This window comes from Nicotiana sylvestris, chromosome 12 (genome assembly GCF_000393655.2).
Source record: "Nicotiana sylvestris chromosome 12, ASM39365v2, whole genome shotgun sequence".
In the NCBI taxonomy this organism is placed as follows: Eukaryota; Viridiplantae; Streptophyta; class Magnoliopsida; order Solanales; family Solanaceae; genus Nicotiana; species Nicotiana sylvestris.
Window position 1 is genome coordinate 53,759,752 of NC_091068.1, and position 144,179 is coordinate 53,903,930.

Sequence of the window (144,179 nt, forward strand, 5' to 3'; positions counted from 1 at the left end):
ATGTTATATCGACAAACGGTTTAATTTGTTAGAAAATAGACTTATAGATCTTCAATTTGCTGGGTGGATCATCGATAACTCTAAGTATATTTGGAGAAAATCGCAGTGACATTTGACCCAAATTTCTGTAAAACTTATGAATGTAACTTGTGATGACTTTCATCGACTTTTATTCCACAACTCGCTTGACATAAAAAAATAACACATGACGATCATAAGACTAAAATAAATTATAACATAAACCTATTATCATGTTAAGAACCCTATTCTGTCCCCAAAGGTACGGGTTATAAAATTCCTAACCTTTCAACTTTTGATGAAACATTATTTTCTTCAATTCCTTTAGCTTTTGAACTTTTCAATCCTCTTTGTACTTGTTGTTCATGATCTTCAATATTTGTAACCTCCAAGGTAACATGATTAACTTAATTTATATACTTTCAAAGATGATCTCATTTTTTGTCTTACATTAGTTTTCTTACGACGCAGTTTTACGTATGAAAATGTGGGGTGTAACCCCCCTTAGGAACATTCATCCTCGAATATTTACTCTTAGAGTCTTAGAAAATATTTTCCAGTGTCTCCTCCGTACACTAGACTAAAACCAACCTGCACACAGCCAGAAAACATACCATACATGCCACAAATGGCCATTGTCTATAAATAGTAACACTTGGCCTCACACGACCATCAATCATAAATACTGAATGACAAAAATTAGAGATTACTTTATAACCTATTGGCCTGAATAGAGTTGTGCTGAAGTATCCAATCTCGAGACATAGGTGGGGGTATTAAACTTCATTTCTTTCTCTGTTTCCCGCGTCATCTCTTCTAGGTTCATGCTTCTCCATAAAACTTTCACGGAGGCTACCTCCTTATTTCGTTGCTTGCGGATTTTCTGGTCTAGGATGGAAACTAGAACTTTCTCGTACGATAAGTCCTCCATGATCTGTACATCATCAGTGGGCACCACTCGGGTAGGATTCCCAATACACTTTCGTAGCATAGATATGTGAAAAACCGGATGGATAGACTCCAATTCCGAGGGAAAATCAATCTCACAATATCTTCGGCCCACTCTTCGAATAATCCTATAAGGCCCAATATACCGTGGGCTAAGCTTGCCTTTCTTGACAAACCTCATCATGCCCTTCATAGGCAACACCTTTAAGAATACTCAGTCATCAACTCTGAACTCTAAGTCTCATTGCCGCACGTCAGAATATGACTTCTGACGACTTCGAGCTGTCAAAAGTCACTTATGGATAAGCTTTACTTTCTCTATGGCCTGCTGAACCAAGTCTGGCCCATGTAACCTAGATTCTCCAACATCAAACCACCCTATAGGAGATCTACACTTACGCCCATATAAAGCCTCATACAGATCCATCTGGATACTAGAGTGGTAACTGTTATTATATGCAAACTCGATAAGAGGTAGATGCTTATCCCAATTTCTTTTAAAATCCAACACACATGCTTGTAACATATCCTTGAGTGTCCGAATTGTGCGATTGACTTGTCCATCAGCTTGTGGATGAAAATTTGTACTGAGATTCACTTGAATCCCTAGACCTATTTGAAATGACCTCCAAAAATGTGCTGTAAACTGGGCCCTACGGTCAGATATAATAGATATTGGTACTCCGTGTAGCCATACTATCTCCTTAATATATAAATTCTCTTAATCTTCGGCTGTATATGTAGATCTAACCGGTAGGAAATGGGCTGATTTCGTGAGCCCATCTATTATCACCCATATAGAATCGAACTTACGATGAGAACGAGACAAACCCGTGACAAAGTCCATGTTTATCGCCTTCCATTTCCACGTCGGGACCTTTATAGTTTGCTTAGCCCTCCGGGCTTCTGGTGCTCTACCTTCACCTGCTGACAACTAGGACACTGGGCGACAAACTCAACAATGTTCTTCTTCATATCATTCCACTAATACACATCCTTAATGTCATGATACATTTTCATCGAACCAGGATGAATGGAGTACCACGAATAATGTGCCTCTGACATAATCCCGTCTCGCAGTGCTACTACATTCGGGATTCACAGACGACCTATGTATCTGAGAACCCAATCTTCCTTGAGCCCTAACAACGACTGCTTTTTCTTTGGAACTCGCTCTCTCAACTCGACCAACTCTGGGTCCTCGTACTGCCTTTCCTTTACTTCAGCTATGAGAGATGAATTTGTTGTGTTTTGGAGTACAACTCCACCATTGTCAGAATCTACTAACCGAACCCCCAAACAAGCCAATTGATGAAGGTCTCTAGCTAATTCTCTTTTCTCAGCCTCTACATGTGCTAAGCTACACATAGATGGACGACTTTAGGCATCAGCTACAACATTATCTTTCCCTGGATGGTAGAGAATGTTAGCATCGTAATCTTTCAATAACTCTAGCCATCGCCTCTGTTGCAAATTCAATTCGTTTTGCTTGAAGATATATTGCAAGATTTTATGATCTGTAAATACATCCACATGAACCCCATATAAATAATGTTGTTATATCTTAAGTGCATGGACAACCGCTCCTAACTCGAGGTCGTGGGTCGGATAATTCCTATTGTGCTTCCTCAACTGCCTTGAAGCATACACAATTACCTTACCATAATGCATCAGGACACATCCTAAGCTGACACCTGAGGCATCACAATACACAGCATAACCCTTTGGACCCTCCGGAAGTGTTAGAACTGGCGCTGAGGTTAACCTGTTCTTAAGCTCTTGGAAACCTTGCTCGCAAGCCTCTGTCCACTAAAACTTAGCTGCTTTCTGAGTCAGCGTCATCAATAGTGCTGAAAGGGAAGAAAAACCCTCTATGAACCTCTGGTAGTAGCCTGCTAAGCCTAGAAACCTACGAACCTCTGTCGGAGTGGTAGGTCTAGGCCAGGATTTCACGACCTCAATCTTCTGAGTGTCTACCTTTATATCTTCATCGGATGCAATATTCCCTAAGAATACTACAAACTTTAACCAGAACTCACGGCTAGAAAACTTAACATACAACTTACGATCACGGAGGGTTTGAAGTATCACTCGCAGGTGGTCTGCATGCCCCTCCTCTGAACGTGAATAAACTAGAATATCATCAATAAATACTATCACGAACAAATCTAAAAAAGGCCGGAATACGCTATTCATCAAGTCCATAAATACGGCAGGTGCATTTGTCAACCCGAAGGACATGACAAGTAACTTGAAGTGGCCATATCTGGTCTTGAAGGCTATTTTTATAATATCTTTCTCCCAATCTTTGACCTAGTGGTACTCCGACCTCAAATCTATTTTTGAAAAGCATCTAGCCCCCTACATCTAATCAAACAAGTCATTGATCCTTGGAAGTGGATACTTATTCGTATTAGTTACTTTGTTCAGTTGCCTATAATCGATACACATCCTCAGTGAGATGTCTTTCTTCCACACAAATAGTACTGTTGCACCCCAAGGTGAGGTCAGATGAAACCTTTCTTCAACAAATTTTATAAATGTTCCTTCAAATCCTTCAATTCGAAAGGTGCCATTCTATACAGATGGATGGATATTGGTTAAGTTCTCGGAAGCAAATAGATGCTAAAATCAATCTTTCGCTCTGGAGGAATAGCTGGAAGCTCATCTAGAAACACATATGCGTTGGTTGTGCCATACCCTTAAAATCTCTATTTGGGAAATCTTGCATCATATGTCCCGGATGCCCACATGTATAACAAGCGCTGGAACCTGCTCAACATTGGTCCAAATGTCCTCTACCTTAGATGTCACACCATGGCAGAAATGACCAAGTCTTCCCTGAACCTCGCTATCGCTGTAAACTAGATGCACGTGAGCTCTCATCTGGTCCTCACTGAGTATAACAGTCATGCCTGTAACCTTTTAACTGATGTGGTGGAGGCCTAAGTGGCCGTACTAAGTACTGGGGCCTATAACTACCCTGAGACTGCTCCTAAGACCTGGCAAATCTCATCCTCTTACACTGCACTTGCTTATTCTTCTCTGTACCCTGCTGTTGACGCCTGCCCCCTTATATATTCTAGCTAAATGCCTGAATCCGGGAGATATCCCTCTATCCTACAATGCAATGGTATCATATGCCTCGGTCAACTTTGGGGCCATCCCTTCTATAAAACATGTGGATTCTGTCCCGCATAGTAGCAACTATGGATGGAGCATATCTGGCCAATGAGTCAAAATAGAGACTATACTATCGAACGCTCATATTGCCCTGCTTCAAGGCTAGAAACTGATCGACTCGAGCTTGTCAGATATCTCGCGATAAGTACAAGTCAAGAAAGGCATCTGAAAAATTCTCCCAAATAGCTGGAGCTGCATCACGTCCCCTGGACCTCCCATCCCTCATACAAAAGGATGACTATATCTCAGAGTCGAAAATCTACTAGCTCAACTGCCTCTTTCTCTGTCGTATGCATAACTTGAAATATCCTATGAAGCTAATCTATGAAATCCTACGGGTCCTCCCTCTGATCTGTCCCCATGAACTCTAGGGGACTCAAAGCAATAAACTCTCGGACCCTTGAAATCCCAGACCCCTCATAAGATCCTGCACTAGCCAATGCCCTAGCCTGTTGCTGGGTAGCTACCAACCGTGTCAACAAATGTATAACACTCCCCAAATACCGATCTTTTGGAAGTGGAGAGGGAAATGTATGTGCGGTATCCCTAGGAATCTCCTCAGGTGGTGGAGGAGCCGGTAATGGCCGAGTAGAGGTCTCGCCCTGGGCCTCAAACTGGGCCCCATCTACTGAGGGTACCCTACTGGTCCCCTCACCCGCTAGTATATCTCTCCTCTGACTAGCCATAGTCTTCCTAGTCACCATCATCTCTGTATACAAACAACAGTGCGTAAGTTTAACTCAAATTTCCTATAACTCAGTTCTACAACACGATTTAGATTTTAAAGAAGTGTAACTAACTCCTAAACATCCTGTAGTTCCCTACTTAAATAATGTGGTGCACAACACATCTATAAAAATGAATCTACTAGACACGACTTGTAGACTCCCTAGGACATAACTACTCTGATACCATGTTTGTCATGCTTCAAACCTTGGGGGAGGCGAGATCGGCACAGGGAGCCTTACTTGACCGAGCGTACTACTACAACTGACAAACCAACAAAAATATACATACAAGGCCTACAAGCCCAACATACTGCACTGACTGACAGGATATGTCTACAAGCCTCTACTGATGGATATACTATGGTCGAAACAGGGTCCCGACCTACACATAATATATATAAATATATGCATAACATGTACTCAAAACCCTAGACCCTGCAACTTTGATGGACGTGGAGCTTACTGATCAAGCTGAACACGGACAACACCTATGGAGGAGGTTTACCAGTCTGTCTATTCGAACCTACATGCATGAAATGTAGTATCCATAGGAAAGGGACGTTAGTACGAAATAATGTACCGATTATGTAAGGCAATAAAATAACTGAAAGCAGAAACTGAACTGATAATATAATAACTAAAAGTAACTAGGAGTCAAAGATTATGGAGAGATATACTTACCTACTGATACTAACTCAACTCTCTCAATATAGTAAGTAAAATAGATGCCCGACCTTATATGGCTCAGTATGTGTAACTCCTCAACCGTAGTAGGCTTGCTCATAGGTGCTCAACCACAGTAGGCTCAATATATAACTTACGATCTAATCAAAGATTACCTAATAGGGGACTGCCCCCCGATTAAAGCTCGATGGTGGCGAAATACTGTAATATTGTATATATATAGACTCTATACTCTCTTAGCTGAGAGAAGACAATACTAAACTAAGTATAAAGTCCCACTAAGGGAGAATACTATAACTTATGAGACTAGGATAATGTACATATGTTCAGGAATACGAACTTCTCTTTATGTCTCGTTATCAAATGCATGTAGTTACGTGATCATGCCAAAATGAAGGAAAAGTTTAGCTTTAATATACCTTATCACAATCTTTCCAATAACCACGTTGAACTCGTTTATTTGCACCTTAATTTACAACAACGATAATAATACTATCATTAAGCTACGAAAGGTAAAACTATCGCATAACGAATGACAAGCTTATTTTATAATAAAACGGGCAGCATCTCCCCTATAATCCTTACTTCCTCCTAATTCGAGATTATACCAGCAACACAAAAATACAACAATAATAACATATATGCATTATTTTCCAACCTTATATACACCACAAAATACTACAAAACAGCCCAACACACCCCAATCTTTTCATACACAAAATGACTACCGTAGTAGTGTCAAACGGCCCGAAAATGTGACAATGAACGACCATCCCACCACTGTGCATTTATGTGGTATCTCTCCACACCCTTTATCCTCCAAAACTCCCTAAAACAGTAGCAAAATACATAATGCAAAAGCTACACAAAATAGTCCAGTACAAGTTGAATAACTCAAACTCACGACTTTCGATCACCGTCCCGTGAGTTCTTACAAATATTGAACAACTTTCTATACATTTCCAGTAGAAAAAATGGATGAAATAAAGCAGTAAACTTACCATATTTGTTAAATATCTCAACTCCTATCTTGGTTCTTCAAACCCTAGGTTTTCCTCCAACTAGAACTTGAAAAAAAGAGAAAATCAATTAGGGTTTGTGTTCAATTTTTGGGAGAACGTTTGCATGGGCTTATATTTGTTTATTTTGCTATATAATGAGTGTTATATTTGCAGGAGATAATCCCTTAAAAGGGCTCTTTGGCCTACCTAAAATAGCCCCCTTTTGGACATATTTAGTCCTCCCATTTAAGCAAGTAGGTGACACACCTACTTGTCACCTAGCAGTCTGCGCAGTCTCGCAAAAAGGTATATACCTCTCTACCACTATATCTTATCTACAAATACTTTAATGATTTAGAACTTTGACTCATAGATCTTTAATTTGATGGGTGGATCACCCCGTAACTCTAAAGATATTGGGAGAGAATCGCAGTGATATTTGACCCAAATTTTAGTAAAACTTTTGAACCCAACTTGTGATGACTTTCACCGACTTTTGTTCCACAACTCGTTTAACCTCCAAAAATAACACATGACTATCATAAGACTAAAATAAATTATAATATAAACATATTATCATGTTAATAACCCTAGTCTCACCCCAAATGTACGGGTTATAACATTCCCAACTTGTTGACTTTCGATGAAGCATTATTTTCTTCAATTCCTTTAGCTTCTGAACCTTTCAACCCTCTTTGTAGTTTTTGTTCATGATCTTAAATATTTGTAATCTATAAGGTAGCATGATTAACTTATTTTATATACTTTCAAAGATGATCTCATTTTATGTCAATTGATCAAGGCATTCAAACCTATTGGGCACAGATTTTTGTTCTTCCAAAGAAGGTTATGAAAGTAATTGAGGCAATATGCAGAACTTTCCTATGGACTGGTAGCACTACTATCTCTAAGAAAGCACTAGTGGCATGGGAAAAGGTGTGCAGGCCAATAGCTACTAGAGGACTCAATATACTAGACATAAAACTGCGGAACAAAGCAGCAATAATTAAACATTTGTGGGATATAAAAAGAAAGAAGAACTGCTTATGGATAATATGGGTGCATAGTTTTTATATAAAGAACATGAATCTGGAAACAATGGCCATACCTAAGTCTGCATCTTCGGTGGTGAGAAAGATACTAGAAGGTAGAAGTTTGATTATGGAGCACCAGTAACTTTAGGGAAACATTCATAGTAGACTAAAGACAATGAGCACTGATACAAAGTTCCAAATTAAGCAGATGTACTTGAAACTGATACAACCATACCCCTGAGCTGAATGGAAAAGTTTGATGCTACAAACAAATATACATCCAAGATACAGATTCACCCTATGGCTTGCAGCACATCAGAGACTAGTGTGCGACCCAAAAGGTCATCACCGTAATTCTTCCTTGTTCTGTGCTTCCGAGGCCTTGAAAACCTCACTTTTAGTTGCCTCGATATTGCGTGCGCAGTCCGGGCGCGAAGCCGGAAAGCTTTTATGTTAAAATATGCGAATTTTGCGAGAAATTTGATGAATTTTGATATTTAATACGCATAAAATTGACTTTGGTCAACATTTTGGGTAAACGGACCCGGACCTATAATTCGACGGTCCCGGAGGGTCCGTAGAAAAATATGGCACTTGGGCGTGTGCCCGGAATTAAATTCCGAGGTCCCAAGCCCGAGAAATGAATTTTTGTGTGGAATTGTTTTCTGAAATTAATTAAAGAAAATGAAGAAGAAAATTGATCAGAAAACTGTGGTATCGGGCTCATATTTTTGTTCCGACGCCCGGTACGAGTCTTAAATATGTATTGAGCACTATCTATAAAGTTTGGCTAAAAACGGACGTCATATGACGTGTTTCGGACTTAAAATGGGGAATTTGAGTTTTTATTAAAGTTGAAAGAAAATCATGTGTGTGAGGCTTGATCCTATGTATATGATGTTATTTTGGCGAATTGATCGCACGAGTAAGTCCGTAAGATGTTTTTAAGGTTGTGTGCATGTTTGGTTTGGAGCCCCGAGGGCTCGGGTGAGTTTTGAATGGGGCACGGGAGGTCTTGGACTTAAGAAAATGCAGGTTCAGGTGTTGCAGACACCAGCGCGGCCGCGGTCATTTCCGCGCGGTCCGCGCTGGAGCCGCGCGGCCGCGATGCCTTTCTGTGCGGTCCGCGTGGCTGAGTCTGAGGGCTAGGGTTTCAGGTTAACCAGCGCGGCCGCGCACCAAAACAGTGCGGTCCACACTAGAAGGGTTCAGAGAAGCCCCAATTTTTCTCCCACTCGGCGCGGCCGCAACACATTTTTGTGCGGTCCGCGCCAGGTCCTCAGAAAGGTATACAAGTTCGGAAAATCTCAGTCATTTTTCACTTTTCAAAAACCCAAAACCTAAGAGGCGATTTTCCAAACAACTTTTCTTCTCCAAAACGATTGGTAAGTGATTTCTAACTTAATTTCTTTATTCCTTAACATCTTTTAACATAATTTCAACTTCAAATCAAAGATTTTCATGGGGAAAATTGGGTGTTTTGGGTAGAACCTAGGTTTTCTACAAATTGAGAAGTTGGACCTCAATTTGGGGTCCGATTTAAAAACAAATCATATATTTGGATTCATGGGGGAATGGGTAACCGGGTTTTGGTCCGAACCTCGAGTTTCGACCACGTGGGTCCGGGGGTATTTTTGACCTTTTTGGGAAAAACCTTGAAAAATCTATTTTCATGCATTGGGGATGATTCATTTAGTAATTATTAATGTGATTAAGTAACTTATGACTAGATTCGAGCGGATTGGTGGTGGAATCAAGAGGTAAAGCTATACTAGAAGCGTGAGTTGAGTTTGGAGCATTCGAGGTAAGTGTTTGTTCTAACTTTGGCTTGAGGGATTAGGATTTGGATGTTATTTGCTACGTGTTAACTGTGGAGTACGGTGTATAGGCATGGTGACGGTTATCTATGCACTGGAGTCTAGCATGACTGTGAGTCGTAGTTGCTTTTAAATTCGAAAGACGTGAAACAGTTGAGCTAATTACTTGCTAAAATAATTATGAGGTGATAGTTGAGAAACAGATGAGTTGAAGAAGGAAGTGTGGTATTATTCCCTTGCCGGGATGTTTAATCTTGTTGTATATTCCCTTCCCCGATTGGTTGTGACTAATGATTGGGTGAGGAAGAGCTATTATGCACGAAGGGTCTTTCCGTGCCATATTTTGATAATTATGCACGAAGGGTCTTTCCGTGCCATGTTTTGATAATTATGCACGAAGGGTCTTTCCGTGCCATGTCTCTAATTATTTGAGCATGAAGGGTCATTCCGTGCCTTGATGTGAGAGTTATGTGAGGAAGAGCACGAAGGCTGATGGCATGCACTATATTTGACAGTTTTGGTAGGAATTGAGAGTAAAAGCACGAAGGTTGGTGCCATGCAGTTGTTGATTCACTTGCTCTCTTTCATAGATGTTAATTATTCATTTTCCATCTCTCTGTTCGTTAGTCTTATATCTAAATTGTTACACCCCACAGTATGCCACCTCCCTATTATCTGTTTAAATTCTGTATATCTTTCCGTCGTTGCACATATATCTGTACAGGTTAATTGAGGTAGGTCCAGTCTAGCCTCGTCAATACCTCGTCGGGGTTAGGCCAGGCACTTACCAGCACATGGGGTCGGTTATGCTGATGCTACACTTCTGTGCCCTTTTTGTGCACAAATTCGGGAGTAGCTTACGGACCGCAGTAGCAGTAGATTGGGAGCGTGCCTTCAGTCCAGAGACTCCCAGGTAGTTCGTTGGTGTGCATGAGCCCTGAGTCTCATCTATTTCATTTCTGTTTGTCTTCATTGTATCGAAGCAGACTCCTTATGTATTTTCTTTCAAACTCTTATTTGTAGTATCTTATAGTAGTCCATGAGTATTGTGACACTAAATCTTGGGTAGAGGATGATGTTAATTTTTCTGCATTTTCGTTCATTTAATATTAAATTAAGGCTTCCGCTTGAATTTATTGTTTTTATTATTATCTTGTTGAAAATTAGTTGAAAAGGTATGATAAGGTTGGCTTGCCTAGCTCCGATAGTAGGCGCCATCACGACTCCCGATGGTGGGGAATTCGGGTCGTGACAACTAGCTACAGTGGAAAGACTGTTGAAGATTGGTATCCAAATTCCTGCAGCCTGTGCATTTTGTGGACATAGCCTAGAATCCTTTAGTCACTTGTTCTTTGAGTGCACCGTCACAAAGCAACTGTGGTCCAGACTATGTTCATGGTTGGGATATAATAGGAGTATTGGAGATTGGAAACATAGTTGGAATGGGCATACAAGAAAGCCAAGAGCAGAAGAGGAAGAAATGCAATTACTAGCTGTGTGTTTGCCACGACTGTTGTATTGATTTGGAGGGAGAGAAACAGAATCAGATTTGAACAAGCTAAATTTGATGATCTCCAAATCTACAAAGAGATAGTACTGGACATACACATCAGAGGGAAGAACATAGTCAAGTGGAAAGAAGCATTGCAGCAGTTGAATTTGATCCCATAGATAAGTAGAATTAAAAGTAGGAATCCTTGCTATAGTTGGTTTTAAATAAGTGTCTGTATTGAAAATATAGTGTAGGATGGATAGATACAAAATTGATAGTAGCAGATTGTGATGTATATTGGGAGTAGCCTGTCAAAGCTGCTCCTTGGACTCAACTGTACATGTTTTTTGAGTATCAATAGAATATAACCTTAACTCAAAAAAAAGATGATCTTATTTTTGGTCTTACATTAGTTTGCTTACGACACACTTTTACGTAGGAAAATATGGGGTGTAAAACTCATGAACCTATTGGCTAAAGCTTGAACATCTAATGATATATGTCTCTCATCAACTGGAATATATGCAAGGCTACTCATGCTCATGGCCTTTCTACTCAAGGCATCGGCCACTATATTGGCCTTCTTGGGATGATAATAGTGATATCATAGTCCTTTTATAGCTCTAACTATCTCCACAACCTCAAATTTAGATCATTTTTCTTAAACAAGTGCTACAGACTCCAATGATCTATAAATACCTCACAAGACACATCATAGAGATAATGCCTCCAGATCTTCAATGCATGAACAATGGCTGCCAACTCTAAATCATGAACGGGGTAGTTCTTCTCATGGGGCTTCAACTGGCATGAAGTATAGAAATCAATCTACCCTCCTGCATCAAGACACATGCAATACTAATTCGAGAAGCATCAAAATACACCGTATATGAACACGATATTGAAGGTAAAACTAGAACTTGAGACGTGGTCAAGGCAGTCTTGAGCTTCAGAAAGCTCTACTCACACTCATCAGAACACTTAAATGGGGCACTTTTCTAGGTCAATCTAGACAAAGGTGCAGCAATATTTTAGAAACCCTCCACAAATCGACGATAATATCCAGCCAAGCCAGGGAAGTTCCGAATCTTAGTAGCTGAAGATGGTCTGGGCCAACTCTGAACTACCTCAATCTTTTTCGGATCTACCTTTATCCCCTCACTAGACACCACGTTCCCCAAGAACGCCAATGAATCAATCCAAAACTCACACTTAGAGAATTTGGCATAAAGCTTCTTCTCCTTCAACGTATGTAGTGCAAACCTCAGATATTACGCATGCTCCTCCTGGCTGCGTGAGTACATCAGTATATAATCAATGAATATTATAACAAGATAAGGCTGGAATACACTGTTCATCAGGTGCATAAATGATGATGGGGGCATTAGTCATCCTAGATTATATCACACAAAACTCTTAGTGACCATAACAGGTCCTGAATGTCGTCTTCTAGACATCAAAATCCCGAATCTTCAATTGGTGATACGCGGATGTCAGATCAATCTTTGAAAACACTCTAGCTCCCTGAAGCTAGTCAAATAAGCCACCAATGCGAGGTAAGGGATATTTGATTGTAACTTTGTTCAACTGCTAGTAATCAATGCATATCCATTTGGTACCATCCTTCTTCTTCAAAAAAAGAACTGGTGCACCCCAAGGTGATACACTAGGACTGATAAATCCCTTATCAAGTAGCTTATAAAGTTGTTCTTTCAATTCTTTGTACTCTGCTGGTGCCATACAATAAGATGGAATAGAGATGGTTCGAGTGCTCGGCACCAAGTCAATACCAAAGTCAATGTCCCTATTGGGTGGCATGCCCGGAAGGTCTGCACGAAACACAACTGGGAAGTCCTTCACTACTGAAACAAACTTAGTAGGAGGAGTATCAGCACCAACATCCCCCAGGAAAGCCAAATATGCCAAAATACCCTTCCCAACCATCCATTGGGCCTTCAGATATGAAATCACTCTACTAGGAGCATAGTCCAAAGAACCTCTCCACTTTATCCTAGGCAAACTCGGCATTGCCAATGTCACAGTCTTAGCATGACAATCTAGAATAGCATGACACGATGACAACCAATCCATGCCTAGAATCAGGTCAAAATCAACCATACTAAGACGCAAGAAATCAAGTCTCATATCCAATCCTCCAATAGTCACCACACACAACCGATATACATGATCCATAATAATAAATCACCTATTGGAATATATACATGAACTGGCGTAACTAAGGAATCACGAGGCATACCCAATAAAGAGCAAAGTATGATGACACATATGAATAAATGGAACTAGGATCAAATAATATGGAAGCATCTCGATGGAACATTAAAACAATACTTGTGATCATTGCATTTGAAGCAATTTCCTCTGGCTTGGCAGGAAACGCATAGCACCGAGCCTGACCACTACTTGATCGACCTCCCCCTCAAGGGATCCTTGAGTTGACCGGGTCCTACCTCGAGTTGGCTGTGCGGGTGGTGTAGTTGTTGGTGCCGGAATTGTAAGTTGAGATCTTTCTTGTGGAACCCTACCCAATAGCCTGGGGAAATCTATCTTGAGATGACTCAAGTCTCTGCAGTTATAGCAACCCATCATGACGGGCTATTGAGCCTGATTACTTGAAGAACTACTTGTAGAAACCTGGGAAGATGAAGCATGGTAAGAACTCTGTGCTTGAAACACACTGAATGATTCCTGACCCGGACAAGCACTGTAGGAACCATAGCTAACTGCTGCACCATGATGAATCGGACGAGTCATTTGAGGGGGCCTATAAGGACGACCCCCGCAGTGATGGGACTGTCCTCCAGATGAAGCACCGTTGAAACCACCTGAACCATGAGACCTCTTGGCGTCCTTTTTCTCAAGCTCCTGACTATAAACCTACTCTAGGAGCCTAGAAATATCAACCACCTCGTCAAACCTCGGACCCGATGCAATATCTCGAGTCATGATGAAACGTAGTCCATAGTTGAGGCAATCAATGAACCTCCTAATCCTTTCCCTCTCAGTGGGAACCAACCATATCGCATGTTGGGCCAACTCTGAAAACCTCATCTCATACTGGGTGACTGATATGCCCTCCTAGTGTAGCTGTTCAAACTGCCTACGTAACTCCTCCCTGCGAGTCTATGGAAAAAACATCTCTAAGAAGAGAACTGAGAACTCATGCCATGTAAGTGGTGCAGTGCCGGCTGGCCTGCTCAACTCACATGCCTCCCACCATCAGAAGGCTACCCCAACAGCTGAAAAGTAGTAAATTAGACTCCATTGGTCTCCAAAATACGCGCCATGCGAAGGATCCGCTGGCACCTATCTAAGAAATCCTAAGCATCCAGTGACTCAGCCCCACTGAACTCTGGAGGCCTGGGCCTCCCAAACCGCTCTAGACTCTTCTACTCCTCGGCACTCATAGGTGGACCAACCTGGGCCCGAGAAGTTTCAACCGGCTAGGCAAGTAGTACCCCAGTGTTTGAAATCCCTGAGCCATCTGCTCTAGAGTACAAGCTTTGGGAGTCTATGCACCTCCCTCGGCCTGAGAAGTGGCTGGTGCAGCCGGAACTGAGATTGCCTAAGCCAGACTCGTACATACAGTCAATATCTGGGCCAAAGTTTCTTGAAGGTCTGGAATCACAATGGTTACAACTGGTGCCTAAGCTGGTCACACCGGCTCAATTATATCTACTATCTGCTCCTGAACGGGGAAACTGGTGGCTGCACAAGTGTTGCTCTAGCTACAGTACGAGTTGCACCTCGACCTCTACCGCAACACTGGCCTCTCGCGGCCCTAGTTGGTCGTACTAGTGGATTTCCGCTTGATCCAGTTGCATGTGTCCTTACCGTCCGTGAGAGAATAGAATAATAGAAGTTTAGTTTCCGGAATTAACAAATCCGCACAACATAGGTATAAGAAACTGAAGTTTCCTAATGAGCCTTTCGAAGATAAGTACAGACGTCTCCGTACTGATCCACAAGACTCTACTAAACCTGCTCATGACTCGCAACACCTATGAACCTAGGGCTCTAATACCAACTTTTCATGACCCAAAATCCCAACCTGTCGTGATGGCACCTAACACACTAGCTAGCCAAGCCAAAATATAATAATAAAGGAAACAAAGCAACAGAACTTATAAAAATTAGCATAAGTCTAAAATTTCAATAAAATCTAATACAACTAATACAAGTAAATCCTAGAAATTGGTAAATACAGAGTCATGATCTCTACAAGTGAATACAAGTTTGAAACTGAATAATATTAATACTATCTGAACCGTAACAACAGTATGTAAGGAAAAGACAAGTTAAACTGCGACCAAGGACGTAGCTCTACCTCGCCTCTCAAAGATAGTCCAATAAGCAAGCCAACTGCTGGTAACTGGTCCCCATACCTGGATTTGCACAATTAAGTGCAAGAGTGTAGTGTGAGTACAACTGACCCAATGTACTCAATAAGTATCTTAATTAACCTCGACGAGGTAAAAGAAGAACTAATTAATAAGTGATTCTAGCTATCACCTGAGAAGTTCATCTTTTAACAAGTACAGAACAATAATGAAACCAAGTCATGAAGCATAGGAAGAAATATCTGTGTGTGTGTGTGTATTATTTCTCAAATACTCTGCTTAGTCAATATTCGGCATGTAGAGATGATATGCAATTAAATCAGACTAATAATCACGAAAATTGCAAGTAAAGATGAAATGCAAAATACAAATAAATATGTATACACATATGTAGTGAATGAATGACAAATCCCATGCTCCTAGCTGGTATAAATGACAAGCTGAAGTGTAGGCATGTGCAAAGTATGATATCTTAGCTCAAATTGGCAATTTTGTCACAGAATAGCATTTATCAAGTTCATTCAGGGATTAAAACTCTTTGTAGCCTCAAACATGGCTCAAATAATTCACAACAATGTTGTGAAAGTGCGAAGCATCATAGCTTAACGTTTAGTCAATTCTAAGCTTTCATAGCCTAAGAACAAACCGCACATGGATAAATACCCTTGGTGTCAACACATGGGCTCAAACCCCAAACATGTGTGCACCCAATAGCATGTAGCTATCACAATAATTCAAGAAACTAGTGCCTCAACCAAGTTTAGATAAGATATTTACCTCAAGCAAATCAAATCACTCCGCTAGCAAGCCCTTCATGGGTGTATCAATCTCCGGGGGGCTCAAATCTATCCAAAATAACGTAATACTATCGATTAAAGCTATAGGAAATTATTCTAAATGATAAAGCTAATATCTTTAACCAAAATAAAAAAGTCAACCCCCAGGCCCATGCCTTAGAACCCGACAAAATTCACAAATTCCGAACACCCATTCAATAACGGGTCTAACCATACCAAAACTATCCAATTCTGACCACAAATTGACCCTCGAATCCCCAAATCTTACTCTCCAATACATGGGCCAAAATCCCCAAATTCTAACTTAGATTCATGAGAAATTGGTGAGATAATCAATGGGTATTCAAAATTCATGGACAAAAGTGATTAAAAATTACTTGCCTCTTCAATCTAGGCGAAAACCTCTCCGAAAATCTCCCTAGTCCGCACTCCAAAATCCCCAAAATGAGAAAAGAACTCAAACCTTCGATCTTAATCTCTGTCCAGCACTTTCGCTTCTACGGCTAAATTACTACACCTATAGTTCCATTTTTGCGAAAAATGTCTCACTTATGCGGAGACAACTTAAAGCAACAACCTGCCGCTTTTGCGGAAAAAATCCCGCTTCTATGGTCGACCAAGCGCTTCTACGTGCCCGCACCTGCAGGAATAATCTGCATCTGCAGTTCCTGCCAATCACACCAACCTCCGCTTTTGCGGAATAACCACCTTAGAAGCGGCTCCGCTTCTATGGAAACCAGATTGCTTCTGCGATAATCCCCAAGCCAGGACCTTCTACACATGCGACACTCCATCAGTACCTACGGCGCCGCATCTGCGGTCAATCCCACTGCAGGAGCGGTTGCACCAGAACCTCAATTTCTTCTGCAATGCATTAAGTCCAACTTTTGATCTGTTAGCCTTCCGTAATTCACCCGAGGCCCCCAAGACCCCCGTCTAAACATACCAACACATCCTAAAATATCATAAAAACTTATTCGAAGCTTCAAATCACATCAAACAACAATAATAACTAACATGAATCGCACCCTAATTCAAACCTATTGAAACTAATAGATTCCCAACTTTTAATTGACCTCATTTTTGACCCCATTTTTGCCAAAACCTATCAAACCAACTTTAATTGACCTCATTTTTGCACACAAGTTATAAATGACATAGCGGACCTACTCTAGTTCTTAGAATCAAAATCCGAGCTCGGTATCAACAAAGTCAACTCTCTATCAAACTTCTCAACCTTCTAAAGCTTCAACTTTCTAACTTTTGCCCATTTAAGCCAAAACGACCTACATGCCTCCAAATAAATAACCGGACATACTCCTAATATAAAATCACCATACAGAGCTATCGGAACTATCAAAACTCCATTTTGGAACCGTTTACTCATAAGTCAACATACAATTAGCTCTTTCAACGTAAGCTTTCAATCTTGGGGATAAGTGTCCCAGTTCATTCCAATACATCCCTGGAACCAAATCAACCACCACGGCAAGTCACTTAATCATTAATGAATATAGAATAAGTAATAAATAGGGGAATAAGGCTGCAATATAAAAGATGACCGGCCGGGTCATCACAATCTCTATATATTGGAAGCTTCGCTGGAGAGACTCCATTAGGGAGATTCGATACAGGCCATTCAGATTGGGCTCGCTGTATTTCCTTGTTTTCTATAAACATTGATATATCGGTACAAATTTGGAATTTCAAAGGGTGGTTTGATTTTACTTCATATATTGTATATCTTCTTCATTCCTCTATGATTAGCCTTGTCATTATCCGTTATGAGTATTTATTTTAGTGTTTCATGCTTAGCTTAAAATATAACCTTGCATGCCTATCGACGAATTCCTTTAATCTATAACTAAGTAAGAGGTTAGGTCATCACTTAGACTTGAGGATCTTTAAGATTGATTTGCTAACAAATTATGTTATCAAGTCCTCATTCTAGCTAGTATATTTTTACCCTTAATTAAATAACCAAAATTGGCGTATTATAAATTGTAATGTATTCAAAATACGATTAGTCACTTTCAAAGCCTAGTAACTTCCTTATTAATAGTTCACATATTAAACTGATCAACCTTCTTTGAGTAATACATACTTGATTAATCACTTATTTCGGTACATGATTATTGTGTTAGCTTTTCTTGGAACTTAGAATCTAGTAATTTGATAAATAAATAATTGGAATATAGATAATGTATACGGTGGAAATCGACGGCTCGATTTCATGGCATCTCGAGGGTTTCCAGTAATCGACTCCGAAAATTCTCGATGGCTCCACCTCGAGACAATATGAGTAATGACCGGCCTCGAAGCAATGGAGTTAACGGTCTTGGCGGATCAAGGTGAAGTTCCCAAGGTACATACATCTAGCTGGCTAGGTCTAGTGGTCTAGTCGAAAAAGCGAATCAATGCATTAAATGGCTGTACCAGCCCATATCTTTGTAATTAATGTATTTGTACTATGTTGAGATTTCCCCTCCTATATAAAGGGGATCCTTGCCATTTTGTAAGGTTATGTTACTCCATACTAAATATACAAGAACATTCTCTCTACTCTCTAACATATTCTCTTGATCTTATTACTTCATTTATTGCTCATATTTATTGTGTTTTATCTATTGTTCTTCATTTATTGCTTATTATTGGCCATAAAATGCCTCCTTTGATTTATTTATAATAGTTATCCACCATCGACTGCCTTCGATAGCTCCCAACCGAGCTTCATACTCAATCCCGAGGCCCTCGAATAGGCGAGCTCGAGGCCCCGATAGACAACGATTCGGCTTGATCAACACCTCGTTCTTAAGTTCTTATTTCGTTTCTTAGTCTCTCACACAACATCTACTGCCTAATAACTAGCATAAAAATAGATCACATATTTTTAAAACCACTAAATCAAATTTAATTGTTATTACAATTTTCACGGTAAACAGTTTGGCGCCCACCGCGGGGCTAAAAATAATAGTGATTATTTTCTTGCTGGTTTAACTACATAACACAAGTTGTATTTCACACTTCTTCTTGCCCAAGACCTTTGGTTCAGGTCAAAATGTCCGACTCAGTAAACAACAATCTGGAGAACCACAGAGAAAATGGCGTAGATGTTCCAGGTGCTGGCGTACCACCACGAAACCCTGAGAACGCGCCAGAAACGATCTCCGTGGACGCGGTCTCACGCAATGCTTAACACGTCGATGTAAGCTCCCATACTAATAGGAGCGTGCACCAAGGAGACCGACAAGAAGCTCAGGAAACCCCGGCTAGGGAAGAATGGGAGGTTAGCCTTCACGTTATTTTTGAAATGTTGCAAGAACAACAACTAGCAATTGCTCAGCTATAAAGTCATCAGAAAACTCCCAGCGGTTGCTCCGGGGATGGCTCCCCTGATCGAGCAGGTACCGGACAGGTCAAGCAATAATGGGTCGGTAGTTAACCCCGCCATCGTAAAGATACTCGAGGACCTCACAAAGAGGTTCGAATCGGGTGAGAAGAAGATAGAAGCCAACGACAAGAAGGTCGAGACCTACAACTCCAAGGTCAACCAAATTCTGGGCGCACCTCTAATCTTGGAAAGTGTAGATTCGAGGAAGTTCATACAAAGGCCGTTCCCAAAGTAAGCGGCTCCGAAACCCATTCCAAAGAAGTTCAGAATGCCAGACCTCCCAAAATACAACGGGACCTCAGACCCCAATGGGCACGTTACTTGTTACACTTACACAATGAAGGGCAACAACATAAAGGATGACGAGATCGAGTCTATCTTACTAAAAAGTTCGGGGAAACACTCTCGAAGGGGGCCATGATGTGGTATCACAACCTAGCTCCTAACTCCATAGACTCATTTGCCATGCTGGTAGATTCTTTCATAAAGGCACATGCCGGTGCCATCAAAGTAGCAACAAGGAAATCTGACGTCTTCAAGATCAAGAAGAGGGAGAATGAAATGTTGCGAGAGTTCGTATCTCGCTTTCAAATGGAATGGATGGAGCTACCACCAGTCTCCGACGACTGGGCTGTACAGGCCTTCACTCAAGATCTGAATGAGCGAAGCTCAGTGGCTTCGAAGCAAATGAAGCAGAACCTGGTCGAATATCCCGTCGTGACTTGGTCAAACTTTCACAATTAATATCAATTGAAAATCAAGGCCGAGGACGACCAACTAGGAGCTCCCTCAGGCTCGGTATACCCAACAAGCATTTGGCGAATGAGCCAAAGCCAAACAAAGAAAGGTACCAGCCGTACACCGACAACAAGAGGAACGCCCCAAGGTGCAACATACCCTGCAACGATCGAAGTATAGACTGAGGCCAGAATTCTCGGGGACTCATCAATAGAGCTAGCTTCGATAGGTACACAGGGCCGACGGAGGCATCTCGCTTGTCAGAATACAACTTCAACGTCGATGTATCGGACATCGTGTTCGCCATCAGTAAAATCAGAGACGCCAGATGGCCAAGGCTCGTACAATCAGATCCTTCACAAAGGAACCATAACTTAGTGTGTGAATTTTACAACATGTACGGTCACAGGACCGAAGATTGCCGACAACTCCGGGAAGAGGTAACCCGACTACTTAACAAAGGTCACCTCCGAGAATTCCTCAGCGATCGAGCCAGAAGACAGTTTCGGGGAAAGATAGGCGACCAAAAAGAACGGAGCAAATGAGCCACAACATGTCACCCACACTATCTTTTAAGGTATCGATGCCCTGTAGGAACCCATGGTCAGGAGAACGAAAACATCCCTCACTAGGAAGAGGCAAACTCGATGCTCTATCTCAGCCCCGTAACGACGCACTGGTAACTTCTTTTCTTATGGATACATTTCAAATTAAACCTATGCTTGTGGGTACAGGTAGCTCAGCCAATATTATCAGGTTAAAGGCAACAAAGCAGCTGGGACTGCTCGCCCAAACTATGCCCACCCCTCGAACCCTCAACGAAATCAACACGGAATTCACAAGGCATATTCTCGGCTGTTCCCGAATGAACAAATAAAGGGCTGTACAGCGCCCTTCGAGCAGATAGCTAAAGGCCTACCGAGGTTCAAAGCATCATCACCACTAAGGTACAACCATCTCCCTTTATATATTACATCTTGTACCCACCTTTGTGTAGGTGCTCGAATGAGACAACAGAAATGGTGACCCAACTCGAAGACCTTAAGGTTTTAAAGCATCCGTTGCACCCTTTTCCTTAGATCGAGTTTTTATCCCGAAAAGGGTTTTACCAGCAAGGTTTTTAACGAGGCAACATCTATATGCTACCAAAGGGAGACTCAACAAGTATTCAAGGATTCCTTTGCAATCAACCTTGAATACTGGGGGACATCACCCCGGAAGGTCACCTACTCGAAGAAAGCCAAGACACATCGAGTGGGGTCTCGATAGGAAGATAATGTACCGGGCCAAACGGTCGAAAGAACCGTGTCCGTGTAGAACAACTAATCCCTTAAATAGCAAAGATATGTATACTTACACCAAGTAATCAAATAATACTTCACAAAAGCATTTCCGTATCAAGAAAGCTCGACATCTTTTGCAAAAAACGGCTCCAGAGCCAAAAAAACGACCCGAACACTCGGGGATTGGCATCAACAACTCACAATAATGCGTCCCCAGGGTCAGAGCCTCGAGCTCGTAAGCCCTCAGTGAGGTAACAACAAGATCACATAACAGCTCTAGAGCAAAAAGACGGCCCGAACACTCAGGGATTGGCGTCAGAGACTCAAATGACCTCCGAGTCGGAAATTCCGAAATTGTAAGCCCTCAATGAGGCAATACCAAGTTTACAAGTAATGGTCCCAAGTCACGAAACCCTAGACGACTTAGGGACTGCCATCGACTTATCAAAATCCGAGGCCATAAGACCATATGTGGGTAGCCTCGATCTCGTAAGACCTACGTAAGGCAACAACAACATCTGTAAGACCTCAAGCAAGGCAGGAACAATACTTATACCAAGTATCCAAAACTATAAGACCTCAAAGGCATGAAAAACTTGTAAGACCTTACTAAAGGCATAAACCCGATCTCAAAGTTTCGGCTATATATCGAAATTGTAAGACCCTTAAAAAGGCATACCCTCAATATAGATGCCAAACCTACTTCACTCGGGACTTAAAGGCTCCAGCCAAACACAAATGACTCTGGTCACAAGGTTCTACCAGCCAAACTAACGCGACTTGGGGACCCCCGACTATCGCTATAAATCACATGCCTTCAATTACTCCGAATATACTTCGGAAAGAACTGGTTAAACAGGCTACCCTAGATATAGGCAAAAGAGCTTCGGCCATGTCAGCTCCTAAACACCAGCTTCGAGATACTCAGCCTCCGAGCCAAACCTCCTGAGGTGCTCGATCCTCGCCATATAACGACTCATAATCGAGGTTTTTTATTAAGCTGTCGCAGAGTCAGACAAATATTATTTCAAAAAATCCTTATCGAGGGAAAAATAAAGCCTACATAAAAGGTCACGTCGACCCAAGGCGTAAGAGTCACTGTCGCTAGCCCACATATATAAAAGGTCGTACCCATCCAACGCATAAGAGCCAAAGGGCCAGCTTGCAATTTAAAAACTTGAGGGTCGAATGAGCTTGAGTCATAACCCGATTCGGAGACTGAACCCAAAATAGTTAATTAAATATGCCTAAGGGCAAAGGCGTAAGAGCCATTGTCACTAGCCCACATATACTAAAAGGTATCGACCAAAAGCGTAAGAGCCATTGTCTCCAACCCACATACACTAAAAGGTCGCATCGACCAAAAGCGCAAGATCCACTCTCGCCAGCTTTAAATTCAAAAACTTGAGGGTCGAATGAGCTCAAGTCGTAACCCGATTTGGAGACTGAACCCAAAACAGTTGACTAAATATGCCTAAGAGCAAAAGCGCGTAAGAGCCTACGGGCCAGCCCAATGAGCCTCAAGGCCATACCGTAAATCTAAGGATTCCACTCAGCTCAAAGACCAGTTCGCCTGGCTAAAGTCAAGGTGAAAAGAAATGTAGGAGAAACAAAACCGCGAGGTTTCCCTCATTATACATACACGAGAAAAAATACAAGCTCCATTTACAACATACTTCGAAAGTACTATGTACAGAATCAGAAAAGGAAATCTACATCCCCCTTGGGGACTATGGCTCGTCGGCCTCATCCTCGCTATCCTCGGCATCGGACAGAAGGAATTTAGCATCGTGTTCATCTGCCTTGTCTTGCTCGATCTCTTTCGAGAGGAAGCCTCTAGCATGAATTTCCTCGAGGGTCTCCCTCCAAGATTTACACTTCACGTAATCTTTACTATTGTTTTCACGATTGAGAGCTTCCCTCAGCTCAGCTCTAGAGTAGGCAGCGCCCTTAAAATAGGCCGCCACTTTCTGGTCTGCCCTAGTGTGACTTATTACGGCCTCAGCTTGGGTATTCACCACCTCAGCCTTCTCCTTCAAAATCTCGGACTCGAGCCTTGTGATCATATTCGCTCAGACAGAATCATTTGCATGAGCGTTCCGGATTTGCACCTTGAGGGCAGAAGCCTTAGCCAAAGCATCCTCCTTGGCTGCAACTTGGACATCTACTTGAGCCTTCAACTCGTTAAGCTCACGTTTAGCCCGGTTGACTTTGCCCCAAATACGTTCCAGCTCCTCCGTTTTGCTCTCCAACTGAAATATCGAAGTATTAATCTCCGAAAATGAAATGGGGCCATACATCAACTTGAAATACAAGTTACCTATCTTTCGAGACGGCTTTCATAGTTCTGACTTCTATCCGCCTCACACTGCAGGTATACCGGCTCATCTTCCTTTCTCTCACAAAGGAGCTTAAGGTATATCTCCATATCCAAAGCTTTTCGTAGCCTGGCCTCATGGTGAAGCAGCTCAGACTTAAGCTTGTCAAAGGCCTGCAAAGAGAAATTCAATAAGAAAGGAAGGGCGCAAAACCGAGATAGGCATATATCGGCTATCGAAACTTACCATAAAGCCAAGGCACTGAGCCTCACCAAAGGCCGAGCCAATGTCCGATGGCCCAGCATCCCCCGAAGCACCCTTGGTAGAAAAAGAGGAAGGCGCCGCATGACTCTCGCTCCTCGAAATACCTTTAATAGGAATGACAAATGAACTTTTAGAAATAAAAGCCTCCGAAGTCAGAAGATCGGCCAAATCGCCTCTTATAAACCTCAGAAATGGACTCGCCCCACCGTGAGCATCCTCGCACTTTGGAGACTCTTTCCGTTTATTGTCAACCCTCGACCCCGTGGTCGGCAGTCTCTCCTCCTCCTCCAGGGGGCATAATCTCATTTCGGAAAAAGCTCCAACACCTGCGGTGACAGAGTTAGTGCGCTAAAAAAAAGGTACCTTTCTGAGGAAACAAGCCACTAAACGCCTACCATGATGTTTTGCCTCCCATCTCCCTTTAGACAGGTCTCGCCACCTGTGCTTATCAAAGGTCGAACAAGCCTCCAGCTTGGGGGACCATTCAGCCAGATCAAGGATCTAATTCGGCAACCAAGGAATCTCTATAAAGAATAAAATAGACAGATGCCTTTATGGAGTCCGCCCCCGCTATGGATAAAGCGATAAAAATACATGTACGCCACTTACGTGTGAAGTTCCATTTCTCAGGAAATGGCAAGAACTCTCCAGGGATAATGTCGACTGTCCGTGCTTGAACGAACCAGCTCATCCACCCTGGTCCTCATCCTTTTTGTCGTTAATGGCAAGGGGCCAAGTGGATCGATGCTGCAGGGTAATCAAACCCTGATAATGCAGCGGCTGATATAACCTAACGAGATGGATGTGGGTGAATTCAAGCCCATCCTTATGTACAAAGTACCTTATCATCAGCACTATCTTCTAGAGGGATGGGTGAGCCTAAGCTAGGGTAACCTGATATCTCTTACAGAACTCAAGCACAACCTTGTTAGGAGGACCCAAAGTAAAAGGATGTGTATATATGCTCAAAAACCCCTCGACATGGGTCATGATATTCTCCTCTGGGGAAGGTACCTCTAGTACCATTCCTTCTCCCCATCCACAATCTTTTCTAATAATCTCGAGGTGTTCCACCCTTATTGAGGAGATGAACCTCGATACATGCTCCCGATGCCCTTGAACGTTGGGAGGTCTCTCCAACATAAAGTCTCTCCTCGAAACAAAGCACCTCGAGGCTCGTTCACTGGGTATCGGCGGTGTACCACTGACCGAACGAGGAATAGAGGCAGAACTCCCCTCTCTTTGATGGGCGAATGTCGATGTAGCATCTATGGCTACGGTAAAACAGGAAGAGGAGGATGAAGGTTTGGGCCAAGGCTTTGAGTCGAGACGGCGCGAGAACTAGCACAATGAACAAAGTTCTATGGAAGAAATAGTTACTCTGAGTAGCAGGATCTCCATTTGAGAAATAAATGAGTGAATATATAAAGGCAGGCAACAACTTCTCACCTACCTAGAAGACCAATTAATTTTGGCCATGATAGCATCGCCTTTTTTGGGAAATGTGCCAGTAGGACCACCCCGGGGGACCCACTATTAGGTCACATGAATGTTGTTGTCGAGCGAAGTTCGGGAGGTATCGAGACCTCAAAGGTTTTTTTTGCTATTATAAGCATCGACCCTAAAGGAGCTGTCGACCTAATTTCGAGAAAGAATCCGATCTCGGAAGCCCCGACTACTCCAAACACGAGCTCCAAATATCTAACATCGAAATTTGAAGGCTAACTCTACAAGAACGACGGAGTATAAAAAAATGAAAAAACTTGAAGCAGAAGGATTCTCTTGCATTGCCAAAAAATATGTTTACATAGGGCGTCTTTACAAGACTCGTTTCCTCGGGAGTACATACACAAAAAGAAAGAAGAAAAGCAAAGACGACACATGCTTATTCTTCATCGCCACTACCCTCTGAACCATCTCCGGGACCTTTATCCAATGCAACTAAGAACTCCCAGTTTTCCTCCGATTCTCGGGCCTTCTCAACCTCAGTAGAGAGATCGACACCTTTGGCACTAGCTTCCTCTAAGGCTTGCCTCTTCGCCTTTGCACTAGCATGAGAGACAACCTAAATCAGTTTTTGGTTGGCTTTCTCCGATATATTTCGGGCTATCTAATTTGCTATAGCGGCATCCTTCAGATAAGTTGCAACTTTCCCTTCGACCTCGGACTTGGTCACTGCCTCATTTTGCTTCCTCAGCTCGAGGACCTCCTCATTCTTCTACCCGATCTACAAAAGAAAAATTAAGTCTGCAAACCTTGAATTATGGGAATAATCAACGGGTTTACAAATAACGAATTACCTGCTCCACAAGGCCAGCCTTTTCTCTGAGCAACCCCTCCAAATTCATCCGAAGTTCGCCCAACTCCTTCTCTTTTCGTGCAGAAGAGGCCTCCGACTCCCGCAGTCCCGAGGTAAGCTTCTCGAGCTCCTTTTCACTGCATAAAAGATCCTCTCGGAGCCTAGAGAGGGCATGGTCATACATCTCCTTAGACTACGGCAAAATAGAAGTGTTAGACAAACAAGGAGCAATGCTTGAAGACTAAGGAAATAAACATAAATAGCTATCACCTGCCGCTGGAATCTCTCCGATGCATTGATGGCACTGGAGGCATCAAGATCGATGTCCTCACTAACATCGTCAATATCATCTAGATTATTGCCAAGCGCTCCTCCCCCCTTGAAAGGAACCCCCGCGTCAACAACATTCAGATCCTAAGAATCCCTTAACTCCCCGGAGGAGAATTGAGGGCCCAAATTAAGGCCACCCAGGGAATCGATGTTGCCAAGGGGAAACTCCTGCCCCCGAAAAGCTTCAGGCCTAGACCCTCTGAAACCTTCAGCAATAGCCTCCCTTGCGGAGGTTACACCGCAATCAGATGAAGGCTTGAGGGCCGTGCCCGCACCCTCATCGAGGCCTTACAAGGCACGGGCTCGAGCCAATTCAGCCCGACTTTCTCCTTTGTATCAAAGGGGAGTCATCTCCATCATCGTCCTCGTCATCGGAGCCCATTCTAGAGGCTTAAGACGATACCTCAGCTTCGGATCGAGATCTACTGGGTTTAGCTTTCTTCGCCCGGGGGGATTCAGTGGCCGAACTTTTCTTCCCCTTCTTGCCTTTATCAGGCTTCGGGGCCCCATCATCACCATCAAGGGGTGGTCTCATCCGCACTCTGTCGCGAAGGCCTATGCAAGCATAATGACCGAAGTCTCTCAGCATAAAGGATATGGGAAAGAAATGCAAAAACATAGTGAAAGCGGCAAGAGGAATCCTACCATGGTTCTTGGCAACCCACCATGTTTTGGTTAGGTCGGACCAAGACCGAATAAGATACGGGAACGAAGTATCCATCCGCTTGATCCATCCTGGCAGATCCTGAACCGCTTTCGGGTACCAAGTGGTAGCTGTAAAAACCAAGAGGAAATCATTTTTTGGAAGAGAGGTAAGAAGGCCACAGAGCATGTTCGAAGGAAAAGTACTTACATTATGTATTCCACTTCTCCGGGAATGGCATCCTTCCGGCCGGGATGATGTCTGAGGTCCTCACTCGGACGAACCTAGTGATCCATCCTCGATCCTTGTCCTCATCGGTGCTCGAGAAAAATGATTTTTTGGATCGGTGATGAAGCTTAATCAAACCTCGATAAAATCGAGGGCTATACAATCTGATCAGATGGTCGAGGGTAAAGGTCTCACCTTCGACCCCATCAGAGAAGTGGTGGAGCATTTAAACTATCCTCTAGAAAGACATATAGATTTGACTAAGCATCACTTGGAACTTGTCACAGAAATCAAGAATAACTGGATCTATCTCTAAGGGAGAAGGGTTAGAAGAATCGATCGGACTCAGGGTGTATGGGTAAGTATATACATAAAGGAAACCAGCTTTATGACCCGTTATGCACTCGTTGGAACGAGGTATCTCAACTAGCACTGCCTTTCCCCAGCGGCAGTCTTTCTTCACTTTCTTCACATCGGTCACTATGCTAATATACCGATACTATTCTTCTTTTGAATTTCCAGAATGTTTTTCTTTTTATTTTCTGAAGTCTTAGTATTTTTCGGAATTTCCTCTCTCTTAAAATTTTCTTCTGTATTCTCTCTCTTTTTCTTGTGTATTCTTTGTTCTCTCTTTTTTTTTGTTCTTTCTTTGTTCTTAAAATCCCCTCCTTCTCTCTCTCTCTCTCTGATTTCATCGTCTTATGGTGTCCGTGAAGATTTTCACCGATAAGACTCTCTCAATTGTATCACTTTACAGCTGGGGATTTGGAGTGTTGCCGATATGACTCTTTCTGCTGGGAATTAGAGTCCTTTATGCTGTGGAACAGAATGTTATATTCACCGGTAAGACTCTCATTTGTCTGACTTGGCATCTTTTGAAGACTGATCAGAAGGTCTTTCTTTGGACCGTAATGTGAGTTTTGGATAGGCTAGAAAGAAAGGGTATTTAAAGGCTCAAAAATAAATTTGGGGTTCAAAATTACAACCTTCAGAACCATATTTGCTTACAACAAGCGCAACTCTTACCCCAGTTTCTTGCTTGGGGATTTTTTTATTTTTGTTATACTATGTTACATTATGCACATTATGCACATTATGTGCCCTATGACCGAGCCGTGAAGCGCCTACGTATCCTCTTTGAGGAATCAGGTCAAACGTAGTTCCCAATTCCTCTTTTCCATTTACCTATTATTTTCTTTTCTTTTCTTTTCTTTTCTTTTTTCTTTTATTTGGCTTGATTATCTGATTTTGTACATGTTAAACCTATGTGCAAGTTTTAAACTCTTGACCGCTTTTATTATTATTTTTTACGAGAATTGCAACGTCGTGAAAATATATCTCGAACCACGTTACATCAATGCACCCGTGGTTATTGACATATCTCGACTCCGTTGAGATTTAGATTTGGGTCACATAAATGTGCACCCGAATTAAGAAAAATAAATTATTAAGACGCGCCTAAAGCAACTAACGTATTGTTATTTTGGGAAAGGCCGTAAAATTTGCTAAACGGCATGTCCCGGATTCTAAGTATTTTTAATATATATACATTTAGAGGGCCCCGCAGCTTCTACATTTTTGTTTGTCGAGGCTCGTCTCATTTATTATTAAAAGGAATTTACAACGTCATGGAAATGCATCTCGGGCCACGCCATAATCAATATACCCGTGATTAGAGACACATTTCGATTCCGTTGAGATTTAGATTTGGGTCACATAAATGTGCACCCGAGTTTAGGAAAATTAAATTATTAAAGGCGCGCCTGAAGCAACTAGCGCATTATTATTTTGGGGTAGGGCCGTGAAATTCGCTAAACGGCCCGACCCGGAATCCATCGTTTGGATCCGAGGGAGTGGTGGTTTTCAGTTGCTAGGGTTTTTTGCTTCTTCTTCTTTAGGAAGAAGAAGCGTGAACAATACCCGTTTTCAAATTTTTCCCAAAAGTCTTGTTTTCAATTTTTCCAAAATCCTGTCCGTTTCAAAATTTTCAAAGTCTCCCCTCAAAAATTTTGTCCGTGTCTTTTGTAATGGTTTTGCCCAGAAAAATGAGCCCCACGCGTGGTGAGGTTCGAGACTTGTGTCCCCCACGCGTGGTGGGGTTCCCCATGTGTCATTGACTCGGTTTATTATGGGCTAGGTCCGAAAATTAGGCCTAAAAGCGGGTAAGTTTGAACCCGAATATTATTCTTTTTCTCGGACCCGATTAAGGACACGACGTTGCTTAACTAGTCCTATGCAAGCAAAATAACTACCAAAAATAAGACTAGTATTTAAACAAAACTATATCTTTTTTTAAATATTTTTTCAAGATTTAAAATAGCTACAAAATATTAATAAAACTATTTTTTTTTGTAATTTTCGTTTTTTAATAAAGACAAAATATAAAGTAATATTTTTTGTATTTTTCCAAAATTAAAATGACTACAAAACATTAATAGAATTATATTTTTTGTAATTTTCGAATTTATATAAAGTACCAAAATAAAGTACAATTTTTGTATTTTTTTCAAGTTTATGAGAAATACATAAACTAAAATTTATATATGTATTTTTGTGATTTTTTCTTTTTGCAACGAAATAAAGTAAAATAGCTAAAATGGCTATATTAGACCCAATTTCACATATTCACGCTAAAAATGTGAAAATTCTCGGGAGGGTCAAAAATCAGGTGTCTACAGCTGCCCCTCTTTGACTGGAAACACGAAGAGTTTTCCGACAAAGAACGACTAGACATGTTTTTGACCCGACCATTACTTGGACGGACTACACTAAGGAAAGGGAGGGAATGTGACCGAGCCCTGGTATCTGAGCTGCCTACATATCCTTGGTTATACAGGAATCAGGCCACGTGTAGTTCGGGAATGAGAGAGATGGTGAAGTGTACCGAGGTGAAGAGCCGATCGAGGTGCCGTTCCGTTGAGGTTCCGGTCCGCGGTCCTGTCATTACAACAAAAATGAAAACTGAAAAAGACTAACTAAGCCTATCAGCTACTAGTTACAAGGATTCCTATCTTTAAGTCTTCTGAAACTTGGTCTTGAGTCTTGAATGGTGCTTCATACAGACTTTGGATTTGAACCCTGACTTGCTAGTTGTAGGTGCTAGTTCTTGAGCAGACCACATTTGTTCTCCACTTCCGTAATTTGGGTTCTTTTCTTTTTCTTTTTTCTCTTTTTTTATTCTTGTTTTTGTTTCTGTGACCAGCTTCTGTTGATCATCCCAGACTGTTGACTTGCATTCTTGGGGCGAGCTTCTACTATTTCTAACTTGGATTGAATGCTGGGGATTTCTGTTGTAACCTTCTGCTTTCCAGTGGGTCACTGCTTGATCTTGAAAAATGTTCCGCTGTTCTACAGGCGGACTCCGGACTTCTTCGATCTTCGACATACCACCAACTCCGTTCTACAGGCGGGTCCTTGACAACCAAAACAAACAAAACAAACAAAATTTCCTAACCCAGTTTGTACTGGGAAGATTTGTGAGCCGTTAGCAAAACTGTAACTCACTTACCCTACTGATGCAATGATGAGAGTGAACTAAAGACTAGGCTAGGATGTGCATCTCCTACGAGTAAAACCAAAACCAAAACTCTTGCTAGCAAATGTGTCTGCTAAAACCTCAATGACTCAAACTAGAAAGTGTTTCTTCTATGGTTGAGTCGGAATGAGCTAAAATTAGGAAGTGCATCTCCTAAGGGTGAAAACTTCAGTGACTAGAACTAGGAAGTGCGTCTCCTATGAACTTGAAAGACCTTGATTAGGAAGTGCGTCTCCTACGAGTAAACTTCAAAAACTGGACTAGGAATTATGTCTCCTATAGTTGAACTTAAAATGAATCAAACTAGGAAGTGCATCTCCTAAGGGTGAAATATCAATTCCGGAAGTGCGTCTCCTGAAATAAAGTATAACCTGAAAAAGCCAAACTAGGAAATGCGTCTCCTAAAGCAAAATTATAACCTGAGCGAACCAGACTAGGAAGTGTGTCTCCTAATGATGAAAACTTAACTCATGAAGTGCGTTTCTTGTGCATGAAATTAAACTTAGGAAGTACGTCTCCTAGGGGTAAAATAGTCTTAGGAAGTGCGTCTCTTATGGGTGAAACCTTAATGATTTTGAACTAGGAAGTGTGTCTCCTATGAATAATTTAGGAAGTGCGTCTCCTATGCGTGAAATCTTAATTTAGGAAGTGCGTCTCCTATGGGGTAGAATAGTCTTAGGAAGTGCGTCTCCTATGGGTGAAACCTTAATGATTTTGAACTAGGAAGTGCGTCTCCTATGAATGAAAATAATTTAGGAAGTGCGTCTCTTATGCGTGAAATCTTAATTTAGGAAGTGCGTCTCCTATGGGGTAAAAGTAAACTTAGGAAGTGCGTCTCCTATGGGCAAAACTAAACTTTAGGAAGTGCGTCTCATATGGTAAAACTGAACTTTAGGAAGTGCGTCTCCTATTGGTGAACTATTCTTAGGATGTGCGTCTCCTATGGTAAAACTGAACTTTAGGAAGTGCGTCTCCTATGATAAAACTGAACTTTTAGGAAGTGCGTCTCCTATTGGTGAACTATTCTTAGGAAGTGTGTCTCCTATGGTAAAACTGAACTTAGGATGTGCGTCTCCTATTGGTGAAACTTAATTTAGGATGTGCGTCTCTTACTGGTGAAATTAACTTAGGAAGTGCGTCTCCTACTGGTGAAACCTATCTTAGGAAGTGCGTCTCCTATTGGTGAAATAAACTTAGGAAGTGCGTCTCCTTAGGAAGTGCGTCTCCTATTGGTGAAACTATTCTTAGGATGTGCGTCTCCTATTGGTGAAATTGACTTAGGAAGTGCATCTCCTATTGGTGAAACTTAATTTAGGATGTGCGTCTCCTATTGGTGAAATTAACTTAGGAAGTGCGTCTCCTACTGGTGAAATTTAATTTAGGATGTGCGTCTCCTATTGGTGAAATTAACTTAGGAAGTGTGTCTCCTACTGGTGAAATTAACTTAGGAAGTGCGTCTCCTACTGGTGAAACCTATCTTAGGAAGTGCGTCTCCTCTTGGTGAAACTTACTTAGGAAGTGCGTCTCCTCTTGGTGAAACTTGCTTAGGAAGTGCGTCTCCTCTGGGTGAAACTTATCTTAGGAAGTGTGTCTCCTCTTTGTGAAGCTTATCTTAGGAAGTGCGTCTCCTACTGGTAAAACTTGCTTAGGAAGTGCGTCTCCTACTGGTAAAACTTGCTTAGGACGTGCGTCTCATATTGGTACAACTATTCTTAGGAAGTGCGTCTCCTATTGGTGAAACTTCTTAGGAAGTGCGTCTCCTACTGGTGAATCTTACTTAGGATGTGCGTCTCCTCTTGGTAAAATTGAACTTAGGAAGTGCGTCTCCTATGGTAAAAACTGAACTTAGGAAGTGCGTCTCCTATTGGTGAACTATTCTTAGGATGTGCGTCTCCTATGGTAAAACTGGACTTAGGAAGTGCGTCTCCTATTGGTGAAATTTTTTAGGAAGTGCGTCTCCTATTGGTACAATGGATTTAGGAAGTGCGTCTCCTATTGGTAAAACTGAACTTAGGATGTGCGTCTCCTGTTGGTACAACTGAACTTAGGAAGTGCGTCTCCTATTGGGTGAAATAAGCTTAGGAAGTGCGTCTCCTATTGGGTAAAATGAACTTTAGGAGGAAATACATCTCCTATGGGTAAAACAAACAAACTTAGGAGGAAATGCATCTCCTATGGGTAAAACTAAAACAAACTTAGGAGGAAATGCATCTCCTATGGGTAAAACTAAAACAAACTTAGGAGGAAATGCATCTCCTATGGGTAAAGACGTGGGATGTATTCCCTTGTTATACAGGTGGGCGCCTGGTAAAGACATAAAAGTATTCCTCTCGTTATTCAGGTGGGCGCCTGGTGGTAAAGATATGAAAAATGATATGCCCGCATTATACTGGTGGGTGACCTAGAATATGAAATGAACAGACACAAATGATATGCCCGCATTATACTGGTGGGTGACCTAGAATATGAAATGAACAGACACAAGTGTATTCCCGCATTATACTGGTGGGTGACCTAGAACAGAAATGAAAAGACAGAAATGTATTCCTCTCGTTATTCAGGTGGGCGCCTGTCTTCATCAATAATTTTGAAAATAACATCCTATTTGAGGGCGGATGAACCCAAACTATCCTATTTGAGGGCGGATGAACCTGACATATCCTGTTTGAGGGCAGATGAACCCGGCATATCCTATTTGAGGGTGGATGAACCCGACATATCCTATTTGAGGGCGGATGAACCCAAAATATCCTATTCGAGGGCGGATGAACCCAAAATATCCTATTCGAGGGCGGATGAACCCAAAATATCCTATTCGAGGGCGGATGAACCCAAAATATCCTATTCGAGGGTGGATGAACCCAAAATATCCTATTCGAGGGCGGATGAACCCAAAATATCCTATTCGAGGGCGGATGAACCCAAAATATCCTTAAGACTTGAAAATGTCTTACCTGGAAAACTTGGTGGGGATTATTTACTTACCTGTTGGGGGGTAAAATGTTATCAGCTGGGGGTACCTGACTTCCAGAAAATTTTCTAAATGGAAGGAAAATTTTCTGCCCCAGTTTGATAATATCCCTTGTGGCATGCGTTTCTGCATCAATGCCATTTCCTTTACCTGTTTCAAATCAAACAAAATTGTTAGTTTAAAACATGGTGGTTGGTTGTGATACTCCCAATGGGATGGCTTTCCCTTTCTCCTTCCTTGCTTTGCGTTGCACAACTTGTTGGGGATGATATTATGTGCTGGGGATAATCCCTTCCTGCTGGGGGATATCCCTCTTCTTTTGTGGCATAGCTTGGAAACTGGCATTTCCCCGACCTTTTAGTCTAGTATGGATTTCGCCAAATCATGCTCACTGCTCTCCTTGCTTTGTTCACGGGCCTTGTCTTTGAGGTTTATAACCTTGGTTTTGGCAAGGATATCCCTCTTGACGCTCGTCAATCCTTTTGTCAATTCCCTTTTGCTGGGGATATCTTTATTGACACTGGCCTCGCGCTTGTTCCTTGCTGACTATACCATTTGGATGTACTAGTCAGATCTCATCTTGAAAAGCTGATGGCATATTTGAAGTCATTTCATACTTGTTCTGGCCCGACAGACTCTATTGGGGAATTTTTCTATGAAAGGAGAAAGATAAAAGAAACAAAATAAAAGACAAAGGAAACGAATGACTCTTTTACAAAAGAAACTATAAATAAAAATCTATCAAACGCAGATACCGACTCTAATGGCCATGACATGCGTATGTGGCCTATCCTCTGCCGTCAATCATCTTTTAAGATCTTCAATTGGCGATTCCCCCTCTTAATCTTATTCGACTTGTAGTGCCCGAAGGGTTTTCACTATCAAGTCTCTCTCATTTTTGGTTCTTCTCTCAGCTTTCATCGCCATATGGTGCCTGTGAAGGTTTTCACCAATAAGACTCTCTCGTTTTATATCTCTCTCCAGCTGGGGGATTTGGAGTGTTGCCGGTATGACTCTTTCTGTGGGAGATTAGAGTCCTTTCTGCTGCGGAACAGAATGTTATGTTCGCCGGTAAGACTCTTCATTTGTCTGACTTGGCATCTTTTTGAAGACTAATCAGAAGGTCTTTCTTTGGACCGTAATGTGGGTTTTGGATAGGCTAGAAAGAAAGGGTATAAAAGGCTCAAAAAATACATTAATTTTGGGTTATTAGTTACAACCTTCGGAATTAGATTTATTTACAACAAACGCAACATTTGCCCCAGTTTCTTGCTTGGGGATATTTTAATTGATTCCTTTTCATTTTTTAAAACTATGACCGAGCCGTGAAGCGCCTACGTATCCTCTTTGAGGAATCAGGTCAAACGTAGTTCCCAATTCCTCTATTTTCTTCTGACTTTTTTTTTTCATTATCATTTTTCTTTCCCTTTTTCTTTTCTCATTTCTCCTTTCTTTTTGTCGTTTTTCTTTTCTTTCTCTCTTTTTTCTTTTATTCTTTTTTTTTCCGTTTTGTTGTTTTCTTTTCTTTCTTTTCTCTTACCTTCCATGCTTGCGTATTCTATTCGTTGCTACTAATTCCGAACGAGGGGTATGAAAGAAAATAAATAAGTCTCAAAAGGGGTAACGAAGGATAAAGTATTTAGGTAGCTGAAAAAAATGCCTTCGTCATTCCAGTCTTCAAAACATGCCAAGTGCAAACAACACAATTTAAATTTGTAGCCTCTTCTGATGGTGCTAGACTTGACAATTATATCCAACATCTATTTGTTCATTTGTCACTTCTAAAGCACCGTTGGTCGACACTCTCATTCTCATTATCTTGAACGGCCCTCGTGCCAATTTGGCGAATCTTGCTTTTAACGATTTTTCTTTGTGTTTCACTTGCCCCAGTTCCACATGACTCGGGCTCTGAATAATCTCAAACCGTTCTTATTTCCATTAAATGGTTTGATTACCTTTTCGAGGTTTTGTGATTAACTTTAAATGCTAGTCCCAAACTGTGCGCGCATGTCATGCCACTAGAATCGGCGTTGAATAAAAATGACACAATGACTAAACAGAAAGATGACTGGGAATAATCAAAGACTGAATTTTTTTGCATTGGACTGAACAAATGGTTTTTAAAAACAAAGTAAACCGGAATAAAATCCTAAACAACTTGGACAAAACTTAAACAAATCGCTATGACAAAACGGAAAGATAAGCGGAAAGATATTGACACAAAACAAATCCGAATTACAATCCTAATAATCCGAACAACGGAAATGACAACAAAATAGACCATCAAAGATCCTCTCCGGTTGACCCAAAATGGAGTGTCTTTCCAACTATCCAAGCACGGCATCTCCGGCTGACCCAAAATGGAGTATCTTCCAACTGCAAAGCATGACATTTTAGCCATTGAGCTCTATATCAACATTGCCAAGACCATCCCCAACTTCAGTATTATCAACATCAATCAACAAGTTCTCAAGATGATTCGCCTGCTCCCTGTCACTGTCGTCGATCACAATTGCCCCTTCCTGAATCATTCTTTCGATTTCCCTTTTCAAAGAACGACAGTCTTCAATGCTATGTCCTTGGACATTAGAGTGGTACATGCATCGTACAGCAGGATTGAACCCTTTTGCATATGGATCTGGAGTATAGCCAAGGAGCGGCTCAATCAGTCCTGAAAGCTTTAGCTTTTCAAACAAACTTGCGTAGGACTCCCCAATTGGCGTGAAATTGTTTCCTTGCCTTTGTTTTCCCCCATGCCCCTGTTTTCTAGGGTCGTTGGGTGCTTGAAAACGTTGTGAAGGCAAGAATGCATTACGTGGTGCTGGCTCTCGCCAGCGGGGGTGACCTGATGGTTGACCCTGCGACCGGACCTTGTTCGAAGGATAATACTGAGACGGATTATGTGGAGCTCGGGGGAAGGCTTGGGCATGATGGTCTGAAAAGAGTGGCTCTGATGGTGGGTAGTAGGGTTGTGGAAGGTTGTATGGAGTGTGTGGATAATTTGTATGACTGGGCCTGGGCTGGTAGTGAGGGGAAGGACCTCTGAATTTGGACCCAGTACCTGCTTCGACTGATGCGACCTCGAGCACACCTCCCGCGCCGCTCTGAATAGCTTGGGTCGTTGCCTTGAGCGCTGAGTAATTTAGGATTTTGTCAGACCTTAGGCCCTCCTCTATCATGACCCCTATCTTTACCACTTCATTGAAGGATTTCCCAACCGTTGTCACCAAGTGACCAAAGTAAGTTGGATCAAGTGTTTGCAAGAAGTAGTCCACCATTTCTCCCTCTTTCATGGGAGGATCAACTCTGGCCGCTTGTTCTCTCCAGCGGAAACCAAACTCACGAAAACTTTCCCCAGGCTTCTTTCCAGTCCTCAGCAATGTGAGACGGTCAGGGACTATCTCGAGATTGTACTGGAAATGACCTGCGAAAGCCTGCGCCAGATCATCCCAAGTATACCACCTACTGGAATCCTGCCTGGTATACCATTCTAGTGCAGATCCGCTCAGACTCTGGCCGAAATAAGCTATTAGCAGCTCATCCTTGCCGCCTGCCCCTCTCATTTTGCTACAGAATCCCCGCAAATGTGCCATGGGATCACCGTGCCCTTCATATAAATCAAACTTAGGCATCTTGAACCCAGCCGGGAGTTGGACGTCTGGGAAAGGGCATAGATCTTTGTATGCTACGCTGACCTGGTTGCCCAAACCGTGCAGGTTCCTGAAGGACTGCTCCAGGCTTTTGAACTTTCTCAACACCTCATCCTGTTCAGGGGCTTTAACCGGCTTTTCGATCTCTGCCGGTACCTCCAAGTGTGGATTGTAACAGGTCTTATATATGATTTAAGATAATTCTGTGGAATTTGGTGAAAAACGGATGTCATTTGACGTGATTCGGACTTAAATTGCAAAAATTGATATTGTAAGAGTTTGAGAAAAATTCTTTGATTTTGAGGTTTAATTCGTTGTTATTGAGATTATTTTGGCGATTTCATCGCACATATAAGTTCGTATGATGTCATTGAGTTAGTATGTATTTTGGTTAGGAGCCCCGAGGGCTCGAGTGTGTTTCGGAAGGTTTTGGACTTAAGAAAAGTTGCATGTTTTCAGTTGTTGGTTTTCTGATATGCCCTTCTTCGCGTTCGTGGGAGGACCCCCGTGAGCGCGATGTATTAATTTTTGCTTAAGGAAATTCCTTCTACACGAACGCGTAACCCAGGTCGCGAACGTGAAGTCTTGGTAGGCCTTCCCTTGGCGAACGTGGCCCTGGCCACGCGAACGCGAAGGCTAATTGAGCCTGGGAAGGGGTGGGGCATTTGACCTATGCGAACGCGATCCTTTGCACGCGAATGTGAGGCTCGAGGAGTTTCTTCTCCGCGAACACGAGCCGTTTTCCGCGAACGCGACCAGTTATTTTTAAAAGACCAGAAACAATTGTCAGAACCAAAATACGGACCCGATACCATTATGTTCTAATCCAATTTCATTTCAAATTCCTTTAAACAATTTCAGAAAATAATTTTCTTTAAAAACTCATTTCTCGGGCTTGGGACCTCGGAATTCGATTCCGGAAATATACCCAAGTCTCTTATTTTCCTACGGACCCTCCGGGACCGTCAAATTAGCTCATTTTATAATCAAAACTTATCATTTTTCACAAATTTTCATACTTAGGCTTTCTGGCTACGCGTCTGAACTGTGCACGCAAATCGAGGTGATGCTAAATGAGGTTTTCAAAACCTCGGAACACAGAATTCAATAAAAATGACAAAAAAGATAAATAACATTCCTTATTAAAGAGATATGCCATGTCACTGGCTAATGTCCCTGGATTATATATATATAGATTATTCTGCCCTTATTGCTATTGTTGGTTATGGATAGTGAGCATCGGACCTTTCCAAGCTCTTCACTACTTTCAGCCGGAGGTTAAGTTTGCTACTTATTGAGTACATAGGGTCAGATGTACTATTAATACACTCTTCCCTTTGTGTACATATCTAAGTGTTGCTGACAACGGTGGTTGCTAGTTAGCTGTATGCGGATTAGACTGGAGATTTCGAGGCAGCACATATGTTTCGTTCGGTGTCCTCCCTTTTATCTTATATTCTTACGGTTCAGTCTTCCACATAGTATTGTTTATTGTTCTGACTTTGTAATTAGTATTCCATAGAGTTCATATACTTGGTGATACCAGATTTTGTGGTGGATTCATTGTATTGAAATTTTTAACTTCTATTATTTATACCATTCCAGTTTTGAGACTATTTCTTATCATTATTGAGGTATAATTCCGCATATTTATTATTGAATTGCCTAACAAGCGGTACTAGACGATATCGTGCTTCCGGTGGGAGTTGGGTCGTAACATTCTTCCCCTGAATCATGAATCCCATCTTCAAATATCTAAAGTTCCACTTGATATCCCCCAATGTAATCAACCATTGAATTCCCAAAACTAAACTACACCTTCCCAATGGTAAAATCAACATGTTACTAGCAAAGTCGACACCCTGCATCCTCCAAGAAAACCCTTCATACATGTACTTACTGTATATTGTATTCCCATCTGATATTACAAGCAAATGGAGGGATTTCCTGCAAGAAACATTCCAATCTTTTTAGTGTATTAAGATTCAAGAATTTATGACTACTTCCTATATCAATCAAGATTTGCACAACCTTTCCACCCACCAATCCAATCACTTCATTGTCCTGTAATTCATCGACCCAGTTATAGCATGCACACACTTGAGAAATCATTGCAAACCCATTTTCCTCATCATGCTCCCCATATTGAGGCCATTTCATCATACTTCATCCTTGTGGACCGTCCTCTTTTTCCCCTCCTTCCCACGAATCATCACTCAACTCCATATAGAAAAGTTGTCTCTTCCTAAACCATTGAAGACTAGGAGAGTACTTCTCATCACAATAAAAATATATCCCCTTAAACATCTTTTCCTCTATTGCAGGAGGGATCAACATTTTAGGACCCTTTGATGGAATTTGATAGCCTGAACTTGAAGGAAAAATGGTGGTGGTGGTGGGGGGGTGTCTTTTATCGGGCTAATTTGGGTATTGATAGTAATAGAGGTAAGGATTTGGAAGATTGTTTAGGTAAGGATAAGGTCTGTTCTTGGATCTTGGCTAGGCTTATGGCTTTTTGTAAAGTTCTACGCTAAAACATTTTCACTGGGATGCCACTCCTCACTTAATTCTACCCTAGTCAACAATTAGTCAAATACATCAACATAATGTTGTACACACGAAGGTTGATTAAGATCTTTCAAATCACCCATTGGATCATTATATAATGTAGTATCAAATCTACCAAAATGAGCTTTAACATACTCATCCCATGTTGGCCATTCTCGAGTAATCCTACTTTTCATGTACCTTTGATGCAGTCTTTTCCTTCTAGATGCAATGATGCTAGGTTGACCTTCAAATTTTCTGAGTATTTTCTACATCAAATATTGCTCGTTGGAAACCTAGTCCCTCAACTCGCTCCCATCAAATTTTGGAACTCAATTTGATACTTACGAGTAACCAGTGTCTGAAGCTTCCATATGCTGCTCTTCAAGATTCGGACTTCCTCTAGGATTTTGAGGACGGTTTTTACTCGTTGGAAGTTTATATTCACTCATCCAAGAACCAAAAAAAAGTCTTGAGTTCCTCCATGGACTGAGCTTGTCGGACCTCCATTGATTTTCTGAATTCCTCAAAGGATTCCTTAATACCATCAACTTCAAGTCAATTACTCAAATGGTCACTCAACTATCTCAAATTATCTTCTAAAGTCACTTTTCTTTCGTTTGTAACAACAAAGTCACTGAACTATGTCTATTGCATTCAGAAGGTCACCCAACTTCCAAATTTTGGATTGCCAAATACCTATTTTACCCTCTAAATTATAAATTTATTTTCTTTTATTTTTTTTTAAAAAAAATTAATATTATAATTTTCCCTTTTTAATTTATATTATGGACTTACCTATAGAATAAATAAATATTATTTATAAATTAAAAAAATAAAAAATATTTAAGCATTTATAATGTTGGAATAACAAAATAATGAGCATAGTAAAAGAATTAATTAGAATAATTTATTTGTAAAAATAATTTTAGTATTAACAACAAAAATTAAAAAATTTATTTACACAGTTCAGAATGTAAGAAAATAAAGGTTGTAAAATATATATTCCATGCACGTAATATAAAAATAATTATTTAAATAAAAATATTTTTATATTATATATTATATATTCTTGAAAATTATGCTCAATTATATTATATATATTCCATGCACGCTTTAACATAACATATTTTACCATATACAGAATTAGTCCCCCTGCTTTCTGGTGATGTAACTTTGTGTTGTCGAAAAGTTGGTAGAAACATAATAATATAATTGAGCATAATTTTCAAGAATATATAATGTATATTATAAAAATACCTCTATTTAAATAATTATTTTTATATTATGAGCATGGAATATATATTTTACAACCTTTATTTTCATTCATTCTGAATTGTGTAAATAAATTTTGAATTTTTGTTGTTAATACTAAAATTATTATTACTAACAAATTATTCTAATTAATTTTTTTTACTATGCTTCCAGCATTATATATGCTTAAATACTTTCTATTTTTTAATTTATAAGTAATATTTATTTATTCTATAGGTAAGTCCATAATATAAATTAAAAAGGAGAAATCATAATATTAAAAAATTTAAAAAAATTAAACGGAAGATAAATGTTTATAATTTAGAGGGTAAAATAGGTATTTGGCAATCCAAAATTTGAAAAATCTAGTTGAGTGACCTTCTAAGTGCAATAGGCATAGTTCAGTGACTTTGTTGTTATAAACGAAAGTAAAGTGACTTTAAGAGATAATTTGGGATAGTTGAGTGACCATTTGAGTAATGGACTCCATCAACTTCTTTACGAAACTCTGCATAACGTCATTCTCCCATGGCTATGTTCCTGTGAGGACCAGTGGCTTTGATACCAAATGATACAGCTTGATTCGAAGTGAGCTTAAGTGAAACGATGATCTCCTAAGGAACTTTTAGAAGAAGAGTTCCTGAACAGAAATCGGTTGCAATCGGGATTCAAGAATCAGAGAAAAAGTAGAAAGCTAGAGAGAAAAAAGAGAGTTATTTTCATTTGAATTCAGCCACTGTCAATATACAAATGAATTTTTTCTTTTAAACCCAAATTAGTTACTAACTATTTCCCAAACCGTCTAACAACTTGCTACCAGCAATTAACTAACTCACTTGCACAAAACGACACTGAGTATCTATTCTCTCTTCACTAACAATTCACTTATTAAAATGACACTGCTTCTACTTTTTTACAATATGAACACTCAAGTTCTTATAACTATTTTTGGACATAACAACACCTGAGAATGTTGTGTTTCCAGTCGCGACGCAACCACTACATTACTTGGATCAACTAAGATTCCCAGTGCGGCGCGACCAATATATTCTCGAAGCCAACTCTTTCATACTTTGGTTGGACTTGGTTAAAATCGTCTCGGATTTTTCCAACACCTATAAATAATTCTTAAACTCGTTTTAGGGGGAGTTCGACCCTTGTGAAGGAGAAACGCTGCTAGAGCAACTTAGGAGTCGGAAATCATAGAGTTTTTCTTCCTTTCTCTTCTTATCCATAGTTTTATGCTTTTAAACTTTCATACGAACGTTAGCATGAGTGGGCCGTTCTCTTAGTTCTACGGTTATGGATGCTAAATGTATGTTGACGTTCGAAGTTTGAGTTGACTACTTTGATTATACCGGATTGATTTGTTTATTTAATCTTTAGCTCTATTATTTTACTTTGTAGCTAACATAAAAATACTATCTACGAATCTAGAGTTAACTCGAAAGTGAATTCTAGCATGTGCATAGGATTAAAAAAAACAAGTTCTTGAACCTGGACATTAAGGAACAAATTCACCATTAGAATAGACATATACTTAATCATCTTGCTTGGTTATTATGCATGATAATAAACACGTTCTTGTTATATGCTAAGATTAACTCGAATAAGCAAGTAAGGAGTTCAATTCTTACGAGTAATATTAACCTTGTGAATTAACAAACCAAACAAATCAATTAGACAATTTAAACAACTCAACAAGATTGTTAGCTAACCTATAACTTAGAAAAGTTTTCTCCTATTAATTTTATACTAAGTTGCCTAAGTGTTTCATTCTATCACTAGTATCTTTAATTGCTTTATAATTTTTGCAATATTTCTAGTTAAGAACCACATCTTCAGGAATAACTTAAATAGATAATTCATACTAGTTTAATTTAATTGATTGTTAATTACATGTTCTCATGGGAACAATACTTTACTTTATCATTATTATTACTTGTTGACCATGTAGACTTGTGGGTGCATTTGACCCCAACAAGTTTCTGAGATATCATAGAGAGTTCCTCTTCGTTGATCAATCTATTATGGTCGAGTATCAAACAGTATTGGTGATCAAAACCTCATTTCATGCGTCTTCGTGCAAGAACATATAGCACTTTCAATTTTACTTGTTCTAAAACCAGCAATTACACCCGAAGACATGTAGAAATTGTAGTTCTCCCTCCAACTTCAGGGTAAATTGAACTGAAATCAACTCTCTTGTGACAAAGTAGGAAATATGAACAATGGGAAGCTAAGATAAGACGAGATCATCACATGCTATGACACCCGCTCCCCACTCCCCCACCCCCCCCCCCCCAAAAAAAAATAAAATAAAAAAGCCAACAAAAATCATAAAAAGAAATGCAGATCTGCATAGCCCGTTGCCTAGCGACTTAAATAGAGGTATATTATTATTTGAAAAGCAGATATCAGTGCAGAAAGTCCACCAGCAAACGTCAAACTGTTACATGCATACACTAAAAATCTCATAGCCGTATCCTTTTCACATCATTTTCAGGCACATTTACGTCGTTTCCGTTCCCTTTTACTGAAGTCACTGTTTGCTTGGGCACCTGCAGGTAGAAAATAATATCTCGGATCATTTCGTGTCACCTTTAAAGTTTTCGAAGAGAAGGATATCTGACGTCTGGTAGTTAACTTTGAGTTATCCGCTGATAAGACGGGAAGACATGTAACTTGAAAGTCAAAATACAAATATCTTTTTGGACATTTCTCCTAATTGGAATCAAGTGATTTCACTAAAAATTGCATAACCTGGGAAATCATTTTACGAACCAGCAAAATATGCATAGTTATGCAGTTGCATCGACCATATATCCAGGGTACAAACTTAACCGATCATACTCTAACCAACCACCACCTGAAATAAATTTTGATGTACCCATTGCACAAATGGATAATTTTTAATGGGACAACGCTGATGCTATTTTAGACCATTCAACAAAATAAAGCTTGCTTGAATGGTGAGCTTACATTTTCATTTGGAACAACAGCATATCTCTCTGTTGGTGAAACCCAAGATTTTTCAGCTGAACAGAAGTTTTGAGAAAATATCAGATATACAGTATCATTTAATTTTGTGAAAGAAAAGATTATGAAGAAGTAAAGAGAGAGAGAGAGAGAGAGGAAGAGGGAGAGGGAGAGGGAGAGGGAGGGAGGGAGATGGGGAAGGCGAAGCAGATGCAAACCTGCTGATGGGTCAAAAGTCGAAGACCCGATTTGTTGTCCACTTGATCCATCAACACTTAATGCTTCTATTATCCTTGGGACATTCCTTCACACCTCACGAACATCAGTAAGTTTAATTTTGGAATTACCATAGCATGAAATTGTGTTAGTTCACTAAAGCAGAATGTTGAAAATAGAGAACAGATGTTATTATCCACGGCGCCACTTTAACCTATTAAAATATAGCACTACAGTTAATTCCTACCTGGAGATTACAGTATTTAGATTATATGAGGGTGCAAAATTGTTTACATTGAGGACTTCATTATGTGAGTATTATTACATATGATATGAGGGTGCCAAATTGTTTATATTGAGAACTTCATTATGTGATATTATTACAATGAAAATAGATAGTCATTCAACTAGGAAAACCATCATAAAAGTTTGATAAGCCCTGCTACAAATAAACAACTTGCAATATACCAGGTGCACAATTTAGACAGAAAAGTTATTTATGTGATGACGCTAACCCTGAAACACAACTCAAGTTTTGCACAGCTCTAAGGAGATGAACTATGAAGCAAAAAAATGAAAGGAAGAAAACTTAATACACGGATTGCTTACTTACTTCTCGAAAAATGTGATGGAAGGGTATGCACGGATTGCAAGGTTCTTGTTAGAATTAGTTCATGCAGAGTGTCCCACATTGGTATAGAAGGCTTTAGATATATGTAAATATTGCAGTTAGAATTAGTTCATGCAGAGTGTCCCACATTGGTATAGAAGGCTTTAGATATATGTAAATATTGCATATAAGTAGGACTATTGTAAAACACTTAACGTACATCAATAATATATTTTTTTTCCGTGCTTCCTCACATGGTACCAGAGCAACTAGTGAGAAATCCCCGTTCTGCGGTAACCAGCAAGTCCGGGACAGTCACCGTGCCCTTTTTTTGGTGAATTTCAAGTTGTTTTTGTGTGACCTCTTCTCTGGTGGGGTTTTTATTGAAAAGTAACACCACCAGCAGGTGCAGAATTCACAAGCAACCAAACACTGAAAAACCAAACCGGAACAACCTTAGTCACGCGCCCTCATGCGCTTGAAGAAGCTCTAACGCCAGCAGCGTGTCAGACCCATACGCCGGCGTGTGACACTTGCTCTGGCCATTTTTTGAAAAAATATCAAATTGTACCAATATCAACCCCTTTTCTTCCATTTACTCCTATTCCAAGGCAAAAAGGATTTTCTAAATCATAGAACAATAATGAAATATACAACCAACCAATATTTATCAAATTGGAAGAAGAGTCCGAAGAAATCGTCCGAGCCTCTTATTTTGATTTTCCGAACCGAGAGATCCATGAATCGGGGTCGGGCTTGACAAGAAAAATTTGAGTCGTGGGTACAGGACCATTTACATGTAAGACCTATTGCTCATGCAAATTAGGATCCTTATTTTGGTCAGACAATTGTCTCATCTAGTAATTCCGACCCTACCCATATTGTTTTCTTTTTATTCCGAGCACTTTGAGATTTTTCCTGTGACTACACTAATATTTTCTAGCAACTGCAGTAATTTTTCTAGCAACTACAGTAATTTTTCCAGCGAGTTACAGTTGATTCTTTCTGTTATTTGGTGATAATTTTGCTAGGCCGCTCTTCAATCCAATGATGTCTTTAGAATTTGATGTTTTTGGGTCTAAAAACATGGGTCCTGAAAATTCTAGTGTTATAATTACCTCGGAACCTTTAATGGGAAATTCAAACTACTTAGCTTGGGCTTCGTCTATCAAGTTGTGGTATAAAGCTCAAGCTGTTCAAGATCATTTAATCAAAAAGTCTAGCGAAGGAAATGAAAAGGCCAAAGCACTTTGGAAGAAAACCGATGCTCAATTATGTAGTATCGTATGGCAATCTATTGATTCCAAGTTGATACCCTTGTTTCGTCCATTCCAGACATGTTATTAGTTTGGGAAAAGGCTCGCACTTTATACACTAATGACATATCTCGTTTCTATGATGTGATATCGCGGATGACAAATTTAAAGAAACAGGAATTAGATATGTCTACTTACTTGTGACAAGTACGGGCAGTCATGGAGGAATTTGAGAAGTTGATGCAAGTTTCTACTAGTGTTGAAAAGCAACAAGAGCAATGACAGAAGATGTTTCTAGTTCTTACCCTCGCTGGACTTCCTAATAACCTTGATTCATTACGTGACCAAATTTTGGCTAGTCCGGCTGTCCCCACAGTTGATGAATTATTCTCTCGATTACTTCGCCCTGCTGCAATGCCCAGTCATACAGTGATCTCATCACAGATAGCTAACTCCTCTGTTCTCGCATCCTAGTGGAAAATCGAGCACCTCAGACTAATGTCTACTAGGGTTGAAAAGCAACAAGAGCAATGATAGAAGATGTTTCTAGTTCTTATCCTCGCTGGACTTCCTAATGACCTTGATTCATTACATGACCAAATTTTGGCTAGTCCGGCTGTCCCCACAATTGATGAATTATTCTCTCGATTACTTCGCCCTGTTGCAATGCCCAGTCATACAGTGATCTCATCACAGATAGCTAACTCCTCTGTTCTCGCATCCTAGTGGAAAATCGAGCACCTCAGACTATGGAGAATGGACGAGGAGGAGGTCATTTTTGAAGAACTCGACCAAAGTGTTCTTATTGTAACATGCTTGGGCACACTCGTGAGGTGTGTTACTCTTTGCATGGTCGACCATCTAGAAATGCTCATAGTGCTCAGACTGAGACTGCAGGTAACCAGGGGTTTTCTTTATCTGAAGGGGAGAATAATGAGTTCCTTCAGTATCAAGCAACTAAGCAGACGTCTCCATAAGTAGCCTCTATCACAAAGACTGATACTTCTGTGGTAGGTAATTCCTTTGCTTGTGTTTTCCAGTGTACTACTCTTGGACCATGGGTCATGGACTCAGGCGCCTCTGATCATATTTCTAATAATAGGTCACTTTTGTCAATATTGTTTATTCACAATCTCTTCTCAATGTTACTCTAGCCAATGGAGTCCAAACAAAAGCAAAAGGAGTTGGACAAGCTAATCCCCTGTCACTTTAGATTATGTTCTTTATGTCCCTAATTGTCCTTTTAATCTCACATCTCCTAGTCGTGCCCTTCATTGTGGTATATATTTTATTGATGATTCTTTTATTATGCAGGACCGCTATATGGGAAAGTCAATTGGCACAGGGCATGAATTATAAGGCCATTATTACCTTAACTTACGCAATCCCTCTACAGTATGCCCAACTACAGATCATCTAGACCTAATTAACAAACGTTTAGGACATCCAAGTTTATCCAAGCTTCAGAAAATGGTGCCTAGTTTGACTAGCTTATCTAAATTAGTTTGTGAGTCGTGTCAACCTGGGAAACATATTCAAGCTACATTTTCACGTAGTGTTGAGAATCGTGCAACGTCTATTTTTTCTTTAGTTCAGTCTGATATATAGGGTCGTAGAAGAGTCAGTTCAACCTTAGGATTTTGTTATTTTGCTAGTTTCATTGATGATTACTCAAGATGTACTTGAATTTTCCTAATGAAAGATCGTTCTAAGTTCTATATATTCCAAAGTTTTTGTGCTGAAATTAAAACTCAGTTTGGTGTTTCTATTCGCACTTTTCAATTTTCGTAGTGATAATTCCTTAGAATATTTATCCTCTCAATTTCAGCCGTTTATGTCTTCTCAAGGAATTATCCATCAGACATCTTGTCCGTATACTCCTCAACATAATAGGGTAGCAGAGAGAAAGAATAGGCATCTCATTGAAACTGCACGCAGACTTCTCATTCAATCCCATGTTCCGCTGCGTTTTTGGGGCGATGTAGTTCTTACAGTTTGTTACTTAATTAATCGGATGCCTTCATCATCCACTCAGAATCACATTCCACATTCAATATTGTTCCCAAGGTCACCCTTATATTCTCTTCCTCCTTATGTTTTTGGGAGTACATGTTTTGTTCATAACTTAGCTCCTGGAAAAGATAAATTAGCTCATCATGCTCTCAAGTGTATCTTCCTTGGCTATTCTCGGGTACAAAAGGGATATCGTTGCTACTCACCTGATCTTCGTAGGTATCTTATGTCAGCCGATGTCACGTTCTTTGAGTCTCAACCTTACTTTACTTCATCTAATCATCTAGATATATCTAGGGTCTTACTTATACCTACTTGTGAGGAATCTATTGTTCCTCCTCTTACATCCCCATTGACGTCTACAATACCACCACAGCCACTCCTACCTATACCGACTTCTGATGAGTCTGCAGTTGCTCCTCCTACATCTCCAACCATAAGGCCACCACTCTTGACTTATCATCGTCGTCTACATCCAGCATCAGGCCCAGATTACTCACGTCCTGCATCAGCTTCTACACCTACTGCAGACTTGTCTCCTTCTCGTCAACCGATTGCACTTCGAAAATGTGTACGATCCACACTTAATCCTAACCTCCATTACGTTGGTTTAAGTTATAATCGTCTGTTATCACCCCATTATGCTTTTGTATCATCTTTATCCACTATTTCCATTTCTAAGTCTACATGTGAGGCACTATCTCATCCCGGATAGCGCCGGGCGATGATAGACAAGATGTCTGCTTTACATGCGAGTGGTACTTGGGAGCTTGTTCCTCTTCCTTCAGGTAAGTCTACCATTGGTTGTCGTTAGGTTTATGCTGTCAAAGTTGACCCGGATGGCCAAGTTGCCGGCTTAAAGCTCGTCTGATTGCAAAAGGATATACTCAGATATTTGGGCTTAATTATAGTGACATTTTCTCTCCCGTGGCTAAAGTCGCATATGTTCGCCTTTTCCTGTCTATGGTTGTTCGTCATTGGCCTCTTTATTAGTTGGACATTGAGAATGCCTTTCTCCACGGTGATCTTGAGGATGAAGTTTATATGGAGCAACCAACTGGTTTTGTTGCTTAGGGGGAGTCTAGTGGTCTTGTATGTCGATTACGCAAGTCACTTTATGGTCTAAAACAATCTCCTCGAGCCTGGTTTGGCAAGTTCAGCACAGTTATTCAGGAGTTCGGCATGACTCGTAGTGAAGTTGATCACTCAATGTTCTATCGGCATTCTGCTCCTAATTTGTGTATTTATCTGGTGGTTTGTCTATGATATTATTACTATTGGCAATGATTAGGATGGCATTGCTAGTCTGAAACAACATCTCTTTCAACCCTTTCAGACTAAGGATTTCAGACTAAGGATCTCGGTAGATTGAAGTACTCTCTAGGTATTGAGGTTGCTCAGTCTACTTCATGTATTGTTATTTCACAAAGAAAGTATGCTTTAGACATTTTTGAGACAGGAATAATGGGTTGCAGACTCGTTGGCACTCCTATGGATCCGAATGCTAAGCTTCTGCCAGGACGGGAGCCTCTTAACGATCCTTTAAGATATAGGCAGCTGGATGGTAAATTGAATTACCTCACGGTGACTAGACCTGATATTTCATTTCATGTGAGTGTTGTAAGTCAATTTATGGATTGTCCCTGCAATAGTCATTGGGATGCAGTTGTTCACATTCTTCAGTATATAAAATCAGCTCCAGGCAAAGGACTACTATTCAAAAATCGAGGCCATGAGCATATTGTTGGATACACAGATGATAATTGGGCAGGGTCACCTTTTGATAGACGTTCCACATCTGGATATTCTGTTTTAGTAGGAAGTAATTTAGTCTCTTGGAAAAGCAAGAAATAGAATGTAGTTACTCTGCCTAGCGCAGAAGCAGAGTATCGAGCCATGGCTTTTGGAACATGTGAGCTAGTTTTGGTCAAACTGTTGCTCAAAGAATTAAAATTTAGAGAAATCAGTCAGATGGAACTTGTGTGTGATAATCAAGTTCCCCGTCATATTGCATCAAATTCAGTGTTCCATGAGAGGAACAGACACATTGAGATTGAATATCACTTCATCATAGAGAAGATTCTCTTGGGAGATATTGTTATAAAGTTTGTGAAATCAAATGATCAACTTGCAGATATTTTCACCAAGTCTCTTACTGGTCCTAGTTATATATGTAACAAGCTCGGTACATATAATTTATATGCACCAGTTTGAGGAGTGTTAGAATTAGTTTATGTATAGTGTCCCACATTGGTATAGAAGGCTTTAGGTATATGTAAATATTGTATATAAATAGGGCTATTGTAAAACACTTAATGTACATCAAATAATATATTTTTTCTCGTGCTTTCTCACAGTTCTCCCGAGTGAGAACTTCGTGACCCAGCATAGCTTCATGGTTATGGATTTGGGGATTAAGATAGGGAGGAAGAAAAGGGTTGTGCATGGTCAACCTGAGATCGAAAAGGGAGCGTTGACTAAGGATAAAGCTCAGGAGTTGGAGGAGAAGCTAAGGGGTATGGAGGCCTACTTGAGTAGTAGGGATGCTAGTAGCATGTGGACCAAGATAGTGAACTGTATTAGGGAAGTAGCTAAAGAGGTGGTAAGGGTCTCTAAGGGCTACTCTATAAGGCACAAAGGAGACTATATGTGGAATGGAAAGGTTCAAGGGAAAGTGAAGGTCAAGAAGGTGGTGTATTTGAAGTTGGTAGGGAGCAAAGACTAGGTGACGAAGAGGACGAGCAAAAAGTTGTACAAGACGGCTAAGAGGGAAGCGAAGCTAGAAGTCATGGCAGCAAAGACAGCAACGTTAGGATGCTTGTATGAAGAACTTGAAGGCAAAGGCGCAGACAAAAAGATATACAAGCTAGCTAAGGCGAGAGAGATGATGGCCCGTGATCTGGACCAAGCGAAGCACATCAAAGGCGAAGATAGAAGAGTTTTGGTGGAAGAGATGCATATTAGACGAAGATGACTGACATATTTCCATAAGCTCTTAAATGAGGAGAGAGATAGGAACATTGTGCTTAGTGATCTGGAGCACTTCGAGAATCGCCAAGATTTTGGGTATTGTAGACGAATTAGGGTTGGGGAGGTGGTGGAGGCTATGCGTAAGATGAGCAAGGGTTAGGGCGACCAAGCCCGATGGATTCCGGTAGAGTTCTGGAAGAGCGCGGGCAGGGCAGGCTTGGAAAGTCTCACCGGCCTATTTAATGTTATTTTTAGGACTTTCAAGATGCCCGAAGAATGGAAGTGGATTATGATGATCCCGATGTATAAGAACAAGGGAGATATCCAAAACTGCAATAATTATAGCGGTATCAAGTTGCTAAGCCACACTATGAAAGTCGGGGAGAAGATGGTAGAGATGATGGTGCGGCAAAAAGTATTTGTACCTGAGAGCCAGTTCGGTTTCATGCCGGGGCGAACTACCACAGAAGTCATTCACCTCATCAGGAAGTTGGTGGAATAGTATAGGGAGAGAAAGAGGGACTTGCAAATGGTATTTGTCGATCTGGAAAAAGCATACAACAAAGTCCCAAGAGAGGTTTTATGGAGGTGCTTGAAGGTGAGGTGTCTCTATAGCATACATTAGGGTGATTATGGATATGTATGATGGAGTTAAGACCAAGGTTAGGGCATTGAATTCCTCAAATGTTTGAATTACCAAAAGCTTATGAACCAGTGTTGTCAAAGGCGCGCTTAAGCCCTGAAGCGAGGCTCAAAACATGTTGAGCGTTTTGCCTTGCTTTGTGTGCGCTTTATTATTTCATCAAGGCTCTAAGGCATACTTTTCTTGCCAACGAGTGTAATCTTGTAAAAGCGACATTAAACAATTGATATTTTACTTTTTCCGTAATTTGTTTCCAATTTCTTTGTCCGTATATTTGTTATTCATGCTTATAATTATTAGTGTTGGACTACATATACATATTTTTACTTTTTCTCCAGTTGCGCCTTTTTTTTATTAAAGCTCACGCTTTATTTGCGCTTTGCGCTTAAAGCCCCAACGGACCTTAGAGCTTTTTTGCGCTTTTCGCCTTTGATAACACTGTTATGAACTCGATTTATGTTACATTTTCCATTGCTATGCTATCCTCTTTGAAATTTATTTCAAATGTCTAAGCTTTCATGTGTTTGCAGCTATGGTTATCTGATGCTTTAAATACATTTTTATGACTTTAGAAAATCCATGGCAAGTGAATGAAATAAAAGAATGTAGATGATATTTAGTCATTTTTGCCAAAAATGAGAATGATGATGTATGTCCAAAAGGGACAATGAAAAGAAAGGTTTTATGAAATGCTTTAAAGAAATGTTTTTGGGAGTATTGTTATGTAACCGAGAAGGTATAGGTTGCAAAGACCTATACCCGAAACTACACGTGCCGGTGTAGGAAGGTAATTGGGGACAAGTCCCCTTCGCACTTGATGAGATTATGACCTTTAATTGGGATGAATGTATTGCTAGCAAAGTCATGTCGATCCACACGACATTGTGGTGAGAAGGCTTAGCCGATCGGGTCTAGGTCGGACGCCATGCCGCACATATGGTGGTTATATGTTCCTATGTCGATAACTAATGATCTCCCCACTACAATGTTAATGTTTATGTGAAGGTTTTACTCATGTTACACTTTTTCCTTATGCTTTAACATGTCATTTTCATATTGATTTTCTCCTATTTCCATGTGTTCTCTCCTTATGTTGACAGTCCATTTCATATGGGGTATTTAGCTTTACGTACTAGTACTATTCCATATGTACTAACGTCATTTTTGTCGGGGATACTACATCTTTAATGGATGCAGGTGATACCTCAACAGGCGGCATAGATTCACGATAGGACCGTACCCTCTCTTCAGCTGGTTGTGGTGAGCCCTACTCTACACCGAGGTCCTCATGTTGTATTTTGGTCTTTTTGTATATTATTTTGGGTATAGCCAAGGCCCTAGCATCGACACTTTCTTAATTTACTTATGAGTGTTTAGAGGCTCCGTAGACACATTGTGGGTCATGTATGTATGGGGGAATTATAAATGTTGTTGTCGTTATGCTTCCACTTAAAACTATTGGGTTGCAATAATTTGTCAACTACAATGGGTTCCTGAAGTAATGGAAATCAGTGTTGCATATTTCTATATTCTCGGTAGATTATTACATATTATTTCTTTTTAAATCATTCATGGACAAGGGTATATAGTAGGCACCAGGTAGACTTGCTTGGCTGGTTATCTCGGTTGAGCACCGGTCCCGCTCCGGAGAGTGACAGGAATGATGGTAGAGTAAGGTTGTGTCCTCGGGTGGGGAGGTGGGGCAGGAGACAAGGTATATAGTGGGGTGGTAGGGGAGCCTCGAGGCCGAGAGTTGGGTCTTGGAACGTAGGGACTTTGACGAGGCGGTCTATATAGTTGGTGAAATCCTTTTGAAGAAGAGGATTAGTATAGTGTGTGTCCATGAAACCAGGTGGTGAGGTCTAAGACACGGAATGTAGACGGGTATAAACTGTGGTACTTAGGAAGTGGGAAGGGTAAGAATGGTGTAGGTATTTTGGCGGATAAGGAGCTCAGGGAGCTAGTAATATAGGTTAGGAGGGTGAACAACAGGCTTGGCTATTAGGTTAGTTGTTGGAGGGATCACTTTAAACGCTATTAGTTCCTACGCACCTCATGCAGGATTGGACGAGAAGGTTAGAAGGCGTTTCTGGGATGATATGGACGAGTTTGTGCGTGGTATTCCGCTTACCGAGAAGCTTTTTATAGGAAAGGACTTCAATGGCCACATCGGGACGACTTCCAGGGGTTATGCCGATGTGCATAGAGGCTTCGATTTTTGGATAGAAACGAAGGTGGAACTTTGTTGTTGGATTTCGCTAAAGCCTTTGATTTGGTGATAGCTAACTCGAAATTTCAGAAGGAGGAGCACTCGGTTACCTTCCAAAGCGCGGTGGCCAAGATTGACTACCTACTCCTTAGGAAGTGTGATAAAGGTCTTTGCACGGATTGCAAGGTTATCATGAGTGAGAATTTCTTGATTTAACATAAGCTCTTGGTGATGGACTTAAAGATCACGAGGAAGAGGAAAAAGAGGGTTGTGTATGGTCAACCTAAAATCAAGTGGGTAGCCGTGACTAAGGACAAAGCTTGGGAGTTGGGGGAGAAGTTGTTGGCTATGGGGGCTTAGACGAGTTGTCGGGACGCGAGCGGTATGTGGACCATGACAGCGAACTTCATTAGAGAATCTGCTAGAGAGGTGCTAGGAGTCTCGAAGGGTTACGCTAGTGGACACAAACGGAACAGGTAGTGGAATGGAGAGGTCCAAGGAAAAGTAGAAACCAAGAAAGTAGCGCATTTAATGCTGGTGGAAAGCAAGGAGGAGGAAAAGAGGATGAATAGGGAGTGGTATAAGAAGTCCAAAAAGGAGGCAAAGTTGGCGGTTACAGCAGCTAAGACTGTAGCGTTTGGGCGTTTGTATGAAGAACTTAGGGGAAGAAATGGGGACAAGAAGTTGTAAAAGCTAACCAAGGTGAGAGAAAGGAAGGTCTGTGACCTGGACCAAAGGAAGTGCATCAAAGATGAGAAAGACAGAGTATTGATGGAAGAGGCACATACTAGACCTAGATGGCATTCATAATTCTATAAACTCCTAAACGAAGCGGGGGACAGGGAGATCGTGTTAGGTGATTTGAAGCACTCCGAGAGTCGTCGAGATTTTTGTTATTGTAGGCGTATTAGTATTGAGGAGGTAGATGGAGCTATGCGTAAGATGAGCAGGGGTAGAGGGACAGGGCCAAACGAAATCCCGGTGGAACTTTGGAAGAGCGCAGGAAGGGCAGGATTGGAATGACTCACTCGGTTGTTTAACATCATTTTTAGGACGAAGAAAATGCCTGAAGAATAGAGATGGAGCACGATGATTCCGTTGTACAAGAATAAAGGTGATATCCAAAATTGCAAGTTGTTGAGCCATACCATGAAAGTTTGGGAGAGGGTGGTGGAAGCAAGGGTGAGGAGGAGTGTCTATTTCCGAAAACCATCCCCTTGTTGTTTGAAGAAATCCTCCACTTCAATTGGTATTTTTTCACGAAAAGCAGGCATGCGATAAGAATTCTAGTGTTTCGCTAAGATTTAGAATAGCGGTCCTGAATTCAAGTTGATTCTATTTTGACTCTTCCTCAGAGAAAGACGATTAAACAATTCCTGATCATGGCCCTTGCGAATTGGATCATCCATATAATATATATAAAAAGAAACTCCAGATATTTGAGATCTTTCTCTTTGAATAAGATCTCAATTCCAACGACGATTTTGTTAGATATCTTACAACTAGAATCCCTCTTTTTCCGATCCAGTTCCTCCACCAACGTAAACCCTAGATAGATTCAGGCATGCTATACTTTTTAGTTATTGGGAGAACTCAAGTACTCTCTTTCGGATTCAAGTTGAGATGAATGTAAAGGCATACCAGGATTAATAAAATTAGGAATGAAGTTATTCGTGGCAGGGCGGGAGCGGCCCCGATGGAGAACAAGGTGCGGGAAGCGAGGCTTAGATAGTTTGGGCATGTGAAGAGGAGAAGCACAAATGATCCAGTAAGGAGGTGTGAGAGGTTAGCCTTGGTGGAATTGAGAAGAGGTAGAGATACGCCAAAGAATTATTAAAGAAAGGTGATCGGATAGGATATGGCATTGCTTCAGTTTCCCGAGGATATGACCCTTGATAGGGAGGCGTGGAGGTTGAGAATTTAGGTAGAATACTAGTAGGTAGTCGAGAGTGTTTCTTGCCATACCAGTAGTAGTGTTAGTTTTGTATTCTATTATTGTTAAATTTCTATTACTACATGTTCCTTTCACTTTGTTTTCTTATTATCTTATTGTTGTTACCTATTGTTGCTACTGCTTTATTTTCATCTTCTCTTGAGCCGAAGACCTATCGGAAACAACCTCTCTACATTCAAAGTAAGGGGTAAGGTCTGCGTACACACTACCTTCCCAGAACCCACGTGTCAGATTATACTGGATTTGTTGTTGTTGTATGAGAAGCTGCTTTAAGGACCAAAAATAGTATAGCATAGACCATTCGACTATAGATCTCAATGCTCTATCAACGAGTTTAAATACTCGATATGCTTGCAGTTATTACCTATCAACAGACTCCCCATGACCTAGCTGACCATTTGTACCTCTTCCCCAGGAAAAGACATTCTGTCTTTCTGTAACAGCAAGTGTGTGCCTCCATCCGCATGAAATCAGAATTACTTTCTGCCATTTTAAAAAAAGTAAAATGTCACTTTTTATTTATTTATTTATTTTTTGTTACTTCAAGACCTCTCAGGTAAGGCGATAATGAAAGCACATAGATGACAAAGACTAGAGCACATTTCAGCTGAACTTACAAAGCAGTACCTGATCATGTGGAAATTTCACTTGTACAGGTGAACAATGATCAACATTGTCACCAACACCAACTTGTCCAAACTGCTCATGAGGAAAAACAAGACACCAATTCAATAAGATAAACCTATGGGAAGTTCTATCTGATACTAAAAGGATGTTTGCATCAAGCAACAGGTGATTGAATGCCGCCTTACGCAAAGGATATGCATGATCAAGAAAAACTGAATGGAGGACCAAGTAAAATGATTACGAAGCATATAAACAGATTTTCTCATTTAAATCAAGTTGATTACCAGGTAACAAAATAGGCTGACAATAGTAAAAGTAGGTCGGCCATATCTAGCAATTATAAGTATAACAAGAATAGACAGCGTTGAACGTGAAATGGTGTCTTCCATAAAGGCTTTATTACTTGGCATTAAAATAAAACTGGTTGGAGGGAAGCGACGAAGGGTACATGCCAAGGCAAAAAAATACATATGAAATAACAACCGAGACGCCTGGAATGCAGTATGAACCATCATAACAGAAGGGTTAACAATGAAAAATGAGATTCCAAATATTAGCAATGATGATGTACAAGTGATTTAATATTGGAAAGGTAGTGCACTGATATTCTGGAAATATGTAGTTTTGCGTTTTCTTTTTCATATGTTTTGCACACAAGTCCCTTTGGGTGCCTTTCTACCTAATACATTTAGCTTTCAGTTATCCAACTATCTGTAGCATCCAATTTTGGAAAATAATTTCTCTACCAAAAACATCATAGTTGTGAGCCTAGTTCGTCTAAATATAAAAAGAAACTTTCAGGCTAGAGCTACTTAGAACTCCATATGAACACAACGAACCAAAACAGCATGAAGGAAACAAACAAATCATCTTCAAAAAAATGTACGACAAATTTGCATGAAGACATTAATTGCATGTTGATAATGCATGTGACAAACACTATAAGATATGTCCTAAGAAAGACCTGAGAAAATTCTTGGACTGGCTAACAGAAAAACGTGAGGAAGAATACTCCATTTCTGATACAAATAAACTAAGAAAAGAACATAGACAGCAAAGTGTAGACACAGGCAGGTGGTGCATTAAGTTGAAGTTGCAATGGACATGAGCGGCGTTTTTCAACTGAAAAAATAATGAAACAACGCCCAAACCTTGTTCCAACCCCAACCATAAAGTTCTCCATCAGCAGTAAGTGCCATGGTATGCCTCCAACCACCTGATATCTGGAAAATGAAAATTCTTACGAGATTTAGAGATATAAGAGCACATAGATACGTGCATTTTAACGCATCTCTCAATGAAACGTTTTTAGAAGTATTGTAAGGCTTGTCATGCCATCCCTTCAATAATTGCATCACTGGAAACAGTACCCAAAAGCTTGAATCACAGAATGTGAAACCTTTCTAAATCCTTGCTAATTCCTCTGTTTCAAAACAAGTCATATTTCCTTCTAGTAAGTACTAGAATGATGTCAGTGTAAAAGAAATCTTTTAGCACATTTACTGTGATGAAATATGAACAAGTTTCCCAACAAATACGAAGCAACTTACATTATCAAAGCTCTCTTAATATCCATGTTAAGCCACAATGGAACATATAAGCTGGGAAAGAGGAGGGGGGGGGGGGTTGTTATTATCTAGCACAATTGACCCGCATCATCTTCACCACTGTAATTACACCAACAAAAAGGATTCACATGACATTTAGCTTTTTTTTTTAGATGGTATAGAAGTAGATGTCCCCTCAAAACATCTTTTCTTTTAAATTTGCTAATTAAAGCATCTCATATTTCTTTCCTTCCAAGGATGTTTTGATCTTTTGAACGCAATGAATTCAGTATATCATTTTAGGAAGCCGTAAAATCTATCGATTAAACCTACCTAAGTTTTATTATACAATAGTTGGGTGTTCACGGCCTACCTGTGCATAATATCATCAAATGTGGGTATTATTGAAATAAATCACCCAATTTTTATTCTAAACCCATCTACATAGTGAGTTCATATCGAAAGCAAAAGACTACCAGGCAGCATGCATTAAGACTCTTTATAAAAGCGCGGACTAACTCGAACCTAGGAACTTCATGGAAAGCCTTTTTAGTTATTTTTCTGTAGGGTAGGATTTTCATTCCACCTATCAAAAGCTAGAATTGGGAAAAAATCTCGTTAATTGAGCCTTCTATAAGAAAACACATAATGAGAGTTCACACAAGGACCAAAGCACAAAAAGCCTACTCATCTTAAAGCAAATTCTGTGTTCAGATGAATTCAAGTTAAAAAAATTCCAGTACAAGGAGAAAACTAAAGTTGTCTGGACAGTGTAACTTAGGATAGCTTGCTGCAGGTTTCTTCTTGATTCTCCACTTTATGATTCTCCACATTACAGTACTCCAGTTGGTGAAGGCCTCTTTAAAGTATATGTTGCATTACCCATTGCAGACCAAACAACAGGCTACCGCACACAGTAAACATATTGTTGATTGACTTAATTATTAGGAAAGACTTGATTATATTCTGATTGATTGTAATTTATTTTCCTTCCTAAAATAGTCATAGGATTTAGTGTATAAATATATTTACTTAGGGATGTCAGAAATAGACAAAAATATAGAAATATAAGAAACTTTTTCTTCTTCTCAAAATCTACATAGTATCAGAGTCATGGCTGCCTTTTTGAGGTGAGCTCGCAGCACTAGGGTTCCGTTTTTATCAAAGAGGTTGAGTTTTCTCTCTTGGTGGTTGTCTGCAACACAAACCTCTTCTGGTTCCGTCAAGGCAGATTTGGCTTCCGACGAGGCACATTTTTTTTGAGCAATTTTCTTCAAATATCCTTCTGATTGGGCAGAAAATATGGAGACATTCAAGGAGACGAGTTTTGGAGAAATCTTGTTTTCGGATGAAATTCAACTTCTTCGTCGTCTCCTATACAAACTTGACTCTGCTAATGTTGCCATATCAAATTATGTGCAATCAGGTACTGCCTTTGCTGCTTATCTTACCCTTCTCCATGTGTCTATTTGCACCAGAATCAACAATCCAAGAATTAAGGTGAGCAGCAAAGACAGTACCTAATTGCACATAATTAGATGTGGTAACATTAGCGGAGTCAAGTTTGGTTAGGTGGCGACGGAGAAGCTGAATTTCATTCGAAGACAAGATTTCTCTAGAAACTGTCTCTTTGTATGTCTCCATATTTTCTGCACAATAAGAAAGAAATCTGAAGAAAATTACTTAAAAATAATCTGTCTCGCCGGAGACCAAATTTGTCTCCACGGAATCAAAAGGAGTATGTATTGCGGACAGCCAACAAGAGAGAGAAAACTCGAACTCTTTGATAAAAACGAAACCGTAGTGTTGCGAGGGAGATAACTCATCTAAAAAAGGTAGCAATGGCTCTAATACCATGTAGATTTTTGAGTAGAAGAAAAGGCTATTTGTATTTCTATGTATTTCTTACATCTACATCCCTAAGCAAAGGCATTTATACACTAAGTCCTATGACTATTTTAGGAAGGAAAATAAGTTACATTCAATTTAAAATCAATTAAAATATTATCTAATCTCAATCAGATACAAATCTTTACTAATAATTAAGCCAATCAACAATTATTGATATTCTATTAAGTGTTTTACAATAGCCATATTTATAACTATACACAATACATATTCTACTCCTATTCCATGTGAAACTAGGGTTATTCACATAACTATCTAACATGCACCAATTTTTAACAATTCTTTAACAGTGTGGCACTTGGATAAGCTTTTCTTGCATCATCAAAGCTACCCACAAGGCAACCAGTTAGATAGCCTTTCGATCTCTCTAAGCTTTCTCATCCAATGTAATCCTATTAGCTGGACTATCTAATACTTTAATTTCTCTTATGAGCTGTTCTGGCAACATCTATATTGTTGCAGCCTCTGCACGGGATCATTTGGGAAAGTTAGATTTTAGATTCCTTTGTATTTTTGCCCATCTACATCTTCTCTGCATATTTCCATCTAACATTTTCTATTATTTCTGGAATAAATACTGCATTCTATACTATCCAATCCATGCTTCATATCTTTCCTTCTAAATCTATTAAAGTTTTAATATACTCTAGACCCATAGAATGAACCTTACATTCCCATCTACAACATGCCTTATCAGATCCGTCAAAACTTGCCTTAGCAGACTGGAAACCCAATCGAGATTGTCAACCGAGATTATCTTCATCTATCTTAATTTGCATGTTGAGTTTCTTGTTTGTCCTGCCATCATGAACCAGTTTAGCCCGACGTTGCTGATATCAACGAGCTCAAAGGATTTCTCACCCACCAAGAAGTATGTTTCTCATATTGGAGCCAGTATTTTGAGTTTATGGGTTCTAGATTTAAAAAAAAAAGGCAACTTAGTGGGTTGTTGATAAATTATTTCTAAATATTAAGCAGAATTTTTAACACAAATACAGGATCTGGACCAAAGTTACTGGGTTTTGCTGAACCTGTAAGTTGAGCGGTACCTCCGCCCCTATCTCCATGCTTTTCATGTTCTTGAAGAACGAATCTACAAATCCACATATGTCTAGGCATCATAAGTTACTTTATCAACAGGCTCCTTCTTACACATCAATAATGGTGATGGGATTTGTATTTTCAAAGTAATATTTTAAGCACTTCTCTACCTAATCAATTTAACAGTCTTTCACATATCTAATTCTTGACTTTCACAAAACTCGAAGTGGATCAAGTACTTTGTGACAAGGGAAATAAAATACAAACACGTTAAGATCGCAACAAGAAATATCCATGGAAAACAGTTATCCATTAAGCAGCTATTCCATGTGCAAATTAAGATAGGTTAGGCACGTAAGCCATGACAAAAATCATTTGTTTTTAGGGTCTGGTTCATTATCTTAGCATGCACAGAATATATAAAATCATACACTATAAACAAATTATGGATACATTTTTTTTCATTCAATACCAAAGGCGGGGAGAAGAAATTATTCCGGCTGGCTAAGGCGAGAAAGAGAAAGGCTCGGGATCTGGACCAAGTGAGGTGCATCAAAAACGAGGACGGTAGAGTATTGATGGGAGAGGCCCAGATTAAGCGGAGATGGCAGACTTACTTTCATAAACTTCTGAATGAAGAAGGGGATCAGGATATTGTGCTAGGCGAGTTGGGCATTCCGAGAGCCACCGTGATTTTGGGTACTGTAGGCGCATTAAGGTTGGGGAGGTCATGGGGGCTATGCGAAAGATGAGCAGGGGCAGAGCTATCGGGCCTGACGAGATTCCGGTGGAATTTTGGAAGTGTGTGGGTAGAGCAAGTCTGGAGTGGCTGACTGGGTTTAATGTTATTTTCAGGACGAAGAAGATGTCGAACGAGTGGAGGTGGAGTACGGTGGTTCCATTGTACAAGAACAAAGGTGACATCCAGAGTTGCAACAACTATAGGGGTATCAAATTATTGAGTCATACCATGAAAGTGTGGGAGAGGGTAGTAGAAGCGAGGGTGAGGAGGACGGTGTCTGTATCAGACAACCAATTCGAGTTCATGCCGGGTCGTTCTACTATGGAAGCTATCCACAAGGAGGTTGGTGGAACAGTACGGGGATAAGAGGAAGGATCTGCACATGGTGTTTATTGATCTGGAGAAAGCGTATGACAAGGTTCCTAGAGAGGTTCTTTGGAGATGCCTAGAGGCTAAAAGTGCATCGGTTGCTTACGTTAGGGCGATTAAGGGCATGTATGATAGAGCTAAGACTCATGTTAGGGAGGCGACTCTGAGCATTTTCCGGTTGTTATGGGGTTACACCAAGGATCTGCGCTCAGCCCATTCTTGTTTGCTCTGGTAATGGTAATGGACGCACTGAGACACCATGTTCAAGGAGAGGTGCCATGGTGTTTGTTATTCGCTGATGACATTGTTCTGATTGACGAGACGCGGAGTGGCGTTAACGAGAGGCTGGAGGTTTGGAGACAGGCCCTTGAGTCTAAGGGTTTCAAGTTGAGCAGGACGAAGACGAAATATCTTGAGTGCAAGTTTAGTGCCGAGCCGAGGGAAGCGGGCATGGACGTGAGGCTTGGATCGCAGGTCATTTCCAAGAAAGGCAATTTCAAGTACCTTGGGTCAGTTGTCGAGGGGGATGGGGAGATCGACGGAGATGTCACATACCGTATAGGGGTGGGGTGGATGAAATGGAGGTTAGCATCTGGAGACCTGTGTGACAAGAAAGTGCCTCCGCTACTCAAAGGTAAGTTTTATAGAGCGGTGGTTAGGCCGACCATGTTGTATGGGGCTGAGTGTTGGCCAGTTAAGAACTCCCATACCCAGAAGATGAAAGCAGCAGAAATGAGGATGCTGAGGTGGGTGTGCGGGCACATTAAGATGGATAAGATTAGGAATGAAGATATCCTGGAGAAGGTGGGCGTGGCTCCTATTGATGACAAGATGCGGGAAGCGAGACTCAGATGGTTCGGGCATGTTCATAGGAGGAGCTTGATGCCCCGGTAAGGAGGTGCGAGCGATTGGCGTTGGTGGGTACGAGGAGAGGTAGAGGGCGACAAGTACTGGGGAGAGGTGATCAGGCGGGATATGGCGAGGCTTCAAATCTCCGAGGACATGGCACTCGATAGGAAGCTGTAGAGGTCGAGCATTAAAGTTGTGGGTTAGGAGGTAGTTGAGCATGTTTAGTCTACAGGTGTGAGGCTAGGCTGATAGGATTTAGTCTTAGACTGCTAGTGGCCAGTGTTGTGTTTACACTACTCTTCCGTTTTCATAGTGTCGGGCCTTATTTACTGGTCATTATTTCTGTTTTCCATCTATTCACTGGTTCTTCTGTTATTATTTCCATGATGGTACTGATATATCGTCTCTTTTCATTTTTTCGTCTTCTTGAGTCGAGGGTCTACAGGAAACAGCCTCTCCATCTCATCGGGGTAGAGGTAAGGTCTGCGTACACACTACCCTTCCCAGACCCCACTTGTGGGATTATACTGGGTCGTTGTTGTTGTTGTTGCCTTTCACTTGCAAACTCGTTGAGCATATGTAGTGTCTCTCTTCTTGGAATGCAGCTCATGATTTCATTTGGTTGTCCATGTTTTTGCTTGAAATTAACATGCAGACTTTCATATGCCTTCCATCTCTTGAAAATTGCTGGATACCTAAAACCCATTACTGGACATGTTCCTTTATATGCAGCAATTACATTTCTTGTTACTACAATAGCTAATATTGCAAATGGAGAGTTTCATAGTTTAACACTTCCTAGGTCACAATAAAGTATTTAACAAAAATCTGAGAAAGTTAAAAATGGAAAATACCACACAGATAAACCAGTAGATAGGTCACGATAAAGTATTTAAAAAAATCTGAGAAAGTTAAAAATGGCAAATACCACACAGATAAACCAGTAGAAGTTAATAGCAAAGCACTTTAACAAAGGAGCATGTCAAATTTCAGTAAAAGTCTATGCAAGGATATGAGAACATCTATACAAATATTTCCCAAGGAAAAAGACTTCAGTCAGGTAAATAGTTTGGATTAAGGAGCTATAAAGCATAAAAATACAGATTATAAAGAGGTCAACAATTTTCAGTGCCCGGAAATGCAGAAAATAGAGTACAACAGTTACTATAAAAACTTCCCATCTTTAATCTTAGAAACGTATGCCAGAAAGTTTTCATATAAAAGAATATGTACCTGAGAAGTAAAACTGTCATGCAAAGCTTGAACCTTATGAGGGAAAAGATGATCCTCAAAATCACCATGTCCTAGTTGACCATATTTGCTCCAACCATATGTATACAAAGCACCAGAAGAGGAAACACAGATAGTGTGCCGCCAACCGCATGCAACCATGAACATCTTTTCTCCCTGCAATTCTAGATATCAGGTAAATAGACAAGGGGGCTAAAAACAGCAACAAAGATTAGAGCAAGCGCCGGCAGAGTGCAGGCAGTTGTATATAATATTTGTACAGAGCGTAGCTGAATACCTATCTCAAGAACCAAAGCAAACAGAATATTATCTAAAGTTGTAAAGAGAAAATTCAATATTTTCAGCTCAACAAGTTGAGAACATAGAGGCCCATTATCGCCAGTATGCATGTAAAAGCCAAGTGAAAAGGGGAAAAAATGGGAAACAGACAACATACCTTAGTACAAATTGTTTGCTTAATGTTACAGAATATTGTAGAATCGTGTAAAGATATTCTCTTACCTTATATAGCTAGCTAAATCATAGGAGAGATTTGTAGGATATTTACTAAGCTTTGATAGAGCCTCTTGTAATTGTATATATACATGTACTCCTGAGAATGTGAAATACAAGTTATTCCCTTGAATTCCATGGTATCAGAGCCTAGGGCTCAAGATCTCTGTCCAGCAAAATCGAAACTTTTCCTGGCATCTTAGGAAAAGGCTTCGGCTACTTAGGTCAAAGCTAAGAAGTGAGTAGTTTATCTCACCACCACTGTATGAAGAAAGGGAAGGAGGTTTCCGCCCGGAAGATTCATCTCCGGCATCTGGGCGGGCAGCATGTTAATCTCATGAGCCACCTGTACCTTGTGACTGTCACTCACTCGCTGGTATGTGGGGTCCGTGGTCCGGAAAAACAGATCTTGGCTTGTTTCTCCGGCGTCGTCTCTTCATTCCTGGTACTCTTCTGGTGTTGAATCTCTATTTTAAGGTGTGTTGATTCATTTTGTTTCCATCGTAAGTATTCTGCAATTGTACACTTACTGTTTGGGTAGGGTTCTGTTATTTCTAGGGAGGGTTTTGATTCAATTGTGGAGTAGTCAGAATTTTGGCATTAATTGAAAATGTCTGAAGATAAACCTTATGTCACTTCTGAAATAGTTCCAGCACTAGCCAAAATTACGGAGTATAAACTAAATGGGCCTAATTATTTAGACTGGAGTAGAAAAATCAGGGTATATTTGCGTAGTGTTGAGAAAGATGACCACCTCACTGATGACCCTCCAACTGATGGCTCCCCTCTCAGTTTGAGACATCCAAATCACAGATTCTCTCTAGTTCTGAAATCACTTCTCTCAAAGATGTTTTCAGTTTGGTGTTGAGCACAAAGAGTACTCCATCCAATCAGTAAATGAATGTGCTTGTTGCAAAAGGAGAGGAAAAAAATAATACTGGCAGGTGGAACAATAACAGTGATCCAGGGAGGGGGAACAATAACAGTGATCCAGGGAGGTGGAACAATAACAACAATGCTGGGCGGTGGAACCATATCAAAGGAGGAAACACGGACTTTATTTTCCGCTACTGTATGGAACCAGGACACATGAAACGAAATTGTAAGAAATTACATATTCATAATCAAAGAACTCAGACCACCACTGTTGCTGCTACTTCCCCTTCATCCTTAGAGAAAACTGTTACAATCTCAGCTGATGAATATGCCAGGCTCGCTCAATATCAGAATATAGGGAAAGAATCTCCTCCAGCTCATGCTGAGTCAGGTAACAAATGTCTCATTTCCTCCTCAAACAAATGGGTCATTAATTCTGGTGCCACAGATCACATGACAGATAATTATAAAGTCTTCTCTAGTTTTCGGTCCTGTAACTATAGCCGATGAGTCAACCTATACTATTGAGGGATTTGGGACAGTTAAACCCACTTCATCTATTACCTTGTCCTTTGTGTTAAGACTACCTAGCCTTGCCCCTTTAATTTGATCTCCGTGAGTAAACTCACCAAAGACCTACATTGCTTTATCTCATTTTTTCCTCATCATTGTATTTTTCAGGATCTTATGACGAAGCAAAATATTAGTAAAGGACATGTTTCTGATGGTCTCTACATTTTTGACACATCGGTGCCTCAATCAGTTGTTTGCTAGAGTGTTGTCTCTCCATTTGAAGCACATTGTCGGTTGGGACATCCTTCTCTACCTGTTTTTGAAGAAGTTATGTCCTCGGTTTCACAATGTACCTTTAATAGATTGTGAGTCTTGTCATTTTGCAAAACATCATCGAAGCTCATTAAGCCCTAGAATTAATAAACGAGTTGATTTTGTTTTTGACCTAGTCCATTCAGACGTTTGGGGACCATGTCATGTTGTGTCTGAAGTCGGGTTCAGATATTGTTACTTTTGTGGATGATTTTTCCCGAATGACATGAATTTATTTTATGAAGAACCGCTCTGAGGTGTTTTCTCATTCTCTACTTTTTGTGCTGAGATTAAGACATAATTCAATGTTTCTATACATACATTAAAAAAAAAAGGCAAACTGGTGCACTAAGCTCCCGCTATGCGCGGGGTCTGGGGAAGGTCCGAACCACAATGGTCTATTGTACGCATCCTTACCCTGCATTTTTGCAAAAAGTTGTTTCCACGGCTCGAACTCGTGACCTCCTGGTCACATGGCAGCAACTTTATCAATTATGCCAAGGCCGCCCTTCCATACATACATTAAGGAGCGATAATGCTAAAAAATACATGTCACAATCAATTCAGAATTATATGAATTGGCATGCATTCTCCATCAATCCTCTTGAGAGGATACACCCTCTCAAAATGGAGTGGCTAATAGGAAAAATAGACACCTGCTTGAGACTGCTCGTGCTTTGCTATTCCAAATGAAAGTTCCTAAGAGATTTTGGGCTGATGCAGTTTCTACAGCTAGCTTTCTCATTAACCGTATGCCGTCTTCAGTACTTAATGGTGACATTCCCCATAATGCTCCCTTTCCTAATAAGTCACTATTTCCACTAGAGCCAAGGGTGTTTGGTAGTACATGTTATGTTCGTGATGTAAGGCCTCATGTCACTAAACTGGATCCAAAGGCCTTAAAATGTTTCTTTTTAGGGAATTCTTGCCTCCTGAAAGGGTATCTGTGCTACTCTCCAACCCTAAATAGATATATGGTCTCGACAGATGTGGTTTTCTCCGACAATACTCCATTCTATTCCTCCATTCACACTTCTCTCAGCCAGGGGGAGGAAGAAGAATGGCTCATATATAGTCACTTCACCAAGCTTAGAGCAATTCGTGGATAAGGTTGTTTCGTCTCCTTTCTCTCATGTTGAACAATTGAAATATGGTGTCCCTTCCCGTGCTATTCCTGCTCCAGCAAGACAGCCAATTGTACATGTTTATTCTAGGAGACGAGAGACCAAAGATACATGTCCTGCACCAGCTCCTTCGTCATCAGATCCTCTCCAAGTCAGTCCTCCAGATCTTGACCTTCCCATTGCTCTTCGCAAAGGTAAACATCAATGTCAATCTACATATTCCATTGCTAATTTATCTCTTATGACCGCTTAACTCCTACGTCAAGTTCTTTGATTGCTTCCCTAGATTCTATCTCTGTACCCAATACAGTTAAGGAAGCGTTGGGACACCCTGGGTGGTATGATGCAATACTTGAGGAGATACATGCACTTAATGAAAATCACTTGGGATTTGGTAGATTTACCCGAAGGAAAGAAAGCAGCGGGATGCAAATGGGTATTTGCAGTCAAAGTAAATCTATATGGTTCTGTGGCTAGGCTTAAAGCCACATTGGTGGCTAAAGGATATGCTCAGACTTATGGGATGGATTATTCCGACACTTTCTCTCCGATGGCCACTCACTTTTGTTCGCTTGTTTATTTAGCTAGCTGCTTCTGAGAATTGGCCACTACATCAGTTTGGATATGAAGAATGCATTTCTTCATGGCGATCTCCAAGAAGAAATGTATGTAGAGCAATCTCCCGGTTTTGTTGCTTGGGGTTTGGGGGGGGGGGGGCATGGGAAAGTCTGTCACCCGAAGAAATCCTTGTATGGTTTGAAACAAAGTCCTCGTGCTTGTGGATATTTACTTACCTTTGATAGAGCCTCTTGTAATTGTATATATACATGTTATCCAGAGATTGTGAAATACAAGTTATTCCTTGAATTTCACTTAAATAATCCATGATTCCCAAAAATTAAACGTACAATCTCAACAAGCTGAAACCAAGGAGGTGGGTCGACTATTGCCAGAATGCATGTAAATAACTAGGTGAAAAAGAAAGCACAAACTAATAAATGGAAGAAGAAACCCGAAATTTACCTTACTGCTAACCGGTGCACTTCTTTCAATAGATACAAGAAGATGAACGAACCAATAACTTCAACTTAACGATCCAAATTAGTTCTTCAGGTTCAAAATAATTACACAAAATCACCACAATGTCATTCGTCCAAAGAAGTAAGTCTCTCAACATCCTTAGTAGGGTCTGCTTGGCATTAGCTATGTAGAATACAAAATATTTACAGCCGTCATGCAAACAAAATCCACATATACAGATTACAGACTCAAGGTAAACATTTCAGGGCACTATGCTTCTCTCCTATAATCCTTTTGTTTGAAGCCCAAGGCATAACTCAAAGTGAATACAACAACCTAACCATTTGACACGCTCAATATACTTTCCAAATAATTCTCTCTGAATGATTTCTGCGGATATTCGTTTTTTTACCTTTTCCCCAGTTTCACCTAATCCAGAAGAACTTATAAATCTGCAGATTAAACACTTCTGACACGAAAAGAAAATTGAAAACAAACATTAAACTTTGTGTTGCATGTCAGCAATACATCTTTTTGGGCAATAACAGATACACATTATAAAAATGATTCCATACCACAAAACAATGTTTTAAACCCAGTTGTACGATGTGGTTTCAGTAATTAAAAAATAGCCTGATAGTAATCAACAGAATTCCACACGAGATGCCTACCACAGTAGCTGAAACTTTTACTGGAACCAAGCGATCATTTCGGTCACCTAACCCCAGATTACCATATCGACCCCAACCCCAACCATAAAGTTCACCATCTTCCGTAACAGCAGCTGTATGTTCGGCACCAGCAGCAACCATTTTTACAGGTATTCCCTGCAAAAGAATGTTGTAGTCAGGTAAATTTCAGATATTGTGACACCAAATTAAATATGATGCACAACCAAAGAAATTCAAATTCTTATCAAGTCATTCATCGAGAAAGTTTCATGGATAACCTTTCAAAAAAAAACCAAAAAATTCAATTACAAAATCAATTATTGTCCACCCTTGGATAACTAACAAAGCAGATGCATATCTTCTACACCAGGTTTCGGCTGGAGTACTTACATATCTTTGCAAAATGAAAGCAACAAAGGTTCTTACATCACAAGTATTCCAAATGACGCACTCATAACCGAGTTCAGAGAATATTTTCTCATTATATGAGCAATTTGAAGTTCATCACCACTATATGAATAAAGCTATTAATTTATTGGAATTCAAACATATAAGCTAAGTGAAGCCTTAAGAGTAAGGATCGTTTACACCATCATTTTGATAAGTCACCAGGAATGTCACAGAAGAGTTTGTGAAAGAACAAGATAATAACTACATAAAACGTAACAAACAATTAGGAAGCAATACCTTGAAAGCTTCAATCTTTTGAGGCACAAGAGAGTCCTCTGTGGTGCCAAGGCCTAGTTGGCCATTTTGATTTCTCCCCCAACTAAAATTGAATTGATAACAGTATTAATAGTTGGATTCAAATTGTCAGATGAAAAAGAAGCAGCTTTAGAAATAATAAAATCTTATATCAAGAAAGCGATTCCAAGTATGCAAAACAGATTTCTATATTTTATATTCAGGGAAAACTTAAAATGTGATCCTACTAGTCAGAGAAAGAGACAGGATGATAATATAAAAATTACATAATATAAAAGAATGTGGTAGGAAGTGCTTTTTGTCCTTTGTTTGGTTTGAGCAGAAAGTGGAGACGAAAGGAAATAAATATGTCACTTTATTGGGGAAGACGGAATTGTATTCTTTCCATCTTTCTAAATAAACATAATAAGTCAAAAAGGCTTCAAACTTTCTCTTTCCGTAGTTGATAGTTTATTGAGAACCCTACCATTTTGGATAGTGGTTCTTACTTGTTATATTCATCAAATAAGAGAGCTTCATGTCCTTCCAAAACTTCAGTGTCATGTTTCACTTTTCATGCTTCAAATCTATATTCAAATCTTTAAGTAGGAAATTTGTGGCTGCTATATGTTGGATTCTTTCTGTTCAACTTTTAAACAATGTGGTTTCTAAGCATCCAAATTTTGCCATTAAGAAAAAAATTAAACACCTTCATTTTCATTCTGGAAATGGCCAAATCATAGCAGGCAATTATTTTATTTTTTTGAACTCAAACTAGCAAAAAGTGACAGATGAGAGCCACAAAATTTGAGAACAAAAGTTTGCAGAAGTAATGTTCGAAAATAGAAAGATTGATGAACGGCCAATTTACTTTAAGAAAAAAAATTAAATAGAGAAATGAGACCAGAAGTCTCAAGAGTTAAATATTGATAGAAGTAGATGAACATGGTAAAATTACAGATGCACCTAATTTAGATTGGACAAATGTCATAGCAACACTGGTTAAGGAGACAAAACAAACATATTTATCAAAAGAAAAAGAAGAGAAATGAGCATAAGGTTTACAGATCCACCAAAACAACCGCTCAAGAGCAACAGCAACCAACCTCTGCACTTCGCCTTCCATTGTCACAGCAAGACAATGGCTGTCCCCACATGCAATCTGCTTAATGCATATACCATGCAGTGCTTTTATTGGTTGAGGAGTGAACAAGTCACTGGAGTTTCCATGACCCAATCTCCCAAAATCACCCCTACCAAATGAAATAGAAACAACGCCTGCTGATTTGATCCAAATGCATGCTGACACAATCATTAAAAGTACATGCTGCATAGAAAGTTAATGTTTTTCATGTTCTTTCATTGCAGAAATTATTCTTGGTAGGATTCAATCCACGTATTATGGTAAAATCCAAGCAGAATACTCCCATTTGTCTCAGTGAAGACCATGGGGAGTTGCTAAGATAGCACTGATCATGGGAAACTAAAAGCAAGTTCAATGATAAGACTCAATATACATAGGGCAAACACTCATAACGAATCTACATATATTGGATAAGATGGATGAAAAAAGTAAGGACTACAGGAAATTAAAGATGTTGAATTTTGAACCCAAAAAAAAAGGCTTCATTTCTTGACCATACCATTCTTCGAATAAATTGTCACCACCAGCCAATGCACATACAATTTCAAGTACTTTATGAGTATCGAATTTATTTTCAAAAAGCTTGAATCATCATTTGATCAAGATGTAGAAGTTGGTCTATTTGAATATCTAAACAAGGAAGTTGTATCACATAAATTGGGATGGATGGGAGTATCAATCACAACTAAGGGTGACCAGTGAAATTTTACAACCAAAGAACAATATTCTAAATTCCTTTTTGGCTGGATACATATGCGACCCCTTAAATTTGTCCGATTTTTTTATTTTATTTAGACACATAAACTAAGACTTGTTCTTATTGAACACCAGAAGTGAAAATAAAGCGTGTTAATTAGACACACGGTGCTTACATGGCACAGTGTGCAATCACGCATTTAAGGCGCATGAAAGGCATAACTTTTGAAAGAAAGAAAAAGTAATTTTTTTCTCACTTCTTCCCATTCTCTCTCCTACCACCACCTCCTCTGCCATACCAGCCAGCACCACCTCCCCTTCTACCTTTTCTCTCTTTTACCACTCAATAAACATTACACACACATACAAAAGAAAAATGCACACAATTTTCATCGGAATACACTAGGCACACACAAACACAGTGACGACACTCACAATCTCAAATTCACTCGAACCCCAGGAATTAACCACCAAAGCTGTCATACCCCCACTATAGCACCTCCATCGTTTCGATTTTATAAACTTCATGCTGCCACTAGGCTCCTTCGCCTTATTACTGCTGTCCCACCTCCATAATAATCATCATCTACTGTATCTCCATCCAAATGCCGCCACTGAAAACCCAAACTCCATTATCACCGCCATTCCTACCGCCACAAGCTATTGAAAAAAACTCAAAATAGAGTGAAATGGAGTTACGGGAAGCCGTTGTATTTGATAAAACATAGTGAAATGGAGGTTGGTGTTGCCGACTATTTAATTATTAATGTTATCTAGCGATGAAGGTTAAAAATGGTGGCCGTTCTGATGGTGGGTTTGTGGTCGTCGAGGATGATGGTTAACAAGAGTATGATGATAGCATGAATCTAGGTGGAGATGAAATGGAGATAGATTGTGAGCAATGGTAGTGAACTGGATAGAATAAGATGGTGTTGGATATTGCTCATGGCTTTTGCTGTGAAAAGTGCAGGGGTGTAGTGGAGAAGCTCGAAGGAATTTATGGTGGCTGTGCATGATTTTTTAGAGGAAGGAATCGAGGCTTGAGTGATGGTTCTTTCTTTATTTTTTAGGGAATGTGAGGGTGGTTTTAATGGGGAGCTCTGTTGGCCAACCATGGCAGTAATTAAGAATGGGTGGAAGAAGAAAAATTTTCTAAAAGAATTTTTTTTAAAGATTTTCCACTTGTCACATTTTGATTTGCTTTTTTGGCCACGTACGAAGCGTTTAACAAAACACGCTTATATTGTTTCGCAGATTGTGAAAATTGTGTCTAATAGATATACTTAGGCATGAGTTCAGGTGTTCAATAGGAACAAGGCTTAGTTAAAGTGTCTAAATGAAAAGATTGGACCAGTTTAAGGGATCGCGTATGTATTCAGCCTTATTTTTTTGATGAATAGAACAACACTCTTAATTCTTGAGACTACAAGAACTCGAGGAACGCCAAGAATGATAGAAACTCAAGCAAAGATGGGAAAAGCATATCCTTAATGAAATTATTTCATGAAAAATTGAACAGGTAAAGCATTAAGAAGTGAACTGTGTTTTTCGAGGTGCATGCTTGTACAACGCGGATTTCTATTAACAAAAATTAGTTTACAAAACAGTGAAACACACAAAAATGTATGTTTACCAAGGTATAACGTGACTGAAAAGATAATAACTTATTTCGAACCTATAAGAACAAAAGATATTGAGAAGCTACAAAACAGTGGAAGACTTCAAAGTCAACTCAATTAAAGCAGCACTCTCAAAGCCAGAGGTCTAATACCAGCATCTACCACTCTTTGCTTCCTACATCATTCTATTGTTAGTTAATAGTTGCTGCATGTTGTCACATCTTAACTGGATGTTTAATGTAGCTCCCAATTCATCAGCACTTGTATTTGCCTCTTCGTGCTGTTATAATCTCTTTTATGTTCGCTTTGTTTCTAAAAGTTTAGAGATTTTTATCACATTATTGGCCAACTTTTATGTTCGAACTACATTAAGCAGATTTAGGATCTCACCTCTAACGTTCCATTCTTCGGCATGCTCAAAATAAAATTGCAATATGTAGAAGAGGTAGCTTCACGAATTGCTTCCTCAAGTTGCGTATAAACAGGTTTTGGGCAGTTCAGAAAAGGGACTAGCTAAGATAAGATCTATTAATATACAAACCACAAAAGTATCAGAAATTCTCAGGTTTACTAGCAGCCAAATTCCTGAGATAACACTCATGTTTAATACTAGCTAATATCAAGAACTTACCAGTTATCATAACTTTAACAAAGATTCTGAATAGAATAATGTTTTAATTAGAAGTATTTGATGGAATGAAAACCTACCATCCCCAGCTATAGACTTGCTTGAGGGCCTCAGAGTAAGCAGTTGCATGATCAGCTCCACAAGTGACAGATACTATTTGCTGCTCATCCAATGCACTCACCTGAGTTGGAGAAAATCGATCTTCAGCATCCCCAAGGCCGAGTTGTCCATCCTCTCCCCTTCCCCATGAGACAACGATATTTGCAGCTGCAATTACATGAATTACATCAACTATCCATCACGCCAAAAAGCTTAATAGTTGAGTTGACAGCTGAAATACTGAATCGAGCTCTTCACTTGTTCAGTATTGCATACTCCAAGTTCAACTTTCCATATAAAGTATCATGCAACAAGACTTAATAATTGATTATGTGAGTTGTTGTAACAACATTTTGGACCCGCTCAAAGTCAAATAGACATGTTGGCAATCCAGATTGAGTCAATCTAACTTAATTAAGCATGGGTTACACAGTGCTCCAAAAGAAGCTATCTGAAGCTAACAGTTGCAGTCAAACACCAAGTCATCCAAGTACAATTTTTAAGATCATTTTTTCTAAGAAATTAAGTAACATACACATACAGTGTAAAGATTTTTCACACTATTACTGTAGTTTAACCTACAATAGCAGGTTAGATACCATTTTTATGCTGTAACCAATTAATGCTTATCATAGACCCTAAAACATATTATAACAAGTCTCATCGGTTGAATAATTATTAAAGAGAACTAGGAAACCTGGTTATCAAAAAGAGATTAACCCTAGGGCCAGCACTAGACACGTTATTAACAATGCTTCCCGTCTCTACTGGGGCCTTAGCAAAGTAAAATACCTAACAGAGAGTCGCAAAGAGGGACGAACTAAGTTTAGACAGTATATGAAAGGTAGCCAGAACAGGTGAAGGTTCAAATTGTGGAACTACACAAATTCAACGCACAATATCGTAGCTATATGAGAAATGAAGGAGAACAATGAGAAAGAGGAAGAAGAAAGAAAGAACAGAACTAGGATTTCATTCTCATTAACCATGCTCGGCAATTCCAGTACAATATAAGGGAGCAATGCTCCTTACAATTCCCAATAATCTCCGCGACACTGTTATCCAAACGACGAAATTAACTAACTCAGGACTCAATTGGAAAAGGGCAAGACTTAAAGGGATCAAAGGGAAGTTAAGAAGGCTATTAGTAAAGCTTGAGGGGAAGCCCTAGATGGACTTTACAAGAAGCTAGTGACACGAAAAAAGGAGAAAAAAATATTTAAACTAGCTCGACTGAGAGAGAGGGAAAGGAAAAGCAAAAAGTTTTGCGTTCGTGCTCCACATTTATGAAGCAAAGGTCACATTTTCCAAATTCTGCCTAGACAAGATATGCCTTATTACACATTTACTCTTTTCCTTATTAGAAAAAAAAAAATATACCTTATCTACAAGATGGAAGATCTGTTGATACGGTCTTTAACCCATTAGGAGTACTTTCACAAATGGATGTAGGAAAAATATTTTAATGTTTACTAGAGTTAGCAGGGAGTCTATTAGATAGGCATTAGCGAATAGCAACCTTTTGATGAGAGATATAAACAAGAAGCTTTGAGAACAGTTTGATAAATGCATTTTACCTGATTTTAAGCTCCCGTTTGTCCATAATGTTTTTTCACTTTTTTTCAAAAATCTTTTGAAAACATTGTTTGGTTATAAAAAGTGACCAGTTTTTAGGCACTTGGTTACCTTCCCGAGCACGGCGGCCAAGACCCAAATCGATAATCTCCTTCTTAGGAGGTGTGATAAAGGTCTGTGCACTGATTGCAAGGATATACCCGAGCGAGAACCTCGCGACCCAGCATAGGCTTTGGTGATGGACTTAGACATTGTGATGAGGAGGAAGAAGAGGGTTGGGTGGGGTCGATCGAAGATCAAATGGGGAGTTTTGACTAAGGACAAGGCTCAGGAGTTACAAGAGAAGTTGTCGACTGTTGGGGCTCGGAAGAGTAGCGGGGACGCGAGTGGTATGTGGATGAGGACGGTGGACTACATTAAGGAGGCTGCGAGAGAGGTGTTAGGGGTCTCGAAAGGTTACGCTAGCGGCCACAAAAAAGACTGGTGGTGGAATGAGGAGGTTCAAAGGAAGTAAAAGCTAAGAAAGCGGCATATTTGAAGCTAATAGAGAGCACGGACGAGGAGGAGAAGAGGATCGTCAGAGAAGGGTATAAGAAGGCTAAGAAGAAGGCAAAGCTGGCAGTCACAGAGGCTAAGACTGCAGAGTTTGCTCGTTTGTATGAAGAACTAAGGGATAAAGGCGGGGACATAAAGTTGTTTCAGATGGCTAAGGTGAGAGAGGGGAAGGTGGCAGACTTACTTCCATGAACTCCTGAATGAAGAGGGGGCGGATAGGAACATTGCACTGGGCGATTTGGAGTACTCCGAGAGTCATCGTGATTTTAGGTATTATAGGCACTTTAGTTTTGAGGAGGTCGCGGGGACGGTGCATAAGATGAGCATGTGTAGAGCGACCGGGCGATATGAGATCTCGGTTGAGTTCTGGAGGTATGCTGGTAGGGCTGGCTTGGAGTAGCTAACTAGGCTATTTAATGCTATTTTTAGGACGAAGAAGATGCCTGAGGAGTGGAGGTGGAGTACGATGTTTCCGTTGTACAAAAACAAAGGTGATATGGAAAATTGTAACAATTATAGAGGTATCAAGTCGCTTAGTCACACTATGGAAGTTTAGGAAAGGGTGGTGGAAGCAAGGGTAAGGAGGACTGTGTTTATTTCCGAGAACCAGTTCAGTTTCATGCCGGGACGTTTGACTACGGAAGCCATCCATCTTTTTGGGAGGTTGGTGGAACACTACAGGGATATGAAGAAGGATTTGCATATAGTATTTATTAACCTAGAGAAAGCGCACGACAAGGTCCCTAGAGAGGTCCTTTGGAGATGTTTGGAGGCTATAGGTGTCCCTATAGCATACATTAGAGTGATTAAGGATATGTATGATGGAGCTAAGATTCGGGTAAGGACACTGGGATGAGACTCGGAACATTCCGGTTGGGATAGAGTTACACCAAGGATCTGCGCTTAGCCCGTTCTTATCTTCTTTGGCGATGGATGAACTGACACGTCATATTCAAGGGGAGGTACCATGGCATATGTTTTTCGCTGACGATATAGTTCTGATTGATGAGACGCAAAGCGATGTCAACAAAAAGTTGAAGGTTTGGAGATAGACCTTAGAGTCTAAAGGTTTCAAGTTGAATAGCACTAAGACGGAGTACTTAGAGTGGAAGTTCAACGATGTGACGGGAGAGCGGATATTAGATGTGAGGCTTGATTCGCAAGTCATTCCCAAGAGAAGGAGTTTCAAGTATCTTGGATCAGTTATCTAAGGGAACGGGGAGATTGACGAGTGTTAGCGGAAACGTAAAAGAAAGAACACAAGATTTAACGTGGTTCGGATCAAAATAATCCTACGTCCACCAGAGAACAATTGCCCTTTTAATATTAACAAAGGAAGGGGAGATTTCCCAATTACACTTAAGAGAATTTCTCTCTTTAACTCTCTACTCACTACAATGTATTGTATTATTTTGGGATGATTTCTACAAGTGAAGGAGTGCATCTATTTATAGAGGTAAAGACCTCCTCTTGATGTCATTGGTGACATCAAACTACCTCCTCTTGATGTCATGGGTGACATCAAAGGAGGAAGCTTCCTCCTAGCATCCACACCAACTATTTCCACCAACTCTTCCAATTGGCATGCCATTGTTGACTAAACATAAACCAACATTTTCAGCATGCCATTGTTAACTAAACATAAACCAACATTTTCAATCTCCACCTTGGTTTGCGTTTCGAGCGTGTGAACAACTCTGGCCAAAACTTCTAAGCTTACTGGGCAACCCCGTTGTAAGAAACAAGAAGAATCAAACCATTGTTGAACATACCACCTCCACCTAGCAACTGTTCTCTTCGGAGTTGCATCAGTTGATGCACACCCCCGCCAAGTCCTTGCAGTGTGCAAACTTAGCGAGCGGGACTATCTTGGTCAACATGTCTGCAGCATTATCGTCTGTGATAACCTTCACGACCTTGATAGTTCCCTCATCAATAACATCTCGAATAAAATGAAATCTGACATCAATGTGTTTAGTGCGCTCATGAAATCTCTGATTTTTCATTAGATGAATAGCACTCTGACTATCACATCTAAGAGTTGATTCCAGCTGAACCAAACTCAATTCCGCTACTAAACTTTTCAACCAGATAGCTTCCTTTACCGCCTCCGCTGCTGCCATGTATTCTGCTTCTGTCGTAGACAAAGCGACAATCGACTGCAAAGTCGACTTCCAACTGACGGCACTGCCAACGAGGGTAAAGATGTATCCAGTTGTGGACCTTCTTCTGTCAAGATCTCCTGCATAGTCAGAATCCACATAACCGAGAATTGAAATACCTGTACCACTTTTTCGAAAGGTAAGACCAACACCAGAAGCTCCTTTGAGATATCTCAATATCCACTTGACAGCTTCCCAATGCCTCTTTCCTGGGTTGGACATGTATCTACTTACCACACTTACAGATTGAGCAATATCTGGACGTGTGCATACCATAGCATACATAATACTACCAACTGCACTGGCATAAGGAATCTTTGACATATGCTCCACCTCATCCTCGGACTGAGGCATTTGTGACTCTGAAAGTTTAAAATGAGGAGCTAATGGTGTACTTACAGGCTTGCACGTTTGCATATTGAATCTCTCGAGAACCCTTTCAATATACCTCTTCTGAGAAAGATGTACAACATCGTCTTCTCTTGAAATCTCCATACCAAGGATTTTCTTTGCATCTCCTAAATCCTTCATGTCAAATTCCTTACTCAATAGTTTCTTCAAAGCATTTATCTCTGTAATGTTGTTAGCAGCAATAAGCATATCATCAACATACAACAATAAATAAATCATTGAGTTACCAGACATCTTCTTGTGATACACACAACTATCAAATGCACTCCTTGAGAATTCATGTGTAGTCATGAATGCATCAAACCTCTTGTACCACTGTCTAGGGGATTGCTTCAAACCATACAAAGACTTCTTTAGTTGGCATACGTGATCTTCTTTTCCCTCAGCTAGGAAACCTTCAGGTTGATCCATATAGATTGTCTCTTCTAGATCACCGTGTAAGAAAGCAGTTTTGACATCAAGCTGTTGAAGCTCCAAGTCAAATTGTGCAACCAATGCTAGTAGCACGCGAATTGAGCTATGCTTCACGACCGGAGAGAAAATCTCATTGTAGTCAATTCCCTCCTTTTGGCTGAAACCTTTTGCAACCAATCTCGCCTTGAACCTAGCATCTTCCACTTCAGGAATTCCCTCTTTCTTTCGGTAGACCCACTTGCATCCAACTGTCCTCTTCCCCTTTTGTCTTTTCACTAAGACCCATGTCTGATTCTTGTGAAGAGACTCCATCTCTTCAGTCATGGCTAACCGCCATTGTGCGGCATCCTTGCAAGAAGTTGCTTCAATATACGAGGAGGGCTCCAGATCTTTAATCTCTTCTTGTGCAGCTACGAACGCATATGCAATCAAGTTTGCTTGATTTATAAGGCGTTCCGGTTCTCGTGTCTGCCTCTTCTCCCTCCCCTTCGCAATTGTGTATGGTTCATTGACAGCAAGTTCTTCAACGCCTACATCTTCTGACTCATCTTTAACCTGAGTCTCTTGATCCTTTTCCTTGGCAAGCTCCACCGGAAGCTCCACCTGCTCGTTGTTCTTGTTTCCTGAAAACTCCACGGAAACTTTACGGGGATCAAGTATAGAGGATTCATCGAAGGTGACATCTCTACTAACTATAAATTTGAGTAAAGACAAACACCAAAGTTTGTACCCTTTTACTCCATCCACATACCCTACGAATATGGCCTTCTTAGCCCTTGGTTCAAGCTTTCCTTCATTAACGTGATAATAAGCTGGACACCCAAATACTCGTAAGTATGAATAGTTAGAGGGTTCACCTGACCATACCTCATTCGGAGTCTTAAAGTCAATTGCCGATGCTGGAGATCGATTGACAATATGAGCAGCAGTGTGAACTGCTTCAGCCCAAAATACTTTGGACATTTTGGCTTGTAGGAGCATACAACGAGCCTTTTCAAGAAGAGTTCTGTTCATTCTCTCGGCAACTCCATTCTGCTGTGGGGTATGCCTGACAGTCCTATGTCTTGAGATCCCATGAACCTTGCAGAATTCATTAAACTCTTCATTGCAAAACTCCAAGCCATTGTCTGTGCGAAGATACTTGATTTTCCGCTCCATTTGATTTTCAACCAAAATCTTCCACTCTTTAAATGCTTCAAAAGCATCACTTTTTGCCTTCAAAAAATACACCCAAACCTTTCGTGAGAAATCATCAATAAAAATGAGAAGATACCTCTTTCCGCCCTTCGATGGAAGTTTAGAAGGACCCCATAAATCTGAATGGATGTAGTCTAGCACTCCTCTTGTCTTGTGTTTGCCAGTGCTGAAGCTGACCTTCTTCTGCTTCCCTAGAACGCAGTGCTCACAGAAGTCAAGCGTGCTGATCTTCTCACCTTCCAAAAGTTTACGATTGCTCAACATCTCCAGTCCACGTGCGCTCATATGACCCAGTCTCATGTGCCATAGTCTTGCCTTGTCATCATTAGATAACTGCACTGTAGATGCATTTGCAGAGCCAACAATGGTGCTTCCGGCCAATGTGTAAAGGCCGTTCTCCAGCTTGCCTTTCAGCATGACTAAAGAACCTTTAGTCACCTTCATAGTTCCTGCTTCGCTCATGTACCTGTAGCCTTGTTCATCCAGAGTACCCAAGGAGATCAAATTCTTCTTCAGATCAGGAACATGACGGACTTGTGTAATAGTCCTCACGATTCCATCATGGCAGCGAACCCGAACTGAGCCAATGCCAACTATTGCACAAGTTGCATTATTGCCCATTACTACGGTTCCTCCACTTTTCTCGTAGCTGCTAAACCAGTCTTTTCGGAACGTCATATGCAGAGTACAAGCAGAGTCTAACACCCATTTGTTTTCATAACTACTATTATTATTACACGATGTTGTTAGTACATAATCATTATCAAAATTATGTACCTGTTCAACTGTAGATGCACTCGCCTTTTCCTTGGACTTTGACATTGGGCAATCTCGTTCAAAGTGCCCCTTCTTGCCACAACCCCAACACTCTGTATTCTTCTTGTTCACACGAGACTTTGATCTGTGCTTTGATTTGGTCTTTCCCTGTTGGCTAGTCCGGCCTCTTACAAAGAGGCCACTTGCCTGGTCATCTCTATCTCCTTCAATGTGCCTCCGCACATCACTAGAGTTAAGTGCCTGCCGCACTTGCTCAAGCTTGATAGGCTCCTTGCTATACATCATTGAATTCTCAATATCACGATATCCTGAAGTCAATGAAAATAGCAAAGCACATGCAAGCGTCTCCTCCTCCCTTTTAATTCCTGCAATCTGTAAGTCCATGACAAGTTTATTAAACGCATCTAAATGATCTTGTAACGAAGTACCTGACCCCATCTTAAATGTGTGAAGACGCCGTTGTAACAACATTCTTGTTGTCACTGATCGGTCTTGGTATAGCCCTTCTAGCTTTTCCCACAACTGTTTGGCCGTCTCTTCGGTACCCGTACTCACTTCACAAAGCACGTTAGGTGCAAGGGATAGTTGGATTGCACTCAATGCATCCCCTTCAATCTTCTCCTTGTCGGGAGCTGATATATCCGTAGGATACTTTCCGTCAATAGCATGGATTGAACCTTCCCTCCGCAGTAACGCCATCATCTGGATCTTCCAGATATTGAAGTTGTTGCGTCCATTGAATCTATCAATTTCAAACTTCATGGAACTCATATTTGCTTGTTCTTTCTCCTTGGATCGTTAAAGAATCCTGTCGCTCTGATACCAATTGTTAGCGGAAACGTAAAAGAAAGAACACAAGATTTAACGTGGTTCGGATCAAAATAATCCTACGTCCACCAGAGAACAATTGCCCTTTTAATATTAACAAAGGAAGGGGAGATTTCCCAATTACACTTAAGAGAATTTCTCTCTTAACTCTCTACTCACTACAATGTATTGTATTATTTTGGGATGATTTCTACAAGTGAAGGAGTGCATCTATTTATAGAGGTAAAGACCTCCTCTTGATGTCATTGGTGACATCAAACTACCTCCTCTTGATGTCATGGGTGACATCAAAGGAGGAAGCTTCCTCCTAGCATCCACACCAACTATTTCCACCAACTCTTCCAATTGGCATGCCATTGTTGACTAAACATAAACCAACATTTTCAGCATGCCATTGTTAACTAAACATAAACCAACATTTTCAACGAGGATGTCACACACCGTATAGGGGCGGGGCGAATGAAATGTAGGTTAGCATCTGACGTCATGGTGACAAGAATGTGCCATCAAAACATAAAGGTTAGTTCTACAAGGCGGTGGTTAGACCGACTATATTATATGGGGCAGAATGCTGGCCAGTTAAGAACTCTCATATCCAGAAGATGAATGTAACTAAAATGAGGATATTGTGATGGATGTGCGAGCGCACTATGTTGGATAAGATTAGGAATGAGGATATTCGGGAGAAAGTGGGTGTGGCCCCCATAGAGGATAAGATGCGAGAAGTGGGACTCATATGGTTCGGGCATGTGAGACAGAGAAACCTAGATGCCCCAGCGAGAAAGTGTGAACGGTTGGCGCTGACGGGTAGGAGAAGAGGTAAAGGGCGGCCTAAGAAGTATTGAGAGAGGTGATCAGGCAGGACATGGAGTGACTTCAGCTTACCAAGAACATGGCCCTTGATAGGAGAGTATAGAGGCCGAACATGGCATGATTTCGCTATTTTGTTAGTTTCATTGATAATTACTCAAGATATACTTGGATTTTCCTAATGAATGATCGTTTTGAGTTGTTTTTTATATTCTAGAATTTTTGTGCTGAAACTAAAAATCAGTTTGGTGTTTCTATTCGCAGTTTTCATAGTAATAATGCTTTAGAATACTTATATTCTCAGTTTCAACAGTTTATGACCTCTCAAGGAATTATCCATCAAATATCTTGTTTGTATATCCCTTAGCAGAATGGGGTAGCAGAGAGAAAGAATAGGCCTGTCGTTGAAGCTACTCGCACACTTCTCATTCAGTCCCATGTTTCACTGCGTTTTTGGGGCGATGCAGTTCTTACAGCTTGTTACGTGATTAATTGGATGCCTTCATCTTCTATGCAGAATTAGATTCCACATCCAGTATTATTCTCTAAGTCACCCTTATACTCTCTTTCTCCTCATGTTTTTTGGAAATACATGTGTTCATAACTTAGCTCCTAAAAAAGATAAATTAGCTCGTCGTGCTCTTAAGTATGTCTTCCTTGGTTATTCTCGGGTTCAAAAGGGGTATCGCTGCTACTCACCTGATCTTCATAAGTATCTTATGCCAGCTGATGTCACATCTTTTGAGTCTCAACCTTACTTCTTTTGATCATCTTGATATATCTGAGGTCTTACTTGTACCTACTTATGAGGAATCCACAGCCACAGCACCACTACTAACTATACAAACTTTTGAGGAGTCTACAATTGCTCCTTGATGATAGGCTATAATTACGTGTTTTAGTTGATTATTACACTCTAATTTACTGCACTTTAGTTGAGTTTGCGCTTTAATCGCTAGTGTTTTGCACTAATTATGTGTTTTATGCCTTGTAGGTGTGATTACGAGCTATATAGATGTTATGGAATGAATTTAAGTGATTTGAAGCTTTGAAGTCTGAGTAAAAGCTCAAGGAATTAAGCCGGGATCGTGTTCGGGGGTCAAATTTGATAGTTGAGAACAAACGAAGACTCGATGAGGCATATTGCGCACTATCTAGTAAAATGCACATAACTTTTTACTCAGAACTCCATTTTGGCTCCATAATATATGGTTGGAAATATAACTCAAAGGGCTACAACTTTCGTGTTTTGCATTTTTCCAAATTCCAAACGGAACAGGATGAAAAACCGCGGTTTCACCGCGACCGCGGCAGAACCGCGGCAGAGTGCAGACGCAGACAATTGAAGAATCAGAGGCCATGTTTGGCCGCAGTTTGACCGCGACCGCGGTAGAACCGCGGCAAGAGGCGGAAATTTCAGGGACTAAAATGCAAAACACGGGATTTTTAGCCCAAAACCCTATTTTAAACACTAGACTCCGCCCAAGAGAGGCATGTATTGTTTTTGAGAGTTTTTTTGGCAAGAAGAACAAGTGTGAGAGAGCACCAAAAACATCTTGGTTTCTTCTTCTCTTTATTTTTCTTGCAAATTTTATGATGAATATTGTTTTAGTTTATTTACCCATAGTTAGGAGTAGCTAAATCCTTTGTCTAAGGTTTTGATGGAACCTATTGGGGGATGAACTTCTTGTTTATGCGAATACAAATTGCTAGTTTCAATCTTTATTTATTCAACTATGTTCTTGTTGTAGTTAATTGACAGGATCCTCAATTAGTTGTGCCTATTTAGTGTGCATAACTCGGAAGAGAGTGCATATTTAGGGATAACAAAACCTTGGGTGCAATCTTAAGTGAACTGTGTTAATTAAAGCTAGCTAGTGTATCTCGGGAGAGTGCAATAGTATATTACTATGATTACTCGGGAGAGATTTACGGTAAGAAAAGTGTTCATGATTGATAGAGGTGTGTTGGGAAATTTGTATGAAGCATAAACAGAAGGGATTCCATCAATAGGGGAAGTCATTACCTTAGCGTCTTCTCATTATTGTTACAACCTTAGCATCCTTAGTTTACAGCTGTTTATTTACGTGCAATTTTAGTCATGGAAGACACCATCAACTGTGATTCAAATGTTTGGGGAAATTGGTTCTCAAGAGTTTAGTAGTTCTAAAGATAGTGATTGATAGGTTAATTCTCTATGGATTCGACTCTGGGCAGAATACTCAGGTTATATTTGCAACGTCCGCATTGTCCTTTTTATAAGGCATAGTTGGGCGTGATCAAATTTTGGCGCCGTTGCCGGGAAGTTAACGGAATTATCAATTACCATTGATAGAAATACAAAAATTCTTAGTGTGGTCAGTTTTCTCTATACCCAACTTGTGAATATTTGTGTAATTAATTTTTCTTACCTTAGTCTATTTTTATTGTTTGGGTCTTGTTTATTTTCTTAGTTTTGAAAAATGGCATCATATAATAAAAATTGGTGGGATGGTAGTTGTTCATACTATGATGACCCTTGTCTTTATTGTGGAGGACCACACTCGTGGCAAAATTGTTTAAATTTTCCCGGGGGTGGATTGTGCGCACAATCTCAAACCCATGAGTGGAGTATTCGTGATAAGTGTGGTTTTCAAAATGGTCATTGGGATGATTGTGTTGATTGGTCCTTCCCTTCCCCAAGCCCCCGCTATGATGATTCTATTGTTTTTGATGAAAATGATAGGGCTAACGAATTGGAAGAAGTTGAGCATGGCCGAAAGGGAGAGTTCAAGCTCATGTTGGAGTGCTTACTTGAAGGAGGACACAAAGAACAAAGTGCCTTGGAGGAGCTTTTGGAAAATAGTCTCCAAAATTCCTTGGCACTTAATCAAAACCAAGAACTCTCAAATGCCCAAAATGAGAAAATAATGCTCATGTTGGAGACCATTCTTGAAAATGAGGAAGAATGTGAGCTAAAATTTGAAGAGTCAAGAATTGAACCTCCGCCAACCGACCCCATGAGTACCAATGATGCCGAGAAAAACATGGACTTAGAATCAACCGGTGTAAATAAAAATCTGGTTGAGAATGACTCTAATCCGGGGGAAGAAGAGGATGTCAGAGTAGAAAAATTGCAAAATGAAGGTTTGAAGTCACATTCCAAGCATTTTTCAACATTAGAATTGTGTAGTGATATAAAAATTGAACTACATGAGTCTGTGAGGGACTGCGAGGAGGAAAGGCAACAACCATACATTTTACAGTTTGAGGAAACAAAAAACCAAAATGACATTCCTCACATGAGAGCCAAGAAGTGCAAAATGAAGAATTTAAGGCTCGGCTCGATAATCAACTTACCACCCCCTATCGCTCGTAGTCACAAGCTTGATTCCAAGCTAGGTGCACAGTTCATATCGTCCAAGTGGCGAGAAAAGTGGTAAAATTGTTTGCGTCGTGCCGCGACTTTAAATCAAGCGCTTGTTGGGAGGCAACCCTATTTTATTTTATTTTATTTTATTTTTATTTATTATTGTATTATTCTTGTAGTGTAGATTTTTATTTTTAGGAACATGGAACACAAAGCCATTGGAAGGATGTAACAACAAACCATTGGTTGGAACTAAGTGTGAGGTACCCGCACGAAGGACCAAAATTGGGAGAAGTCTGAGTACCCCATGAGCTGCTAGTGCTTCGGCCTTTGGCCTACCAGGGAGTTTCTTTTACCCTCTTATTAGTATGGTGTGCATTGGAGACAATGCACAATTTTAAGTGTGGGGTGGGAGACTTGCCTTGATACTGTATTGTAGTGTACATAGACATGGAACATGTTGTAATATTGTATATGTGCTGTTGCGTATAGTTGAATGTACTCACATTAGGAGTAACTGACTTGGCCCAACGACGGACGCTTGTCAACGGGTCTCTTGAGGGTCAAAGTCGGATCTAAAAAAAAAAAAAAACAAAGGTACAAGACTCTTCTTGAGGACGGACCACTTGGACAGTACTCTTGAGGGAAGTAGTCCATGTAGCTTCTTTTTATTTTATTTTATTGTTCTTTTCTAGGTAGTGTAGTAATTCCCCCTTGGTTTTTCTTTAAACCACGGTTCTTTTCCAAGGGTTTTATTTGAACCGGGTGTAGTTAGTTTTTTTTTTTTTAGGGAGTAGGAGCCATTATGTTGTGTTTTGAAGTGAAGCAATATCTCTTGACTTTGTTATGCCTTGAGAATAGTGAGTACTTTGGTTGTGACGCTTAGGCTCAGTTTTTTACTCTTGTAGAAGTACCTTAAATTGTATTATCTTAACTTTGCTCAACTGCTTTGACTAGAGTGTCTTGATGAATCCAATCCTGAGTGAGTTATGTGTCATGCGTGTGTGAGGTTTGTTGTATTCTGTGCATTGCATTTGATGTCTAGAACTTGCCCTGTGTGTTTGCAAAGCGAAATAGTAGTTTTGTTCAGTCTTGGAAGTGATATAGGCGTTTCTTTGTTGAGCCAGATATGTATATTTTACCCGCCTAATTGTTATGTATCGTAGTTAACCCCTTTAAGTCTGTAATCTAGTTTCTTTGGCAACCATATTACAAGCATTACCCATTTGTTTGAATTAGCCATCTATTTGAACCATTGTAACCTCTCATGAGCACTTGAATTGTTATGAACTTTCTAAAAGTTAAAGTGTGGGGTGGTTGGTTTGACTTTTGAGTGGAACCAATGAAATAAGGAGAAAGGTGCACTGATTTGAAAAAGCAAGAGCCACTTGAATTGAAAAAAAAAAGGAAAAGAAAAAAAATATTCTTTGATAGTGGTGACTCTTGATATAATTGTGCTTAAATAATTTGGGAGTTGATGTATATTGATGTGAAGGTGGAGTTTGGTTTGACATAAGTATGGGGTTTGAATGTTAAATTATATGTATTAAAGTGCTTAGGGAGGTGTAGTCACTCTTATATCTAAATGTATCCTACCCGTCCCGTAGCCTACATTACAACCAAATAAAGTCCTAATTGATCCTAGATTGAATGAGCTCGATTAGTGGAGTAGTACACTACGGGCAAGCTTATGGTGCATCTTTTGTGGCATATCAATATTATTTTTGAGAGTGAGTGAATTCTTTCTATCTTGAGTTCCTAAGTGTTCTTAAATTTTATTGTGTGGAACCACTCTTTTTTTTTTTTGTGTAAGGGCACTTGATTCATGAAGGAAAGGTAATGTCAGTGACCTCTATATTAGAGTAAGTGGGTGAGTTGTGAATAATGCGTGGTACTTGTGAGTCAAATCTTGAGGTGAAGATGTTACGCTTTTGTGCTTAGTCTATTTTAAATATTCTTGGTGTGATGAGTTAGGAAAATTGCTTTAAAAAGGTCGTGTCTATATAAAGTGTAGTTTGATTACTCGAGGACGAGCAATGGTTTAAGCGTAGGGTGTTGATGATAGGCTATAATTACGTGTTTTAGTTGATTATTACACTCTAATTTACTGCACTTTATTGAGTTTGCGCTTTAATCGCTAGTGTTTTGCACTAATTATGTGTTTTATGCCTTGTAGGTGTGATTCCGAGCTATATAGATGTTATGGAATGAATTTAAGTGATTTGAAGCTTTAAAGTCTGAGTAAAAGCTCAAGGAATTAAGCCGGGATCGTGTTCGGGGGTCAAATTTGATAGTTGAGAACAAACGAAGACTCGATGAGGCATATTGCGCACTATCTAGTAAAATGCACATAACTTTTTACTCAGAACTCCATTTTGGCTCCATAATATATGGTTGGAAATATAACTCAAAGGGCTACAACTTTCATGTTTTGCATTTTTCCAAATTCCAAACGGAACAGGATGAAAAACCGCGGTTTCACCGCGACCGCGGCAGAACCGCGGCAGAGTGCAGACGCAGACAATTGAAGAATCAGAGGCCATGTTTGGCCGCGGTTTGACCGCGGTAGAACCGCGGCAGGAGGCGGAAATTTCAGGGACTAAAATGCAAAACACGGGATTTTTAGCCCAAACCCTATTTTAAACACTAGACTCCGCCCAAGAGAGGCATGTATTGTTTTTGAGAGTTTTTTTGACAAGAAGAACAAGTGTGAGAGAGCACCCAAAACATCTTGGTTTCTTTTTCTCTTTATTTTTCTTGCAAGTTTTATGATGAATATTGTTTTAGTTTATTTACCCATAGTTAGGAGTAGCTAAATCCTTTGTCTAAGGTTTTGATGGAACCTATTGGGGATGAACTTCTTGTTTATGCGAATACAAATTGCTAGTTTCAATCTTTATTTATTCAACTATGTTCTTGTTGTAGTTAATTGACAGGATCCTCAATTAGTTGTGCCTATTTAGTGTGCATAACTCGGAAGAGAGTGCATATTTAGGTTATTGTTGAATAACACCACTCCTAAAGTATAAGAGGAATCTATAACTGCGGGTTTAAAGACGGGATTAGGGATAACGAAACCTTGGGTGCAATCTTAAGTGAACTGTGTTAATTAAAGCTAGCTAGTGTATCTCGGGAGAGTGCAATAGTATATTACTATGATTACTCGGGAGAGATTTACGGTAAGAAAAGTGTTCATGATTGATAGAGGTGTGTTGGGAAATTTGTATGAAGCATAAACAGAAGGGATTCCATCAATAGGGGAAGTCATTACCTTAGCGTCTTCTCATTATTGTTACAACCTTAGCATCCTTAGTTTACAGCTGTTTATTTACGTGCAATTTTAGTCATGGAAGACACCATCAACTGTGATTCAAATGTTTGGGGAAATTGGTTCTCAAGAGTTTAGTAGTTCTAAAGATAGTGATTGATAGGTTAATTCTCTATGGATTCGACTCTGGGCAGAATACTCAGGTTATATTTGCAGCGTCCGCATTGTCCTTTTTATAAGGCATAGTTGGGCGTGATCACTCCTCCTACATCCCCATCCATCTAAGTTGCGCGGACTCTTCATTTTTGGTGTAGCATCCGTCTCGACATGGGATGGGAGCGGGAATGTGATACATCCCGTATTCGGTTAACTAACTTCGGATACTTTGACCTGAGTCCATTGACAAATTTGGGGGGAAATTGAGATTTTGATTTCTCAAAATTAAAAATAAAGCATGTTAGATAGTTATGTGTAAATAGTCCTAATCCCATATGTAGTAGGAGTAGAATATCTCCTAGTCTCATATGCAGTAGGAGTAGAATATGTCCTAATCACATATGTAGTAGGAGTAGAATATGTATTATATATAGGGCTCATTGTATCATTGTTAATAATATTTTTCTCCCGTGCATTCTCACATGGTATCAAAAGCTTCAGTGAGAAAATTATCGTTGTGCATCATTCTAGCGACATCCGGAAAGAAAGATCTCATCGCCGTGCAATTTTCCAGCAACTTCTTCGTCTTGTTCCATGGTTCATCACTGCTACAGTGGTACTGTGCATATACCAGTACCACCATCAGATTCGAAACCCTTGTGCAACCAAACCCCAGAAATTCCAGCCCCATCTGAACAGAAAAGTGAGTCACCATGCGTCTTTCCGGTTTACGACTCAAGATTGATTTGCGTATATCCTCATCAGTAAGTGTTGTGTGAAAACCAACACTCCATCTTTTTCGGAAAAGTCAGGTGACAACCCTAGTCAATCGCTCCGACAAAAAGTCCGCGCCGCCAGAACTAGGGTTTTGGCGAGCTACAATGACTTTTCCGACGCGTGTGAGCCATTCCGGCCAATTTTTGACAAAACTTCTTCGGGACAGCTAACTTGGCACTCAATTGGGAAAGAAAAAAATTAAATGGGACCAAAGTGTCCAATCAAAAGCTTCTAAATCTCATACTGGGCCAAATGCTAAAAGAAATCAAAGGGGTTGTTTGGTACAATGGTGAGATATCCCACAGGGTGGGATGTCTCATGGGATTGGTGATCCTACCTTCTATATAGGATAACTACTCCTACCATTTTAGTGTAAAAGTTATTCCCATATTAGCTAATACCTCAAACCCAGGGACGAAGCTACATATCTTAAAAGGTGGTCAACTGACCACCCTTCCTCGAAAAATTACATTGCGTATATAGGTAAAATATTAGGTTTTAGAAGTATATAATATATATTGAACACTCTTTTTTGGAGAATTTTTTTTACTTCTTTAAGTTTGAACACCCTTGAGGAAATTCCTTGTTTCGCCACTGCTCAAACCAAACATAGGATAAAATTTATCCAAACTTATCCTTATCTCATGTACCAAACGACCCCCAAAGAGTGCAACTTTAGAAATAAATCACTTATACTTGGCTGGATTGTTATTCCGAGAACCTTTCATTAATCCACCTTAGCAGCTTCAGTTTATGAAGCACCTGATGCCCATCCAGTAACTTGTACTACCGTCTAAGCATAGTAGTAAATGTCACCATTCAAATGTAAATGTTGTTTCCATCATAAAGGATAAAACATTCATGTGACCAGTAAGTATGGCAAGAGATTCGACAGAAAAACTGAATAAGTAAAAGAAAAAGTAACTCCCAGAAGAAGGATCTCGGATAGTCTGATTCCTTGATATTTTAAAAATAAGATATTCAATCTATTCCATTTAAGCTATGTAGTTAACCGGGGGGGGGGAGGTCTTGGACAAGTACTACTTTTTGTATCTCAGAAGAAAACATTTACTAACACTTCTTCATTTTCTCTTTTGCCCGTCCATTTATCACCCCTTAAGCATCAAAGGAGTTTAATGAGGATATTTTACTTTCAAGATATAAGCAAAAATAAAAATATCACCAATAGAACTTTAACTATTTTCCCAATATATTGATTCATCTAATCTTACAAATTCCTACAGCCTTTTACTTTAGAAATTACATAAAGCTAAAAAGATAACCTTTTTTATTTACAAATTACAAATGAATAAAGATCAACGCCTTTAATATGTTCCAAGACGCTTTGGCTGGGGAAAATAACAGAAATTGTTGTACTTGTACATACATCAAATGAAGGGCCATAAGAGATGTGATAAAGGTGGGAGACCAGATTACCATTTTACCCATGGCAACGTGGAGCATTTTTGTCCATGCAAATTCTAACAAAGCCTTAACTCCTTTACCCCCTCCCCTCCCCTGCCCCCTAAAATGCCTCTTTCTTGCCATCTCTGTCTGTGCTTTTACATTGCATCTACAGAAACACATACACACACATGTTTCCACAGACCTACTTCACATTAATCAGGCCTCTTATATGTTATAATATAAGATGCAGTAGGTCGTATTATTCCCTTTCCTTTACATTAATTTCCTTTTATTCATGATCTATAAGCAAAAAGAGAAAGTAGTAGAAGAAGAAAAGGTGTGGGCAAATGTTAAACGTACATAGAAGAGCAACGGAATGACTAGCACCAGCGGAGATCTGAAGCACTTTTCGACTCACTGCTCTTTCACTACTCCCGTCAGCAGCCATTTTTTTTTTTACCTCTGCTCTGTGTCTCTGAATTTTCAGAGAAGAAAAGGTTGAAAATAGATAGTAAGCTTCTGGTTCAGTAATAATACGGAGAAAAGGAAAGAGATAACAGAAAAAGGAAAGATGGGTACAAAGAGCGTATTTATAGTGATTGAGACGGCACATGTGCCTAACTCGTGTCCTTGCAGACACACACTCATGTTTTAAATAGTGCAGTTGGAGCATTTTCCACTGGTTTTTATTCTATAATAGCTTTTTTCTTATTCTTGCTACGATAAATATCACATTACGGTGGATGTCTACTCTTCTTCCATAATTTTCATCTCAAATGCTTAATGACATATTCAATGACATATTTTCTTCACTTTTTATGCCTAAATAAAGGTCTTGTAATAGATAGGAAAATACACACAATTGAAGAAGAAAATCTCTTCCTTCTCTCTATCTCCATTTCTTGTTCATGTTTTACTAAATTGCTTTATTTTCTTGTTCCATATTGTTACTTTGAGTTATATTTCATAACACGTTATCAGCACGACTCTAGCTTTGTCGAAAGTTAAGTGCAATTCTTCATCCGAAAGGTATAACAGGTTATCTTCTACATTTCTTCTTCTCTTCTTGTCATTCTAGTGGTATTGTATTGTAAGAATTAAGTCAAATTGTTATCATGACAAGTGATCATTACGAATCAATATGAATCATACTACACTGTGGCAAACATGATAAATTGCTAGTTATTGGCGTTAAAATCCATCACCTTAAACCTATATTATTATGTATATTTTGTCTTCATTTATAGAAATTGTTGTTTGATATAATACGTAACCTTTCATTCTCAAATCTGCATAAGTACTAATAAATAGATTAATATTATCATTATCACTATATGTTTTATATGGCAACACAATTTAAACATTCGTAATGTTTATATCCATTTATTTATTTTCAGTATCATCTTAATCATTTCTAATTCATTTATTTTCTTTGATAGTTTTTACTATATCAAATTTGTCAAAGCTTGAGTTTGTGGCACTTGACATTTCTGGAAAGAATTACCTATTATGGGTTCTCAATGCTGAGATTCACTTAGCCGCTAAAGGCCTTGGTAACACCATTACTCAGGGTAATGAGGCATCAAGCCAGGACAAGACGAAGGCCATGATTTTCCTTCGTCATCATTTGGATGAAGGTTTGAAGGTTGAATATTTAATAGTGAAAGATCCACTTGAATTGTGGACTGGCCTGAAGGAAAGGTATGATCACCTTAAGGCTACAGTATTGCCAAGGGCTCGATATGAGTGGATGCACTTACGATTGCAAGATTTTAAAACCGTAAGTGAGTATAACTCTGCTGTATTTCGAATAACTTCCCAATTGAAATTATGTGGGGAAGTTATGAATGATGAGGATTTGCTGGAAAAAACTCTTACTACTTTCCATGCCTCAAATATGGTATTACAACAGCAATACCATGAAAGGGGTTTTAAAAAGTATTCTGAATTGATCTCATGCCTTCTGGTGGCTGAGCAACATAACACCCTTTTACTGAAAAATCATGAAGCTCGTCCCACAGGGTCAGCTCCGATTCCTGAAGCAAATATGGCAGCTAGATGTGATAAGTCTGGAAAAAGACAGAATAATAATCATGGCCATATGAATGTACGTGGGTATGACAATGTTAAGAGACGATATGATAGTCGTCATCGTGTTGGTCATGGAAAACGAGAGAACAATATGGGTTCTCAAAACAATCCTTCAAAAGGCAAAAGTGGTAACTGCCATCGCTGTGGCATGAAAGGTCATTGGAAAATTGAATGTCGTGCACCTGAGCATTTTGTCAGGATTTATCAAAACTCCATCAAAAGAAAGGCAAATAATGTTGGAGCATCTTCTGCTAATGCCCTAGTGGAGTCACACTTGACCTTTAAAAATGATTTTGAGGCAGGGCCTTCAAACAAAAATGATGACAATGCCGAGGCAAATCTTGCTTTGAAAGATGATGATTTTCAAGGCCTCGATGATCTTACTCATTTGGAAGTTGAAGATTTCTTTGGAGATCAAAACTAAAGTTTGATCATTTTATTGGGGAATGCAATTATGTTGTTATTTTCAGTGTTTTTATCTCATCTAAAGTTGTTTTTATTTTTAAGTAGTACTTAAGTTGTCTTATGTTGTTGTTGGAGATGTTTGTTTTCCGTATTTCTCATGATGTACTTTTATTCTTTTTTTATGAAGAAATTAAAATTCCCCAGTCTTCAATTGAATCCAAGATGAGTAATGAAGATTTATGTCTTTTGGATAGTACTACAACTCACACAATATTAAGAGAAAAGAAATTTTTCTCTTATTTGGTTATGAAAAAGGTTTATGTTAATACAATATTCGGTAGTACAAAGTTGATTGAGGGCTCCGGAAAAGCGGCCTTATTATTACCCGAAGGAACGATATTAACTATTGATAATGTATTGTATTGTAGTAAGTCTCAAAGAAACTTGTTTTTTTTAGTCAATCCACTAGGCAAACGCCTAGGGCTAGTTTTATTTATAACCAGATAAAAGACGACATACAATGTCATGATATCCTACGAACTGAAAGGAATAAAGTTTGAATTTAACAAGTAGCCTATTATCGAATTGAGTGTTGCACTCAACATTGATATCACATTAATGCTATTAAACTTTGTAATACAATTCTGCATCCAAGAATGTGCATATGAAAGGCTTTTACAATGCACAATGCAACGTTCTTTCTATTAAAAAAACCCGGTTGTTTGTAGCAATTCCATATCTTTTTCGACACTTGTTTTCTCTTTATTTTCAAAAACGCATGCTGTAATTTGTTTCCACTCATTTGACCAGATCTTATCGAGTTCCCTCCATCCTCCATCATTAAAACAAATATATATCTGAGCTCCTCTAAAATCCCTAGCATGCTGGTGTTAAATCCAAGCGTTTTGTTCCATGTTCCCCTTTTCAGTAGACTCACATGCTCTCCTCGAGTTACTTTCAGCAATTAGTCTTGGCGTGCAATTCTATTTGGAATTGTCGTGCCTCCTTGTTCGATCACGTCCCAGCTGATTTTGATTAAGCTGCCAGCATCCATTCGTCAAAAATCTCTCCCACATGTTGATCGCATAACGTTGCACAGCAGAAAGCGTGCACGACATCTGCTGTCGTGCGTGATTCTGTCCCCATTGCTTCGATCCTTTTGGTTCCTCGATTGAGCCGACGAGTAGAGACAGCTTTGTGGTGGAAAGCACGTGAGCTTCACCTACAGCTGCAGCATAAAGAAATATATCCCATAGTACCATCATCCTAGAGTATTGCATGCTTTTATGTATCCTAGATAACTTTCCATGTGTATTACACTTTTCTATGTGATTCCTTTGCTCAACAACATGTGTTGTCTGCCATGCCTTCCACATTAAACCATGTGTGCACATTAAAAGATTTTTATGAATCAGAAAATGCCATAATGCACAGTTAGTTGTAATTCGTTCATTTGCATTTTCGAAAAAGTGTTCTTGTCTGAAAGCATATGTATCTTGTCTTTCCAACTCGCATGTTTTATTGATTTCTTTCAGTCCTTTGCTCAGATCCTTTTTATGCCGTTGCACACTCCAATTCATTTGGCTTCTGATAATGTTCAAAATCTTCTTAAAAATACATGCTCAGCTTATTTCCCATGCTATTGCATTACTTCCCTTTGATGTGAGATATATTGTGAAAGTGCGTTAACCCATCTTTAATGTCCTCCCAGTGGATTGAATGCACTGCATTCCTACCACCATTTCAGATTCTACTATAAGATTAGGCTTTAGCTTCGATGAAATACCTGCAAAAAAGTGAACAAAGTTAGTCGAAAAATTGCTATCCAAACTCTCCTCCAGAATGATTTGAGTGTGATAACAAAAAGAATCCTCTTTTCCTCCTAATTCCTTGCAACTTTCACTCTTATGTAAGGACATTGCATCTTATCTTCGTTAATAATCCTCCTTCCTTTTGAGTCCAGATCCCAGAAACCATGGCACTCAGTATTTCCTTCATCGAGGGCGTAATTGGCAAGATGGTCTGCTAATGTATTCCCTTCTCTGAAAATGTGTGTGACCTTGATGTTACTTTGTTCCTTCAATCTTAAAATCTCCTCTACATGTTCAGTAATATACCATGGTGGCTTCCATGATTCCTCTATAATGTTCTTTAATAGCATAGAATCTGTCTGCAATCGTATCCGGCCATAATTAAAAAAATTGCACATCTTCAAAGCCTCCACAATAGCTACCGCTTCTGATTAATTGTTGGTTCCTTCAGAAATCTCTCTTCCTTCTGCATATATCAAATCACCTGCCTCATCCCTTATGTAGAAACCAATTAAACTCCTCCCTGGGTTCCCTCTACATGCTCCATCCGTATTCACTTTGATCCATCCTCTTGAAGGAAATTCCCATAACACTTTATCATATTTCAGTCGAGGTGTGTATTGCTCCTGCCACTTGTAAGGCAAAGGTAGTCCTGACTTTTTCAGTTGGACCACCGCTTGCAAAGTAGATGACACCTGGTAAATAACTCTGCTCACTGACACTACTTCTCCATATTTCAAACTGTTTCTTCTCTTCCAAAGTTCCCATACAATGCATGCAGGTAAAGCTTGTAAAACTGGCTTCAATCTAGGTACTACTGGTGTTGTCCAACACTTTATAATTGCTTGATGTAATGACAACCCATCTAATGCAATTCATGCTCTCCTCAGGAAGTAACTCCAAACACTTCTAGCTGCATTTGATGTGAAAAACAAATATACTAAAGACTCCTCCTTAGGATCAGCATAACACCAATATTTAGATGGCATGGAGTATCCTATTTTACGCAAGAAATCATCAAGTGGCAGTTTTGCTTTCCACACCTTCCACAGGAAGAATGATATCTTGAAAGGTAAACATTTTACCCATATCATCTTGTAAGCTAATTTTGGGTTGGCTCTTCTTCTCAGGTAATCCCAAGCAGATTTTACTGTAAAATGTCCCCTTGTTTCAAGCATCCAGAAAGGAGTATCTAACTGTGAACTTTCAGTTGGTGGTCTAATATTCTGCACAATGTGGTTTGTCAAATCTTCAGGTAGGCTCTCAAAAATTCTATCCACATTCCACATACCATTTTCAACCAGATCGTTGACATTATGAATATCCTCATCGATACCAAACTCTGCAGGCACCTAAAAATATAAGGCTCCCATCTCAGTCCAATTATCGAACCAGAATTGAGCTGATCCCATTCTCAGTTTCCAGTAGATTTGATGCTCAATCAACTTGTTGAGTTTCAAAGCTATTCGCCAAAATGGCTACCATGTTGAGACATCAAACGAAGGAAAGGTTAAATACCTTTATATTACTACAATAAAAGCGGGTAAAAGATATGTGCATGAAAAATTACCCACATTTTCTTCTGGGTTGTACCACACAAACATTGGTGTGGTTGAATCACATGCCATAGTAAACAAAAAGTTTACTACTTCTAATGATTTTATCATTTGGCATGACCGGTTGGGCCATCCCAGTTCTAACATGATGCGCGGAATAATAGAGAATTCAAATGGACACACATTGAAGAACAAGAAGATTCTCCAATTTAAGGAATTCTCCTGTGCTGCTTGCTCTCAAGGAAAATTGGTTATTTAACCATCAGCAGCTAAAGTTGGGATTGAATCCCCTGCATTTCTGGAACGTATACAGGGTGATATATGTGGGCCTATACACCCTCCATGTGGACCATTCAAGTATTTTATGGTCTTGATAGACGCATCTACAAGATGGTCATATGTGTGCTTATTGTCAACTCGTAACATGGCATTTGCGAGATTGTTGGCCCAAATAATAAGATTAAGAGTACAATTTCCAGATTATGCAATTAAGACAATTCGTCTTGATAATGCGGGTGAATTTACATCTCAAGTCTTTACTGATTATTGTATGGCCACTGGAATACAAGTTGAGCATCCGGTTGCTCATGTTCATACTCAAAATGGTCTAGCAGAATCATTGATAAAATGCCTCCAATTAATAGCTAGACCATTACTAATGAGGAAAAAACTTCCCCTTTCAGTGTGGGGACATGCTATTTTGCATGCAGCAGCACTTGTGCGCATAAGGCCAACCAGTTATCATGAAGTCTCCCCATTACAGTTGGTTTTTGGTCAGGAGCTAAATATTTCTCATCTAAGAATTTTTGGATGTGCGGTATATGTTCCAATTTCTCCACCACAACGCACAAAGATGGGCCCCCAAAGAAGGTTGGGAGTATATGTAGGTTATGAATCTCCTTCTATTATTAAATATCTGGAGCCTATGACAGGAGATTTGTTTACAACCAGATTTGTTGATTGTCATTTTGATGAATCAGTTTTTCCAACATTAGGGGGGAGAAAATAAACAGGTGAAAAAGGGATAGATTGGAACGTATTATCTTTATCTCATTTGGATCCTCGTACAAATCAATGTGAACGAGAAGTTCAAAAGATCATTTATATGCAAAATGTTGCAAATCAATTGCTAGATGCATTTACTAACTTTCCACGGGTTACTAAATCGCATATTCCAACTGTAAATGCTCCAATTCGAATTGATGTCTCAGCTAGACAGTATGATAATGAAAAAGAGTCTAGGCCACGCCTTAAACGTGGTAGACCAATCAGTTCCAAGGATAAGAACCCCCGAAAGAGGAAAGGAGCGAATGATCAAGTTGATCATAACATAGAGGCAATTGCTCAAGAGGAGCATAAAGACATAATAATTGATAAGACCTCACAGGAGGTTCTAGTACCTGGAAATGATGAAAATGAAGAGATTTCAATAAGTTATGTCTCTATGGGAAAAAGGTGGAACCGAAATAACGTTATTATTGACAACAATTTTGCATATAATGTTGCAGTTGAAGTAATGCAACAAGATGGGGATCTTGAGTCAAAATCTATCGATAAATATAGACGGAGAAATGACTGGCCAAAATGGAAAGATGCAATTCAAGTGGAATTGGCTTCACTCGAAAAACATGAAGTTTTTGGACCAATAGTCCAAACACCTGAAGGTGTCAAGCCAGTGGGGTACAAATGGGTTTTTGTGCGAAAACAAAATGAAAAAAAGTGAAATCATAAGGCATAAAGCACGACTTGTGGAACAAGGGTTTTCGCAAAGGCCTGACATTGATTATATGGAGACATATTCTCCTGTGGTAGATGCAATTACCTTCAGGTATTTAATAAATTTGGCAGTCCATGAAAAACTTGATATGAGGTTGATGGACGTTGTCACAACCTACTTATATGGCTCACTAGACAATGAGATTTTTATGAAAATCCCTGAAGGATTTAAAGTTCCTGAAGCACATAAAAGTTCAAGAGAAACTTGTTCAATAAAACTTCAGAAATCCTTATACGGATTGAAGCAATCAGGGTGGATGTGGTACAATCGCCTTAGCGAGTATTTGCTAAACCAAGGGTACAAAAATGACCCTATTTGCCCTTGTGTCTTTATTAAGAGGTCTGGATCTGAATTTGTCATCATAGATGTATATGTTGATGACTTGAATATCATTGGCACTTCTAAAGAGCTTCCCAAAGTCGTAGAATGTTTAAAGAAGGAATTCGAGATGAAAGATCTAGGAAAGACAAAATTATGTCTCGGTTTGCAAATTGAACATTTGGCAAATGGAATTTTTGTTCATCAATCTACCTACATAGAAAAGGTATTAAAACGGTTTTACATGGATGGAGCACATCCATTAAGTACTCCGATGCTTGTTCGATCACTTAATGTGAATAAGGATCGTTCTGACCTCAAGAAAAGAATGAAGAGCTTCTTGGTCTTGAAGTACCATATCTTAGTGCAATTGGTGCACTAATATATCTTGCTAACACTACAAGGCCTGACATAACTTTTTCGGTTAATGTCTTAGCAAGATATAGATCTACTCCTACAAGGAGACACTGGAATGGGATCAAACACATATTGCGATATCTAAAAGGGACTACCGATATGGGCTTATTTTATGGCAATGATTGCAATCCCGATCTTGTTGGTTATGCCGATGCTAGGTATTTATCTGACCTGCATAAGGCTCGACCTCAAACAGGTTATGTGTTTACATGTGGCGACACTGCCACATCTTGGCGATCGACTAAGCAATCAATCGTGGCTACTTCTTCTAATCATGCTGAGATAATTGCTATTCATGAAGCAAGTCGAGAATGTATTTGGTTGAGCTTTATAATACATCTTATCCAAGACAAATGTGATTTGAAGTGTGACAAACTACCCACAATTTTGTATGAAGACAATGCAACATGCATAGCCCAATTGAAGGGAGGATTCATAAAAGGAGATAGGACAAAACACATTTCACCAAAGTTCTTTTTTACGCATGATCTTCAACAAAATGGTGAAATTAGTGTTCAACAGATTCGTTCATGTGAAAATTTGGCTGATCTGTTCACTAAGGCATAACCAACCTCAACATTTGAGAAGTTGAGACCGAAGATTGGAATGCACCGTCTTCGAGAAATAAAGTGATGTTTTCATGAGGGGGAGTAAGATACGCGTTGTACTCTTTTTCCCTTAGCCTAGGATTTGTCCCACTGGGTTTTACTGGTAAGGTTTTTAATGAGGCAGCAAATAAAGCGTATTATTGATATGTGTACTCTTTTTCCTTCACTAAGATTTTTTTTCCCTACAGGGTTTTTTCTTAGTAAGGTTTTAATGAGGCACATTATCTATGACATCCAATGGGGAGTGTTATGATAAATATCACATTATGGTGGATGTCTACTCTTCTTCCATGATTTTCATCTCAAATGCTTAATGACATATTCAATGACATATTTTGTATGTTCAATGACATATTCCATGACATATTTTCTTCACTTTTTATGCCTATATAAAGGCCTTGTAATAGATAGGAAAATACACACAATTGAAGAAGAAAATCTCTTCCTTCTCTCTATCTCCATTTCTTGTTCATGTTTTACTAAATTGCTTTATTTTCTTGTTCCATATTGTTACTTTGAGTTATATTTCATAACAATTATTTGTTTTTTGGCACTATTATTTGCAAATTTATGGTGTGTTTCAAAAAATATTTTTAAATTTTTTCATGTTTGTTTGATTTGAATGTTTTAAAAATTATTTTATTTTAAAAATTATTTTAATTAGAGGATTTCCCCTATAAAATTAGGAAAAATATTTTACAAAGCTCTCTAACCTTGTCTTCAAAACTCCTCACTTCCACCACCCAACACACATATACCTAACCATCCCGACAACTATCGCTAACCTCAAGCCTACACACTTCGATTGGAAATCATACCCCGACTCCACCCAGAACCACATCGACCTGCCTCGATCCTTGACCCCTAAGCTGATCTTGACCTATAACCCTAACCCTCAATCCGACCCTGACCCCCTCACTAACGAGCCTGACCTCGGCCCCCTTCTGACCCTCATCCCCAACCATCGAACCTTAACTCGACCTCCAACATACGATACGACATTGACATCGAACTGAGACCAAGACTTAGACCCCGACTACGACCTGTATCCAAAATTCCACCACGTTGTGATGGAACTTAACCCAGTCCGGCAGGTGAATCAATCAACATCAAACGGAATTCACAATTTAATGAACTAAGAACACAAAATTAATACAAACTACCACAAGAATTGGTGTCTTAAGTTATAAGCAACTAAGAACAGAAATACAACGTTGATATGAGAAATTACCATCTATTTCAACATACATAAACATAAATACAATATCCTAGGCTACCATGGTTAAATGGCAGCTATTAACTGGAACTCTGATATATCTGTAATGCTCGCTCTCAAACTCTACAGCAACTCAGCTCCAAAATCTGCACACAAAATGTAGAAATATAATATGAGTACAAGTGATGTCATGTACTCAAAAAGTATAAGACCAATCTCAACGAAATAGTGATGGGGGTTTAGTGAAAAGATACTCACTTTACATAACATGTGCAGTTCATAAGCATATACAATAACAAAAAAATACCCAAGAAATAGCGGATATCAATAATAAGGTGCACAGTCAAAGACGGAGATGTTAAGTATGCTTTTTTGGGGGTAAATAACTAGGTCATATATATATATATATATATATATATATCCGCTTTCACCGGTGGCATAATATCCTTCTCTGCTTGTCTAACTCAAGCCAGATAGCAACAATAACTCGAAATAGTCATATGCGGAACATATGCAAGTCCAGATTGAAGGATAAGAAAGGCAAGTCAACGCGGAAAGAAAGCCTTAACCGGAGCAGTAGCCAGAGAAGCAAGAGCAGCAAGGCAAAAAGTAATCTCAGGCATTCCAACTGCATGAACATAAATCTTATCTATGTCACAGGTTTGATGATCACTATCGCACACAAAACCAATCTCATAACTTTTTTGCAGGCAGAAGGAAAGAGAAAACGAGTGAAACGAAGTGGAGCGAGGGGGAGAGAGGATCTACTTGGAATTGGCTATCAGTGAATCCCAAGTATGACATAGATAGAGGAAAGAAAATCTCTTACATGCCGAAGGTACATCTGAGATCTTCCTTCCAAGCAACTATGACATAGATAGACAAATGCGAGTGTACTTTAGGAAACTAGCAAGCCTTGCCATTCAGATAAAAGGAATATCATCCTAATGAAAGCCTGATTTTTCCCTTATCAATGTTTGAGATGTCTGGTTGTGCCAATTTCCCTAGTTGATAATATGACTTTTATGCCTGGCGATAGCTCGGATCTTATGTTCTTTAGATGCCAAACTTATCTGCCAGTTGTCTGGCTGTAAAAGGAAGAGGTTAGTTCACAACTCTAAAAGCCGAAGATGAAGTGAGGAAGGCAGCTATAGAGCAGCAGATAAGGAAGAGATTTAGGCAACTTAATTGACCTACCGGACTCTAAAGAAAGGGTACCACTTATTTGGAAACTAGAAACTTGTTGGTTTCCAAGCGAAAATCGATGCTACTTTAACACAAGGGTTGGTGTCCATCATTGAAAGTGACATCTCTGTTTGCGCACATTGGAAAAAGTGCTCTGCTAGTGAAATCGGTTCATTGACACCTATAATTGTTTCAACCAGGGCCGAACACTCTTCTCGAATTTTTGGATGTACTCTCGCTTTAAGTAGCTGAAACCTCTATGTGGAAAAGTTTCTTATTGCGAAATCAAGACTGGGGCTTCGTTTAGCCGCCTATGTAGTAAGAAAAACTCTGCGTTTGACGTTGAATAGCCATAGTGAGTTCATCACCAGTGGCATAAGCAGAGGAGGCATATGCGGTAGGGAGAATGGCAATTTACCTCACTTCTTACAATTCCAGTTGATAACAAAGTCAGCGTTGCTTTCATGGGATCTACTGCTCGTTTTCGATATAGAACTGGATAATCAAAACGACGTCTCTTTTTTTTGGAGTCAAGCGAGATGATATGCTGAAACGGGTGCTAGCTTGAAAATCGTCGCAGAACGAAGCAACATTGTCGGTTGAGGCCTCACCGGGCTTTCATAAATCAGTCTCTCAACAATCAGTATTTCTTATGAATAGTAGGGCACTGAGGGAGAACTTATCGACGACAAAAAAGATGAGGTTTCTATTGGAGGGCCCCTGACACCCCGAGTCAAATGGAATTGAAAAGACTTTTTTATATTTATAAACAAGGTGGCATCTCGAAAGTGCCGCTAGTTGGTTTAATCATGGAACGTCCAAAAAACCTGGTCAAATACGAACATTATAATTATAATAATATGCCCTAGAACATCTTATTGAATTGAGTGAGAGGTCCCTTTCTTTCCTACTACTGAACCCGGAAATTGTGTAGATTGCTTTTCTTGGGATTCCCTAAGTAACCAAACTAATCCCTAACATTTCACACGGAAAATGGTTTGTTTTGAGCATTTGAAGTGGGCAAACAATCAGCGTACGTAATCTAATTTCATGCCATCATGTCTTTCTGCCCAGCAGCGCTGGAAACCGCTTTCATGCATCTTGGTTGTTCGCATGTAAATGAGATATACAACAAATAGCATTAATTCAAAATATTTCTACACGAGTGTAGAATATCTATGCATGATAAAGACACAAAGCTTACATCAATCTAACATCCTCCAAATGTCCAACAACCTGTTAACAAGTCCCATACATATGTAAAATCCATGAATATGCATGTATAGACAATATGCATGAATACTCCTATATGAGTCTAGAATGCCTATGCATGATAAAGATAAGAACTTTACACAATCGGCACTCCCAGTGACCTGATACCCCCAGTGTCAAACCGCGTGTATGCCACCAAAAGAGAAACATTGGAGGGCAACTCTAGGGAGAAGTATCCTTGTCCACACGTAAAACATGAATGTGACCAGCACACCCAACGTACAGACAAATCGTGTGCCATGATCATCTCAACTTGCATGGATAATTTACGTGCTATAATTATCTCAACTCGCACATATAATTCACATGCCACAACTCACTCAATATAAAATTACTGTATGTAATAATGTATGCACATAAGAAAGAGATAATAGTATCTATATGATGCATATGAACAAGAGAGATAAACATGCAGATATATGTATAGCTATAACGTGTAATCTAACATACGAATAGCCATCATGTCCTGATAAAGTATAAAAAACCTAGACATGATCTCTAACATGAATAATAAAGCTCAAGTAGTCGTACGAATAAAAGAATATGTTACAAGAGAACATGAATCTAACAAGGCATGAAGAAGCCTAAAATCTACCCCCAAACATGGTATAACCTTGGTGCATGCATATACGTTCGTCACCTCACATACACGTCACTCTCAAACACATTATATTTAGCTGTAATGACTTGGCCGGTCGGTTTGTATATTTGAGCCATGTTTTTCATATGCTTGTTTGAAATTTTGAAACTTACGGGGATAATTGGTTTTTTTCCGGGGAGGTTTTGGAGTGAATTGGAATACTTAGTTCTTTTGTTAGAAGCTTAAATTGTAAGAGTTGATCTAGGTTTGACTTTTTGTAAATAGCCTGAATTGGGGATTTGATGCTTCTAATAGGTTCGTATGGTAATTTTGGACTTAGGCATATGTTCGGATATTTGGAGGTTCCTAGGATATTTTGGCTCTATTTACCAAAAGTTGGAAATTTGAAAGTTTGGAGAGTTTCTATATTTGATCAGGAGTTGGCTTTGATCATATCAGGTTCAGATTATTGTTATGGAATTTGTGATAGGTTCATTTTGTCATTTGAGACTTGTTTGCAAAATTTGGTTGTAATCCGGATTGGTTAGGCTTGAATAGACGCTTGGTTTGAAGTTGGAAGTTTTTGAACTTAAGAGAAGTTCAACTTGTATTTTGATCTTTAATTCATTGATGTGATGTTATCATATATTTTTGGAGGCTTTATATAAGTTCGAGTAGTATTTATGGACTTGTTGGTGTAATTGGACGGGGTTCCGGGTGGCTAGAGTGAGTTTCGAACTACCATGAGCATCGTTGGTGTTGCAGAATTTTGCTGGTGTCAGGTCCTTCATAGCATTCGCAGGCTCTGCATCACATTTGCGGAGAGTTATTTTGGTGTTGGCCAGGTTTTTTCTTCGCGTTCGCAAAAGGGAGCTAGGAGATGGAGTTTTGAACTGGGAGTTGGGAGCTGGAGTTTTGGTCTTCAAGTTTGCGAAGGCTTGGCTAAATTCGTGTAAGGAGGCAGAATTTGTGCATCGTGTTCACGAGGAAGGTTCCGTGAATGCAGTAGGTATTTTTGGGGTATAAGCAGTTGTACTTCGCAACGCGAGGCACGTGCCGCGTTCGCAAAGGGTACCCTTGTTCAATGCTTTTAAGTGATGAATTTTGAATTTTAGCCATTCTTTCATATTTTTTAACCTTAGACTTAGGAGAAGCGATTTTGGCTTGGAGATTCTTATACAAGACTTTGGGGTAAGTGATTTATACTCAACTTTGGTATTATTTCAAGAATTTACATGGATTTCTACACCTAAAAACATGAAAATTTGAGGAAAATTTGGGGGGGGGGGGGGCTTTCCTATAACTTAAGGGAGTAAAATTGAGAACTTGAAGATCGATTTGGACTTGGTTCTGGAATTTAATCACATATTTGGACTCGTGGGGTTATGAGTAGTCGAGATCTGCCACTTGACTCGGATTTTGACTATGTGAGCCTCGGTTGAATTTTGTTGACTTTTTGGGAATTGAATAAAGATTGAAGGTTATTGTTTGCAATTTATTCCTATAGTTTTGTTTGGCTCTATTAAGTTATTTTTGGCTAGATTCGAGCCGTTTGGAGGCTATTTTGCAAGGGAAGGCATTTTTGGAGTATTGATTTGGCTTGTTTGAGATAAATCTTGCCTAGCCTTGGTTTGAGGCACTAGTTGCTTGAATTGTTGATGATGGCTACATGCCGAGGGTGACGCACATGCAGGGGGGTGAACATATGTGTGTGCACCGGATGTTATCCATGTTCAAGGTAGTCCTTAGGTTGTGTTATGCCTTGTATTGGATATTATGCTTCTTGTTATCGTATTTCATATGTCTGTACCCCATCATGAGCTTCTTGAATCATGTTAGAGATCATGTGTAGGTTAATTTCCTATTCAAACATAATAATTGCTATTTTATGGCATATCTAATCTGATCTGTGGTAGCACACTCCGCACATGCATATACCTTAGCATGTTACTCTTTATCAGTTTATGAATATGTAATTTGATATCCATTATTCGTATACATGTATTTCGATATATGCTTTTTGTGTAATATGGATTGTTGCACCCTAGTCTGCACAAGTCAAAACAACATACAACTTATAGTACTCTACAAGATTATTTGGAGTTTAGAGTTACCACCTAGTATTCAAGGTACACTAGAACACCTATACTACACTATGAATGTACACTTTGATTATGATCTGCGAAACCATTGAGATTCTAGGTAATGACTCAAATTATCACTAGGGAAAGGTGTTAGACATCTCTCAAGATCCACAAGATATGGTTCTGGCGGACTTAATCAAATAAATGAGGGAAGATTCACAAGAATAATATTTATTCTCAATAAAGCATGAAACTTGAAATAAAATATGTAATTGAGTATGCACAAGAAAGTAGAGAAAATATGTGATAAAGGTGGAATCTTTGAGGAAGGTATACATTTAATTAATAAAGTACAAAAGGTTATATTTTGACAAATTAAAATATTTTGACGGGGGTATGAATCAAAAGTAAGCCTATGAGAGTTGACTTATGATTAACAACATTAAAATGGAATATGTGAAAGAATATTTGTTTGAAGTAGTCTTGAAAAGAATGATAAAAGAATTTTTAGCAAGTGCATGGCCAACAAAGAACATGCTAAGAAATATAGACAAGTACTACAATCATGCAGGTACTTGATCTCCCAGAAGGACAAGGAGATGGTGATCCGACATAGTTTTAGAGAAAGAAGTGAAATCGCTCACCTGCTAGCCGAAGGAGCCAAATAACCAAAGCACTATAGTTTAGTCTGTTATGTTGTAACCCCTACCTTTGTTGAGTCCAGGATGCTGGAGGACAAGGAGGGTTTTCTCCTAAAAATAAATCTGTTTGTGAAAGTAATTGTAGGAAACTTGCCAAACTTGCCAACCTAAATACCTTATATGGCCTTTCATCCTTTTGTAATGATCTTGTGCATCTTGTAATGGACGTTACGTAGTCTATATGAATAAAATATTCCAATTTCTCAAAAAAAAAGAGAAATATAGACAAGCACAATGAATTACATTCACATAAATCTAATGGATATACAATGTGATAAAATATGCTGGACTTTGAGAGAATCTCACACGAAGACAACTAATTGTGCAAAATTATATGTAAACTAATCACGTTAAGTGTTATTCATAAAAAAGGGTCAATTAACATAGATTTGTACAAACATGTGTTTATTTAAAGTGAGGTGGTTAAAACAAGTAATTTACAAATAAAGTGACTTGAAAGTACAACTAAGTATAATAGCACACATGTGAGAAAATGTAAAATTATTTGATTATAAAAGAATATCATGCTTATGTAGTGAAAAACTAGTTTAACTAATTAAGTTCGTGTCAATCCTAGTCAATTAAGCATGCTACAAAAGCGTATCCAATAATCTAATTATAGATGCAAGCTACACACTTATTTCACACACATGTTGAATATTTATTATTTAACTAGATGCATTTTGTCCTAAGTCTTGTCATATGTAAATAAACATCAAACAAGCATAAATAAATATTATATATGACCTCTATCCATGACTCTACTATACTTGTATTTTTAGTACATTCGAGAACGGGAAGTACGAAGCGGGATTTTGACAGGGTTTTATCTTTGATTTTCTCCGAGTATCATCTTTCGAAAGCGACTCCGTGTGATAGTACCTCGCAAGATAAGAGAAGTAAAATTGTTAGTGAAATAATATAAAAATAAAAATAATTTAAGTATGACATAGTTTGAAATGATTTTTGTTTGAAAATGTTTTTTGGAAATTGTCTTTGAAAAATATTATTTTTAAAAATGGGTTGAAAATGTTTGTGGAGAATAGATTATAAATATTATAGGAAGTTAGTGTGACGACCCGATAGGTTATTTTGTGTGCTAGCCTCTATTTTCATGTTCTCTATTAGTTCAATTTGATATTTCTTGATTTGCGTGAGTGGTACATGTCGCTTTTTGAAAAGCTTTTATGTGAAATTCTAAAGAAAATGAAAATTTTGACTAAGAATGAGACAAGAGTTGACCACGATCAATATTTTGGATAAATGACCTCGGATGGGTGCTTTAACGATTATATGATATTTTTGGATTTGTATGCATATTTGATTGGGGTCCGAGGTGACTCGTATGTGTTTCGGCGCATTATGTGCGAATTTGTGAATATTGAGTTTAAGTAAAAAAAATTGAGTTTTAAAGATCAATTCTTGTTATTTGATGTTAGTTTGATTATTTGAGGAAGCGAGCAAGTTTGTATAATGTTATTACACTTGAGTGCATGTTCGATTTGAAGCCCGAGGGACTCAGGTGAGTTTCAGGTGTGTATCAGATGAGGTTATTTGGTTTAGGGATTGCTGGTGTCTCAGGTCTACATCTGGCTCACATTTGTGAGCTCGCTTTTGCGGTTCAATAATTGCATTTGCGATAAGGGACTGGTGGGATGGTATTTCGCATTTGCAAACATTAGATCGCATTTGTGGACTCTAGGAGTTCATATTTGCGACCTTTGAGTTGCAAAAGGCTGGGGTAGGAAGCTTTGCAAATGTAAAACTTGGCTCGCATTTGTGGTTAGTGAGCATATTGCATTTGAGAGGTTTTTGTCACATTTATGATGTTGTGTGGTCTGATGCATTGATCGCAATTGCGATATGTGTATCACATTTGCGGGCATCACATTCCTGCAGCTGGGTAAAAGAGGAAAAAATCGGGACTTAACTCATTTTACTTTATTTCTTAACTTCAAACACTCTAGAGGCAATTTTTGAAGAACTTTTTCTTCCTAAATTTATTGGTAAGCAACTTTAATCCATTTTCTATCAATTCCCCATTGTATTTCATGAGTGTTTAAACATCAAATCTTTGAATTCCACGGTAGAAATAGGAATTTTGGGTAGAAATTAGTGATTTTATAGAATTGAGAATTAGACCTCAAATTAAGGTCGGATTTCAAAGCAAATCACATGACCGGGCTCAAAGGTGAATGGTAATCGGGTTTTGGTCTGAATCTTGAATTTTGACCAAGCGGGCATGGGGTTGACTTTTTTAAAAATGATCAAAATTGAACCTTTTCATTCGTGTGTAGTTTTTAAAGCTTATTTTTGAATTGTTTAATCGATAATTGGCTAGATTTGATTGATTTGAAGGCTTATTCAAAGGGAAAGGTTGTGGTGGATTGATTTGGTTGTGGAGTGAGGTAAGTGTCGTGGTTAACTTTGATTTGAGAGAATTAGGGTTAGTCTATTTGCTATGTGAATTATGTGTGGGGACGACGTATATGTATGGTGACGAGCATATATATGTTGTCATGGGTTAAAGCATGTGGGTTGAATTTGCTTTATTCGTATCATGTGGTTACACTTGCTATACCTTCCATGTTTTAGTTAACTTGTTTATTCGTTAAATTGTTAAATATGTTTAAATTACTTACTTTAAACTTGTGGTAGTAGTGAAAGTTGAATTGATCATTTTTTGCACCACGGTTGAAGTGAATTGTTTTCCACCTTGCTTAACACTTTAGGATGTTATTGTTACTAGATGAGGAAAGAGTGAAAAGCACGAAGGGTGTTGTCTCGCCATATATGCATATTATTGTCATTAATTGAGTGATTGTGTGGATTAAAGCACGAAGGAAGATGTCGTGCACATGATTGCTTCATTACTATTTATTATCATCATGTGAGGATGAGAGTAAAAGCACGATGGATGATGCCATGTCATTTCATTCATTATATTACATGCTGAGGATGAGAGTAAAAGCACGAAGGGTGATGTCGTGCCATTGCATTTATGATATTACATGGTGAGGATGCGAGTAAAAGCACTAAGGGTGATGTCGTGCCATTGCATTTATGATATTACATGGTGAGGATGAGAGTAAAAGCACGAAGGGTGATGCCATGCCATTGTTGATTTCATTACGTTATTTGACTATCAGATTGGTGATTTGATCGATTGCATTGTTGTTTATTACGGAGAAAGGCTACCTGGTGATTTGTGTACTTGTCGTTCATATCTTAGTTCCCTTTTTACGTGTCCCCTCCCTATTATTGTTTTAAATGCTCTACTTGTTATTTTTGTTGCTTTATGTATAAGCATTTTAGTAGGTGTCTTGTCATAGCCTCGTCACTACCTCGTCGGGGTTAGGCTCAATACTTACGAAGTACATTGGGCCGGTTGTACCCATGCTACACTTCTGCACTTTTTGTGAAGATTCTAGAGTTGGTCCTAATGTTGTTTAGTGGAGTTGCTACCTCGATCACATCTACATTTGGAGACTTGAGGTATACCTGCATGGCGATTGTAGTCCCTGAAGTCCCCTTCGATTCTATCTTTACTGTTTATTCTATTTTGAACAGTTGTAATTCCTTCAGACATTGGTTGTAGTACTGTTTAGTATGCTCATGTACCTGTGACATCAGGTTCTGGGTTTTGGCCAGTCGGTGTTGGAGTTATTATATTTAATTTGGAATTTTACAGCTTGAATTCTTATCAAACTACTTTTAATTGATTAAAAATGATTAATTGTCTACTAATTTTGGCTTGCCTAGCAAGTGGAAGTTAGGCGCCATCACAACCCTGAGGTTTGGGATTTCGGATCGTGAAAAGTTGGCATTAGAGCACTATATTTCCTAGATCTCACGAGTCATGAGCAACCTTAGTAGAGTTTAGATGATCAGTACATAGATGTTTGTACTTATCTTTTAGAGGCTATAATGCTTTAGAAAAATTTCACTTCTTTCTTTCTCCATTGTTCAACTTTATCCTATCAATGAAGTTTGAAACATTCTATTCTTGTTCTATCGCAGATGGTGAGGACACACACAGTATCCATGGCGGGTCAGGATCCGGAACCACAGGTTGCTGCCACTGCTAGAGGTAGAGGTCGGGGCTGAGGTCGAGCTAGAGGCAAAGGCAGGGGCAGAGCACAGCATAGAGCATGTGCAACAACACCTATTGCAGAGCCTCGATTCGAGCAGGAGGAGGAGGTCCCTATTTAGACCGTGCCAGTAGGACCAGCTCATGTCCTAGAGGGGTTTATCGCCACTCCAGTACTTTAGGATGCACTAGTCCGTCTGGTAGGTCTTATGGAGAGTGTGGCCCAAGCCGGTGCATTTCCTATAGCACTAGCTGTCTTTCAGGCTAGGGGAGGAGCCCAAACTCCCGCCACCCACACACCGGAGTAGATGAATCTCATATATCAGACTCGGCGATCCTAGCAACTAGACTAGTTCAGCCTGTCATTGCTACTCAGCCCATGGAGAGGCTCGTGATGTCTTCTAAGGGGTTGAAGAGATTAGACAAGTTCACTAAGTTATTTCCTATTCACTTTGGTGGCATTCCTTTTGAGGAGACACAAGATTTTATTGATTGTTGCCACGAGGTGGTTCGCAACATAGGTATAGTGGAGTCCAATGGAGTTAACTTTGCAGTATTTTAGATGCATGGCTCCGCCAAGAGATAGTAGGAGGATTATGTCTGAGGCAGACCAAAGGGATCACCTCCACTCACTTGGGATGAGTTCTCATTGCAATTTTTAGAGAATTTCATTTTTTTTCTCTGAGAGAGGAGTACTATAGCCAGTTTGAGTGCCTCCAGTAGGGTAGCATGATTGTTACCTAGTATGAGACCATATTCATGAACTTAGCTCACCATGCAGTTGTTTTACTCCCTACTGAGAGGGAGAAAGTGAGGAGATTCATTGATGGCCTTACTTTTGTTATCAGGCTATAGATGCCCAAGGAGACTGGCGATGATATTTCTTTCTAGCAAGTTGTAGAGACTGCTAGAGGGATCGAAAGGGTTCATGGTCAGGGTAGGGAGGCAGTATCTAAGAAGAGGCCTCGTCATTCTGTTGGTTTCAATGGTTCCTCGTCTGGAGGTAGGGGTTCATTCATAAAAGGTTATCCTTCTAGGCCAATTCAGTCAACATTTCAGGTATCTCACAGTGCTTCTGGTAGTTGTGGTTCTTTTAGGTCTTATCTTGAGCAACTAGCCTATAATGCACATTAAGCTCCAATCAGTTCACATCCTATTGAGAGTTATTCGGGTGGTTATTTAGGTCGACAAGGTCAGTTTCAAGGTCAGCAGTCACAACACCCGAGGGATCGAGAGAGTTCATGGTCAGGGTAGGGAGGCGGTATTTAAGAAGAGACCTCGTCATTTTGTTGGTTTCAATGGTTCCTCATCTGGAGGTAGGGGTTCATTCAAAAAAGGCTATCCTTCTGGGCCGATTCAGTCAACATTTCAGGTATCTCACAGTTGTACAGACTACTAGAGGGATCGAGATGGTTCATGGTTAGGGTAGGGAGGCGGTATCTGAGAAGAGGCCTCGTCATTTTGTTGGTTTCAATGGTTCCTCGTTTGGAGGTAGGGGTTCATTCAAAAAAGGCTATCCTTCTAGGCCGATTCAGTCAACATTTCAGGTATCTCATAGTGATTTTGGTAGTCGTGGTTCTTATAGGTCTCATCCTGAGCAGCTAACCTACAATGCACATTAAGCTCCAGTCAGTGCACATCCTATTGAGAGTTATTCAGGTGGTTATTTAGGTCGACAATGTCAGTTTCAAGGTTAGCAGTCACAATACCCGAGGACATGTTATATTTGTGGAGATCCGAGGTACGTTGCAAGGTTTTTCCCTAGATCACATAGCAGCATACCACAATAGGGTACTCGTGCCATAGTTCCAACTCCAATTGCTCCACCATCCACTCAACCACTTAGAGGTGGGGTTGAGGCATCCTATGATGGTGGTCAGGCCATTAGAGGTGGATCCCAGCCAATGAGAGGTTGTCCGAGAGGTGGAGGTCAAAGTGGTGGGGCTTGGCCCCATTTTTAAGCATTTCAAGCTAGACCTGAGGTAGAGTCATCTGATATGGTCATCACAGGTATTATTCCAGTTTGCCATAGAGATGCATCCGTTTTATTTGATCCAGGATCTACTGATTCCTATGTGTCATCGTTTTTTGCTTCATATATGGATGTGTATCGTGATTTCTTGAGTGCTCTTATTTATGTGTCTACGCCTGTGAGTGATTCTATGTGGTAGACCATGTTTACTATTCGTGTGTATTCTCTATCGAGAGTTATGAAACGAGGGTAGATTTTCCTTTACTCAGCATGGTAGACTTTGATGTTATCTTGGGCATGGGCTGGTTTTCACCATATCATGCTATCTTGGAGTGTCATGCCAAGACTGTGACCTTAGCCATGCAGAGGTTACCTCGATTGGAGTGGAGAAGGACTCATGGTCATTCCATTGGTAGGTGCATTTCTTATGTGAAGGCTCAAAATATGGTCGAGAAGGGATGTCTAGCATATTTGGCCTATATCCATGATCCTAGTGCAGAGGTTCCTTCCATGGATTCAGTATCAGTTGTGTGCAAGTTTCCAGAGGTGTTTCCTATAGATTTGCCTGGGATGCCACCCGACTGGGATATTGATTTAAGTATTAACTTGGATTGGGGCACTCAGCCAATTTCTACCGCACCATATCGTATGGCCCCAGTTGAGTTGAAAGAATTGAAGGAGCATTTGCAGGATTTTCTTGATAAGGGATTCATTAGACCTAATGTCTCGCTTTTGGTTGCACCTGTGTTGTTTGTAAAGAAGAAGAAGGATGGAACGATGAGCATGTGTATAGATTATCGTCAATTGAAAAAGGCCACTATCAAGAAGAATTACCTTGTTCATGACTTAGAGTTGACAACCATTGTTCATAAGCGACTTCGCACAGCCTAGTCCAGATAGAAGAGTTATGAGGACCAGAAGGTTCAAGATGTGGCATATATGGTGGGTGAGAAGGTTCTCCTTTGAGTATCGCTTATAAAGGGCGTGATGCAGTTCGAAAAGAAGGGCAAGTTGAGCCCGAGGTTTATTGGGCCATTTGAGATCTTAGAGAGTGTTGGGGAGGTTGCTCATAGGCTTGCATTGACTCCTAGCTTAGCAAGGGTACATTCGATATTTCACGTGTCCATGCATCAGAAGTACCATGGAGATAGCTCACAAGTTTTGGACTTCAGCACGGTGCAACTTGATGAAAATTTAGCCTTTGAGGAAGAGTCGGTGGCTATTTTATCCCGGCAAGTTCGGAAGTTGAGATCCACAAGTTTTCCTTCAGTGAAAGTGCAATGGGGAGGTCAGCTGATCGAGGAAGCTACATGGGAGTCCAAGTCCAATATGCGGAGTATATACCCCCACCTTTTTACCAGTCCAAGTACATTTCTATGTCCATTCGAGGACGGATGTTTATTTTAGAGGTGGAGAATGTGATGACCTAATAGGTCGTTTTGAGTGAGAGCCTCTATTTTTGTATTCTGAGATCTCTATTAGCTCCATTTGATGTTTCTTGATTTGCATGTGTGGTCCGTGTCGCTTTTTGAAAATCTATTAAGGGAAATTTTGAAGAAAATGAAAATTTTGACTAGAAATGAGGCTAGAGTTGACCACGATCAATATTTTGGGTAAACGACCATGAATCGGTATTTGACGATCCTAGTAGTTTCGTATGATATTTTTAAACTTGTATGCATGTTTTGTGGGGGTCTGGGGTGACCCGAATGCGTTTCAGCACATTATTTGCGAAATTGGAAAATTGAGTTTAAGTTGAAAATTCTTGAGTTTTGAAGATCAATTCTTCTTATTTGATGTTCTCTTGATGATTTGAGGTAGAAAGCAAGTTTGTATAATGTTATTACACTTGGTGTGCATGTTCGGCTTGGAGCCCGAGGGATTCGGGTGAGTTTCAGGTGTGTATCAGATTAGGTTAGTTAAGGATTGATGATGCAAAACTGTTGGTGTCTCATGTCTGCAAATCTTGCATTTGCGAGCTCGCTTTTGTGGTTCAATGATTGCATTTGCAATAAGGGGCCGGTGGTTTGGTATTTTTCATTTGCGAACATTAGATCACATTTGTGGACTCTGGGAGTTTGCATTTGCGAACTTTGAGTCACTTGTTCGTCTAGGGGCTAGGTACAGGCAGCTTGACAAATGCGAAGCTTAGCTAGCATTTGCGGTCAGTGGGCAGATCGCATTTGCGATGTTAGGTGGTCTGATTCACTTATCGCAATTGCGATCCGTGTGCCGCATTTGCAGGTATCGCATTTACGAACAAATGTTCACAAATGCGACACCTGCAACTGGGTAAAAGGGGGGAAAATTGGGACTTAGCTCATTTTACACCATTTCTCAACTCCAAACACTATCGAGGTGATTTTTGAAGAATATTTTCTTCCCAAATTCATTGGTAAATAACTCTAATCCATTTTCAATCAATTCCCCATTACATTTCATGAGTTTTTAACATCAAATTTTTGAATTTCGTGGTAGAAATTAGGGAATTTTTAAAATTGAGATTTATACCTCAAATTGAGACAGAATTTTGAAACAAATCACATAACCGGGCTCGGGGGTGAATGGGTAATTGAATTTTTGTCTAAATCTTGAATTTCTATCAAGTTGAAGATTCGGGATTCAAATATTCCAAAGACTATTTTTAGGACCCGATATGGTCACTATGAGTTTCTGATGATGTCATTTGGCGGACCAATGCCCCAACAATATTTAAGCACTTGATGAATAGTGTGTTCCAGCCATATCTTGGTCATTTCATCATCGTATTCATTGACGACATATTGGATCATGAGCAGCAGTTGAGGATCGTGCTCCAGACCTTGAGGGTGAAGAAGTCATGAAAAATTCTCCATATGTGAGTTTTGGCTTGATTCGGTGGCATATTTGAGCCATATGATGTCTAGTGAGGGGATTAAGGTGGTTTTGAAGAAGATGGAGGCAGTGCAGAGTTGGGACAAACTGTCTTCTGCTACAAAAATCTGATGTTTTCTAGGCTTGGCTGGGTATTATTGCCGTTTCCTGGAGAGTTTTCATCCGTTGCAGCTCCTTTGACCAGATTGAGTTAGAAAGGTGCTCCATTCAGGTGGTCTGAGGAGTGTGAGGAGAACTTTTCGAAGCTCAAGACTGCCTTGACCACATCTTCAATTCTAGTTTTGCCTTCAACATTAGGTTCTTATACAGTGTATTGTGATGCTTTGTGGATTGGCATTTGATGTGTATTGATGCAGGATGGTAGAGTGATTGATTATGCTTCGCGTTAGTTGAAGCCCCATGAGAAGAACTACCAATACATGATTTAGAGTTGATAACTATTGTCCATGTATTGAAGATTTGGAGGCACTATCTTTACGGTGTGTCTTGTGAGGTATTCATAGATCATAGGAGTCCACAACACTTGTTTAAGGAAATGATCTAAATTTGAAGTAGCAGAGGTGGTTAGAGCTGTTAAAAGTATATGATATCACCATACTTGATCATCCTGGAAAAGCCAATATGGTGGCCGATTCCTTGAGTAGAAAGGCTGAGAGTATGGGTAGCCTTGCATATATTCCAGTTAAAGAGAGACCATTTGCATTGGATGTTCAAGCTTTGGCCAATCGGTTTATGAAGTTGGATGTTTCAAAGCCTAGCCGAGTTCTTGCTTGCATGGTTTCTGATCTTCTTTGTATGAGCACATTAGAGCACGTCTGTATGATGACCCCCATTTGCTTGTACTTAAGGACACGGTGCAACAAAGTGATGCCAAGGAGGTTTTTATTGGAGATGATGAGGTGCTGAGGATGCTGGGCCGGGTTTGTGTGCAAATGTGGATGGGTTGCGTGAGTTGATTTTTGAAGAGGTCCACACTTTGCGGTATTCCAGTCATCCCGGTGTCGCTAAGATGTATAAGGATTTGAGGTAGCATTACTAGTGGAGAAGAATGAAGAAATATATAGTAGAGTATATGGATCAGTGTTTGAACTATCAGCACGTGAAGTACGAGCATCAGAGGCCGGACGGTTTGCTTAAGAGACTTGAGATTCCAGAGTGGAAGTGGGAGCATATTACAATACATTTCGTTGTCGGGCTCCGACTTTGAAAAAAATTGATGTAGTGTGGGTTATTGTGGACAGACTGACCAAGTCTGCACTCTTCATTCAGGTTGTGACTACCTACTCTTCAAAGCAGCTGGCTTAGATCTATATCCGTGAGATTGTTCATCTTCATGGTGTGTCAGTGTCTATTATCTCCGATCGAGACACACAGTTCACCTCGTATTTCTAGAAAGCCATGCTACGTGCGTTAGGCACACAGATTGAGCTAAGCATCCCAGACGGACGAGCAGTCTGAGTGCACCATTCAAATCTTGGAGGATATGGTACGCGCCTTTGGTATGGATTTCGGGGGTTCATGGGATCAATTTCTACCGCTTGCAGAGTTTTCCTACAACAACAACTACCAATCTAGTATTTAGATGGCTCCTTATGAAGACTTATATGGGAGGCGGTGTTATTCTCTAGTTGGTTGGTTTGAGCCAGGAGAGGCTAGATTATGGGGCACCGATTCGGTTTGGGATGCCTTGGAGAAAGTCAAGTTGATTTAGGACCGGCTTCGTAGAACACAAAATAGGCAGAAGAGTTATACTGATTGGAGGGCTCGTGATGTAGAAGCTTAAGTTATAAATGTTGACCTAGGTTTGACTTTTGTTAAAATGATGCCAGAACGGTGTTTTGATAACTCTGATAGGTTCATATCGTGATTTTGGACTTGGGCGTATGCCCAAAATTTAATTCGGAGGTCCCTAAGTTAATTTGACATGTTTTTGCCAAAAGTTGGGAATTTGAGGTTTAAAAGTTTCACTAAGTTTGACCATATGTTGACTTTATGGATATCGGGTTCAGAATTTAGTTTAGGGATTTGGAATAGGTCTGTTTTGCTTTTTATAACTTGTCTATAAAATTTGGTTTCATTTGGAGTTTGTTTGGTAGAATTGCTTGGTTGCAATTCTAGAGGTTCTTGAGATTTCTTTTGAATTTTATGCATTTTGATGTCTGGTTCTTGGTTCTAGATGTTATTTTGGTTTTTTGATCATGCGAGCGAGTTCGTATGATGTTATCAAACTTGTGTGGATGTTTTGTTGTGAGCCTTGAAGGCTCGGGTGAGTTTCGAACGTGTTTCGGAATAGTTTGGACTCAATTCCAGGTTGCTGGTGTGCTCGTATTCTAGTTGTTGCAATTGCAAGCACCAGCATCACAATTGCGATCATAGAAGGGGTCTTAGGTATCGCATTTGTGATACATTAATCACAATTGCGATAACACTTAAGAACAGGGTAGTTTTGCATTTGCGACTGAAAGGTCGCATTTGCGATAGGAGCAGACTTCGCAAATGTGAAGTAAATATCGCATTTGCAACTTCCCTTTAGGCTGTCAGGCACCGCAATCGTGAGTTCTTCTTCGCAATGGCGAGGGTTCGCAATTGCGACATATGCACCTGAACAAAAGGGTTGGGAAGACGGGATTTGATCTCATTTCTTTCATTTTAGAATCCTAGACTCGGTAGGAGGCAATTTGGAGAGGGTATTTTTGCATAAAATCATTGGGTAAGTGATTCTGATCGGTTTCCAATTATATTATATGACTATATATGAGATTTAGCATCAAATTCATGAGAATCTAAGTGAAATTTAGGAATCTAAGTCGTTTTTGGTTAGATTTGAGCCGTGCGGAGGCGAATTTTAAGGGAACTATTTTTGAGTGTTGATTTGGCCTAATTGAGGTAAGTATATTGCCTAACTTTGTGTGGGAGAACTACCCCTTAGGATTTGAGTTTATTTTACTATTTGAATTATGTGTAAGACGTGTACACGAGGTGACGAGTGTGTACACATGCTTATATGTGATATTTGACTGGTTTAGACTCTTAGGTTGCTTATAAGCACTTAATTGAAGTTATTATTATTTGTTCTATCTTTCGCTGTCAATTTATTCTTACATGCCTTAATTGAAGTTGTTATTACATGTTCTAGTTTCTATTGCAAAGTTACTCTTGTTTGCATTTATTTGTAGTTGTTGTTACATGCTATCCTCCCTATTGTTGAATTATTCTCATGTATTTAGTCGTAGTTGCTATTTAATGCTATCTCTTTTATTGTTAAACTTATGTTACGTACTTGAATTGGAAGTTGCCATTTGACGGGAATACCTTCATTGTTGGGTTATTGAGGTTGTAGTTGTGAAAGCTATTAACACGTTGTGTTTGAAGTGTTGATTATTGGGACATCCTTTCTTTTTTGTTATTATTAAGATTCTTGTACACATTGTGGTTAAGCGGTGGGCTATGTGTTGTGGTAATATTGTTATTGTTGATTTGGTAATGTTGTGGCATATGGGCACATGTGGTGCGAGTTGATTATTGTATTGTGATATTGATGCACATGCGGTGGTATAAGGGTGGGTATTTAAACACATGCGGTGAGATAAGGTAGAATTTATATGCGAGTTGCTAGTAAGAGAATTACTTGAAGCCACGCGGTGAGATAAGGGGGCTAAAATGCGTGTTGCTATTTTGGGAAAATATTTTAAAATAAATACAAGGCTCACGCGGTGATAAAAAAAAGATTGTGATTGTAAATTGTGAAATATGAATATGAGGCGTGGTGCCTTGGTTTTTAATCTTGTTGTACATTCTGTGTTGAAAAGGCTTGTTTATTGGAAGAGTTATTATCTCTCCTTCATTTGTTTTACTTGTATTTTGACTGTATTTGATTACTTGTTGTTCTTATCATATGCTCATTCTTTGTTGTCCTTTATTGCTTTAATATCCGTTGTTAGCCTTACATTATTGTACTATTTTGTTGTCAATTATTTCTTATCTTCCGTTGTTAGATTGTATTAATATTTTGCTACGATTTCTATGTCTAGTAGGTGTCATGACCTGGCTCCGTCAATACTCTACTGAGGTTAGGATTGATACTTACTGGGTACCATTATGGTATACTCATACGCTGCTACATAGTTTTGTGCAGATCCAGGTACTTCCGCTCGTGCCGGACGCCAGTGAGTTGATTCGAATATTTCAGAGACTTCAAGGTATACCTACTTGATGCTCGCAGGCCTCGTAGTCACCTTCTACTACTATCTTTTCTACTATTTATTTTCACATAAAAAGTATTGTATTTTGAGATTTTTTGTGTACTTCTTAGAGCTTATAACTCAGTTCCACCGGTTTTGGGATTTGTATGGCTATTGTTTCATTTTGTTTTATGGAGCTAGTTATCAGTTTAATTTAATATATTAGTAATTATTTCTATTAATTTCTTATTATGTGTTGGGCTTACCTAGTCTTAGAGACTAGGTGCCATCACGACATCCTAAGGTGGGAATTTGGGGTCGTGACAAGTTGGTATCAAAGCTCTAGGTTCATAGGTGCTATGAGTCATAAGCAAGTTTAGTTGAGTCTTGCGGATCGGTACAGCGACGTATGTACTTATTTTCGAGAGGCCATGTAACCATTAGGAAAATTCTACTTCTTTGGTTCCTTATCGCGCTGATTTGCTGATTTCGAGATTTGAGCCTTTGTATTTCTATTCTCTCACAAATGGTGAGGATATGCACTACTGGGTTAGATGATCAGATACCCGCCCCCTGCTAGTGCAGCAAGAGACCGGGGCCGGAGCCAGGGTAGAGGCCGAGAAGGGGCACATGTTGTAGCTAGAGCACCTGCCCGAGCAACAACCGAGGAGCCACTAGTAGCTTCTATTGGGAGACAAGCATCGAGGTGCCTGTTGTCACCCTTGGACTCCAGAAGACCCTAGCACATTTTTTGAGCATGTTCGGCACTTTAGCTTAGGCGAGATTGATCCCCGTTACACCAGCTACATCTCAGGATGGGGGAGGAGCTAAGACTACTGCGGCCCACACTCCAAGCAGTGGGTTCATATCGATCAGGTTCCGGGTGTCATTCCAGCACAACCCGTTATTCTGGTTCAGCCTGAGGTCAGTCCAGTGGCATTTGAGGAGGAGCAGATGAGACTTAAGAGGTTCAAGCAGTATGATCCTCCTAGTTTCAGTGGCGTAATTATTGAGGATGCGGATCGTTTTCTAGACAAGTGCCATAGTATTCTCCACACCATGGATATTATGGAGGTGGGCGGAGTTACCTTTACTTCATTTTAGATGTCAGGGAAAGCATACAGGTGGTGGTAGGCTTACGAGGAGGGTAGGCCAGCTGATGTAGCCCCACTCACTTAAACTTGGTTTTCAGATATGTTTTTGAGGGAGTTTTTTCACCAGACCCTTTGGGATGCATAGAGCACATAGTTTTAGCAACCACATCAAGGGACTATGACATTGTCAGAGTATGCCATCAGATTCTGTGAGTTGTCCCAACATGCACCTGCTTTGGTTTCTATAGTCAAAGAGCAAGTCTGCAGGTTTATCGAGGGGCTCAGTTATGGTTTTATATTCAGCATGGCTCAAGAGTTGGATACAGATACTCTATTTTAGCAGGTTTTGGGGATCGCTCGGAGGATGGAGCGTATGCGGAGCCAGGGGAGGGAGGATAAGGAGGCCAAGATGCCTCGAGCTGGAGGATATAGTGGTTCCCGCACTCCAGTTTCAACCCGTCATGGCAGAGGTTATGTGAGTTGACCAGTTCATTCAACACTTCCAGCTGCTCGCAGTGCTCTGATTATTTGTATGTCCTAGGTCGCCCATTATGCACAACCACTTTCTAGTGCACCTCCTGCACGAGGTGCCTTTAGCGGTCAATCTAGCCGACAAGGTCAAGTTCAGTTTCAACAGCCACACCCATAGAGGGCTTGTTTTGAGTGTGGCGATACCAGGCATATGGTGAACGACTATCCTAGACTTGGGGAGGGGGGGGTGCACCTCCATAGGCTACACAAGCTCCACGGATTCCACAGGGTTTACAGGCCATGGTTGTTGCTCCAGTTACCGCTCCACTTGCAACACCAGCTAGGGGTGGAGGTCAGGTGTGTAGAGGTCGCCCTAGAGGGGGAGTCCATGCCCGTTTCTATGGTTTTCCTAGTAGGACGGAGGCAGTTGCATCAGATGCGGTCATTACATGTATTGTTCTGATTTGTCATAGGGATGCATCCGTTTTATTTGATCCAGGTCCCACTTATTCGAATGTATCATCTTACTTTTCTCCATATTTGCATATATCTCGTGATTCTTTAATTGCTCCTGTATATGTGTCCATGCCTATGGGAGATTCTATTATTGTGAACCGCGTTTATCGGTCGTGTTTGGTCACTATCGGTGGTTATGAGACCAAAGTTGACCTTTTGCTACTCAGTATGGTAGAATTTGATGAGATATTAGGCATGTATTAGTTGTCTCCCTATCACACTATTCTAGAGTGGCACTCCAAGATCGTGACATTGTCTATGCTAGGGATGTCGCAGTTGGAGTGGACAGGTACATTGGATTATATTCCTAGAAGAGTTATGTCCTTTTTAAGGCACAACGAATGGTTGAAAAGAGGTGTGAGCATATCTAGCCTATGTGAGAGATGTCAGTGCTGATACTCCTACCATTGATTCAGTTCCTGTAGTAAGAGATTTCCCAGATGTGTTCCCAGCACGCCTATTGCGCATGCCGCCCAATAGGGATATCGATTTTGGTATTGATCTGGTGCCGGGCACTCAGCCCATTTCTATTCCACCATATCCCATGACACCTGTGCAATTGAAGGAACAACTTCAGGAGTTGCTTGATAAGGGTTTCATCCGACCGAGTGTCTCACCTTGGGGTGCTCCAGTTATATTTGTGAAGAAGAAAGATGGCTCTATGAGGATGTGTATTGATTATGTTACATCTCGTACCTTAGCATAGGATGTGCCATAGTAAATCCACATGAGTTTGAAGGGATTATGTCTATTAGGAGGTTATAGAGGGTTTAAGACATTATATTATGAGACCCTGTAAGTTTACAACCTTGATATCGTCAGATATTATGTTAGTGTGGTATTTTCTTTTAAGTGAAGTATTTTAGTAAAAGTTTTATAAGTATAATTTTGGATAGTTACCATTATTACTATTTTCGGATATGAAAAATTATACACATAATATAAGAAAGTTTATGAGATTTTCTTTATTGTAAAGATATAAATTATTTTCTCACAAGAAAAGAAGGTTATATTTTTTACCATTTTAAGAATTAAGCGTACGAGAATTTTTACTCTTTAGATGATATTAGGAAAATTATAAGTTGAGAAAATAAATGTATTTTTACATGGATGTTTTAATAAAAATAATAGTGTATGTATTTATTTTATGTGATACCATATGACCATGATAGTAGGATTTATAAAGTGTATTAAAAATAAGTAAAATTTTAAGTAATTTAAAATAATTCTTAATTATGCGGGTAATTGGTTGATTACCAGGTAACGAGACATTACCTAATTATCTAATAAGTGGATAAAGATTAAACTTTCCCCCCCCCACGTGGCAGCAAGCCACTAAACCAAACAAATGACTCATAGTCCCTTTTAATTAGGTGGCCATCTAAGGTAATGTGGCAAATGACAATAAGCAAAGATGATCCGTTTGGACTTTACTTTCTATTGAAGCATGTCACACCTCCTTTTTTTTACACATCGAGGGCATATGGGAGTTTTTTCAATTAAAGTGACATTAATTGAGATGGGTTTAATTAAATTATCAGAGTCGCCACTTGGAATAATTATATGGTGTCCCAAGTCACCGGTTTATTTTTTAAATCCCAAACCAAGGAAAATCGACTTTATTTAAAAGTCTGCAAATCAAAAATTCTAGATAAGGAATTCTGTTAACCCGGGAGAAGGTGTTAGGAAGTTTTGGGTTCTGTGGTTCTAGCACGGTCGCTTAGCAATTTATACTTGGCTCAATTTGTCTAATTACTTACTTTTAGAACCTATGTGCAATTACCTTTTACCACTTTTAATCACTTGATTTATTCATAATTAAAGAATTGAGTTATGCGTACATATACTCTTTTCTTTTGGCGCGTCAAAAATCATGTCACGCGAGCGTGTCCACAATTAATAACGCTTTGTTTATTTTATTAAGAAAGGTTTGGTTGAAGTTGCGCGAACGCATCCCTTGAGTTACTTTTTAAAATTAAATTCGCAATTATGTTATGCGAACGTATACATAATCACAATAATTTAAAAAACGCGCCTAAAGCATTCTATGCAGACGAATTATTCTCCTAATCTTTGAGATTATATGAGGCCAAGCATGAGCAATATAATCTACTTCAAACTAAATTAAAACACCTTTCATAAAATCTTGTATATTATGAAATTACTGCAAAGAGGGGTTACTTTTGGGTATTAGGTAGATCAAATTCAAACACGGAGGAATAACGTTTGAAGGAGCCTGTAAATTCCAAGAAATTCAAAATAAAGAAAGGCAAATAACGGGGCTCAGAAAACGAACATTACAAAGAGTTTTGAAAGCAAGGAATTTGAAACGTGAAGATTCTTAATTTTGCGTTACAAGGCCTTTAAAACCTCTTTCGACATCACCTCGATTTGTGTGCGCAGATCGAGCACGTAGCCGGAAAGTCATTTTCTGAAAATCTGTGAAAAATAATGAATTTTGCTTTTAAAATGAATTTAAGTTGACATTAGTCAATATTTTGGGTAAACGAACTCGGACCCGTGATTTGACGATCCTGGAGGGTCCATAGGAAAAAATGGGACTTGGACGAATTCCGAGGTCCCAAGCCCGTGAAATGAATTTTTAAAGAAAATTATTTTTTGGAATTATTTATGAGTTTTGGAAATGAAATGTGTTCAAAACTTGATGGTATCGGGCCCGTATTTTGGTTCCGACGCCCGGTACAGGTCTTATATGTGATTTAAGATAAGTCTGTGAAATTTGGTAAGAAACAAACTTGAAATGATATAAATCGGACCTTATTTGAGTAAATTGGGAAATTTGAAGTTCTTAAAAAATTTCATGATTTTGATGCTAAATTCAAAGTTGTTGATGTTATTTTAGTGATTTGAATGCAAGAGAGAGTCCGTATGATGTTTTTAGGTTGGTGTGCATGTTTGGTTTGGAGCCTCGATGGCTCGGGTGAGTTTTAGATAGGCCACGGGGTGGATTTTGGACTTTAAAAATTGCAGACTTCAGCTGTTGCATTGCAGGCCTGCAGGCTTCGCATGGCTCGCAAATGCGAACAATAGCCCAGGCCAGCTTACCTTGCAAATGCGAGGGATTGATTGCAAATACGATCCCCCATTTTTAGCCAGACGTCGCAAATGCGACACATTGTTCGCAATTCCCACTTTGCAAATGCGAAAACTGCTTCGCAAATGCGAACTTGGCAGAAGTCTGGGTTTGCAATTGCGAACCCTGGTCGCAATTGCGACATCTACAACCTGCAATTTTATAACTTAGCCGAAAATCTTTCATTTTTCACACTCTTTCAAAACCAAAACACTCTTGGGTGATTTTTCAAGGACAACTCTTCTTCCAAATCGATTGTAAGTCAATTTTAACTCATTTCCTTCAATCATTAACATCTTTTCACATGATTTCAACTCAAAATCAATGTTTTTTCATGGGGAAAATTGGGTGTTTTGGGTAGAACCTAGGTTTTTCAAAAAATGGGGATTTGGACCTCGATTTGAGCTCCGATTTCAAAACAAATTATATATTTGGGTTCATGGGGGAATGAGTAATCGGGTTTTGGTTCGAACCTCGGGTTTTGACCATGTGGACCCAGGGGCGATTTTTGACTTTTTGGGTAAAACTTTAGATAACTCATTTTCATGCATTAGAATTGATTCCTTTAGCATTTATTGATGTAATTAAGTAACTTGTGACTAGATACGGCGAATTGGTGGTGGAATCAAGAGGTAAAGCGATAATAGAAACTTGAATTATGTTCGTGGCATCGAGCTAAGTGTTTAGTCTAACCTTAGCTTGAGGGATTAGGAGTCGAGTCCTATTTGCTATGTGGTAATTGTCGAGTACGACGTATAGGCATGGTGACGAGTATCTATACGTTGGTGTCAAGCATGCCTGTTGTCACACCTCCTTTTTACCTGCGCCCCCGTGAAGGGACGTAAAGGGAGTTTTTCCAATTAAAGGACAATCAAAATGGGATTTATTATTTAATTCAGAGTCGCCACTTGGGAGATTTATGGTGTCCCAAGTCACCGGTTGAATCCCGAATCGAGGAAAAGATTAACTCTGTATTACAATCCGTGAATCAGAAATCCGGGTAAGGAATTCTGTTAACCCGGGAGAAGGTGTTAGGCATTCTCGAGTTCCGTGGTTCTAGCACGGTCGCTCAACTGTCATATTCGGCTTATTTATCTGATTTTAATTCATATTGAACCTATGTGCAAATTTAAACTTTTTACCGCTTTTATTATTGTTATTTTTTTTCAACAAGAATTGCAACGTCGTGAAAACGCATCTCGAACCACGTCACATCAATGCACCCGTGGTTGTTGACACGTCTCGACTCCGTTGAGATTTGCATTTGGGTCACATAAGTGTGCACCCGAGTTTAAAAAAGTAAATTATTAAAGGCACGCCTAAAGAGACTAACGCGTGGTTATTTGGGAAAGGTCGTGAAATTCGCTAACGGCTCGCCTCAGAATCTAAGTATTTCAAATATACATTTGATGAGGGCCCCGCGACTTATGTGTTCTATTTAGCGAGGCTCGTCTCATTTCATTCATAGGTCCATCCTAAAGTGAACTAAAATTTTCTAATTAATTTGTCTCTAAAAATAAGGAAAAATCCTAATCGATTTTGTCAAGGGCCTAAAACAATAATTGTAAACCAAATATGTTTCAGGGCTCAATGATAAGCCCGAAAAATGTGAATTGGCACAACCAAAAGCCGGACCAACATAGTCTTTGGCCCAGGCCCATGCGAGTATACAAATAAGGTAAAACCCGGGCCATTCGTTAAAGCGCTAAAGCTCAGATGGCCTGGAATTAGGCTGACCACTAGACCGACGCAGCTTCAGTTGAATCAAATCAAGTATCCATCGAAATTACTGCGTCCTTTTACTCAAATGAACAGAACATGGTTTGAAGATTAAATTATTTTAATTACTGGTCTGTTTTTACTAAAGGTGAAAGAGCAAATTAAGAGGTAGCTTTGAGTTCGACAACAAGATTGCATATCAAGCCTTTAAGGATTAAACTATTGGTCATACACTTCTACCAACGCTAGTTAATACCTATATATTAAGAACTAATCTGCATGATATGAGTTACTGCAATACAATACATGCTCAACTGGACATCAAACTCGATTTCAAATCCAACTGTTTCTGACTTTTCTTTTTAAACATAAATGAACACTAAACTACACATACACCCGTTGTACTGAATTGCAGTTAGATAGTCACGAATTTGAATTGGTTCGAAGCAGTTCAAAGGCAGTTTATTACAAGCTGTAGATTCAGCCATTCCAAATTACTTAAGCAAACAGTCCTAATTACAATTCAAACCATTACATTCAATTATAAAGAAGATATAGTAGCTACTGAAGTTTTCCAATGAAGTTAGGTTTCCATTTCATTTTTATTTCAGCCAAACTCTACATGATGTGGAGATTCAACATGTACCTGGATTGGAAAACAGGACAAGAAGAAGGAGAAGTCAGCAGCAGACAATACAGCAGCAATGGGATTCAGAACAGCTCCAAAAACCAGTTTTAAAACCAGAATAACACTCAACCACAACCCAGAATGAGTTTGTCAACCAACAACAATACAAACACCCAAAAACAGAACAAACTGAGCTCGGATAAGTTCAGAAATAGAATCAATAGACTGCCAAATAGATTCAACAATCAAAAGGCGCAAGAACCAGTGCTTGGAATCTAAATTCTGCCTAGAACTCAATGGAACAGTATCCTTTCTCTTAAACTCTCTCTTAGAACTGATTCAAGACTCAAAAATGTTCTCTCATATTGACTTTTCCTCTCTCCGGGTCTCTCCTCTAATTTTTCAGAATAATCCCCCTTCTGTCTAAAAATGACTCTATATATAATCGCCAAAGCAGGCCGGCCCCCTCAACTCTCAAAAGCACTTTAGGTAGAATTTTTAAACTAATTCTGCCCATCATCTCTCAAACCCCACTATATTATGTTTTCCCTCTTTTTAATTCATTTGTTCCCCACTACCCTTGTCTTTTCTTTATTTAAATTCAAATAGGTATGAGCACTTATTTCTTAATCCATTTCCTTTAAACCTTCCCCCCACCATTATGTTTTGTTCCCTATTAGCACTAAACAATTGCATTAGTTTAATGGTACTTTAGTACCCTACTGTCAGCCCACTCATCTTAAGCCATTTTCAAACCTTTTAAACCCCAAAATACCCTCCTAAAGCCCCTGAAATTACTGTCCTACCCAATCCCTTTAACTGGTAACAACCCCAAACAGCTATAACCAATTCAAACTATCAAATTCCTAACAACTGACTCCTAACTCAACTGGACAGATTACAAAACTTCATATTTTGAAAAACCAATAGACTCCATGATAACCAACTAGACAAGTAATCAACAACATGAGTTGCAAACAAAGGGAATCACACACTATAGAATAAGTTTTAATTCACAACAATTGGCTAAACCCAACTACTATCAACATGTGACTGCAATTAGAGATGAGGCAAAGCAAGTGTCATGAAATGAAACCTGATTAATAACACGAGTCTAGGCTCAGACAATCATGAACCATTTCCTAAGCATTAGGTCTATTGTACAGGCTAACATTACTGATTAAAGGATCACAATGACAACATAATCGGTGGCCTGAACTTGAACAAACTAAACAGACACAAATTAAACCAGTTCTTGACAAATTCAACTTGCAAACTGACCCAAGTTCGGACCTTAGACTACTGACCATGATTTAAACGGGAAATTCATGCCAATTTATAGAAGGGGAAGGGACAAAGTAAACAAACGGAACTGCAAGAGTGAATAATCAAAACTGGGTGTAAAAGACTTACCCGAATCACAATTTGATAAAAAACTCGAGGCTCTTCCCATTTTCAAGCCGAGACGGACTTTAACCATGTGTTTTCGAAGGAAAACAGCATGGCTAAAGTCATTCTCTGGCTCAAAATTCATGGAACCTGGCCTGCCTAACTTTGATCTGGAATTCGAGCTACCCCACGATGATTTGAAAAGAGTCGATCAGGGATTCATGGTGAGGGGGTCCAGGAGATCACAGGGTGTGAATTTGGTGGCATTTGAACGGATTAGGGTTTGGGTCGATTCCTTTGATTTAAGATTCGAGGAGCTCGGGGGTGATTCGAAGAAAAAGGGGTGTGGATTCGTGGAGGGGGTGGTTTGGCGGTTCAGGGGTGTTGTTTTGGTGGTTATCGGAGCCGGAGTCGCCGGGTTTACGGCGAAGGAGTGGAGGGGCGGCTAGGGTTTCAGAGGGGATTGGTCTCCGAACTTGGAGACGATACAGAGATGAGGGGGGAGTTGGTATTGGAGATGGGTTTAGGGGCATTGGGGGGGGTTGATATATTAAAAAAGGGTCAATCAATGTGAACTGTTGGATTAAGGGTGATGGAGGGTTCAGATCAACTTGGGGAAGGGAAACGGGGTCGTTTGGTTTAGTGCTGGGGTTGGATCGGTTATTGGGATGGATGGGTCGGGTTGTGAGGGAATCCTGGTACCGTTAGATCAAGTTAATTTCAACGGTCCAGATTGAAACGCCTGAAACGACGTCGTTTTGGCTGAGGCTGGAGATGGACTGGATTGGGGCGGGTATTGGGCTGATTTGGGGTGACATTGGGCCTAAAACTTCCTTTTAAAAACCAGACCAATCCGATTTTAACTCTTCTTCTCTTGTTCCTTCTTTTTCTTTTTGATTTTTAATTACCAACTAAAAATCCTAATTAAATTATAAAATTGACAATTAACTAAAACATTAACTCTTAATAATCTAGCACACGAATTTAAACATCAAATAAGGATAAAATCACACAATTCAGACATTAAATGCAAAAAAATGCAAAGTACATATTTTTTGTGATTTAAATTGTAAAATTAAATCCTAAATGCACATGCAACCCATATTTTTTGTATTTCTTAATTAAAGTAGAAATAAACATGCACAGACAAAAATACAAATAAATCACAAACAACACAAAACCATTTATTTTGCATTTTTGGGAGTAGTTTCATAGGGCAAAAATCACGTGCTCACACCTGTGAGTCTTATATTGTGATTATTATGACTTCGTTGTATTATTCATGCTTTGATGATGATTTCTATTGTTGGGCAAAGTTTGTGGAAGTAATTGAGACATTTGAACATTGAGGAGCGTTGGCTCAAGTTGTACAATGAAATGTGAAAGTATAAGCGCTAATTGAACCTTTTAGAGCATTGGCTCAAGTTGTGAAGTGAGTTGAGAAGTAAAAGTGAAATAGGAGAAGAGATTCATTATATTATCCCCCTTACCGGGAATTTATTGCTTTTAATGTTATCTCCCTAGCCGGGATGTTGATGCTTCTTATGATGTTGTTCCCCTGTCGGTACTTGATTGTTGAACTATTGTTCCCTTGCCGAAATTCTTATTGTATTTTCATTTATTCCCTTGCCCTAGTGTTTGTGATTGTTGTTTGGGTGAGGAAGAGTGTTAAAGAACGAAGGGTGATGTCGTGTATTGTTTTGGTGAGAGAGTGTTAACGCATGAAGGGTGATGCCGTGTATGATTTGTGAGGAAAGAGTGTAAAGCATGAAGGGTGATTTCGTGCCGCACGATGTACAATTCTGTACAGATTATATTGATTATATGGTGGGGACGAGAGTAAAAGCACGAAGGGTGATGCCGTGCACATTTTCATTACTTGATTATTTTGGTGAGGACGAGAGTAAAAGCACGAAGGGTGATGTCGTGCACTTATTGATTTTTGATTCTTTGTTGATATCTGAGATATGTTGTTTCCTTCAATTACTTGTTGTCTTTCTATTCTAAATTGATAGTTCCCCCGCAGCATGTTACCCCTCCTATACTTGACTGTATATTACTGTTCTTTTCCACTGTATATAGTTAAATTGCACAAGTTTATTTGGTAGTCTAGTCCTAGCCTCGTCACTACTTCGCCGAGGTTAGGCTAGTCACTTACCAGCGCATGGGGTCGGTTGTGCTAATACTACACTCTGCACTGTGTGCAGCTTCCGGAGCAGCAACTTTTGGACCGTAGATTGGGTGGCTGCCTTCAGTCTACGTGGAGATCCAAGGTAGTCTTGCAGGCGTTCACAGGCCCTAGCGTCTCCCTCTATCCCTTTACTCCTGTTTCATTTACTTAGTTCAAAAACAGTTAATCTTTTATCTTTCAGACTTTGTATGTAGTATTCTTGGATCGTCTACGAAACTGTGACACTAGTTTTGGGTGGTAGAGGCTCAAACAGTTGTACTAGATATATATTTCAGATAGTTTACTGCATTTCTTCCGCTTATTGTAATTTCCGCTGTCTACACGTTATTGCTTTATAATTGTTAAAGAATATAAAATTTGTAAAAAAGTAATTTGTTCAAATAGTCAGCTTGCATAGCTCGCATTAGTAGGTGCCATCACGACTCCGGAGGGTGGGAAATCCGGGTTGTGACAAGTTGGTATTAGAGCTCTAGGTTACATGGGTTTCACATTTCACAAACAAGCTTAGTAGAGTCTGAGGGATCGGTACGGAGACGTGAGGCTACGGAGTTAGGAAAAGTTTCACTTCTATTCTTCTTTGTCGTGCGGTTTTGTTCTCTCACTATTAAGTTGAAACCTCTACTCTTGTCCTTTCGCGAATGGCGAAGTCACGTACCGCTTCTTCAACCGAGCAGCAACACAGACCAGTGATAGATTAGCTACGTCTTCGGAGACTTTGTGGAGGTTGGATATGTTTTACCAAGCTCTTCACTACTACTTTTAGCGGTGCATCTTCTGAGGATTCCCAGGATTATCTAGATAGTTGTCATGAGGTTCTCAGGAACATGGGGATAGTAGAGACCAATGGGGTCGATTTTGCTACTTTTCGCTTGTCTGGATCCGCTAAGAGTTGGTGGAGAGATTTTTGCTTGGCTAGACCAGCCGGATCACCATCTTTGACTTGGGAGGAGTTTACTCAGCTATTTCTGGAGAAGTTTCTCCCTATTACTCAGAGAGAGATCTATCGGAGTCAGTTTGAGCGTCTCCAGCAGGGTTCCATGACTGCTACTCAGTATAAGACCAGATTCATCGACTTGGCCCGTCATGCTCTTATCATATTTCCCACCGAGAGAGAGAGCGTGAGGAGGTTCATTGAGGGACTTATTCAACCGATTCGACTTCAGATGGCCAAGAAGACTGGGAGCGAGATTTCTTTCCAGGAGGCAGCCAATGTGTCCAGGAGAGTTGAGATGGTTCTATCGCAGGGAGGTGGTTAGGGGTCTGATAAGAAGCCTTGTCATTCTGGCCGATTCAGTGGTACCTCATCTGGAGGCAGAGATTCGTATGGTAGAGGCCATCCTCCTAGGCCTTTTCAGCCAACACTTCAGGTTTCTCGTGGTGCTTCAGGTGGTCATGGTTCCTATATCCAGTATTCTAATCAGCAGTCCTATAGTGTACCACTAGCTCCTATCAGTGCACCACCGCTTCATAGTTTTCGGAGTGGTCATTCAGGTTGTCAAGGTCAGCAGTCTCAGCAGCCGAGGGCTTGTTACACTTGTGGTGATATGGGTCTTAGCATCAGGTTCCCTACTATGGTTCAGGCAGCGAGTGTTCCACAACCCACCTAGCCAATTAGAGGTGTGGGTAGAGGTGCTAGAAGTGGAGGTAGAGGTATTAGAGGTGGAGCTCAGGCCGCTAGAGGTGGAGGCCAGCCAGCAGCAGGCCGTCCCAGAGATGTAGTTCAGGGTGGTGGGGCCCAACCCCGATGTTATGCTCTTCAAGCTAGGCCCGAGGCTGAGGCTTCCGATACAGTTATCACAAGTACTGTTGTAGTTTGTAGCAGAGATGCTTCAGTTTTATTTGATCTGGGATTTACGTACTCCTATGTGTCATCTTATTTTGCACCGTATCTGGTCATGCCAAGTGATTCTTTGAGTGCTCCCGTTTATGTGTCTAGACCAGTGGGTGATTCTATTGTGGTAGATCGAGTCCATCATTCATGTATAGTTATGATTGGGCGTCTTGAGACTTCTGTAGATTTGCTTCTTCTGGACATAGTTGATTTCGATGTCATATTGGGGATGGACTGGCTATCACCTTATCATGCTATCTTGGACTGTCATGCCAACACTGTGACCTTAGACTTGCTGAGTTTACCTCGTTTAGAGTGGAGAGGGACTCCTAGTCATTCTACCCGCAGTGTTATCTCTTATATGAAGGCTCGGCGTATGGTCGAGAAGGGGTGTTTGGCCTATTTGGCCTATGTTCGTGACTCTAGTATTGAGGTTCCTTTTATTGATCCTGTGCCCGTTGTTCGTAAGTTTCCTAAGGTATTCCCTTCAGACCTGCCGGCTATGCCGCCCGACAGGGATATTGACTTTTGCATTGATTTAGCTCCGGGCACTCAGCCCATTTCTATCCCGCTGTATCATATGGCCCCGCCTGAGTTGAAAGAGTTAAAGGAGCAGTTGCAAGACTTTCTTGAAAAAGGTTTCATTAGACCTAGTGTTTCACCTTGGGGTGCGCCGGTGTTGTTTGTTAAGAAGAAGGACGGATCGATGAGAATGTGTATTGATTACCGGCAGTTGAACAAGGTTACAATCAAGAATAAGTATCCATTGCCAAGTATTGATGATTTGTTTGATCAGCTTTAGGTTGCCAAGGTATTTTCGAAGATTGACTTGAAATCTGGCTACCATCAGTTGAGGATTAGGGCATCCGATGTCCCTAAGATAGCTTTTCACACTCGGTATAGGCATTATGATTTCTTGGTGATGTCATTCGGGTTGACAAATGCCACAACAGCTTTTATGGATTTGATGAACCGAGTGTTCAGGCCTTACATGGATTCGTTTGTGATAGTCTTCATTGATGATATTTTGATCTATTCCCGTAGCCAGGAGGAGCACGAGCAGCATCTTAGAGTGGTTCTTCAGACTTTGGGGGATAGTTAGTTGTATGCTAAGTTTTCGAAGTGTGAGTTCTGGCTAAGTTTAGTTGCATTTCTGGGTCATGTTGTATCAGCAGAGGGTATTCAGGTTGATTCGAAGAAGATTGAGGCAGTTAAGAACTGGCCCAGACTAGCATCAACTACAGAGATCCGGAGTTTCTTAGGATTGGTAGGCTACTATCATCGGTTTGTGGAGGAGTTTTCATCTATCGCAGCCCCGATGACCAGGTTGACCCAGAAAGGTGCCTAGTTCAGATGGTCGGACGAGTGTGAGGTGAGCTTTCAGAAGCTCAAGACAGCTCTGACTACGACACTGGTGTTGGTTTTGCTCACAGGTTCAGGGCCATATACAGTTTATTATGATGTATCTCGTGTTGGACTTGGTGTGGTATTGATGCAGGATGGCAAGGTCATTGCCTATGCTTCACGGCAGTTGAAGATTCATGAGAAGAACTATCCAGTTCATGATTTGAAGTTAGCAGCCATCGTTCACGCATTGAAGGTTTGGAGGCATTATCTGTATGGCGTAGCATATGAGGTGTTCACGGATCATAAGAGTCTGCAGTATTTGCTCAAGCAGAAGCTGCTAAATTTGAGGTAGAAAAGGTAGTTGGAGCTATTAAAGGACTATGATATCACCATCTTATATCATTCGATAAAGGTCAATGTGGTGGCCGATGCTTTGAGTAGGAAGTCAGCTAGTACGGACAATCTTGCTTATATTCCGGTCGGTGAGATACCGCTTGCCTTGGATGTTCAGGCTTTGTCCAATTAGTTCATGAGGTTGGATGTTTCTGAGCCCAGCCGTGTGTTAGCTTGCACAATCGCTCATTCTTCCTTATTGGAGCGCATCCGTGATCAGCAGTATGATGATCTCTATTTGTGTGTCCTTAGAGATACGATGTAGCACGGAGGTGCCAAACATGTTACTTTAGGCAATGATGGAGTTTTGAGATTAAATGGTCAAATTTGTGTGCCTAATATGGATGGGCTTTGAGAGTTGATTTTAGAGGAGGCCCATAGTTCTCGGTACTCTATTCATCCAGGTGTCGCGAAGATGTATCAGGAGTTGCGGCAACATTATTGGTGGAGAAGAATGAAGAGGGACATCATTGAATATGTGGCTCGGTGTTTGAATTGTCAGCAGGTTAAGTACGAGCATCATAGACCTGATGGTTTGTTCTAGAAGATTGAGATTCCTGAGTGGAAGTGGGAGCGTATCACTATGGACTTCGTTGTTGGACTCCCACGGACTTAGAGGAAGTTCGACGCAGTGTGGGTTATTGTTGATAGGCTCACCATGTCATCACATTTCATTCCTATGGCAGTCTGCTACACTTCCGAGAGGTTAGCTGAGATCTATATCCGGGAGATTGTTTGTCTTCGTGGTGTTCCCGAGTCTATCATTTCGGATTGAGGTACGCAGTTTACCTCCCATTTCTGGAGAGCAGTTCAGCGATAGTTGGGCACACGGGTTGAGTTGAGCACAACATTTCATCCTCAGACGGACGGGTAGTCCGAGCGAACTATTCAGATTTTGGAGGATATGCTCCGAGCTTATGTCATTTACTTTGGATGACCGTGGGATTAGTTTTTGCGTTTAACAGAGTTTGCCTACAATAATAGCTACCAATCGAGTATCCAGATGGCTCCGTATAAGGCTTTGTATGGTAGGCGGTGTCGATCACCGGTTGAATGGTTTGAGCCAGGGGAGGCTCGGTTGTTGGGTACGGATCTGGTTCAGGATGCCTTGGACAAGGTTATGATCATTCAAGATAGGCTTCGTACAGCTCAATCCATGCAAAAGAGTAATGCCGACCGTAAGGTTCGAGATTTGGCATTCATGGTCGGTTAGCAGGTATTGCTTCGGGCGTCGCCTATGAAGGGCGTGATGAGATTTGGGAAGAAGGGCAAGCTTATCCCTAGGTTTATTGGCCCGTTTGAGATTCTTGATCGAGTGGGAGAGGTGGCTTATAGACTTGCATTGCCGCAGAGTTTATCAGCCGTGCATCCAATGTTTCATGTATCCATGCTTCGGAAGTATCACGACGATCCATCCCACGTGTTAGATTTCAGCACTGTCCAGTTGGACAAGGACTTATCTTATGAGGAGCCGGTAGCTATTCTAGACCGGCAGGTTTGTCAGTTGAGATCGAAGAGTTTTCCTTCTGTTCCTGTTCAATGGAGAGGTCAGCCCGTTGAGGCATCGACCTGGGAGTCCGAGTTTGACATGCGGAGCCGTTATCCCCATCTTTTCCCCAACTCAGGTACTTCCTTCTTATGTCTGTTCAAGGACGAACGTTTGTTTTAGAGGTGGAGAATGTGATGACTTGGGTCATCACTTGTTTTAAAAGTAAATTCTGCATTCTGAGGCCTTAAAAACCTCTTTCGACATCACCTCGATTTGCGTGCACAGTCCGGATGCGTAGCTGGAAAGCCATTTTGTGAAAATCTATGAAAAATGATGAATTTTGCCTTTAAAATGAATTTAAGTTGACTTCGGTCAACATTTTGGGTAAACAGACCCGGACACCGTGATTTGACGATCCCAGAGGGTCCGTAGGAACATATAGGACTTGGGCGTATGCCCGAAATCGAATTTCGAGGTCCCAAGCCCGAGAAATGAATTTTTTAAAAAAAATTATTTTCTGGAATTATTCATGAGTTTTGGAAATGAAATGTGTTCAAAACTTGATGGTATCAGGCCTGTATTTTGGTTCTGACGATCGATACAGGTCTTATATGTGATTTAAGATAAGTCTGTAAAATTTGGTAAGAAGCGGACTTGAAATAATATGAATCGGACCTTATTTTGATGCTATATTTATAGTTGTTGATGTTATTTTAGTGATTTGAATGCACGAACGAGTTCATATGATGTTTTTAGGTTGGTGTTCATGTTTGGTTTGGAGCCCCGAGGGCTCGGGTGAGTTTTAGATAGGCCACGGGGTAGATTTTGGACTTCAAAAATTGCAGACTTCAGCTGTTGCATTGCAGGCCTGCAGGCTTCGCATTTGCGAAGCCTGGCTCGCAAATGCGAAGGCTTTGTCACAAATGCGAACAATAGCCCAGGCCATCTTACCTTGCAAATGCGAGGGATTGATTGCAAATGCGATCCCCCAGTTTTAGCCAGACGTCGCAAATGCGACACATTGTTCGCAATTCCCACTTTGCAAATGCGAAAACTGCTTCGCAAATGCGAACTTGGCAGAAGTCTGGGTTCGCAATTGCGAACCCTAGTTGCAATTGCGACATCTACAACCTGCAATTTTATAACTTAGCCGAAAATCTCTCATTTTTCACTCTTTCAAAACCAAAACACTCTTGGGTAATTTTTCAAGGATAACTCTTCTTTCAAATCTATTGTAAGTCAATTTTAACTCATTTCCTTCAATCATTAACATCTTTTCACATGATTTCAACCCAAAATCAATGATTTTCGTGGGGGAAATTGGGTGTTTTGCCTAGCACCTAGGTTTTTCAAAAATTGGGTATTTGGACCTCGATTTGAGGTCCGATTTCAAAATAAATTTTATATTTGGGTTCGTGGGGGAATGTGTAATCGGGTTTTGGTTCGAACCTTGGGTTTGACTATGTGGGCCCGGGGGCGGTTTTTGACTTTTTGGGTAAAACTTTAGAAAACTCATTTTCATGCATTAGAATTGATTCCTTTAGCATTTATTGATGTAATTAAGTAACTTGTGACTAAATACGAGTGAATTGGTGGTGGAATCAAGAGGTAAAACGATAGTAGAGACTTGAATTGTGTTCGTGGCATCGAGCTAAGTGTTTGGTCTAACCTTAGCTTGAGGGATTAGGAGTCGAGTCCTATTTGCTATGTGATAATTGTCAAGTACGACGTATAGGCATGGTGACGAGTACATATACATTGGTGTCAAGCATGCCTGTGAATCTTATATTGTGATTATTATGACTTCGTTGTATTATTCATGCTTTGATGATAATTTCTATTGTTGGGCAAAGTTTGTGGAAGTAATTTAGACATTTGAACATTGAGGAGCGTTGGCTCAAGTTGTACAATGAAATGTGAAAGTATAAGTGTTAATTGAACCTTTTAAAGCATTTTATCAAGTTGTGAAGTGAGTTGAGACGTAAAAGTGAAAAAGGAGAAGAGAATCATTATATTATCTCCCTTGCCGGGAATTTGTTGCTTTTAATATTATCTCCCTAGCCGGGATGTTGATGCTTCTTATGATGTTGTTCCATTGTCCGGACTTGATTGTTGAACTATTGTTACCTTGCTTGGATTCTTATTGTAATTTCATTTATTCCCTTGCCCTAGTGTTTGTGATTGTTGTTTGGGTAAGGAAGAGTATTAAAGCACGAAGGGTGATGTCGTGTATTGTTTTGGTGAGAGAGTGTTAAAGCACGAAGGGTGATGCCGTGTATGATTTGTGAGGAAAGAGTGTAAAGCACGAAGGGTGATGTTGTGTCACACGATGTACAATTCCGTGTTGATTATATTGAATATATGGTGAGGACAAGAGTAAAAGCACGAAGGGTGATGCCGTGCACATTTTCATTACTTGATTGTTTTGGTGAGGACGAGAGTAAAAGCACGAAGGGTAATGCCGTGCACTTATTGATTTCTGATTCTTTGTTGATATCTAAGATATATTGTTTCCTTCAATTACCTATTATCTTTCTATTCTAAATTGATAGTTCCCCCGCAGCATGTTACCCCTCCCATATTTGACTATATATTACTGTTCTTCTTTTCCGCTGTATATAGTTAAATTGCACATGTTTATTTGGTAGTCTGGTCATAGCCTCGTCACTACTTCGCCGAGGTTAGGCTAGGCACTTACCAGTACATGGGGTCAGTTGTGCTGATACTACACTTTGCACTGTGTGCAGATCCCAGAGCAGCAGCTTTTGGACCGTAGATTGGGTGGCTGCCTTCAGTCCATGCGGAGATCCAAGGTAGTCCTACAGGCGTCCGCAGGCCCTGGCGTCTCCCTCTATCCCTTTACTCCTGTTTCATTTACTTAGTTTAGAAATAGTGTATCTTTTATCTTTCAGACTTTGTATCTAGTATTCTTAGATAGTCCGCGAAACTGTGACACCAGTTCTGGGTCGTCAAGGCTCAAATAGTTGTACTAGATACATATTTCAGATAGTTTACTGCATTTCTTCCGCTTATTGTAATTTCCGCTATCTACACGTTATTGCTTTATAATTGTTAAAGAATATAAAATTTGTAAAAAGGTAATTTGTTCAAACAGTCGGCTTGTCTAGCTCGCATTAGTAGGCTCCATCATGACTCCCGGGGGTGAAATATCTGGGTCGTGACACTTTTGCTGCAAAATGCCAAAACAGATGAATTGTCCCTTGTTCCCATTCTCTGGTTTTACCCAAATACTAACAAACAAAACTTAAAACCTTTTCAAGACAAACACTTATTCCCATTATTTGCAAGATTTCATCTAAGTTAAATTTCCAGGAAAAGAACGACCATGGATAAAATAATTCAAAAGCCAAACTTACTGCTTGAAAAGTTAGGCCAGCTTCTACCTAAACCCAAATGAACTTAAAAGCTTCATTCTCATAAGATACTATATGACTCATTAACAAATAAATTAGCTCCTAATTATCAATTGGCACACATGAGTTTTCTCTTCTAAATCTAAAACCCACTACGTACCAGAAATTAACAACTTAGGCAACAAACCAGTAAAACTCAACAATAGGATGGAACAAAAATTAGTAAGAAAATTATTCTAATCTCATAAATCACATAAAGACAAAATCATATATCCATGAACTTAGTATTCAATTAAAGTACATCGGAAGAAAGGAACCTCAATGGTGGTTGCCGAGAAGAATAATGAACAAAGGAGCGAAGACTGTCGAACCGGACCTTGGAGCGGCGACCTCGAAGCCTACCGGAAAAACTCGAAACTCGATGGGGGTTCGGTGTTGAAACGCAGCGGACTTTTTGGGGGGGTTTAATGGGTGGCCGAAAAATGGACCTCTTAAAATGACTGTCGGCTATTTTTGAGTGTCTCCTTTGTTTTTCAAATTCATATGAAGAAACTAAAATAAAAAACATAAAATCTTGGTTCTGTTTTCTTATGGGAATGAAGGCTAAAAATTAGCAAAGAAATAATGGAACAAAACTCCCGAAAAGACATGGAAATCTCCCGAAAATCCCTCCTTTAATTGTGATTGTGTGCATTTCTGATTTTCTCACGTCCCTCCGCTTTTTCGTTTTTCAACCTCCCCTGTATGTTGCTTTGTTTTTCGTCCCCCACAGATCCCTTTCTCTCTCGTTTTTTACTAGGTCTCCCTTCCCCCGTTTCTTTCTGTTCTCTTTTCTATTTATGTGTGTGTTTGTTTGTATTAAGAGTGAAGAAGGCAATGTTCAGGGGGGTGGAGTCATGTGTCCAGCGGCGGATTCTTAGAGTGTCTAGGTCTAGGGTCTTTTTTGATTTTAGAAGTTAAGTGTTATTTTATAGGGGTAAGAATTAGGTTAGGTCAAATGGAAAATGAGTATGGGCTCAATATTTTGGGCTTGAAGGAATTTGGGTCATAAATTTGGGCTAATTAACTTTGGGGTAGGAAGACTAAATCAAATTTTTTTTTTCGTTTTTCTTTTTCTTTGATTTTAAAAATCTAATAAAATCCTAAATTAATCCTAAATCAATCTAATTTGTAAAAATTAAATTTGTTTATCTATTAAAACAACCAATTAACTTAAAACTAAATAAAAGCACTACTTTCTAAAGACTAAAAGCTAGATATGTAATAATGACCATTTTTGTAATTTTTTATAATAAAATTAATTTCTACATGCAAATTGGACCTAAGATGACATGAAATTAAATCGTGACATTTTTGTATGATTTTAAAATATTAAAAATGCATGAAATGCAACTAAATAAATAAAACTTCTAAAATCCCTTAAAAATCATTTTTGGTTTATTTTTAGGAGTCATTTTCATGTAGGGCAAAAATTAGGTGCTCACAAAGCACATTTTATTACATGGCTTTATTCTACTTACATCCTTTACATGGGTTGACAATTATGTATTGCATCACCAAATCTTTGAGTTTGTGCTGGGATTTTTCTCTATATTGCACCAGATAAATGGAAGTGCAATAGATTAAGCAAATTTGAAGCAACCTTTACTATTACATACCAAAGAGAAATCCTTAAGAAGCCTTACAACCAAAATGGAAAAGGATTAATAAGATATTCCATGACAACAAAATTAAGTGCTACTAAAGTGAAGCTGAAGTGTTGATAGGCAAAAAAATATAAAAGAGAGATTGCGATGAGGAAATTCCTCGGCCAGTTCTCTTCTTCCCTTATAGTATTTCATTCAACAAGCAAGCACTGCGATTGCATTTTCAAAGGTCAAACTCGAGCTAGCCATAAACGTCAATTTAGTCGTGTCTTAAAAGAATTGGTTCAAGTGTATTAAGGCTATCCCTTCTTTCTTTTTTGCATGATCTATATGACACGAACGAAATAAGCAAATACACAAATTCCATAAATGACTTTATTCATAGAAGTATTACAGATGTTGTATACGGTAAAATCGGAGGGTCTAATTTTCGGTCACTATGGCACTTCATAAGCACGTTTCTATAGGCTCGAGATTATGGTCGAGATTAACACCCAAGGGGTTATCAACGTCCAGCCTCGAGGCAGTGCGGGCTGATTAAGTTGTGACGAAAAGGTGGGAGGCTCCCAAGGCACGCGACTAAAGCTGGCAAAGTCTAGTAGACTAGTTCAGACCCGAAATAGGGCATTAAATGGATGTATCAGCCCTATATCTTTTCAATAAATGTATTTATACTATGTTGGGATTCCCCCTCATATATAAAGTGGATCCTTGCCATTTTGTAAATATCTGTTGCTAAATATTGAATACACAAGAATATTCTCTCTAACATATTCTCTTGATCTCATTACTTGCATTTATTGCTTATATTCATTGTGTTCCATTTATTGTTCTTCATTTATTGCTTATTATTGGCCATAAAGAGCCGTCATTATTCTATCATAACTATTAAACCACCGTCGATAGCTCCCAGTCAAGCATCAGGCTCGACCCCGAGGCCCCGAATAAGCAAGCTCGAGGCCCCAATTATTAACCATTCGGTTTGATTATCACCTTGCTCTCAAGGTCTTATCTAGCTTCCAAGTACCTCACTTAGCATCTATTGCCTAAACAACTAGCATAAAAATAGATCACATATTTTTAGAACCACAAATCAAATTTAATTCTAATTACCATTTTCAAGGTAAACAGTTTGGCGCCCACCGTGGAGCTAAAAATAATAGTGATTATTTTTTTGCTGGTTTTACTGCATAACACAAGTTATCTTTCACGCTTTTTCTTGTCCAAGATCTTTAATTTCAGGTCAAAATGTCTAACTCAGTAAATGCACGAGAAAACAACAACCTTGAAGACCATGGAGAGAATGGTGTGGATGTTCTAGGTGTTGGTGTACTACCACGAAACCCTGAGAATGCACCAGAACCAATTCCCATAGACGTGGTCTCGCGCAACGCTCAACACGTCGAAATAAGCTCCCACACCATTAGTAACATACACTAGAAAGATTAACAAGAAGCACAAAAAACCCCGGCTAAAGAAGAACAAGGGGTTAGTCTTCACGTCATCTTCGAAATGTTACAAGCACAACACCTGGAAATTGCTCAATTGCAAAGCCACCAAAAGACTCCCAGCACGGTAGCTCAAGAAACGGCTCCTCGAG

The 144,179-nt window shown here is 39.8% G+C and overlaps 4 protein-coding genes across 5 annotated transcripts; 2 read left to right on the forward strand and 2 right to left on the reverse strand.

The window, feature by feature from the left end:
* Positions 1-12,495: 12,495 nt before the first annotated feature.
* LOC138883046 (uncharacterized) lies at positions 12,496-13,098 on the reverse strand. The gene has a single exon (XM_070163705.1). It carries the CDS (start codon positions 13,096-13,098, stop codon positions 12,496-12,498), a length of 603 nt encoding a protein of 200 aa, XP_070019806.1.
* A 30,787-nt stretch (positions 13,099-43,885) lies between these two features.
* On the reverse strand, positions 43,886-92,817 carry LOC104220296 (ultraviolet-B receptor UVR8). Of its 2 annotated transcripts, none has more exons than XM_009771134.2 (12): positions 92,620-92,817; positions 74,555-74,741; positions 71,494-71,640; positions 70,391-70,472; positions 69,704-69,859; positions 64,678-64,851; positions 58,140-58,211; positions 56,989-57,060; positions 56,726-56,844; positions 44,709-44,794; positions 44,494-44,549; positions 43,886-44,072 (listed from the first exon to the last, which is right to left on the reverse strand). In XM_009771134.2, the coding sequence occupies exons 1-12, from the start codon at positions 92,705-92,707 to the stop codon at positions 43,986-43,988; spliced, it is 1,326 nt and encodes a 441-aa protein (XP_009769436.1). In that variant the 5' UTR covers positions 92,708-92,817; the 3' UTR covers positions 43,886-43,985. The 2 variants fall into 2 exon arrangements, with proteins under 2 accessions (XP_009769436.1, XP_009769438.1); XM_009771136.2 differs by having other exon boundaries at positions 71,494-71,714; positions 92,620-92,814.
* Positions 92,818-92,830: 13 nt separating this feature from the next.
* LOC138883048 (uncharacterized) lies at positions 92,831-94,774 on the forward strand. The gene is made up of 2 exons (XM_070163706.1): positions 92,831-92,834; positions 93,699-94,774. Exons 1-2 carry the CDS (start codon positions 92,831-92,833, stop codon positions 94,772-94,774), a joined length of 1,080 nt encoding a protein of 359 aa, XP_070019807.1.
* Positions 94,775-114,612: 19,838 nt separating this feature from the next.
* On the forward strand, positions 114,613-115,233 carry LOC138883049 (uncharacterized). The gene has a single exon (XM_070163708.1). It carries the CDS (start codon positions 114,613-114,615, stop codon positions 115,231-115,233), a length of 621 nt encoding a protein of 206 aa, XP_070019809.1.
* Positions 115,234-144,179: the final 28,946 nt, after the last annotated feature.

Bases quoted from the DNA above. Each gene is read 5' to 3' on its own strand.
- LOC104220296 (XM_009771134.2), bottom strand. From the start codon at position 92,707: ATGGCTGCTGACGGGAGTAGTGAAAGAGCAGTGAGTCGAAAAGTGCTT. The intron at 74,742-92,619 runs GTACGTTTAACA...ATGTAATTGCAG, and splicing joins TCATTCCGTTGCTCTTCTAT to CTGCAAATATCGTTGTCTCA. The intron at 69,860-70,390 runs GTATTGCTTCCT...ATTCTTTTGCAG, and splicing joins AAAAGATTGAAGCTTTCAAG to GGAATACCTGTAAAAATGGT.
- LOC138883046 (XM_070163705.1), bottom strand. From the start codon at position 13,098: ATGGATCATGTATATCGGTTGTGTGTGGTGACTATTGGAGGATTGGAT.
- LOC138883049 (XM_070163708.1), top strand. From the start codon at position 114,613: ATGGTAGACTTTGATGTTATCTTGGGCATGGGCTGGTTTTCACCATAT.